At 39.6% G+C, this 141,319-nt stretch overlaps 16 protein-coding genes across 30 annotated transcripts in view; 9 read left to right on the top strand and 7 right to left on the bottom strand.

Moving 5' to 3' along the window:
- The first annotated feature begins 466 nt into the window (after window positions 1-466).
- LOC124406535 (glucose dehydrogenase [FAD, quinone]-like) lies at window positions 467-20,538 on the top strand. Its single transcript, XM_046881971.1, has 13 exons — window positions 467-483; window positions 570-630; window positions 705-802; window positions 1,866-1,916; window positions 2,179-2,353; window positions 2,604-2,726; window positions 2,862-3,105; window positions 3,419-3,582; window positions 8,351-8,602; window positions 8,923-9,103; window positions 18,230-18,545; window positions 19,423-19,748; window positions 19,851-20,538. Exons 1-13 carry the CDS (start codon window positions 467-469, stop codon window positions 20,093-20,095), a joined length of 2,253 nt encoding a protein of 750 aa, XP_046737927.1. The 3' UTR covers window positions 20,096-20,538.
- A 449-nt stretch (window positions 20,539-20,987) lies between these two features.
- Window positions 20,988-21,938, bottom strand: LOC124406536 (transmembrane protease serine 3-like). The gene is made up of 4 exons (XM_046881972.1): window positions 21,931-21,938; window positions 21,639-21,816; window positions 21,252-21,386; window positions 20,988-21,200 (listed from the first exon to the last, which is right to left on the bottom strand). The coding sequence occupies exons 1-4, from the start codon at window positions 21,936-21,938 to the stop codon at window positions 20,988-20,990; spliced, it is 534 nt and encodes a 177-aa protein (XP_046737928.1).
- A 643-nt stretch (window positions 21,939-22,581) lies between these two features.
- Window positions 22,582-24,260, bottom strand: LOC124407725 (prefoldin subunit 5). The gene is made up of 2 exons (XM_046884159.1): window positions 23,924-24,260; window positions 22,582-23,415 (listed from the first exon to the last, which is right to left on the bottom strand). The coding sequence occupies exons 1-2, from the start codon at window positions 24,126-24,128 to the stop codon at window positions 23,129-23,131; spliced, it is 492 nt and encodes a 163-aa protein (XP_046740115.1). The 5' UTR covers window positions 24,129-24,260; the 3' UTR covers window positions 22,582-23,128.
- An 861-nt stretch (window positions 24,261-25,121) lies between these two features.
- Window positions 25,122-27,435, top strand: LOC124407713 (AP-3 complex subunit mu-1). The gene is made up of 9 exons (XM_046884134.1): window positions 25,122-25,306; window positions 25,389-25,573; window positions 25,712-25,946; window positions 26,028-26,187; window positions 26,291-26,404; window positions 26,501-26,680; window positions 26,856-27,014; window positions 27,108-27,158; window positions 27,247-27,435. Exons 1-9 carry the CDS (start codon window positions 25,272-25,274, stop codon window positions 27,379-27,381), a joined length of 1,254 nt encoding a protein of 417 aa, XP_046740090.1. The 5' UTR covers window positions 25,122-25,271; the 3' UTR covers window positions 27,382-27,435.
- A 65-nt stretch (window positions 27,436-27,500) lies between these two features.
- Window positions 27,501-29,920, bottom strand: LOC124407714 (transcriptional adapter 1-like). The gene is made up of 7 exons (XM_046884135.1): window positions 29,713-29,920; window positions 29,455-29,491; window positions 29,111-29,344; window positions 28,687-28,890; window positions 28,378-28,526; window positions 28,012-28,174; window positions 27,501-27,742 (listed from the first exon to the last, which is right to left on the bottom strand). The coding sequence occupies exons 1-7, from the start codon at window positions 29,781-29,783 to the stop codon at window positions 27,611-27,613; spliced, it is 990 nt and encodes a 329-aa protein (XP_046740091.1). The 5' UTR covers window positions 29,784-29,920; the 3' UTR covers window positions 27,501-27,610.
- A 221-nt stretch (window positions 29,921-30,141) lies between these two features.
- Window positions 30,142-31,835, top strand: LOC124407723 (mediator of RNA polymerase II transcription subunit 18). Its single transcript, XM_046884150.1, has 2 exons — window positions 30,142-30,646; window positions 30,885-31,835. Exons 1-2 carry the CDS (start codon window positions 30,441-30,443, stop codon window positions 31,333-31,335), a joined length of 657 nt encoding a protein of 218 aa, XP_046740106.1. The 5' UTR covers window positions 30,142-30,440; the 3' UTR covers window positions 31,336-31,835.
- A 7,060-nt stretch (window positions 31,836-38,895) lies between these two features.
- LOC124407724 (RNA-binding protein 1) lies at window positions 38,896-45,482 on the top strand. 8 transcript variants are annotated; one of them, XM_046884158.1, is made up of 6 exons: window positions 38,896-39,051; window positions 40,132-40,349; window positions 40,481-40,573; window positions 41,477-41,524; window positions 41,625-41,672; window positions 44,662-45,482. In XM_046884158.1, exons 2-6 carry the CDS (start codon window positions 40,141-40,143, stop codon window positions 44,753-44,755), a joined length of 492 nt encoding a protein of 163 aa, XP_046740114.1. In that variant the 5' UTR covers window positions 38,896-39,051; window positions 40,132-40,140; the 3' UTR covers window positions 44,756-45,482. The 8 variants fall into 8 exon arrangements, with proteins under 8 accessions (XP_046740114.1, XP_046740110.1, XP_046740108.1 ...); XM_046884154.1 differs by lacking the exons at window positions 38,896-39,051; window positions 41,625-41,672 and adding an exon at window positions 39,945-39,963 and having other exon boundaries at window positions 44,662-44,748; window positions 45,379-45,482; XM_046884152.1 differs by lacking the exons at window positions 38,896-39,051; window positions 44,662-45,482 and adding exons at window positions 39,945-39,963; window positions 43,087-43,259.
- Window positions 44,980-50,520, bottom strand: LOC124407710 (SET and MYND domain-containing protein 4-like). Of its 2 annotated transcripts, none has more exons than XM_046884131.1 (8): window positions 50,345-50,520; window positions 49,626-49,949; window positions 48,042-48,573; window positions 47,376-47,674; window positions 47,075-47,283; window positions 46,810-46,934; window positions 46,526-46,735; window positions 44,980-46,335 (listed from the first exon to the last, which is right to left on the bottom strand). In XM_046884131.1, the coding sequence occupies exons 2-8, from the start codon at window positions 49,933-49,935 to the stop codon at window positions 46,014-46,016; spliced, it is 2,007 nt and encodes a 668-aa protein (XP_046740087.1). In that variant the 5' UTR covers window positions 49,936-49,949; window positions 50,345-50,520; the 3' UTR covers window positions 44,980-46,013. The 2 variants fall into 2 exon arrangements, with proteins under 2 accessions (XP_046740087.1, XP_046740086.1); XM_046884130.1 differs by having other exon boundaries at window positions 47,075-47,316.
- Window positions 50,521-50,657: 137 nt separating this feature from the next.
- LOC124407715 (aquaporin AQPAe.a) lies at window positions 50,658-88,004 on the bottom strand. 2 transcript variants are annotated; one of them, XM_046884137.1, is made up of 5 exons: window positions 87,829-88,004; window positions 86,070-86,196; window positions 66,393-66,586; window positions 53,782-53,925; window positions 50,658-52,353 (listed from the first exon to the last, which is right to left on the bottom strand). In XM_046884137.1, exons 1-5 carry the CDS (start codon window positions 87,943-87,945, stop codon window positions 51,952-51,954), a joined length of 984 nt encoding a protein of 327 aa, XP_046740093.1. In that variant the 5' UTR covers window positions 87,946-88,004; the 3' UTR covers window positions 50,658-51,951. The 2 variants fall into 2 exon arrangements, with proteins under 2 accessions (XP_046740093.1, XP_046740094.1); XM_046884138.1 differs by lacking the exons at window positions 86,070-86,196; window positions 87,829-88,004 and adding an exon at window positions 69,571-70,078.
- Window positions 83,769-112,451, bottom strand: LOC124407709. Of its 3 annotated transcripts, none has more exons than XR_006929346.1 (3): window positions 112,131-112,451; window positions 107,710-111,130; window positions 83,769-83,784 (listed from the first exon to the last, which is right to left on the bottom strand). XR_006929346.1 is itself a non-coding variant. In XM_046884129.1 (2 exons), exons 1-2 carry the CDS (start codon window positions 112,281-112,283, stop codon window positions 107,813-107,815), a joined length of 3,471 nt encoding a protein of 1,156 aa, XP_046740085.1. In that variant the 5' UTR covers window positions 112,284-112,451; the 3' UTR covers window positions 106,816-107,812. The 3 variants fall into 3 exon arrangements, 1 of the variants encoding a protein (XP_046740085.1); XR_006929345.1 differs by lacking the exon at window positions 83,769-83,784 and adding an exon at window positions 93,948-93,959; XM_046884129.1 differs by lacking the exon at window positions 83,769-83,784 and having other exon boundaries at window positions 106,816-111,130.
- Window positions 96,775-106,442, top strand: LOC124407717 (aquaporin AQPAn.G-like). Of its 4 annotated transcripts, none has more exons than XM_046884143.1 (5): window positions 96,775-96,797; window positions 103,024-103,284; window positions 103,720-104,010; window positions 104,109-104,315; window positions 104,966-106,442. In XM_046884143.1, exons 2-5 carry the CDS (start codon window positions 103,024-103,026, stop codon window positions 105,002-105,004), a joined length of 798 nt encoding a protein of 265 aa, XP_046740099.1. In that variant the 5' UTR covers window positions 96,775-96,797; the 3' UTR covers window positions 105,005-106,442. The 4 variants fall into 4 exon arrangements, with proteins under 4 accessions (XP_046740099.1, XP_046740098.1, XP_046740096.1 ...); XM_046884142.1 differs by lacking the exon at window positions 96,775-96,797 and adding an exon at window positions 96,810-97,047; XM_046884140.1 differs by lacking the exon at window positions 96,775-96,797 and adding an exon at window positions 102,902-102,955.
- A 3,712-nt stretch (window positions 112,452-116,163) lies between the features above and the next one.
- LOC124407716 (protein obstructor-E) lies at window positions 116,164-119,044 on the top strand. Its single transcript, XM_046884139.1, has 4 exons — window positions 116,164-116,319; window positions 117,268-117,627; window positions 118,040-118,436; window positions 118,554-119,044. Exons 1-4 carry the CDS (start codon window positions 116,283-116,285, stop codon window positions 118,675-118,677), a joined length of 918 nt encoding a protein of 305 aa, XP_046740095.1. The 5' UTR covers window positions 116,164-116,282; the 3' UTR covers window positions 118,678-119,044.
- Window positions 119,045-121,388: 2,344 nt separating this feature from the next.
- On the top strand, window positions 121,389-124,756 carry LOC124407721 (protein obstructor-E-like). The gene is made up of 5 exons (XM_046884146.1): window positions 121,389-121,556; window positions 122,435-122,629; window positions 123,036-123,220; window positions 123,301-123,533; window positions 124,570-124,756. The coding sequence occupies exons 1-5, from the start codon at window positions 121,508-121,510 to the stop codon at window positions 124,604-124,606; spliced, it is 699 nt and encodes a 232-aa protein (XP_046740102.1). The 5' UTR covers window positions 121,389-121,507; the 3' UTR covers window positions 124,607-124,756.
- Window positions 124,757-129,580: 4,824 nt separating this feature from the next.
- LOC124407720 (protein obstructor-E-like) lies at window positions 129,581-130,953 on the top strand. The gene is made up of 3 exons (XM_046884145.1): window positions 129,581-129,926; window positions 130,111-130,528; window positions 130,830-130,953. Exons 1-3 carry the CDS (start codon window positions 129,662-129,664, stop codon window positions 130,855-130,857), a joined length of 711 nt encoding a protein of 236 aa, XP_046740101.1. The 5' UTR covers window positions 129,581-129,661; the 3' UTR covers window positions 130,858-130,953.
- Window positions 130,954-132,710: 1,757 nt separating this feature from the next.
- LOC124407722 (protein obstructor-E) lies at window positions 132,711-136,446 on the top strand. The gene is made up of 5 exons (XM_046884147.1): window positions 132,711-132,868; window positions 133,718-133,936; window positions 134,997-135,264; window positions 135,556-135,690; window positions 135,772-136,446. The coding sequence occupies exons 1-5, from the start codon at window positions 132,814-132,816 to the stop codon at window positions 135,788-135,790; spliced, it is 696 nt and encodes a 231-aa protein (XP_046740103.1). The 5' UTR covers window positions 132,711-132,813; the 3' UTR covers window positions 135,791-136,446.
- Window positions 136,447-136,455: 9 nt separating this feature from the next.
- The window catches only part of LOC124407718 (peritrophin-1-like), a 5,537-nt gene continuing 673 nt past the window's right edge, over window positions 136,456-141,319 (bottom strand). Inside the window, exons 2-3 of the mRNA XM_046884144.1 lie at window positions 138,306-138,716; window positions 136,456-137,147 (exon numbers count right to left, since the gene is read on the bottom strand). Coding sequence (XP_046740100.1) covers window positions 136,840-137,147; window positions 138,306-138,716 — 719 coding nt within the window. The 3' untranslated portion in view covers window positions 136,456-136,839. The remainder of the gene's footprint in view (window positions 137,148-138,305; window positions 138,717-141,319) is intronic.

Raw genomic sequence — 141,319 nt, forward strand, 5'->3', positions numbered from 1 at the left:
TATCGATTTTTGACGATTTCTGATGTTTTAAAAAATGTGGAGCGACCTCTTAAAAATTTTTTTTTGAACTGTCCTTTGGAGTGGGCTCTTAAAACATCAAAAACTAACATTTTGTCACACGAGACTCGAAAAAAAAATAGTCAGTTTTTTTTGCGCCACCCTATTGTGTATAAATAATGAAGTTCAGATCTTGTGCATTTATGCTTCTTCCCTTAAAGTATTGCGACGAAAGCTGCTGTACATCAATGTACACTACGTCAAAACTGTTTACAAAAATTTGTTATTAATATTACGATGTTCAGCTGACAAAGCTTACATGGAAACAACTCTTATTTCAATAAACAATCAGATCACAGTGTAAACAAGAAGACGTGCGAACATCAGTCTTTGCCGGTATTATATAACAGTGGTACTTTGGTAGACCTGATTGTCAGTTGAATCCACGGCGTGGCTGCAGTGATAAACAATGATTCTCGTACCCAGGTAAGATCTGTTTTTCATTTCAATCCTCACCATCCTTCCACTGAACATTGTAAATATCGTTCGATACTTTATCCTCTCTTTAATAGGAAATATGTCAGGGAAATTTGTTACAATTTAAACTTTAAATACAAGTATACAAGACTTGCTGTTGTTTATTGCTTTAATATAATATGAACAAGTTGTCATTATAAGTTGGTAAATAATTTCAAACTTTATGTTAGTCCAGCAGTATTCTTTTGCTTCACTTCAATCACATGAATCATGCAATTTTTAAGATAAACGTTCACATCCATAAATTTTCAAAAATTTATCAGCCCATGTTATATCGATATATTGAAGTTACTTATCGACTCTGACCTTCTCATCGCGTATATTTCACCCCGATTAAACTGTAAATACTTTTATAAAAAAAAAAACGAACGATTCTGAGGTACGCAATTTCAAATCGAAGTAGACACCCCGTGCTGCGATGTCCCCATAGGTACGGTTGAACTGGAAACAATATCACAAGTCGATGCGCAGCCTTGACTATGCGGTTATGAACACGTTCGTTAATGGGTGTTCCGCATTACGGCAACGGAGGAACTTGCCGCGTGATGTATGGGCTTAGTTTCCTCTTTACGCCTGTCCTGCACTCCGGCGGGGTGTGCACAACACGATATACGTTACAGGTTGTAGGTACAGTCATATACTCGTAAGGGATACAAGCTCGACGATGCAGAGTGTTCGTTGGATGTGTAGTGCTCAGTGAGGAGGGGGGCGTGCAGGGGCTGCTCTACCTGTATGGGGTGGCGTAAGGGTAGCTATGGGATTTGGCTCTGCGTAGGTAATCCATTTAATTCCCCATAATCAAATTAATGCCCGACGTTACTCTGTTTACTTACTGAATTTATGACCTACGCTTTATCTCTTTTATTCAAATTTATCGAACGAGGTGCTTGCCACCCTGACATTCTTCCTGCAGGACCTCCTCTACGTATAACAACCGCTATTGCTGCGCACCTCATAGCGTTACCTACCTAATTTATATTTTTTATGGGAGTTTGCACTCTGGCATACGTGTGACAAGTTATTTAGAATTCATTTCCATGCCGATTAATACTTGTGTAAAAATCTATAGTCCTCAATATAAGCATGAATGACGTTCAATTGATATCCCCGAAATTTTCCAGCCCGTCATTACACTCGAAGTATACATGCGAGTATTGTGCCGAATCAGAATTGGAAGGCAGATGTTGGGTGATTCTATCACGTTTGATTAGCATTTCATCGAACGAGAGGATATTCAAGGGCTGAAACGTATTCGTTGCCACTCGTTTCCCCGTTTCAATTAATTCCAACGCTTTACCTGACCATTACCAATAAATTACACAAAATTTCAGTCTGGACTCAAGTTTTGTATGGAAAATATTTTCCAGTGATTATACTCTCAAGTCTGTTTGCAATGCAACTTTTTCGACTAATTTCGATAATTTTTCGCATCATTTCACGGCTCGAGCGTTGGCACAAAAAATACAACGATTCGAGATCTCGAAGATAAATACGTGGGCTACAGGTCTCGGAACCCTTCCAAAATTATCGTTGGACAAACAATCGGTCGCAAAAACAACACGACAATCACCCCTGTTGTTGTAAAAAGTGGGTAAATTTGTACGTAATTGTTGTTTCATAATATGTATTCTCATTTGTTGACAGATCATGGATAATCTCTTTGATATTATCTTTGTCCACGTTGCTAAGCCCGGTCACGCCTCGAATAAGCAACGAAGTCGATGAAAATTTCAATTCAGATGACGTTTTTCAAAGGAACAAAAAATTGATAGCCGATCTTTTGGCCAGCACCGAACCAACTGCTTTCACAGCTGACGAGGTAATGGAAGACGATTTCTGATGTAAATAATAGCACTCTGAATACAGATTATGGGTGATTGAATAAATTTACTTATCCAACAAGTTGCAAGTAGATAGAATCAATTGAGAACTTGGATGAGAACTTCCCTTCGACTATTATGTGTGTGTACAAACAGCATTTCCTTCCTTTTCCGTGGAAGGATTTTAGGAGGGAGCGGGTTGAAAGCGGCCACTTCAACGGAGATAACTTTGTTAATAATCTATTCTAGGCAGCTTCTCTGGCGAGTACCGTTCCTGGAAAGTGCAAAAAGTTCATGACTTTCCTCGAGAATATTTTAAAGTCTAGAGACGACCTGGGGGACCGTTTAAAGACGACCTCGAGCAACCATTTGGTAAGAAGCTCCCTAATAAATATGTAAATTTCAATGTAAGACCTGACCTAAGCGAGCCAGCCAGTTTGCAAAGCAACGGCGTGCCTAATTCCTGATTTACCGTAAGCCAAGTCATCGCTATTCTCGACCCCGCAGGACGAAGTGGACTTTGTCGTAGTTGGATCAGGGAGCGGGGGCAGCGTCGTTGCAGCACGTCTCAGCGAAATCCCAAATTGGAAGGTCCTGCTCCTGGAGGCCGGAGGTCCGGCGCCAACTGCCACTGCCGTTCCAGGGATGTACTTCAACTATCAAAACTCCTCCATTGACTGGAGTTTCCGTTTGGAACCACAAAGTAACGCCTTCCTCGGACAACCGGACGGAAGCGCTCAATGGCCCAGAGGTAATCTCAATCTTACACGCCCTAATCGAGTCTCCTCGAGTTGGATTTGCCGAAATTATTTGCATGCCTCCTGGCTCTCAGAACTTCAGGAACTTTTCACTTTTGCTCGGTAAATTATGTACAGTTGATGAGCCTGCAACAACACCACGAATGCTCTGATCAGCTTCTTTCATGTAGGGCTACCTACTCCGGAATGAAAAATTACGATCGCACTGGCTTGATCTAATTTCATCCGAAAACTTCTTAAGTGCACTTGTGCATGAAGGAAAAAATGTTTAATGGTGAAAATTAGTATGATGCATTGTCGTTTCAGGAAAAGTTTTGGGCGGTTCAAGCGTCCTGCATGGAATGATGTACATGCGAGGCTGTGCCAAGGACTACGATGGGTGGCGTCTGCCTGGCTGGTCCTGGAAGGAAGTGCAGGAATTTTTCCATCGTAGTGAGGATAATAAGGAGGTTGATTGCTGCACTGTAAAGGTGAGCTCATGATCGTGTATTAAAAAGAATCAAATTCATTGGATCAGTTTGACATTGTATTATACTTACGCATCACGATATAACTTATGTGACATCAGCCACGAATCCTGATATTCCGTCAGTTCTCCTGCGTATTTTCACATTCATCCATTTAGTCGGAAGTAAATGAAGATCAAACAGCTTTCACTGTCTTTTGTGATGCACATTTAATGAAGATCCAGGCCCATTCGAGGTGACTTCCTTTGTCTCGATGATAGGTGAAGGTACGCAAAGTAATCTAAAAGCGGCTATAGCTTCACCGACATTTCAAAAGACCCGATTAAAAACCTCCTCACTAACGATGAACTGGGACCAGATGATGTTTGAAACTTTATGCAAGATACCGATTTTTCTTACTCATAATCATAGCTCGTTAAAGACCGCCAGATGCGTGTGAATTTTATCAAGTGAAAACAAAGTTTTATTCCCCTTGAGCAAATCATACAGCCTCACCTGTTTCATTTTTGTTTTCACCGTTTGCTAAAGTTGTAGAAAATGCTCGGAGCTACTTCGTGATGATATTTCAAAGCCGTCATACTTGTGAATTTAGTGTCCCCTTAAGGTTTTGCTACAAGTTTACTCTAAGCTCGATGCTAACAAGTTGTCTTCAAAGTTATGTGTCCCAATTGCGAAACGCGGGTGCACTACCAATACCTCTATCTCAGCTTGTTCCGAAGTTCACACAGAAGCCGCGTTATTTCCGCATATAACGCCGATTGCACTGTCTGGGCACAATTGTCCTTGTAGTTTTGCCCGATAAGTGCACAATACACCCATAACCCATCGAATGAGCCAGTGCCGCTGGTTGAATTATAAAATATGTAATGTCATCACGCCTCTGGCATATTACCTACTGTGCACGGAATTACACGTACCATACCGTATGTACCAAAATAAAATACCAACGACTACAGTGCGGAGCGAAATGAAGCACTGATCTACGGTCGTGGCAGGAAGCATTTGAACTGAACCACTAGCCCTGGGCAAATGACAAATGATGCGGTGGCGTCACTTTTATTATTTTAATTTTGTTTTACGCCCACGCAAAGTTTAACGAGGCTATTTTGTTACGTTATATGTGACGTCATTCGCTCGTTAGTGCTGCGCAGCAGCATCCGACATAGCCGAAAATTTGAAGATTCTTTCAAAGAAATTCTAGCTCTAGAACGGCTTGCACGAAATGTGAGAATTAGTCGAAATGTTCCAGGTTCGACATGCCACGTGATGATTTTTTTTTAATCAAAATGTAAATGTAACCGAAATTCGATTGGTCGTGGTAACAGGATGCTGTCATTTCTTGAAATTCTTGTGCTTAAAACAAGGATCATTGAGGACGGTTCCATCGAGCTAGTGTTTTAAGTCTCAAAGTTGGTACCTGGTTCAATGAATGTTTGGTGCGTTAGAGTATTCAGACCTTGGATAAATACGGTGACTCAGATCCGCAGATGCCGTCACAGTGTTCAAAAAACCATCAAGACGTAATCTGCAAACTTCATTATGCCAAACATGGGGATTGCTCATGGAAGAATTTTTTTGAGACGTCACTTTGCCTGACTTTTTAAAATATTAAAACCACATCTGCGGGCTCGAGTCTCGTCCAAAGTTGAAATCCTCGGCAACATTAAAGATCCATTAAATGAAGATTCTACTCACTTTTAGAATCCAAGTAGCCACCAAGGTTAAAAGTAGCAAAACCGATGTTCAGGAAACTTTCAACGCGTAATATTGCGTGTTAAATTTAATTTTCACACTTGGAGGATATAGTTATTACATTGAGTCATGAATATCAGACTCACTGAAAAACCAGGAATTTAGTAAGCATATGGACTGCAATTTGGTTTAGAATTGAAAATTTACGACATACGTAATTCGCACGATATCCTTTCACTCGACACACATTCGTCAATCAAAATGGTCGTCAACTAACTTTCAACGGTGTGAATAAACACGTCAGAGCAGGTTTCGACTGTTCGTTCGTCACGGCCTATCAATCGGATGGTGAAAAACTGTAATTATGCAACATTGAAAAAAGTATTACCTATCGAGCGGCTGTATGATGAATCAGAAAAACAGACGCATATATGCAACGTTACTTTTCTTCTGACGTACAATTTTTATCTTTCTTTTTCCCAACCTTTGCCCCCGGAGTTTTTCATCAGTAAATTACGACCTATCACGATATCGAAACGGGAGAATGTCTGAACCCGCTATAACTGGACTGATGGAAAAGCTCATCCAAAGGTTCGTATCGTTATGTGGCCGATACGCTCAGTGCAGATTGATTCGAATGGCAGGACTGCACGTTGCGAGTATCGAGTGTCCTACATTCCCTGATTCCTTGAAATACTCCGTTTTCAAAGAACATAACCATCGTCAGATGAACGTGCGGCTATCGAACTCAACTCAAACAGCCTCATTTCGAATTTTCACCCTTTGGTAATTGGGAAAAACCATAACTTTTCTTCGAAGCTATCGAAAAAGGAAAAGAAATTGATTTTTGCTTTCCAATCGAGAAGTGATGAAGAATCCTAAAATGTGACATGAACTTTCGGAAATTCCTTTTGCAATTTGGTCCAATGTATAATCTAAGATCGCTTCGGTTCAGCCTGGTGGTATGAGAGAACATCGTAGGGGTGTAACGTATTGATAGAGAAGGGGGTGCGGTACGTGCATTCAATGCTGGAAACGAATCGGGGGAGAAAGGTGAGGTCGACGAGGTGTGGGCGGCGATCGGATTTTTATTTTATTAGCTCCATTGATCTAACGAACGATGAACCGTCACGTGCAGCGGGTGCAGAGAAAAGCGCATTGCGCCCTGCAGGGTTTTCAACCGAGGGGAGTAAAAATGTTGCGGAAGCCGAAAGGAAACTGCAGCTAGAGAGTTGAGGAAATTCCGAGCTTTTCGTCCATACGCGTAACGTAAATTTCCTTGATCCAAACATTCGTCACTTCTGTGTAAAGGATTTCTTAAAGTCGCGGATTGTTTGCTCCTGTTTTCCGATTGAATTCGGATATGGAAATTTTCCCGAATCGTAGCTACCATCGAAATTCGATCAGCAATACATTTATCTACTTTTTCAAACCCATTTCTTTTCTCGGTACATGGAACCCTCACGAATCCCGAAAAAGCCGGGGGGAAGCCTGGATCTAAAATCATCCCTCGACAGCCTCGAACACGAGTGAAAGTTCCTTCAATTTCTATTTATCGGGCAGAAGTGAATTTGGCAAACTCGCAAATCGTAGATACCTATGGCTCTTCGCATTTACACTTTAATCAATACACCACTCACGATCAGTTCGCTTCGAGAATCTCGCGCACTTCCAACTTGTTCTACTAAAAGCAATTGACATGCAATGTATGGTTACACCCGTGCAATTCATGCATATGTAACGTATGGATGGGGCATCCCGTGGAATTCGGAAAAAAATTTTGAACGGCACATGGCAAAATGGACTTGAATTTATCGTGAAACTTTGGCCACGTATATATATATAGAAGTCTAAAAAAAATAGTGGGTACGTACCGTGAAAATATTACAGTGTCAGCAAACAGTCCTCGAGATATTTGCGTTGGACTGACGAAAACATATAGGATCAGAAATTTACATCCTGGCACGGTAAGGATATGAAAATCTATGGAAATAGTATGCACAGAGTATTCACGCCTGCAACCCCCCCCCCCCCCTCCTCCCCTTTTTATCGAGAAATCGAGAAGAAACGACAGAGTCACGTCTGATTTTTTTTTAACAATCGAGAAAGCTGGGGAATATTTTTCAGGAAATCAAGAAAAGCTTGAGATTTTATCAGAAACGTTGCTGTCTCAAACTGTGCTGCAGATGACGATCAGCTCCGGTTAAATCTTTTTGGAAATCGAGTCGATGGTGTTTCACGTAGTCTCGAATGTACTTCGGACCGTTTTCCTAGCAGTAATTTCTACGGTTATGAAAAATTTCTGCGGCGATTCAAGGAATTAAACCAGATAGGATCCGGTTTTTTTCCTACTTGACAATATTTTTTTATATACCTAGCAAGCAAAACTGCTGGTTCAGTGAGATATTTCTCCACCTGACCACGGTTCTCAGAGGGATTTTTTTCTTTGCTTTTCTTTTTCTCTTATTTTCCTCTGTCTCGGAACAATATATCACTCAGTGAGGCAATTTCACTCATGCGCAGCTCATATAAATGAAACTCGTGCACAATAGAGGTTGATGTAGGGCCGACCGAGGCAAACATATTTAGTCTTATATATGAATTAAGCTCTTCACAACATTCGGACCACCTTTCTTCCCTGCAGTCATTAATTCTCGCCATACTTAAGCGAATGTGCCCGTTCGTATGTCGTGGATCTCGTTGAAGAACTACACATTTAGCTCATTGGTCGTATAACCGTTGATTCGTTTTCATATTGGGTAATCTTGCTTGAATTCACTGTAAAGTTCGCAGCTTTATAAAATCACTTGATTGCTCACGGAATGATTTGAATAAATAAACGCCACGTATGAATTTCGAATGAATATAAAAGCTCGTGACTTTCTCCCTTTCACAATGCTAAGTAACTTATAGATCGCACGAGAGTCGGGTGGGAAAGATGGTCGAAAACGGATGAAGCTACTCTCGATGGTGATGAGGTATAGCTTCCGAGGGTCCGACCGGAATAACCGAGGAAAAGGATGAAAGCGGCATCTCGTGTAGTGGCCGCATAATGCTCAACCTTGTTATTTCTTCGCAGTCGGGGCATCACGCAACCGGAGGACCACTTCCGGTCTCAAGGTTTCCACACCAGCCTAAGCTCCTTTGGGATATTCTTGCGGCTGCTCGCAGCCTGGGATTCTCAATTTGCGAAGATCTGGGGGCAGAGGTCAAGCCTGGTTTCACCGTGGTGCAGACGATGCAGAGCAACGGAGTCAGGAAAAACGCCGCCAGAGCGTTTCTGGAGCCGGCGATGAAGAGAAAAAATCTTCACATCATTTCCGACGCAATGGTGAATTTTATTTTTTATCTTCGAGTTCAAAGAAACGGCCAACCCAGAAAAATATAGACTCCTTGAACACGGAGAATCGTTCACTTGGAAATCTAATGATTTCTGTGATCCAATAACATTTATTTAGAGTGATTTCTATTATTTTCCACCTTATGGTGTGATTTTCGTTGTTTTACACAGCATCAAATTAGTTTCTATTGATTTTCAATCTCACCCCCTGATATTTTTGGGTGAATATGCATGCGTATTTCCTTTCAATCGATCGACAATCTTGATCATATCTGTCATAAAAGTTTCTCGAAAAATTCCGGCTGCTTCAGGTACTCAAAGTGATTGTTGACCCGAAATTAAAGAAAGCCATTGGCGTCGTTTACGAACGGCACGGAGTCACGCGAGTGACCAAAGTCAAGAAGGAAGTGATCCTGTGCGCCGATAGTGTGCAGTCACCGCAACTGCTAATGCTTTCTGGCATCGGACCTAAAAACCATCTCAAGGATCTAGGTGAGTCCAAGTTAGAAAAAATAAATATTTATTCATCCTCAGGCTGACGTCAATATTAGACGATGTTGAAGTTATGATAACGTTAAAGTACCGAAATATTGAAACGAACTTCACTGTTTGACAACTTTCGAATGACTCCTAAGATGTTTAATTTTCAAAATTCCAACAAGCATTCTTTATTATAATAATTTCCTGAATTTCAAACAAACGCAAAGTTGTAAACTAACAAATTTTACTAAAACCGTAAATTTCCTTATCTTATTGATCTCGCATATACTATAATTAAATGAGCAAAAATCCCGAAAGGATCCGGCATAAATCTGGCCAAATTTTTTTGCACCCTAAATTCAAAAACGTTTCATCCGTATCCAGATAATTATATTCGTAACAGCCGTACTAACAACGATTAAATTTTACTCGAATTAGTACCACATGACGTTTTCCCAAAAAATCTAAGTCACACTTCTGTCGATTTCAACCGGAAACACGCTTCGCCGCGTAGCATGACAAGCTTCCTCTTGGTCTTAGCAGCGCTTTTCCTTTTTTGCCAGTTGTAAGACGAAAGAAGGAAGAACAGAGGGCGAAGCAATGCGTTCGCAAAGCGATCACAAATCACTGTCGTCGACAGCCTCCCCCACCCCCCCCCCCAAGTCCCCCCTGCCTCCGACAACCGCAACCCCTTTCCGTGCATGGTCACCCGATCTACGAGCCTCGACCCCTGACATCTGACCCCTTGGACCAAACCGTACTAGGAATATACGTTCCCAATGCCACACGCTCCGATTCGCTATCTCGACCCCCCCCCCCCATGCTCCGCGATGTTTCTCTCCCCTTCGCTACGGTCTTTGGATACCGTTACATTATTGTTAGCTAATTGAATTCTAGCTGGACCTTCGTCCCAGCCTCACTCGGTTTGCCTAACCCGTATTTTTGGTCCCTTTAGCGGTATCAGACATTTCTACATTTGTGTGTACCTACAAATGTGTGCTACTGTGAGTTTTAAGGAGGGTGTTTGTCTTTTCGATGTCACATGGAATTGCATTGCCGTTTTGTCGCAGTGAAATTTAGAAAAAAATGGTTGGTCTAGTTTTGGGGGTTGCACTGATTTCGAATTTTGGGCAACAACATTGTAGAATTCAAGATGGTAACTTGGTAAGTAATCTTTCAAAATTGCGGACCGTTCATGCAATATTCAGATAACATTTATCACGTCCGTTATTGTGAATTGTGCATTGTCAACATCAAACCGATAACACGATAACATTCAATTTATCCCAGAGGCGTTTCGTGATTCATAGCAATTTCTCTGGGATTGAATGAAAATGATGAGCTTCGCCAGTGCGGTTGGACACTGAGACGTATGTGTAACTCGTGTCTGTTCTTCTGGACTCCGATTTTGCGTTGGTATGAGCGGGGAAACGTCTAGTCGTCGACGCCGAGGGCGAGCATTTGCTGATTCAGTCAGCATCCTGGGGAGATATCGTTGTTTGACAGTTCTATTAATTCCTATCTAGGTCAAGATGCCGAATGAAATCCGAATGAGATTCTAGACTATTCGTTATTCTCGCACCCTCCCTTCTACCCCCGATTGCCATTATGATACATACGCGATACGTCTTCACGGTGAAGTATTAAAGTAAGCAAAATATCACAGGTCTCTTGTCATTGCGGCCAAGTTCGACTGCAACATTCAGACAAAAATTCTTTTTGACGTTCAAGTGCTTCGACAAGATGATAAGGGCGGTGTTGGGTAAAAAAAAAGTAACACCTTCACATAAAATAAAGCAAGAAAATTGAAAGAGGTAAATTATTTGGTATTACATAACGACGATCTAGCAACAAAACGCTGTATTTCTCTGAATGCGGTACGAGTTTACGCGCAATAATTAACATTACTGTTTGAAAATGACTCGAACGTTACTATAATGCATTTGCGAATTTAAGATCCCCTATTTTTTCGTCACTGAGTTTATACAAATTTCATTTTTTATGAGTCAAGTTATTTTCACCCACGTATTGAACGCGCGTTTGACGTTATTAGCTTCCGCACGGAGGCTGTGTATTAATCGTTTTTTTTTCCCAAATCGTGGCATCTACTGGGCGGGAAAAATCCGCACGGTTGTCCATCACGAAAACTCGCATGTAAATCAGTAAAATTACGCGGTTATATACGTAGCACATAAATGCGGCAAGCTGCGGGAAATATCGTGCATTTCCTCGCCAATATGCAGGGCGAAAACGTCGAAATATGGTTTTGGTGCAATCGGGTTTATTCGCGCGTGTATTAACCACTTTCGCACAGTATCTGCAACCTACTGCGTAATATGTGTAACGATTTTTGCTGGCATTTGTGTTCGATTTGAGAGCTGTATAATGTAACGGCTTTAAAGTAACGATTACAAACAATGACGCTTGTTAACGTAAATATATAATATCTGTGTGTATAATATACATAACGCATGGCGTGGAGGTCAAGGTTTATCCAAAACCAGAAAATGGAAACTAAAAAGCGGGCGAAAAGAAGTGGCCATCGAATTCCTTATCTTAATCTATCGATTTCACACAACGCCTGCGGTAAAGTTTCTTCGTGTAAATGCAGCCGATAGAACGTTCGCCGTTCTTCTATCGCGAGAAAATAAGAGGAAGTCGATTTCTGCATGCAAAGTCCCGGCTGAATCTCGCGACAATTTTTCCAATCCGCTAAAATTCTCCGATTCGATTGTCGCCAACCCGCCAATCGCGAATGGCGCCTTTTATCTCTGATTATGATCACCTTTAATTGCGATTCGTTTCAACCGATGGATCTGGACTCAAAGCCGTACTCTGAAAATCCTTAAAGCTCAAGCTCAACTGGGTTTCAATCTTCTGCCAAGTTCTGCTGAGAACACTAAGGATAATAACGTATTATTCTCTATTGTGATGGTCTTCTAACTATACAACTATCCTTATCTATACGGTAAAAAAGGAATATCGTAACGAACAGATACACGTGGATTTAAACAACGAATCTCCGAGGAGCTTTTTAAAGATATCACTTACCTATCCTATTGCACGAGGTCAGCTTTAACCGACGATATATTACCAGTGTAATTTCTCAGAGGTTCGGACGCGAAATCAGATAAAACGCGTGTATCAGATAGCCGCAGCCGAAGCTAAACCAGGACCTACACGAGCAGGAACAGGACAAGAGCGAGAGACAACAGAAGGACAAGTTACTGTGCGGGGTGTGTAGCTCGGCAGCAGCGATGAGATTTTAATCATGAGTGGAAAAAGATATTCACCACGTTATTTTGATTAAAAAGTTCGTCAAGTACATATATTAAAACTTTGTCTAAACTCCGGATCCAAAGCTGTGTATAAGAAAATATGTGTACAGCGTGCAAAACCGTCGAGCGTGTGGCATCTGTTGGCGTTTTTGTCTAGGTATATCGTGAAAATTCGGTTTCTGGGTCGACGCGTCTAATATATCTACAGCTCTAAATCTATTCAACTCAGCAGAAACTCAAACGCGTTTATTTTTCTGTGAGAAAAGAATGTTGGAATAAAAAAAATTAGACGGTTGAAATTTTTTTTCAGAAAGTCCCCTCACCGCGAACCCACATCGATTTATAACCCATATAGGTTTAGCGACCTGTCGAACAACGATTCCTTTCTGGAATTTCTCTCCGAGAACTTAACCAATAAATATATCGTGACTTTGTAAACGCTGATATAATAATTAATTGACCGATGGACGCTGAGATTCTGCGCACCGTTGCTATAGTCAAGGAGGCGTCTAGGACGACGAGACTCCGGAAGTTCGTCGAGGGGGAGACAGAGATCGGGGTGTAGGTATGCCGCAGTATCGTGTTGTGTTGTCACCGAGCAAACTGATCAGAAATTAATTGAATTCTGTTCGTCTAGCGCCATTAGCTAGAGCATAGCAGGCCTCGTTTCTCGCGCCATTACGTCCTCCTCCACGAGAATTCGGGGAGAGCAACGAGGTCTAACTCGATCTTTAACGAGTGAGTCCACTCGGCCGAAAAAAACTTTTTGACCCAGTTATTTGCTGCCCGTGAAACTCGGGGGATTAACCGTCCTCCGAATTGAGACTCGAGCAGCGACGACGAACTCGGGACTAGTCGACGCTGTCAATCCACAAGTGGAAGATTTCGGTGAAACCAACCGGTCAACGCCAGAATGTCAGCAAATATGGGCGACCAAAGAATGTGTATATGAGAAACGGGGACGCATGCAAGTCATAAGTTTTGCCACGGAGTACCATTTACTTATCTTCTTTCCGCATCTTATCTATACACTCCTCGGTGAGATATATATACATATATATATATGTATGTATATTTGTATATAGTATACACCCTGAAGCCGAGGAAGAATTGCTGTTTTCGCAATAGAACGTGACAACTCTTCCGTATAGTAGGTACAGATAAAGAGGAACAGGGGAAAAAGAGAGGGAGTGAAAAAGAAACGACGAAAGAGGGTGAGATAGAGAAGACAAGGGAAGAATCGAGAGAAATTTTCCCTGGAGTAATTGGAGGAATGGTTTATTCGTTTGTAGGTACATCGACAAGTTCCGGTAGAGAACCATTAGTCGCAGCTAAAACAAATGACTGACTTAATGAATTTCCCGGTTTTTCATCAGAAATCCTCACATCTCGGTAAGGACGAATCGTGAAAAAGCTTATACATACCTAACAAGTCGAATCGCTTGCAGATTACCGCCAAAGAACACTTTGGATCTGCGTAATCCATTGACGGTGAGAATCGTTCTTCCTGAATTAAACTCTGGAATTTTTGACGTGTTTACAAGTGTGATTGGAGAAGAAGGAAACGGTTTGTCGATTTTTACGAAGGTTGTGTGCCAACCCTTTAAAAATTAAGTCAAAATTACAACGAGGGAACTTTCATTTCACGTTCAATGCATACGTTACAAGTGATTACATAGACCGTGGGGCAGAGTGAGTGTTATGAGACTGATAGTGGAAAACACCGAATCGCGATAATAATTCCATATAAGAAATCACCAAACGTGACCTGGGATCATCGCAGCGGTGCACCAAATTGATGTGCCAAAGTCACGCAGTTTCTGGTGCGTCTCGGATCGAAGAAAGGTCCGGGACCGATTCAACTGACGCCGTTTCTTTTATCGTCAATTATCCTCATCGTCGTCCTGGCAGTCATACTCGTCGAAGTCCTGATTCGGAGATATCCAAGCCCGTGAATCCGCCGACCTTGGGTTGTGGTAGGGCGAAGAGGACTCCGAATCAGACTCGCCGAAAAGCGACAAGCCGATCATGCCTGCGAAATGGGATTCCATGAAGAGGATTTGCAATCGGTGATCTTTACTGCAAATTATTCAACAAGCAACAGTGCTTTCGGACCCACCTTTGATTTGACTCACGAGGGATTTGCTCTTGCAGCCCGATTTCCTCGAGCTCGATTTTAGGTATCTCTGAGTCGTGCTGTAAACCGACGTCGCCAATGGAATGGCGAGCAAAACGGTAAAGTAAAATACTCCAAGAAGAATCGGGAGACACAGTGCCCTCTCGAATTCGTCCAATATGAGGTTCACGTTCTCCGGCAAGATTTCGTTGCACATTTTCGGCCCCAGTGCCCGTCAGGCTTTCGATGATTTTTCTACCCTTGTCTCGACAGTTTTTAGGATGGCTTGTTGCGTGTCGTTTTCTTTGCAGCCTTGTAAACGTAGCTCAATGCTTTGAATGTATGATCGGTTGTCAAAATTATCGAAGTGATCTAATTAAATCGTGAAGTTATAGGAGGTAGAGGCTGGTATGCCTGGTTTCTTGGTTTTTAAATTATTATCAATTCGAGCAAATGTTTTCTTTACTGTTTTGTAGGGGCTGAGGCGTCTTCTCGATGTCTAAAGGTAACTGAGTCTGGGCTTGGTTAACTGTAAATTTTGTTCATGAACTTTGCCGAAAAGTTTTTGCAAGTTGTAATTTCTTGACGCTTGAAATACGGTCGACTTGTCAATTTTTATAGAAGAGCATCGCGGTGTGTAAATAAATGGCCTGTCAATTTTCCGGGCCTCTTTTGTTCTTAACTTCGAATAAATTACGCGCAACGAAAGTCTCCCTCGGTTCTTATTCGCTGGTCAATTTTACGGACCAACTACAGAAAAGCGGATTACGCAGCCAAACGACGACGAAAATGACTTCGAGCAGCAAAACCAATAATCCGGCGAACTGTGCAGATCCTTAAATTCGAATGCAACGCAGAGAACACAATCCTTGCAAATTTGGATTAAGTAAAGGACTTTCTATTCTTTCATATAAAAAGTTTACGGGAGAGTCCAACATTAGCACCGATCAATTCGAAGATTGAGAGACCCGAAATTCAATTCTTTTGCTCTTAATATCGTGACTAAGATCTTCTTTCTATCATTTGCAACAAATTGATAAGCACCATAATTATACACAAGCAATTAGAGAAGACCATAAATTGAATACATTTAAATATCAGGAAGTATTACTGGAGAATGAGTTCGGTTCAAAGGTCATGCACTGATGATTATCATTGGCGAATTCTTGCCCGAAAATCGAGTTTCGTAAGTAAGTGACACGACGTAAGAAATTGTTTAACATTTGGTCGACGAGAAGACCCATGAATACTTTCGATCAGGTTTGAACTTTTCAGGAGAAAACCATTCTGTGGTAAATCGATCCACGTTATAGAAAGGTAGAGAATATGGACGAAGCCAATATTCGACTACAAGCGATGAGCTGCCGTTAACCTTTGATTTCTCCGATCAATAGACGGATTTTAATAAAGTCTCCGGACACTGCAAAACGAGTCAACGACTGAAATCGTACGAATAGATACATGGTATTTGAAAAAAATTTTGGTCATAAATATACGTTTCGCTCTGCGTAACATAGGTTAAAAAAGCGCTAGAATTTCATGGGACTGCAGTCGGAAAACCACACCAAGAAAGATTCCATGAATTTCATTTAATCTCAAGTTAATATTGGGAAACATGATTGGAATATTGGAAAAAATTGACCAATGCCGGATATATTCTGTGAATATATCCTGCGAACAGGAAGAAAAATCGAAAGAAGTTACAAATACTTGGCTTGACGGAAATAACATTAACGTCGCAAGAGAAAGGGCGAAATATGAGTTTTCGTTTCTTCTTTCAGATTCTGGACCATTAAAAAATGAAAGCGATTCCAGACATTCTTTCCATATGGCTGCTAGGAATCCCAAATGAAATCTATGTGATAGCCCGACATTTTCCTCAATACAAGTAAGATGAAGTATATTCTAAAGCCAATCGAAGACCAAAACAAGCATTACCAAAAACGTTTTTTCCGTTTTGAGACAATTGTTCCTTGTTTTTTATGCCCGAAAACAAGTAGTCTGATTCGCATTCAGTTCTATTGAGAAATACAGGACTTGACAGTTTCACCGGAGGCTCCCCTTTATTAACAAAGTTTGATTGTGAGAATACATCCTCGAAGTAGAAGGCGCCGCTTGTCCTTGTTTTTCCAGCATTGATCTGGAGTGGTTTGATGCTGGAGGTGAAGAGACGCTCTCGGTTGCCGTGAAATGAACGAGAGACGCGTAGTGAATGAGAAAGGCACGAATCTGATTTCTGCGCAAATTAAACGAACCCGCTTCTATGGCGTCAAACAAATCCGCTTCCCAAGTAAATTAATGTGAGTAAAAGCAAAGAGTTGAATCTCGGCACAGCCTACAGTTTCCCTCCTTGGAGATTTCTCGTTACATTAACCGAATAATATGTAGAAACCGGCTGGGTCGTTTCTTGCCATTCGTGAATTATACACTCACCAACTTGAGAATATTTCATTACTCTTGCTTCATGATTCTTTTAAATCGGTCTCAAACTGCGGAACAACGGAATTTAATGAATTACCTACAGTTAGTTTTGTTGACTCAAACGGAATCGGGTCTAAGCCTCGAGCTTACTTTAAGCGAAACATACCTATTTTATATAATCACGTTTCATTGTAGTAAACAATTGTTATTTTTGAATTTCAACATGACCAATCGATATCTATCGGATAATAATTTCAACCTAAAAAATATCTTACAATTGAGTAAGTCTTTTATTGCACCGTAATTTAACTGACAAATGAATGATTTTTCGCTCCTGTCATGAAATGTATCCCATATCGTATATAATTATACTCACTCAAAGACACTTGCGCATGACTCTTTGTCAAAATTTTCTGCAAACAAAAAAATCGTTCAACTCGTAACGTGGTAAAAGCTCTGAACTACGAACTCACGTGAATAAAATTAAAATAATAACAGATGTATACATTTTAACCAAAAACCACGCAAAGGAAACCATGTCAGCTGCGTGCAAAATGTGACCATCTTCTGCAACCTCTCGTAATCATAAAATAATTAGTCCCAGTTTTTGCCCATAGCAGCCGCTGTATCACCGGCTAATAACTGCTGACCCTCTTCACGCCCGCTGAGCAATAGGCAAGCAACTTGCGGTATAGAATCGAAGCCGAGACTTTAATCTGAGACTCGTTCCAACTGTACAGCTGGGTGCAAATTCGTGGGAATAGGGTCACGGCCGTATTCTGCGCCTGGGTTGGGCCTGGGACTGGCGTAAATATACCGACGGTTCCGTGAACCGAACCTTTCGCTCCGTGGGCAACAAGAACTGCGATAAAACAACCCCTAACAACTTGGGGTGCAAAACACGCTCGCTAACCTGGCCTGATCGAGACCTGTATCCGGTTGGAAGCTTGATATCCCATTACGCGAAATGTGGGCTAATTCTAATCGCATGAATCTCTGCACTGCAGTGACAATCATCGACGTTTGATGATTGGTTTTTACCCTATACCAATAATAGGACATGGGACGCGAGGCGCGGTGATTAATTTCGTCGATCATTGAACTCTGACAGGATTTTGAAAAACTGGTAAGCTTCAGAGTGGCAAAAACATACCCTGTTTTCGAATTCAATGACAAAAAATGGATATCGAGGTAATTAGCGATGATATAGTCAGGATTCTTTGAAATCTTTCATCTTATATTCAAGATTTGTTTTATGACACATCGTCCTTTGATCGCCTATTCGCCGAACAATAATACCAAGCATCGTTTTCGGTATTTCAGGTATTCCAGTGATCCAGGATATTCCAGACGTCGGTACCAATCTCCAAAATCACGTCTCTGTCTCTGTGAACTTCAAAGTGGCTGACGAGCGGGCGAAGTATTTACTGGATGTTGATGCCGTGAAGGAATACATCCTCGGTAGACGCGGACCGATGTCCTCGACAGGATTATCCCAACTCACGGGATTTGCCTACTCAACTACGGGAGATCAGGACGGGAGACCACACATACAGTTCTTCTTCGAAGGTTACAACGCGAACTGCTCACGGAACGGTGATCCGAACGACATAGAATATCCGGGCGGACGACGATTCAAGTAAGCGACCTCACGCTCCAAAAACGGTAAAGGGCTTACGATACAACGGCACCTGTGGTGTTGAAAGGTTGGAAACTGGTCCATTACCGATGTTTGAAGCATTTTCTAGAGTAAACCATGAAAATGTAAATCAACGCGATTTATCCTTTCACGCCCGCTTACGACGCGATTAATGCTATTGATTTCAATTTCACTTGGACCTTGTGCGATTGATGAAATTGTGGCAGAGAGGAATTCTACCGCATTCTACCTACACGTCGGTAAATAACCGTTTCGTATGGCACAAAGAACCGGGTTAATGTAGTGTATCGAACTTCTTTCGCACTTTGCCGTACCGTATTTTGTGGGAAACGATGCGATGCGACTCTGAGCCGGAAGTCTCGTTAAAGGACCGCGCGTGACTCTTGGTGAATAATCTAGATCGTAGAATCACACAGCGGCGAAGCAGTTATTTTCTTTTCGGAAACCATTACTTTGCACTTCAACCTGGTAATCTGGATTACAAAAATATAGCGTCTACTGTTAACTACTTAGCGTGTTGGTGAACCTTGGTGGCTGACTGGTCTCCTAACAAAGCTGTCAATTCAAAGCCGATTTCAAGCAGCCTGCTCGAAAGGTTTAATTAGACGAGTCGCGGTTCATAATTAGTCGAGTCGCTCGGTTCTTACACCTGGAATTTAAACAACCTATTTGCCTCCCTCAACAGTCAATTAACCCTATATTCGAAAGATCCGTAATTACAGAAATTTACCATCAAACAATTAAACGTCCAATTATCATGTTCTCGTGTCAAGGATGACCCGCGCGAAAATCACCCGTAGGATCCATTCCTATCAATAATTCCTTATACTCTATCACTCTCTTACTTATTTCACAGAATAGTCCCGACTCTACTCAGAACTCGATCCAGAGGCGTTCTGAGGCTGCGAAGTAAGAATGCTCACCAGGCGCCAATCATCCTTGGAAATTACCTGCAGGATGCCAATGACATACCTCAACTGCGAGAGGGTATTCGCATGGCGATTTCCCTCGCTGAAACTGAGTCCCTGAAAAGGGCTGGAGTCGAGCTGAACAAAATTCCAGATGAGAGCTGTCTTCAATATCAATTCGACAGTGACGATTATTGGGAATGTGTAATCCGTTACCGAACAAATCCGGAGAATCACCAATGTGGCACTTGCGCCATGGGGACATCAGCAAATCGTGAGTTTTCGCTGAATGGAAGGAATTTTCAGGTGTAAACTAGATACAATAAATTTCGAAAGCTTTCTCAAATAAAACCTCTGGACTATTTTTACCTTTCAGCAATGGCAGTTCTCGACCATAAATTACGCGTTCGTGGAATACGCCGACTCCGAGTCATTGACGCCTCGAGTTTTCCAGAAATTGTGTCCTGCAATATAGCTGCACCTATAATGATGGTTGCTGAAAAGGGTGCTCAACTAATCAAGGAACTTTGGCAGCCTAATAAAAAAAAAAGTGCTCCAATTCATAGATCCACTCTTTACGTGAAACTTTTCCTGTGCCAAAGAAAAATTAGATCAGAATAACTTTTCGTCCAGAAGCTCGCAGATTTGACAGCGTGAGATCTTATAATACGACCAATAATACTTGTACTTATATTGTATAAATACGAACGTCTCCAGATACAGCGACTGCAAAGATATTCTTGCATTTTATGTTACTATTTAAGATAGCGAAAAGAAATGAACGACTGTAATAACCATATGCCTATAATAGTTATCATACCACAATACCGTATCATACCTAAATGAGGCTTATGCAGAGAACTTACCATGTGTATTAATATGTGTAATTTATTCTGCACAAGATCATATTCCCGTAAGGTCATTGTAAACGATCCTGAACCGTGTCACAATGCTACTGGTTTTTTATTTCTAGACTATAATAACCAAAATTCATTACGAAAATCGATCATTGTAGCACACAAAAGAGACCGTGTGAAAAAATTTCGAATTGGGTGTAAGCTCCTAACGACAGCTATTCCGCGTAGCAGTTACGTACGATAAGTTGCCTACGGTGAGGCGCATCATAGATTGATTATTTCTGTGTAACGCAAACAGGTACTTGGTTATTGATACAGTATTCATTTTAATAATGTTACAAAAAATATAGTAAAACTGTTAAAAGTGCACAGCGAAGCGAATTGATGTCAGATTGACTTGTTACGGTATTTTTTGTCACGGTACTGTTAATCCAATCGAGGTAGTAATCCACTCTGCTGTATACACCAGGTGACTTTTTGTTCCCACAGCCTATGCCCCATGAAACTACGCCAACTTGAACGTTGTCGCACAGCATTGGACCACCGCTATCACCCTGGTGAGAAATGAAAAACGAATGCTTATAGAAACGAATTAGAGTTGATTAATATTCCTAACAAATTATTGAATTTTTTGCATATTCGAAAGTTAAATTTATTTATGGGGACTCTGAAGAGGCTTTCACCTGGCAACTATCAATGCCGCCTTCGTCAACCCCTGCGCATAGCTGACTGTCTCTTCTGACACCCGGATAGATTTGGTGCCGACATTTTTCGGTGGTTATCAATGGCACTCGAACTTTCCTTAGCATATCACCGTAGCCTACCTGTATAAATATTGAGTGTCTGTCAGCAGGTACGTTATACTTATACTACTCATAAAAACGTTAATTGAATACGCGATACGGAAAGAGATAACGTACATCCGAACCTGGCTTTAACCGCCCCCAGCCCACGACGGTACAGATTGGAAATTTGGTTTGGGCGAGCGTATTATCAACAGAATTCGGAATAGGAGATGGATAGACAAATCGGGTTATCCTAAACGGCTCCGTGAGCTTGGGATAAGAAATAATAATGCCGATGAGAAGGTTGAAGAACGAGAAGGTAAAGAATTGGCGGCTCTGAATCGACTCGTGTAAGAACGTTTCGGAAACGAGGAAAACAAATAATAAAATAGAAAAAACTGTATCTACTGCTTTCTTTCGTAAATCAATTTATCTCTATGTTTGCGTTCAAATTGTACTCTACAGATTCTACTTAGACATCTCATGAATATAACGAGATCTAGTCCGGCAACGAAATCTTACTCGATATAGGCCAATGTCGTGATGCATATTTCTTGGGTTGTACAACGGATGAGGTATCACTAGATTTATCAGTTTTATCTGTATTGTACTACCGTAAAGGTTTTTGACCCCAGTGGAACCAGCCACGGCTAAAAACACTCGTGGATTTAGAAGTTTAAATTTCCCATCCCTCAATTTTCTGCAATGTAAAAAGACTATAAAATTAAACCTGAAAGATGTTAGATATGTAGATTTGTATTATCATTTTCTTTCCACTAGCTAAAGAGATTAGCCGAATTGAGAACTCACTTACGAAACCATACAATGTGCTGCTGATAAAATGAACTTTGGAAGGATGTAACTGCCACCGCATATATGACGCTGATATCGTCGTTGAATCGAAACCTAGACGAACAACACGCATCGGAATCGATAATGTTTTATACATGTGCCAACTGCTGAAAGATAATTTTGTTAAATTTTTCAAACACTTTCTTATTCGCATATCTGGAGTGGTCTTGATTGAGCTTACGATTAAATAAGAAAATAGTATATGCATACTACGAATGGAAAATCTTCTATGCTGGTTCGTTTTCCGCCCACAACACGAATGTCCAAACCATGCCCCTTGAGAGCTGCAGGCTTTGATCCCGTAGGCTTTAAATGGATGTAGGATAAAAAATCGCACAGGTGCAATATCGTTAAAATTCGCATCGCATTCATACTTGAGAAGCCGGGGATAAATTTAATATGGGTTACCTTCTATTTGCAAGTACGACCGTGATTACTTTTTGACATTACATATAAATAAACATCATACTTTCTATAATCATGAAGTTGCACCTGCTATGCATACACTTGAAAATAGGTCGGTGAAGTAGCTACTTTCTACACATTTTTGTCAGCTCTTGATTGGACGAATCAAACACGATCAAATATTTAAAGCCAATGAATCACGTCTCGCTTCAAACATCAAAATTAGGAGGATCTTTATTATGCATTAATATACAATTGTATTAAATATGCGATGAGATCGAAATATATTATTCTCACAAAAATACTTATTCTTGGTGAATAAGGAATACGCAATGTCTGCATAATATTTCGCATAATTAAACGCGCGAAAAAAATCGAGGGTCAATATCACGCATCAAATTCAAATAAGGTTACGAGCAATGTAGGGAAGATCTTCTATTCCCTCGTCGACCGTGGAGTGAAAATATTTTGTAAACAAAAAATTAAGGCTCATCGATTTTGTTATTAGTAATTATTATTTTACTTGTGCAGTGTGTACGAATAAAATTTTTCATTATTTTACATGTAAGAAAATGTATAGCTCTATGACTTGAAGCAGTTGCGTTACCAAACAAATTGATATCTTTACACTGAATGCGCAAAGAAGCTGCATTCTACAACAATTCTTAGGAGTTTAATTGAAAATACAGACAGAAAGCCTAAAATTAGGGCATGAATTAAAATAAATGTAACTTAATTATGTCAAATAGATATGTCTATGCAGTCTCGGCAAGTTCTTTTTGCGTCGACATCTGTCCTTGTATTTTCATCTCCATTACATCCATAATAGCTTCCCTTATTTTACTCTTTTCAAGTCCGATTTGTTGAATTTTCTCCATTTGCTCCGTTACATAATTCACTCTTCTTTTGAAATAATCTTTCGCACCTTGGATGTCCTTCTGCGCGTAATATCCAGTCCCAATATCAACTATCACCGTCTCTGTATCAGCTAATTTCCCCGTAACGTACATCGAACCTGTCAGAGGCACGAGTATCTCTTTTCCTGCAAAACAAAATTAGCGATATTCGATATTTTCAAGTCTTGAACCTGTGAGTTTATAGACTATACAATGTATTGTTGAAAAAGTAGATTGCATACCACAGTCAGAATGTATTAAAAATTCAAAATCAAACACAAGACAATAAAGAAGAGCTTATAATTGTAATGATCCAATAAGTAAAAAAAATAAGTTGGTGGATTGGAATGGTCACTGGTATTGCGAATACTGCACAAAGAATATTCTGCAGATAAATAGGCACAGCAAAGCCGAGCTTCGTAAAGAAGAAAAAAAATTGAACACAGGGATATCGAGATTTGATTGAAATCAACTCCTTATTGAGTAAACGAAAATTTGGTAAAGTTAAAAATCTCAAAAGCGTCTTGCCTGATCAACTGAAATTTGAAGGTAGTGGCAAGCATAAAGACTGGTGATTGATGCATGGCTCATAACCTCCAACTTATAATTGGTTATATAGCGATTGAAGAAAAAAATTGTTTAAGCAAGGCTTACCCTTAGCAGACGGGGTAAGCTTCTCAAGACTCGTTCCGGATTCTTGGAACTTGTTTTGAGCGACTTTGAGGGTCTGCAGCGAGTCCTGGAAGACACCAAGTTCCTGGTCCAATTGTTGTTTCAATTGAGTAAGCTGCTGCAGATTCAAGTTTGTCAAGTCAATCTGCTGTAACATCGGCCCCTCAGTTGCAGATATTTGCGACATGATTTCGACGTTATTTTATGCTAATTGTCAAGCGAATGATTGAGTATATAAATTCTGATTCTGAATTGCCGCACGATTCGACTGCTCGACCTATGACCATACCGGGACGGGCATTGCTCACGTTACGTACATTTCAGTCGCAAAGCATGAGCTTGGACCCGGCGGTCATAGATGGACGCACCTCCGGGTTAAGCGACGTCTAGAACAGCTAAAAAGTTCGAAAAACCCACGAAGCTAGAAAATATCACAAAGACTGCTAGCCTTGGGTTATTTCTGGCAGTGGTTTTCGAGTCTGGGCAGATTTGAGGGTAATTCTGTTGCCCTACACTTACCGACTCATCCTATTAGATCGGGATGTAAAATACAGTCGGCATAGCAGAATACTGCAAATTTTCTCCCGTGAAATGTCGCTTCAAATAATTGATTTTACCGATTTACAAAATCGCCCGTAATTTTTTCAACAGAATGCAAGGCTTTTTGTCTGCCAATCGGTTTAAAGCATTATTTTATCACTAATTGCATCCTCGGGAATCCATAAATCATAACTAAAACATTTTAGGATCAACATTAAACAGCTGCGAAACTCGGGAGAATTTATGTTTTTAGACTGTAACTTTTTATCCATCGCTCCCAGCGACCTTTGACTATGCGTATCCAATTTTTTTCCCGTCTTATTATATCGAAACAGTTTTTAAAACAATTTACTTTAGCGTTTTTCGAATAAAATCCAATGTATGTAAATTGTAATTCGATATAATAGCTGGTTCACGTCGCTTAGATCAGCAGAAGTTTTCAAAGTTCTTGCTGAAACTATAGCGAAATTTGACTGAAATAGTGCGAAAAGTTAGGAACCGTTCTCGCATCGGTTACTATAATTCATCAATATCTCGAATCTATTAAATTCTTTTCAACAATCAACGAACCGGCGCATTTCGTCATCCAAATCAACATATCGATTTGAGCGTCACGAGACATGCCACATATCCATTTCCTGCATATATCTGTGCCGCGAAATGGGGGTGTGAACGAGGCTTAAGAATACGAGATAAACTCAAACCGTCCAAGTGTCACTTTACCTGTCAACACATTAAAGTTTCCTTAGAATAACTCCGAGTTGAGTTATTCTCAACTGTCAGGGATAAAATGATTCACAGTTTATTTATAATAAATTCATCAGGGTAAGTTTGTTTTTATATAACAAGTTAGTCGATAAATCTGAGAAATAACAGTGACATAACCTAAAAATTTACTACCCTTCAGAGATGTATTTATGGAAAAACATTGGAAGAGTGCGGTCGCGCGATCCCTGTGTGATTATTTTTTTGACCAGCAGCGCAGAGTTTCTTCGCCCGAAGATACGCCGCCAGTTATTGCAACGCCGCATCATTATTTAATTAGCATATATCGCTGCAATATGTTTTTTGTCGCTGTGTGCATGACGGAAGGTACGCTGTTTCAAAATGCTTCATAGTATAACATCTTTGCTAATTTTAATGTGATCTAATAATTTCTGCTACACTAATTACTTCCAATTATAACTCTCGCACTGCTGGTAAATGTTACATACCTATTTACTGTTTCAGTTCCGCCATTGTTTGTTATCGAGTTTTTACACAGAGTGGTAGACACATTTGAAGACTACTTCAGTGAATGTACAGAAACGATAATAAAAGAGAATTACGTTGTTGTTTACGAATTGTTAGACGAAATGTTAGACAACGGTTTTCCCTTGGCGACAGAATCAAATATCCTCAAAGAACTGATTAAACCACCTAATATTTTAAGAACAATAGCTAATACCGTGACAGGGAAGTCTAAGTTAGTAGAATAACATTATTACTGCTATTACTATGAATACAGTAATATTGACAGTCGTTTACCATGTTGTACAAATTTCAGCGTGAGTGCAATTTTACCAAGTGGCCAACTATCAAATGTGCCCTGGCGAAGAACTGGTGTTAAATACACAAATAATGAAGCTTACTTCGATGTCGTTGAGGAAGTTGATGCTATAATTGATAAAACTGGGGCAACAGTGTTTGCAGAAATCCAAGGCTATGTATGAATCGTAAAGTTATAATATGTTGTGAAAGAAATTCTCATAAACCGGAAGTTACAGCTCTCAGTGAATCATATGATAACGGGGCAATATTAATTTTCAGATTGATTGCTGTATCAAATTGAGTGGCATGCCTGATCTCACACTTTCATTCATGAATCCAAGACTATTTGACGATGTCAGCTTCCATCCATGTGTTAGGTTCAAAAGATGGGAGGTTTGTGTATACATTTGTAACATAAATGTAAACAATAGTGACTCACAGGCAGCATTACAACCTCTTCAATACTTAAATTAATTTATACTATTTTAGTCCGAGAGAATATTGTCCTTCATTCCACCAGATGGTAATTTCCGGCTTCTGTCCTATCATATCGGATCACAAAGTATTGTGGCAATTCCTATATACGTGAGGCATAATATAAGCCTAAAGGAATCTGGTGGCGGCAGATTGGACATTACAGTTGGGCCTAAACAAACTGTTGGGAGAACCGTAAGGAATTTTATGCAATCTATTAAGCTTTGAATGTGTTTGAAGAAAACTCTAACTAATTTGCAGTTTGTAAAACAATTTTTATGCTGTTTTAATTCCATACATTATATGTAATGTGTATGGATCAAGATAATGATAAGGGTTCAGATTGATATTGTTTAATTCTCTTTTTTAGGTAGAAAATGTTAATATCGAAATTCCCATGCCAAAATCAGTGTTAAATTGTAGTTTGGTTCCCAATCAAGGAAAGTACTCTTTTGATCCAGTGAGTAAAGTACTCGTGTGGGATATTGGAAGAATAGATGTTGCAAAATTGCCCAATCTTCGAGGAAGCGTAAGTTGCAATAGAAGAAATTAGACAATACCAATAGTACTACAAAAAAAAAATGTTGACTAACTTTATTGTTGTCGTTTCTTAATTTTCAAGATCACTATCCAAAATGGGGCAACTGTCACGGAATCAAATCCTGCTATCAATGTAAGTGTCATTATCAATTTTATTTTTCAATTTCGTCTACTCTAAATGATATCTAATAACGAATTGTTCTAAACGCTTTTATTTCTAGGTTCATTTCACAATCAACCAGCTTGCTGTATCTGGCTTGAAAGTAAACAGGCTCGATATGTATGGTGAAAAATATAAGCCGTTCAAAGGTGTAAAATATATTACAAAAGCCGGTAGATTTCAAATCAGAATGTGAATCCTCACCACTATCAATTTTAATATGTCAAAGGTAGAAAATATATTACTTATTTTAAATTTTTGCGAGTTAATACGTTTCTGGTAACATCAAAACCTCAATATTCTTGCACCTAGATGTACGAATAATTCCTCCTTTATCGAAATCAGCCATTAACTTACAAACGAAGACAATAGATCAACTCACGTCTAACAATTATTTTGTACTACTACAAACGCTACTTCTTTTGTCACGTTCTTAAATTTTTACACAGTATTTTCCTTGCCTCCAAATCTTCCCAGGTTGGGTGCGTAGCATATGTATGTAGACGTTCCATATTTGTTGCATAGATTGTATGATTGTTGATGAGATTCTTGTGGATCTGCGATCAAATATTATCACGTATATACATAATGCAACAGTGCAGCGATACAAATATTTGTGAAAAACATCGGAAAAATATCCTATATTTTCACTAATTCAACATATTTACATAAGATTAATGATCTCATTCTAGACAGTAAACAGTTGTGAATTTGGAAATTTATATTCTATTATTTTTTCCAAGAATTGGTTTGCTATTATACTCGTACGTATATTTAGAAATATTCAATTAACACACTGTAAAAGAAATATTCATCAAACTCATACCTTCAATGCTTGTTGAAGATTAGCTACATTAACAGGATCAGGAGTTGGTGAAGTAGTTTGTGTTGAACATGCCAATGCAAATGCATTTGCTTGTTCTGCTTCCTCAAGTGTTTGCTTCATTGCAGGTACTTGTCCTTCGGGATCCACTATATTTGTAGCCATACTGGATAATTCATATGTTATTTGTTATAGACGCACACATGAAATTTGCAAAACTATGATTGAAATTCGAAGAAGTCGAATCTATCAAAAAGAATTGCAAATGAAAGGGATTAAGTACTAAAGTAACGATTTTGTGCAGAATGTGAAATTAGTGCCCACTTGTAGCCCATTCCAATTTTATTCATAAATACGGATATGCCGTACCTAAAATTTGATGTGTTGATTATGTAGGCTGTGTTTCTGGTCCAAGAACTGGGCACAGGTTCACCGATGTTATGAATAAACGATCTTTCTCGCACGGAGAAACTTTTCCGTCGGGTTATTACAGCTGTGAGTACATTTTTGAGAAATACCTAAAAGTATTTATGAGAATTGGGATGTTATTTTTCACCCACGTCATGGGTACAACTGACTAAAGAATAGAATAAACAATGTACTTTCCTGAACCCAGAACATTGCAAAATCTGATTACCTCAGTATAGCAAAATTCTTGTACCTATAACGTATACGAACCTGAGTAGCAGCTATAATTATTTGAGCAGTATTTTCTTCAGCTCCATCCATATTATTTTCCCATGCAGCAAGCATCAGTCTAGCTAGAACAAAGGTACGATCTGGCAGCAAAAGTTCTTGGGCGCTAGAATGATTGGCACCTATAGGTTCGTCTCCAATCAGCGACGAACTTTGGCCCAGGACTTCAACGTAAACATCTGCTGGCTGAATTATTAACAGTTATTTAACAGTATAGTGCCTGCTATAGTACAATAACTATTTTGGCGAAATAGTAATTTTTCTTTGTAAGTCTATCAATTTTAATGAAACATTTTGGAAGTGTCGTAGGATTTTTGATATCCTGAAGGTTTTGAAATCATGAGTTCACTGAAAGCTAATTAGCAGCAAAAATATTTGAAACTGAATTCTCAAAAAATTTACATACTTCAAAGTTTGATTTGTCGGTTTTATATTTTCGTTTCAATCGCAGCCTTTTCTCTAGCATTTTTTCCTTATCAAGATGAGCAATCGTATGATTGTGTTTGTTAGTTCGAACTGTTGTCACAGACGCTAACCCCTGTACTTTGTTGAACAAGCAGAGCAGAAATTCATTGTGCAAATGGACTTGATCTTCAGTCATAATGTTGCGCGCCTCGCAGTCAAATTCTTCTTTAGTTGTCTGAAAAAATTAAATTCATGTACGAATAAAAGAAATTCAAAGAAAATGTGATGCCCGAAAGTAGCAAAGCGATTCTTAGATATCAAGACTCAAATAAAACATTGATGTACCTTCATCTGAAACCACAGCTTCATTTTCTCAAAGTACCTGAAACCACAATACGATAATTAACTATGTATACGCCTAAAGTTCATCGCGGTTCTAAGGATATCACTGAAGGGTGAATTCAAAATAACAGATCAAGGACAATTTTTATACCGCTACAGTAGTATGATCAGTTATTATTAGACACTTGGAAAAGCTAATTCAGCTCAAATTATGTATACACATTGTACACATAATGTTGAGTGATATAAAAGCCAACTTACAATTTTGCATTATCGCCAAGAGATGCGATAAGGCTTTTTCTTGCTACGTTCAACTCTTTCGACGTTGTCATACCGCAATTGAATCGTTCGAATTTATTCTTTGACAACAAACAGACATCTATTTGCACGCGACTCTGGCACTGACATTTACACACCTAACAACAACATAAACTGATTGATTGACTCACTAACTCGATCGTATCAAGTTGGGTAGATGTTGTGTGCAATCGAGAAAGCAATTTTGTGCAGATTTGTGAACGTTTGAGTCACTGAACCATTAAACAACTTGAGTGCGTTCTACCTACTCAACTTGGATCTCTGTCGACTTTAGAAAGGTGCGAGTTTCACGTGAGTGGGTATGAAAAGATGAATAGATGCGCCCGCATCGAGGTTCAATAATCACGAGGTTGGCAACAATGGGGCAACAATGACTTTCGACGATTTGTTGGGAGCACGGTTGGGAATTTTCAATGCAAACAATTTTCACAAGCATCGTTGCATTTTCGATTTATCAACAAAAATAATTTATTCTTATACGCAATTTTGACGTTGCGTGGTCACATACAAGAATAGTAGACGATTGTTCATGTCACTTTACGCAGGCTGCAGTAACATAACCTCTCAAAGACATCAAACACGTCAATCCGACAATAACAATTTATCCCATTCCGTAGCGGCATATCCATAAAAATCCTACGGTAAAAAGTTTAGTTAAATACTCAGCCAAAATGGCAAGTCAAATAAGTACAGCGATGGACAGCTTAAACGCTGCTGTAAAGTCGAATATAATACCAAACCAAGAATACCTTCTGCAAGGTTCGGTTATGGACAGTGCGGTAGAAGTTTTATTGCAGAGATTGAGAGGATTGTGCGATAACGTTGATAGTAGACCAGAGACTTTTCGTGATCATGAAATGTGCTTCAGTATCAGAAGGTAAATCTCATTCTTTTTTTGCTGGTACACATTCTCGCTATTCACTCTGAGTACTTTACATTATTTTAATATTTCCCGGAGTGAGAGGCAGTTTTAAAATTGTAACTTGTCTGTTGTATCAATTTACATTTTACGATAACAACATAATAAGCCGTTATTTTCTGCAAACCGAATGTTGAAATTTCCAATGGTGTTTTGATAAAGGAAGGCACTTCAAATACAAATTTGAAACTTTCAGAGGTCCCCCACCAGAACAATCATTGTTGCTGAGGGTGAGAAGAGCCTTAGATCATCAGGATATGCCTTGGCAGCTTCGTTACATTGGACAACCCGAACTAGGTGACAAGTCTAGGCCGACAATAGTGCGAAGCAGTATAGACATCGCAACGAGCAGTACAGTCGTTGAATTCCTTACAGAATTGGGTTGTAGATTAGATTTTGAGTATATTGTACAGGGATACATGTTCCGAAAGGGTAGAATGAAAGTAACTGTAGCAAAGATATTCAAAATGGTTCAAGTGAAAATACCAGATAATGTGGAGCCCATATCTCAAAGCTATTTGGTTGAATTGAGCGTGCTTGCTCCACGTGGACAAGATGCAATAGCTGAAGACATGAGAATATTCGCCGAACAGTTAAGGCCTTTAGTTCAGCTTGAAAAAATTGACTACAAACGACTCAGTCATTAGGGATTAGAATAAGTGTCTGTAAATGAATCAATGATGAATATTTCATAATATGCAATTGGGTACAATGTTGTCTTTCAGTGTGCGAGAATTGTACATCAGAAATCATAATGAGTCATAGTTTTTTCATTGCAAATTTTCAAGAATTGTTCATGCAAGTATAATTTCAATGTTTCCTGCTGCAATGACCCATAGTTATTTTTTATATTCTACTGTTGGATATTTGCATTTGAATCATATCTATAATGCATATCGAACTCAATAAAGGTGAACCCTTGTAACTATTGCAAAAGTATGATTGGCATGATAAAAGAGATACAAGAAGAGATTTAATTTCCTGATAATCTATTATCATTTCCGAACACCTGCAGCATGTCATTTGAGGGATGGTTAAAAGTTTATACTCTACAATAAAGTAGGACTATACTAATCATTTGCTCGGAGATGTAAGACTAATGAGACGGAGTCTGAAATTGGCTGGTAAACGAGATAACAATAATGTGAAGAGATATTATGAGTTGAAGGGTTACTAAGCTACATGTATATTCTTGTGATTTGGACTAACCATTTCCTGCCAGTTGGGATTGCAGAGCGAAAAAAGTACTAGAAGGTAGTCTAATAATTTGCGAATGCTGGAAGGTGAATAAAGAAATGGGCCAGAATTTAGTTATTTAGTTGATAATCATCTTTACTACTTATTTTGATACAGGTTACATCAAATAGTAACAATTCAATATTATGGTTACCGTTTCCTACAGAGAACCATTGCACCTGCACATAGACTACAGGTGGGACTCTACTTACAAACTACAATAATAACTATCATATAACAGTTTTGATATTCTGCCTAAGGTTATGTATATTGCGACTCGTTCTTCTCGTGTAATAGTTAGATTTCTTATGTGGAGTCCAATCATTCCTCTGCATTTATTATACCTTCCATCACAATACTATTTAGCAATATATTATAACACCATACACTGACACCAGAACACTTGTATTACGATTAAGGCATACTGATTAAACAGAAACTAAAGCTTTAAACTTATGAGTTTGTCATTTATCTTCCCCCCCTTTTTGAAAAGTTGGTGTATATTTTATTCTTTTCCGCTGTCACTTTTGATCGTGAGCCCTCTCAATCAAGCAGACATGCGTTCAGACACACAGCATCGACATCAAAAGCAGTCAATCAATCAGTCCTGTTTTTGATCGACCTCCTCGGCTCAGATGTCCTCCTGATACCAGGAGTAATTTTACGCAAAAATTTCTCCGATTCGCCTTATTCTAAGCGGACGTAGCATGTAAGCAAGCGATCACAAGCCGTTTCAAGCAAGCAGGCATGCTTTTAGACACACAGCATCGATATCACACGCAATCAATCAGTCGGTCCCTGTTTTTGATCGACCTCCTCGGCTCAGATGCTCTCCTGATACCAGGAGTAATTTAACGCTAAAATTTCTCCGATTCGCCTTATTCTAAGCGGACGTAGCATGTAAGCAAACGATCATAAGCCGCTTCAAGCAAACAGGCATGCCTTTGGACACACAGCATCGATATCACACGCAATCAATCAGTCCGTCCCTGTTTTTGATCGACCTCCTCGGCTCAGATGTTCTCCTGATACCAGGAGTAATTTTACGCAAAAATTTCTCCGATTCGCCTTATTCTAAGCGGACGTAGCATGTAAGCAAGCGATCACAAGCCGTTTCAAGCAAGCAGGCATGCTTTTAGACACACAGCATCGATATCACACGCAATCAATCAGTCGGTCCCTGTTTTTGATCGACCTCCTCGGCTCAGATGTTCTCCTGATACCAGGAGTAATTTTACGCTAAAATTTCTCCGATTCGCCTTATTCTAAGCGGACGTAGCATGTAAGCAAACGATCATAAGCCGCTTCAAGCAAACAGGCATGCCTTTGGACACACAGCATCGATATCACACGCAATCAATCAGTCCGTCCCTGTTTTTGATCGACCTCCTCGGCTCAGATGTTCTCCTGATACCAGGGGTAATTTTACGCTAAAATTTCTCCGATTCGCCTTATTCTAAGCGGACGTAGCATGTAAGCAAACGATCATAAGCCGCTTCAAGCACACAGGCATGCCTTTGGACACACAGCATCGATATCACACGCAATCAATCAGTCAGTCCCTGTTTTTGATCGACCTCCTCGGCTCAGATGTTCTCCTGATACCAGGAGTAATTTTACGCTAAAATTTCTGCGATTCATCTTATTCTAAGCGCACGTAGCATGTAAGCAAGCGATCGCAAACCCTCTCAAGCAAGCAGGCATGCCTTTGGACACACAGCATCGATATCACACGCAATCAATCAGTCAGTGCCTGTTTTTGATCGACCTCCTCGGCTCAGATGTTCTCCTGATACCAGGAGTAATTTTACGCAAAAATTTCTCCGATTCGCCTTATTCTAAGCGGACGTAGCATGTAAGCAAGCGATCACAAGCCGTTTCAAGCAAGCAGGCATGCCTTTGGACACACAGCATCGATATCACACGCAATCAATCAGTCAGTGCCTGTTTTTGATCGACCTCCTCGGCTCAGATGTTCTCCTGATACCAGGAGTCATTTTACGCAAAAATTTCTCCGATTCGCCTTATTCTAAGCGGACGTAGCATGTAAGCAAGCGATCACAAGCCGTTTCAAGCAAGCAGGCATGCTTTTAGACACACAGCATCGATATCACACGCAATCAATCAGTCAGTGCCTGTTTTTGATCGACCTCCTCGGCTCAGATGTTCTCCTGATACCAGGAGTAATTTTACGCTAAAATTTCTCCGATTCGCCTTATTCTAAGCGGACGTAGCATGTAAGCAAGCGATCGCAAGCCGTTTCAAGCAAGCAGGCATGCTTTTAGACACACAGCATCGATATCACACGCAATCAATCAGTCAGTGCCTGTTTTTGATCGACCTCCTCGGCTCAGATGTTCTCCTGATACCAGGAGTAATTTTACGCTCAAATTTCTGCGATTCATCTTATTCTAAGCGCACGTAGCATGTAAGCAAGCGATCGCAAACCCTCTCAAGCAAGCAGGCATGCCTTTGGACACACAGCATCAATATCACACGCAATCAATCAGTCAGTGCCTGTTTTTGATCGACCTCCTCGGCTCAGATGTTCTCCTGATACCAGGAGTAATTTTACGCTAAAATTTCTCCGATTCGCCTTATTCTAAGCGGACGTAGCATGTAAGCAAGCGATCACAAGCCGTTTCAAGCAAGCAGGCATGCTTTTAGACACACAGCATCGATATCACACGCAATCAATCAGTCGGTCCCTGTTTTTGATCGACCTCCTCGGCTCAGATGTTCTCCTGATACCAGGAGTAATTTTACGCTAAAATTTCTCCGATTCCCCTTATTCTAAGCGGACGTAGCATGTAAGCAAACGATCATAAGCCGCTTCAAGCAAACAGGCATGCCTTTGGACACACAGCATCGATATCACACTCAATGAATCAGTCAGTCCCTGTTTTTGATCGACCTCCTCGGCTCAGATGTTCTCCTGATACCAGGAGTAATTTTACGCTAAAATTTCTGCGATTCATCTTATTCTAAGCGCACGTAGCATGTAAGCAAGCGATCGCAAACCCTCTCAAGCAAGCAGGCATGCCTTTGGACACACAGCATCGATATCACACGCAATCAATCAGTCAGTGCCTGTTTTTGATCGACCTCCTCGGCTCAGATGTTCTCCTGATACCAGGAGTCATTTTACGCAAAAATTTCTCCGATTCGCCTTATTCTAAGCGGACGTAGCATGTAAGCAAGCGATCACAAGCCGTTTCAAGCAAGCAGGCATGCTTTTAGACACACAGCATCGATATCACACGCAATCAATCAGTCGGTCCCTGTTTTTGATCGACCTCCTCGGCTCAGATGTTCTCCTGATACCAGGAGTAATTTTACGCTAAAATTTCTCCGATTCGCCTTATTCTAAGCGGACGTAGCATGTAAGCAAGCGATCGCAAGCCGTTTCAAGCAAGCAGGCATGCTTTTAGACACACAGCATCGATATCACACGCAATCAATCAGTCAGTGCCTGTTTTTGATCGACCTCCTCGGCTCAGATGTTCTCCTGATACCAGGAGTAATTTTACGCTCAAATTTCTGCGATTTATCTTATTCTAAGCGCACGTAGCATGTAAGCAAGCGATCGCAAACCCTCTCAAGCAAGCAGGCATGCCTTTGGACACACAGCATCAATATCACACGCAATCAATCAGTCAGTGCCTGTTTTTGATCGACCTCCTCGGCTCAGATGTTCTCCTGATACCAGGAGTAATTTTACGCTAAAATTTCTCCGATTCGCCTTATTCTAAGCGGACGTAGCATGTAAGCAAGCGATCACAAGCCGTTTCAAGCAAGCAGGCATGCTTTTAGACACACAGCATCGATATCACACGCAATCAATCAGTCGGTCCCTGTTTTTGATCGACCTCCTCGGCTCAGATGTTCTCCTGATACCAGGAGTAATTTTACGCTAAAATTTCTCCGATTCCCCTTATTCTAAGCGGACGTAGCATGTAAGCAAACGATCATAAGCCGCTTCAAGCAAACAGGCATGCCTTTGGACACACAGCATCGATATCACACTCAATGAATCAGTCAGTCCCTGTTTTTGATCGACCTCCTCGGCTCAGATGTTCTCCTGGTACCAGGAGTAATTTTACGCTAAAATTTCTCCGATTCATCTTATTCTAAGCGCACGTAGCATGTAAGCAAGCGATCGCAAACCCTCTCAAGCAAGCAGGCATGCCTTTGGACACACAGCATCAATATCACACGCAATCAATCAGTCAATGCCTGTTTTTGATCGACCTCCTCGGCTCAGATGTTCTCCTGATACTAGGAGTAATTTTACGCTGAAATTTCTCCGATTCGCCTTATTCTAAGCGGACGTAGCATGTAAGCAAGCGATCACAAGCCGTTTCAAGCAAGCAGGCATGCTTTTAGACACACAGCATCGATATCACACGCAATCAATCAGTCGGTCCCTGTTTTTGATCGACCTCCTCGGCTCAGATGTTCTCCTGATACCAGGAGTAATTTTACGCTGAAATTTCTCCGATTCGCCTTATTCTAAGCGGACGTAGCATGTAAGCAAGCGATCACAAGCCGCTTCAAGCAAACAGGCATGCTTTTAGACACACAGCATCGATATCACACGCAATCAATCAGTCAGTGCCTGTTTTTGATCGACCTCCTCGGCTCAGATGTTCTCCTGATACCAGGAGTAATTTTACGCTAAAATTTCTGCGATTCATCTAATTCCAAGCGCACGTAGCATGTAAGCAAGCGATCGCAAACCCTCTCAAGCAAGCAGGCATGCCTTTGGACACACAGCATCGATATCACACGCAATCAATCAGTCAGTGCCTGTTTTTGATCGACCTCCTCGGCTCAGATGTTCTCCTGATACCAGGAGTAATTTTACGCTAAAATTTCTCCGATTCGCCTTATTCTAAGCGGACGTAGCATGTAAGCAAACGATCATAAGCCGCTTCAAGCACACAGGCATGCCTTTGGACACACAGCATCGATATCACACGCAATGAATCAGTCAATCCCTGTTTTTGATCGACCTCCTCGGCTCAGATGTTCTCCTGATACCAGGAGTAATTTTACGCTAAAATTTCTGCGATTCATCTTATTCTAAGCGCACGTAGCATGTAAGCAAGCGATCGCAAACCCTCTCAAGCAAGCAGGCATGCCTTTGGACACACAGCATCGATATCACACGCAATCAATCAGTCAGTGCCTGTTTTTGATCGACCTCCTCGGCTCAGATGTTCTCCTGATACCAGGAGTAATTTTACGCTGAAATTTCTCCGATTCGCCTTATTCTAAGCGGACGTAGCATGTAAGCAAGCGATCACAAGCCGTTTCAAGCAAGCAGGCATGCTTTTAGACACACAGCATCGATATCACACGCAATCAATCAGTCGGTCCCTGTTTTTGATCGACCTCCTCGGCTCAGATGTTCTCCTGATACCAGGAGTAATATTACGCTAAAATTTCTCCGATTCATCTTATTCTAAGCGCACGTAGCATGAAAGCAAGCGATCGCAAACCCTCTCAAGCAAGCAGGCATGCCTTTGGACACACAGCATCGATATTAAACGCAATCAATCAGTCAGTGCCTGTTTTTGATCAACCTCCTCGGCTCAGATGTTCTCTTGATACCAGAAGCAGTTTTCCGCTGAAATTTCTCGGGTTCGCTTAATTCTAACTGAATGTAGCATGTACCCAGCATTGTTCTAAACGAACGTAATTTTCTTGAGGAAAAAATGTTTTGGTTTTGAATCGATTTGTACGATCTTTTCTTTACGAATGGGATCCTGAGCAACGCAAAAAACACATGAAATTCGCATAGGACTGAGAGTGAGGAAATACGAAGAAAACATACAGTAATGCGTAATTCATTTATTTCAATTCAGATTACATAAAACAATACAATGTTATACATATCGTATTCTGCGGAGGTGCATTGGTCCCGTGCGCGGAGCGGAACGTAAACCACAAATTACATTAATTACTTACTCATCTACTACTTATCATACGCTGCTTGAGGTAATATGTATCGTACTACTTTACCTAAATCTAATCAACATGGTTATGAAATATTCAATCATTTTTCAATAACTTTTTTATTCACATTAACTGATTTCAATGTTAACATCAGCGACCGCTTAGGCTCAGAGCTATTCTAACACAGAGATCAATGATTTTCAATAACAATCAAACGATCGATTATCAATCATCGGGGATGCACCGCTAAAGACCGACAAACGACCTACAAACGATTTTGTATGAAAAGAACGAATATACATGTTTCAAACAAATAGAAAAATATAAAGTCCGCGGGGAAATTCTTTGGTTTTGAAGAACTTCCGCAGAATCGGGAAAATTTCTTAGGGATAGTCATGAACCAATATTCTTCAATTTTTCACAAACACACGATCAACCATTGAAGATCGAGGATCTACCACTAACATAAACAATTACATTACATTTGACGGCCTGAGAGCTAATATCGGAACGCACTCTAGGTAGCGTCTTCATACAACTGTGGACACAGGGTGCGTTCCGATATTGGCTTCTAGTGCTGTCGACAATCTTTTATCTCGTTTACGCTTCCAAGTTTCCGAGTAGCTCTGCCTCTGTCCTAGGGAGTTTTTAGCGCTGCCAGCTAATTTAGGAACGCACTCACAGATAGTACTCTGACGGCAAAGTCATGCACGCGCCCATGTGCTGGCCATTACGTGAACTTGTGACTGAATGCTACATAGGATTTGGATGAGAAATTGGTCAGTGACGGGCAACCGTCACTTCAATTCTTTTGACGAATTTATTTCAGTTCTTATGAATAATCTATCGACCCTCAAACGTCGGGATTACACTATGAATCATTTGACACGCGATTCACTAACAGTTTTGCACAGAATTAATTCAATCGGAGCAGGCGAGGAGCTATATACATGGAGCCCATTGGCATCGCCGCTTCACTCCTTCTTTCGCTTGTATGATGTAGGGTGCGCGCGCATCGTGGTTCTTTGCCATATCCCGTTTACTCCACCACGCCATTTTCTTGGTCGCAGCATTTCTACGTGTGTAGCGTTTTGAGGCGGCTGTGCGTAGAGAGCTGTGTTTCGTTGTGGATCCGAAGTACCTTCCGTCTGTATTTTATAATAAACGTAAGTACAAATTTACGGTAAAACGGAATCTCTGCAATATACCATGCGAACCGTTCATTTCTGTTCTTATACCTTAACGCGCTAATAATACATGTAACAAACTAGTGCTTTTGCCAGTGGTGAATTTCCATGGCGTCAGTCTACGGTTCGCAAAATACAGCAACGCCTGCCTGAGCATTCCAAATACGTGTTTTCCTTCGGTGCCCCGACCCCGAGTGAGTTTTTAAATACCAATCGATTGCGAAGAACTGAATAAATGACCTAAACCGAAATCTTAAACACTGTGTCAGTGATAACCTCGCTTCCAGTCAGCTCTGCCTAGATCTGTTTCTGGCTACCGCAAAATGGCCGACGTAGTTAGCCTTTTACGTGTATACAGCGGGACTAATTCAAACTTCATATCGAGTCATACCCGATAGATATGAATCAACGAACCTTCGCCGGCAAATCGTTCTTCGTCAGATTCGCACTCCAAAGTTGTTCAGTTTACTCGATTATTGTTTCGTTACATCAGTTTCCGCCGTAGACGCGGTGCTGTTTTTTTTTTTTTTTTTTTTGCGAACACTTATCCTACATTTTCAGATTTCCAAGCATTTTCGTTTCTCCGGTTTTCTCAGTTCAGGCTAGGAAAGCCTTCATCTCAACTGATAATTCGCGACACAATCAAAACGCCAGCTTACCGCCATTTTGGATCAATAGACTTGCCCCTCAGGTTCCCCCAACTGCCTGACAGTCGCGTGTAATTATTTAACAGATAAGCGATAACGTATTTAAGGCGCGCGAGCACCGCAAGTCGAACCTGCTAGGAAGTAAGTAATGGCCGTGAGTCGGTCGAGTGGAGGGGAATTGATATAGATGCAATGAACCGATGATTCAAGAGAGATTACAGGGGCTTCTGTTTTGTTATTAATGGTAATTATGTAGGATTTGTGATGGCGCAACATTGGTGCAAAAAAATGGCCGACGAAGGGGTAGCTTTTTATGTGAAATTTTCGCAATTCTCGGTGCTGAGCAATTGCTTATCTTAGTAAAGTTATAAATCCTCATCCATCCGTAATGTGTACGCATATTTCTTTGCAGTTATCAATCATGTCACGCTACCGTGAATGGGATTTATCCTGCAAAGTATATGTCGGAAATCTGGGTAGCAGTGCCAGTAAACACGAGATTGAAAGTGCATTCAGCAAGTACGGACCTCTCAGAAATGTTTGGGTTGCAAGGAATCCACCAGGGTTTGCATTTGTCGAATTTGAAGATCCTAGAGATGCCGAAGATGCAGTTAGAGGATTAGATGGAACGTAAGTTCTGAATTATCTTAAAGATATTCTATCTATGCCATACAGCTGGATTAAATTTCACTTTTTTATTTGAAAATTTTTCTCATCTTAGGAATATCATTCCTATTGATTGATGTGTTTTTGCTCTACAGACGCTGTTGTGGGACGAGAGTAAGAGTAGAAATGTCTTCGGGAAGAAGTCGTCGTGGTGGTGGAGGACGTAGACCAGGCCCACGATACTCGAGGTAAAACTTTTTGATACAATCTTAATAACATTTACAGATGCATTAGAAGTGGAGAAACTTGCAAAGTGACTTCCCAAGTAGGTATTGGGTGAGGTACCGAGGAACCTTAAGAATAATCCAAAATTTATCGTCTCGACGACACAAGTCCAAATTGAATACAGATTGAATTGTTTTGCGAATTCTATTTTGTTCCGATCGTTTTGTAATGGGTGTAAATTGGTTGGGTATGTAACTTGTATAGGAAGAAGCTTGTTTTCGTAACTAAAACTTGGCAATTGATACTTGATTTTAAATTGAAAATGGGCCACAGTTATGTTTTGTATTTGGAGATAGATCAACAAACGGTACTTTCGTTTTTAATCACTTTGATACCCTCAATTGCATTGTCCTCTTCTTATTTAATTTTCACTATCGAGCAGTGCTTGTTACTTGGATATGATCTCTCACGAGAGTTTTGTCTGGTAGATGTGTCGTAAATTTATTACTAGTTGATGACAACAGAGTACCACTTGCTGGTAATGACAAACCTTCAATAAACAACTCACATGCTGAACGCAGGCAAAAACGTCGAGTATTAAGCAATGAAATAATCGACATTTTTTGTAAATGATCCAAGACAAAATATTCTATATCTTTTTCAACCTTTGTTCATTGTGCGGTCTAAGAATTTTGAAGCTTACAACAAAGTCTTCTTGATTTCTAGGAAAACTATGTTTTAATTTTTTCCTGCATAAAGTCAAAGTTGTAAAGTAATCGATATTGCAACTGGATCATTTACTGTGATGAAATTGTAATAACAAAAGTTTGTGGAGCATACCAAGTGCACTTAGAGTTGAGGGTTGCATCGTTTGTTGTAGTACAATAGATGATGGAGGGTATATCGCTGTTTTAAAACATTTTTAGATCCAGATCCGTATCTCCACGAAGGAAGTCCGCAGGGCGTTATCCCAGGTAAGGCTATGTGCCATCATTAAATAGAGTTTTCAGGTGCATTAGACGCAGCTTGGCATCAATACGGAGTGATTAGAAATATTTTTCTCAATTATTCTAGGTCATTGTCGCGCAGTCCGCGGGGGACGTCAATAGACCGCTTCTCTAGGTGAGATATTTACGATCATACCACACGAGTTTTCAGGTACACTAGAAGCTGAATAACAAATTGTTGCGTGTCCGGACACAGAGTATGTATTTGCACTTCGCTTGAGTTTTAAATGTCGCAGTATCACAATAATTGCACATTATTTTATCGAGTTGAAGCTCGAACAATAGATCATGGTCCCACAAATCATTCAACATTAGAAAGACGTAGAATTTCAGTAAAACGAGTTGACTAGATGAAATAAGGAAGAGTTGTTATCTACAAGCTAGTGGGACGGTGTTGGAAAGTTTCAAGCACTTGTTACGATACAGGTTATAAAGCATGCAAAGAGTGGTTTTAAAGTACGTAGACGTTGAAATTTGCGGAGACTATACTCTTTGCTTCGAGTTTCTTCACGTCTAAAATGTGTACCGTTAGTAAAAAATAATCATACTGGTGTCTGGTGATCATCTTGTGATCGAAAATACCGAGTGTACGTATCTATCAGCAAAATATATGAATATTTTCATTTGAGATATAATTAGTTACATTATTTCTATTAATGTTGATCAGTCTGTATCAGAATATTTCACAATCATACTGAATCTTTTAAATACATATTTATATGCAGGCATCGCAAATTGATATCAAGTTATCAAAATTATCAATTCATTACAGATCTCATTTTTACAGTTGTGATTTTCAGTATAAGTTGAACTGACCAAATAGAATAATGAACAATTCACTTTTTTTTGTTTCAAGTTAGATATCAGTACATGGTACTTAACTTAGAACAAATTATATATTTATACATGTATACATCATGCAAAGAATTGAATCATACTCAAAAGTATAACTGAACCTCTAAATGGAATAACATTTTATAACAAGAAGTTTTTAACAAGTACAGTGACATTCATCGCTGATCATTTCCTACAAATTACGTATTGAATCATAAACTGACCAACGTCGACTTTAAAAGCCTATCAACATATATTTTAATAAACTTATACAAAGATTGCATTAAACGACCTCAATTGGATGTATATAAGATGTTTAAACAATTTGTTGTAGACATTCGATCCACATATTTGAGATACCATGATGAATTCCTGTGAAATTTAAATTGTTTTGAATAACAAACGTTAAAGAAAAGATAAGGATTGCACAAAAAAGATCTTGGTACCAATAGAGGTGTTCGTATAATAAGATAACGTTATTCCATTTAGGAGTTGGATTGTTTAAATGTTATTTTAATTTTACAAAAATTCATAAAATTTATCATACTCAATGAAAACTGTTGGTAATTAAAGATGGGCATTTGCAGGATCTCTGTATGATGAAAATTTCATGAATTGAAAAAATATAAATTAATTAAATATACAAATAGTGGTCCGGAGTATGGTGGTTATATTAGTAAAACTGACGTTTGCAGATTCTACCAGAGTCAGCTCCTAGCTCTGCTCGTCTCCCCGCCACTACTACTTCTGCTACTTCTACTACTACAGCCACCGTGAAAAAAAAAAAAAAAAAAAAAAAAAAAATACAAAAAACAAAATCTAGCAATCAAATTGAAAAAAATTGCCTGCCTGCCCACTAACCTCCCAACCAGTCACCATCAGTCACCACCAGTCACCACGGCTAGGAGTCAAGTCGTCCGACAGTCCGTAGCTGTCCGTCAGTTCCCCTACAAAAAGACTTCTTTGGGCTACCTTCGCCTCTAGGAGCTAGGAAGCATCGTGACCCACCGATCAGCCAACGCGATACGAATACTTCTATCAAAATATCGGCGCGTCCGTTCGTCAGTCCCAACTTCTACTACTACTACTACTGCTACTACTACTCGTCCACCGTCACGAATTAACTTAGCTGACAATGCGTCCGCCAGTTCTCTTCGACCGAGCAAAGCAATATGATCACCACCTACACACCATCCCACCACCACCCAACCAACTACCACCAACCACCACCACCACCACCACCACATGTTCACAGTTGTCTGGTATTTCACCGATTTTCAAAGATTTTTTATTATCTTTTCACTATTAGGCCATGTTCTTTGGGGCTAATGACACGTTACATAAGTATTATTCTATTACTGGTCGTTCGTCGTTTGAAGAGTACATTTAAGAAACTCACCAGGAGTTTTAAGATATTAGTATTTGATTTTTATATACAAAGTTTGCAGAAATATCGTGCTTATATGATCAAATTTCATTTCAAAAGGTTTAAATGTGCACCATTGAAAATTGAAATATTGTAACCGTTTTCATTAGCCTGGAGAGGACTGGTGTCGTAACATACAATATTTTTCTTTATTTGATATATATTATACATACATATATATTTATATATGTATATGTATGAAAAGAAAATTAATTTAATTACTAAATTAATCATACTTTTTGTTTTTGGTTTGTTTACCATTGTTGGTGAGATGTCATTTATATCAATTAACTATTAATTACTGTGTCTAACTTGTTTATCTCCCTTCTAGGCATTAGGATTAGTCTATCCCAATTCAATTAGATTGTCTTGTGATGATTTTTATACCTATATATGTTTACTTTGCCTAAACTCTGATGTAGTTTTATACCAATGAATAATTCACAATCGCGATTCGTTGCCGTGATATCAACCGAAAATACTGTTTCTAAAAGTATTCTGGTAATTGCTCACTTCACAACAGTTTTACGTTCAGACGATCTCAGTTTCAACACAGTAGATTTATGCGGTGTTTGCCCATATTTATTAAACATTTCACGTTAATATCTTATTAGATAAAGCACATCAGCAATCGTTCGAATCCGTTTGAAGTTTATCCGCCGAACCTGGAGTATAAATTGGAAACTTCTTGAATGCTAACTTTATCATTAGAAAAGTCTGTACGAAATATTGTCAAAATATCGAATTAATTATTATTTATTGGTATTAAATTCCACCAGGGTTCGACTTAAGATAAATATTGTTTAAAAAAATTGAATTCTAAGACATGCCATGTGATTTTTAGGTCAAGGTCACGCAGCCCAAGAAGGAGGTCACTTACCAGAAGTAGAAGCCGCGATCGTCGCTCACGTTCCGACTCTCGCGACAGACGGTACTGAAATATATATCCCTTCACGTTTACCGTATTTTGCCCGATCACCATCTACATTTCAGTTCCACACTTTTGAACCTCTGGTATCAAACGCGCACTGAAGATTCGTTCTCATCGATTTCAGAATAAATATTTAAATTCATATCTTTTCTTTACTCGCTTCATTCGTTATCGCGTTCCTACAGCAATTGTAAAGTTTTATTTTATTTTTTTTGTTTCTCCTTTTCCTGCCTCGCTGATTTATTTCAATTAGTAGAACCTCATAGAGCACCGTTGATACATTGATATTTGTTTAATAAAGACAGCTCAAAATAATAGGTAGAGTTCTGATAACGGCGACAGTGACTATAAATTGAAGGTCATAAGTTATAGACAATGTAGATACTTGCATACGATGATTGATGATTGTAAATAGTGTAAACACAGAGTGACGTGTATTTGGTCTTGAAATTGTAATTGTGATAGACGTCTTTTTAATTACGTAAATACCTATTATTGTCTACAGCGATTTTTTTTTTTTTTTTTGTAACGTCGGTGCAACGAACCCGCGTATAGTCAATTTTGAGCTTCTTTAAACGCAATCGGATTTTCCTTCGTTCTATTCTACAGTATTGTTCTATTTAATTACAGTTAGATCCTAAACGTTCGAGAATGGACGGACTTAAAAATCCGAAGAAGAAGAAGAGCAAAGCATTCTTTGTACATTAATTGAATCACATGTTCAAAAAAGAAACGAAAAAAGAAAGGAAAAACACATCATACAAATATTATGATACATAACTTTAAGTTAGGACTAAGACGTATACACACAGAAATGAACAGTACTACACTCACATACATCCGCGCTGTGTTTCAAATATATTGAGAAGCTAACTATTTTATTGCAATTACTGACTATAAATGACGTTCAATCAACGGAGTGGTTGATGGAATAACGTGTTTTAAAGGACACGAATATGATGTGAATGAACCCACAGTTGTTTTATGTTGTATTAATTATTTTGTACTCTTACAAATTTAAGGAATTAAAATAAAGCTGTAATCTATGCGGTATTATTTGTTACGACCTCATTCATTAGTCGCATTAAGGTACAATCTTACCCATTTATCATATCTGCGTTTTTAATTGAGAACTTCAAATTTCATTGTTCTCGATATTTAATTTTATTTTTCAATGTACAGTGATCTACTGAACAGTTCTGCAGTAGAACATTTTTTTTCTTTCTTTTTTTTTTCGAAACTATTCGTTCAGACATCACATTTTCTCAATGAAAACTTGTGTTTCCTATAGCGAGGAGACATAGTCTGACCCCCTGTTGACACAAGTGGTAATCTCTGAGAGGAGGCGCTAAATTTTCATCAAGTAATTTCAAAATTTCGAAGTATCCCTTTAGTGCCTTCTCGTGTTCACCATTTTCAAGGTGCCTAGATGCAGTCTTGAATATCGAGTCTGTATCTTGGATAGCTTTTAATCCCTTCAGTATATTCATCGATTTTTTACACTTCGAACAGGTAACCATGAATTCATTCGATTCCGTCGACACCGGTATAATGTTACCACAAGCTGCGCCAGACTCGCATCTGAATCTGCAATAAATAATAGGAATCCATCAGAGACGGTCGAAAAATTTTCTGAATATAATTAACTTCCTTGGTATGAATTTCTCTACGACGCTGAAAATTTAACAAACATGAATGTACGCCGAAATGCTCCAGTTCATTTACGAGCTGCCGCCATCCGAATAGTGCTAAATCAGCTAAATAGAAATCCAATTACCTGAGTATTCGTGGATCTATGCCTTCGAGAAGGGGCCATTGATTCGTGCAAGCCTCGCAGCTACAGTCAAACCAATACTGTAATCTCAACTTCCGCCTCCGCTCACTTAACGGCATGGTAGTGAAAATTGGACCGTAATTTTCGCTAACTTCTTCGCCCGGTCTTATGGTTCGCAGCGCTCGAACCACCATCGTTGTTCCAATGAAATATCTGTGACGCAAAACGTGAGTCAACGTTTAATCACCTAATTTTCATTATAAACGATACCCTCAAGCGTACTATACCTGATGACACTAGGATTACAAGAATGATTCAAAAGAGCTACTGTCGGATAGACACCTCCACCGATAAAAATACTCTTCGCCTTGTCTAAAGTTATCGCACCCTTGGGTCTTGCCAATTCTGAAATCTGATATACTCATGAGACCACAGTCGGTTAGTGCAGATGATAAGGATCTTTTGAGGTTTGCATTAATCAGTACAATATGGTATTAATCGTAAGTCAAGTGACCTCAGTAACAGTAAGTCCGTAATCCTTATTATACGTACCTCATGAGCATTGAACTGCAGTAATTGAATATTGTGAAGGATCAAGCCCCCCACAAAGATTTCTTCGGGAGAAAGTTGTGAATCAGCAGTGTCCGGAGTGTTGACCTCTTCGGGGAAGTACGAACTACGTTTTAAAAGTCTAAGAAGCCAGCCGGCCATGTACGCTCGGTGAAAGAGATCATCTGCTGTTCTTTCGTCTTCGTGTGTTACTTCAAAATTCAAGTAAACGTGAGTTAAAGAATCTGTGGTCGACGTATGGACGGACAACAATGCAACATTTGAAGTTTTAAACTTGACTTACCTAACCCGTGCAGAGACCTGTAATCGTCTCCTTTATATGGCTTGATCTCGGTGTTCAAAGAATCTTTCATCTTCAGCAATTCGCTTAACGGCTTTCGAATAAGCGACGTCAGAGCCAAGAAACACGTGACGGAGGCAGAAGACACATACAACGCCAGCAGTAGAGGACACTCCAGCGCGTGTGCTTTGACGTCGCGATTCCGACATTTTGGTGAACAGTAGACGATGATGGTGCAGGTGTTGCACGAAGCTGGTACTGGAGCGGTTACTCTCGCGAAGCAAAGGTGACAATGAGACAGTCTGAAGTGTAATAAATCGACGATTAGCTGCATAAGAAAAGCGAACGAGGTATTAAACGCAAACTCTTGCAGCCTTTGTAAATGTCCGTCATAGATTTCGGTGAAAATTCTGAGCACTGAATCACTGCTCAAATTTTAATGTCTCACGGTCATGCAATATTCTACCAGAAAATTACGTAATGAAGCGAGGGCTTTCCAAGAATTTTTAATATTATACCTTTCAATTTTTGCATGTACCTACTGTAATGGATCACGCAAAAAAATTCATCGAAATCTACCAAGGGTCGCAAAGTTCACGAGTATGACACCATGAAACAATTTCATGACATCACGGTCTAGTTGAGGATCGACTTGAAGCTCTTGGGTACCTGTATTCCGCAAGAAGAACTGCAGCGTGTGGTTTTTCTGTTGCCAGTACATCGCCGGGTAATATTTCACGTTTTGCAACGGCGTATCTTCCAACCGAGCCGCCGGAATCTTTGAATTCAACGGCGTCGCTGAATGCTGGATAATCCGAATTTTGGTTGCCTGATAGCTTGGGTAAAGGAGTTTTCAGGGAAGGTGACGGAGTGGTTAAATTCTGGGAGTTGGCGATGCTGTTCAACTGGTTTCCCCTCTCCATGACGGCCAGCATTACCCTCACGTCGTACTCAATCTTCTGCTTCTTCTCAGCGGAAATCTTTGCGTAATCAAGCGCCTTTAATGTACTTCTGAAGGCGTCCATAGCCGCAGCGTGCTTTTTTAAGGCTAGGAGACACCTTGCGCGACGTTCTTCCAGCTTGTACATAAGCTCCTGGGGATATCCAAGGCGGACTGCCTCTTCGGCATCCGATACCGCCAACTCGAAACGCTCCAGGTGGTACAAAACCGCTGAACGATTTGCCAAAATCACTGATAGATCTGATCAGAAAATTCGACTCATTAATGGCACTGGCATTGAAGACAGATGAAATTTTAAATTTATGAAAAAAACTAATACGGGACTAGATTATATTTGTATCTATGATCTCTGTCTTTAATTTTTAAATTTCATTTCTTCTAAAAAAATCTTCAATTTCCAATTTTGAAGCAGAAGTTCGGAACGGTTGTTTTTAAAGTAGGTACAAGAAGTATTCTTCAGCTCTTAAATTTTGATATGACATGTTTCTAGTGCGACTCACTAATCTGCACACTCATGGATACATTTATTCGGTCATCCTATTACTTAAGCCGTAATGGATAAAAAGTTAACAATAATGAACATGAAAATGTTGACAAGCGTTTATTCACTCGACTCATCACTCTGATACGTAACGCGATGATCTCACTAATACCTACAGTATTTTACCTTCAAGGCTATGGAATTTTCTGCAAAAGTTAATCCCGGGGATCGGAACTTCTGTGTCTATACAACTTGAGTGCCACGCCGATTGGATTTCACGATTGTCGAGTAAACGGAAATTAATCGGCGTACCTGTTCGCCGATCAATAAATAGCTGATCAAGCCGTAATAATAACCAACTATCAGATAGTATCTCTAGATGTTTACATCACTTTCGATCTGACGTTTGTCACTTAGCTTACTTTTATATAATTCACCTGTTACGAATGCCCACAATACATAGACATAAAACGCCAATTCGAGTATGCTAGCAAAGATTTGAGATTGTCATAATTACGAATCACTCTCTCTCTCTCTCTCTCATACTTCAACAGCCAACAGTATAAGTCACAAACTTAATGGCAACCATATACTCACAGCGTCTTTCAAAAGCGTAAATGAATCAAATTTTTCTGTTCTTTCATTGCACTCGGTGGAAAATTTGGCCACATTGCCATTCCTTATTGCCATTATAGTTATCCATTGATTTATCATAGAATACACGTTTGGCAATTATACAGACGTGACGTACAAGCTGATGGTAACTATTCGGCATTATTTGTTTTCGTTTATTTGCTATGATATTACGTACCGCCTTCAGGTGCTACTATTGCAGCGTCCGAGTAGTTGTCCAAAGCTTTGAGGAAATTCCCGCGACCGAAAGAGCTGTTTCCGGTTTCTTTCAGCTTGAGTGCTCTGTCGCGGTTCTTTTCTCCAACTCCTGGAAACTCCAGCGGTAGGCGACGTGCCTCTGCATATTTTAATATGTACGCAACACGTTCTCCGTCGGTGTTCAGGGCCGCAAATTTTCGGAATTCTGAACCTTCCACAGCTCTACGTACGCCCAAAAGATTTTCGCGAAAGTAATCGCCGATCTCAGTCTCGGCGTCGCGTTCCAGCATTTTACTTATTTTTCCTGTACGAAATAGTCGTCGATCGTTAGATACAGTTCAACAATTCTAAGAATTCGGTTTTCAAATTTCGGTAAAGCTTCGAGCTCGAAATTTATATTTCAGCCGAAAGATTGACTTAAACAGACATACGTATGCTAGATTTAATGTTCTTAAATGTTGACCAAAATTTGTTTTTAATACGCGTTATTTCCGAGAAAGTGTATCTAAGAAGGAACCATTCAAAAATCTTTGTAACTCAATCCGCATCTAAAATCTCGGCACGCTTAAACAGGGACAATACGTCACGTGTAAGTACTGTAATTAATAATTTTCATTACTTCACCATAGATTCGTATCTGATATGATAAAATTTTCAACATGAGCCACTTTACGCATTCCATGTAGCGTATTATCTCACCTTTGGTGTTTTTCTTGCGTGTGTAACCATTTATTTTAAATTACCTCTCTGTAAAAGATTTTTGTATGCCTATACTACGCGGTATTATTTCGCGGCATGCTTGCCGGCGTTCGTTCGAACACTGCAGTCCAACGCTGGATTATTTCGGTACGTCTATTTTAACTCGTCACTTCAATAGTGGGGAACTACAGCACAAACCCATCCAGTATGACATTCGATAGGGTATAAATGTGTAATTTCACGTGGCTAGAGAAAAAAAATTACAAATGGCCACAACAATAATATTACAGGATAACATAAGAATAAACCTTCAATAATGATCGGCTTTATTGCGTTGTAAAAGGTTACCGATGCACATGGACTATAATAAACACGTAAAGGAAAATTAATTCTAAATATTAAGTACAATATATACAAAACTTAAATAAAATGCTGGGTAAATCAGAGCAATACCGATACAAACGACGCAGATAAATGTAGAGGAATCGCGGTGCAGAAAAAATGGATTAAAATACATTTGTTCGATGAAGACCATGCAAAAATTTGATTTTAAATACTGTAGATTTATAATATTGTGCCATATACTTTACAATCGAGTGACACTGATTTTTAAAGACTTATAATAATATACTAATCGCTTGGTATTTTCCTTCATTCTTTTTAGCTCACAATTTTCAAATATTTGTATTTTGAATGACTGTTGTACAAAGAAAACTCCAGTACTAAAAAAAGAAGAAGGATTTTCGAAAAAGGAATTATAATTTGACGAAAGCTTGATTTAGATTGGGAACTAGCTACGCAAATCAATACTCAATGTTTTTAATCTCTGTTATAGTAGAGTAAAACCTCACATCAAAACACTCTACATATTCTGGATGTTGCGAGTCGAGTAGATAAATATTCAGCGATCTTTCGGTATGATTATGAAAAATTTTTGCAGCGAGTATTACGCAATATGTATGATGATAAATGTAATGATGAGAACTTAATTCACTAACGATGATGTACCTAAGTATACATACGAGCAAGTTATAACGCACCAAAGATCCATAAGCAACAATGAAACAATTAGTTGGTAATTCGAGTAGTCTCTTCTGTATTTTCGTTGGTGGTTGCCGATTATGTGTATGTGATTGTCACATACTGAAAATGAGATTCCATCACTAATCGAGGATTAATGAGGTCGTGAGATGATTTTGGAAGTATATTATGTATATTCCCGTTTGTTCTTTCTCTTGAACATACCAAAGAGTTTACGTAAGTGTGGTAATATACGATTATCTTCGGCCGAAGAATTTGTTCACAAAAAATATATATATACATTTTTTTGTAAAGATGTCACCATCTCCTTCTTCCTACAACGAAACGATCGAACGATCTTGTCACTTCTACAGTTGTAACAATATGAAGGTTTCTTCGTCCGAGATGAACACTCAGTTTTCAACTCCTGATGCCTTCTCTGAAACGGCACATCGAGTTCGGTCTGTTACTCGTCAACGTAGATATAATCAAGCACTCGCACTTGCCTAATTGCAAGTGACCCTTAACACGCGAGGGTCGCACCTTGAATAATTTACACAGGTTAATATAACTAAGGCTAAGACACGCTAAAAGTCGTATGATCCTTGATCCTCGTCCCTCGTTAATCCCATGTGAAAACAGAGCTTGTAAATAGCACCGGCAGCGACTCCTCCAACGATTGGTCCGACCCAGTAGACCCATTGGTTATCCCATAGCCCCATGACTGCGGCGGGGCCCAAACTGCGAGCCGGGTTCATGCTGCTTCCGGTTGGTGGTATCGCTGCAAGATGAGCAGCTGTAATGGCAAGACCAATTGCCAGCGGCACTGACCCCTTGATGTCGTTCCGTTTGGAATCCGTCGCTCCGTGGACGACGAGGACGAGCATGAAGGTGATGAGAGCTTCGATCAGTACAGCTTGGCCAATGTTCACTTCTGCATTAACCTCGGTGCTCCCGAGAGTTCCAGCGACTGAATTCGGCAGCATGACCTGCAATCGAACGGATTCGATGAGATGATTATTTTTGAATTATATGGTTTTCGTCGCGACAGAAAATTGAACGCTGAAAGCCTTTTGGAACGTATAGAATCCAACGGTGATCCGAACATGAAAGATATCAGCATAGTGGTCAGTGTCTATAGTCGTCATTATTGTACGTATCAGATTGTTATCGGCTTCGGAAAGAATGCGTTACGGGTTATTGTACCTACAGACGGTTTGCCCGCTAGTCAATGCAGTGTACCGTTGTCAATTTTTTGTCGCTGAATCTATCGGCGCAAAGTTGTGTGCCTGTCACAAAGTAAAAACAAGACGAACACACCTGCACAAATTCCTATATGTACATGATGTTTAAGGAGACCGGTTGATGTGAGAAAAAAAAAAAAAAAATAGTAGAACAATTATATGCGAGAAACCCGTTACTTTGCTGATGGGGAAAAAAAAATTGCTAATAAATCCGAGAATGGTTCGCTCCACATCACTTTTAAATTCCTGCACTAGACCGCTATCCGGTAGAAGTATAAAAACTTGATCGAATCCGCGCCACGTGTAATATGAGAATCAAAATTCAACACGGTTGAAACTTGTTACAAATGCAGTAATATCATTTAGCGATTTCAATAATTAAAGTCGGCGAAAGAGACTTGTGTAATAATATTACATAGAAACATGCAGTATATCTATAATATTTATCGAGTTAAAAATGGCGGATAGCTAATTCATACAAGTCAGATTCTGTCTGAATTTGAATTATACGTCCTGGAGGTTCGCTTCCCGCAGTAACTGGGTCAATTGGTCGCGAATTCAGAACTGATTGCTTTTATTGGAGGATGATACCAGTGTCCAGTTCTGATGTAACAGAGTGGCTGGAACTCTGATCGGACCTTGACCTTGGAACGACGATATTTTAATGAGGTAACCGTTTGCCTCCAAAAGTTGAACAGGATATTCGCATCGTGGCCTGAAGGAGGCGGTGAATATACATGCATGCACATATGTATTATTCGCGATATTAGGTAATTATCTTTCACCGCTACAGCAATTTCATTCGTCTTACGATCATTTCTGGGTCAAGAATACTAGTCTTACGATTCGTTCGATTTTTATATAATTTATTGAATATACACTCCGGGCATTTCGGATCTTGACGATTCTATGGCCATGGCACAGCCTGATTTTAATTCGAAGTGCGATCGACCTGTTACGGTTACTCGTGCGTCTAATAAATAAGCTGCGATGACATGCGTGTCAAGAGGTTTCATCGGATCATACGATAGATTTATGGCGAATTGATGCAGAAATATGTGGAGCGACATTAATGAACTCGTCATCGGCTTTGGTCTCCGTAATAAGGAGAAATGCAGCAACTGCATACCCCGCAGTCGATGCATCTTGCCTTAAGTGACAATATCTACTGACCTTTAAAATAGCTGCCCCAGCAATAGCTCCGATGCATTGGAAAGCGATGTAGAAGAATCCTTTAAGCAGACTGCAGTTTCCACTGACCACAAGACCAGCGGTGACGGCGGGGTTGACGTGACATCCCGACACATGTCCAATTGCCTGAAATAAACAACAATTATATAAGTATATCATGCAAAGTTGTTAATTTAGTATTTTTTTCTCTTGAGTGTGGGTAAATTTTAAATTTGACACGCGACACAACTGCAGCAGACTCTTCGCGCTAGATTTGTAAATGGCTATATTATCGCAAAACTTCCATTGCTTTCAAGCACCGATGAATAATTTTTCTCACCGAGGCGCTAGTTACATTTGAATGATTGCTGTTGACTGACGAAAATGAAGTACTTGTGTTATTCTCGTTTGAGTGTTGATTTTGAATTTGTTCGACGGTATAATACTGCTGGTAAAAATAGTATACCTATTATACGTCTCCGAAGCATCCGTATTGAGGTGTTGAAAAAAATAAATCGCAGTTAATTCTCCTGACCTCTGAAACTTATACTTTCAATCCGATCTGAGATTGAACGCATTCACTGATCCACATACCATAAAGCAGCGACACTAAAATGTTTCAATACAGTTCTTCCATTTGAGCAAAAAATTTAAAAGAAAGAACACCTTAAATTTCTCCCAACAAATATTTCGCTTCTCAATGAAAGTCTGGAGTTGAAAGATAAGAAATTTCGTGAAAGGTAATAAGAACAAACGATTGATCCGGCTTTCCATGTCTATTCGCATCAGGCTGACAGCGTGAAATTATAACAGCGCACCCCGCTCAGGTGAGTTCTATATAGAACACGAGTAGGAAATTGAAAAATACCGATCAGGTTTGGCCCGGCTGGTGCGAAGCCGGAGTGAGGATTTACCGGGCGTTGCATTGGAGTCTGCACGCGTGATTCCGTAATAAAGAACCGGCGTGTTACTTCATTGATCGGTGTAACATAACGGCGGGCCGCGTAACAACATGCCGTCACTCCCAATTATAACGTACCTGCCTCAGCTACCCGGAGTAAACGGGGGTAAAAAATAGTCCGGACTACTCCGTCAAGTCTACGAATTTAGGCACGACATCCGAATGGCTGAATGGGGTCCGGCCGCGGATCGGGCCCCGGGGCATGACGGCCCAGTTCTCATGCGCGGCGACAAGGTCTTCGCTGCCCTCGGGGCGCGTACATGCGTCGGCTACCCGATTGCACAACTTCTCTTTTCACTGTGCAGGGCATATTACCTATACACTCCGCATTAATGCTTCGTACTCGTCTCGCTCATTCACTCAACCGCACCGCCGTCGAGCGACTCGGGCCATCGCATGGGATGTATAGATGTAACGGATAGTACAGGATGGGGATGGTTTTATTTACCAAAATGTAGTCGCTGCCGATTACAGCTTTGATGTGTGCAACATTTTTCGCATTGTCACTTTTTCGTAGGGTAACGATTGCAGTTGTAGGAACGGAGATCAAGACGTTGAGCTTTTGAGTGAGCTCTTTTTTCTTTCATTGTTTCTCGATTTTGGATGCTAATCATTTTTCTTTTCCATTAGACAGAAAGATTGAGCAAATTAACAGCAGATTGTATGGTAATGATAATATACGACTTAATTTCTTTGGAATACTCTACTTTACGCACATGTGTACATAAAATAGCAGGGTTTTTTTCGTATGAAACTTTTACGTTATGCTGCAGTCGTTGTTTTTAAAATTTAACACCCTGGTGTAGCCGTTACATTTGGACGCGATTTGAAATTTGAGATACTTGAGAGAATTTAGGAGTGAGACATTGTCAGCTCTTTATCGTACTTTGCAGTGTTGATGTATAATTGATTCGTTCATTATCGTTGTCGTGACGGATTGCACGACTTTGCCTCTATCAGTCCAGTTACGATATATGCAAGATTTATCGAGACTTTATTCAATCGGGGCCATTCGAATGACGGGAATTGTTCTACGTTCACAGATCATCTCAAAATGGCTGATTCAGATTCGTATAAGGGGTAAGATTCCTGGAATACCAAACACACAAGCCTGCGATGGTTTTCCCCCCACAAAAATTGAGTAGTAATTTCGGTAGGTATTATGTACGAGTCTATAAGAAAAAAGTATTTACAAAATTCTGTCACGTAAATTTTCTGAGAAATTTTGATTTCTGTTTTCTTAGTACTATTAGAGTTAACTTCCGATTTCCGTGTTAAATATATGTATTAATGGTAGTGTTTATGTGTAAATATTCATCTACCCTCACTAGTTCTTGTTTATGGTGATTTTAAGCATATTTAGAGCTACGTAAGTACAAGAGAAAAAGATTGAACGGGTATTTTCAAGAAAGTAGAAAAAAAAATATCAAAAGTCTTTTTGATTTGTCTAGTAACTTAAGTCTTTTTTAAAACTAACGCTGTTCATTTTATACCTAAGCATTTCGTTCTGTATTCATTACAGTTTTTTTTTTTTTTTTTTTTTTCATAAAAATTATGCAAAAATCTGTAAATATGCGTATGCTGGAAAAAAATACATCTCGATGTGCTGTAAAAAAAACTAGCGCTGTATTTTAATTTAACATACCTAAATACCTAAAAATATCCTTATTACTTAAGTTGGAAATCATAAGTTATATTTCGTAGACCTGTGATATCGTTTCCATGACGATCTCAATAAATTTTTGCATTTTATATGAGTGTGCATATCGAAAATATTACACATTCATAATTAACATGTTTCCGTGCATGTCTATTGTATAGATTGGGATGGTCTAGTCGAATATGAGAGAGTTTGATAGCTTCATATATCGACCGGAGGGACATGGATTGCCAAAAGTGTAATCTGATTCTAACGCAACGGAGATTGCAGCGTACGAACGATTTCTAAATTACGTGGGTAAAGGTACACCGAAAGTGTGGTTACGGTATAACGGGATCAAATCAACGATCCAAACAACAACCTAATCTCCGATATTGAGATCATACGATTAGTAGTACCTACGCAGGGATAGTTAGTCGTCGTGGATTCAGTTCACCGCTTGTAAGAATCAAAGAAGAATTGAATTGAAAAAAAGACAAGAGAACGAGTGAGAAAACTTGTTGTCTGGTAATTGGCACAACTGAGAAATTAGCGCGCACCTGCAATATTGCAACAAAGTTTCGAGCATGAAAAACAGGATGCATCGAACAGTCCACAACGGTATAATAAAAGTGTAAAGAATGTTTTTATGAAGACAATCTCCGTCATCACATGAACCGCGGTTGAAACCCCCGGAGGCAAAAGAAAAGAAAAAAAAAGTGTTTCCCCATACCCGGAGGGCAGCATAGATCTGGGGTCTGTTTGCTAACGCTTATATGTTGCAGCTGCAGCCCGAGGTCACACCTGTTCGTCAGTGGCGTTGTTCGTCTCGGGCTCATCACATTAAAAAACCGGGTATGAACATGATGTCGCACATCTTTCAGACTGGTTGAATCGTGCTTTGTTGTCAGTCAGATACAAGTTCTATTGCACGCAGTTGCTTATCTACATGCATCGTGTAGTTTATGGTTATCGTTTGTGGTAAAAAAAAAAAAAAAAAACCAGTAGGCATGAACACATCGAAGTAAATACTCATTAAATTCGGCTCAAATATAATATGACGGATACGATTGTCGAATGAACCTGCACGTGTGCCGCTCCTCGTGGGCAGCGGGCACCGGGACTATAACAGAATCCCCTGCACGGTAGGTACATTGTGCAACGGCAAAAGATCATTGTCCCGTGTCGCGTGGCGTCGCGAATCGCTCGACGCTTCGCTCTCGCGCATGCGCAGTGGCTGTCTGCCCGTATCCCTCCGCCCATGGGCCCGTGCCCCTACCCCCCAGAACATGGATGACTCGGGGCTGTGGGTCGGTCGGCGGGCCCTCAGGGCACAAAACTGCGCACAGCAATTCACAGCATCGTAGCTAGAAAGGATCTCTTGGTCGCGTTGTTGCACGCCGTCCGCTCTCTTAGCGTCAGCATCAGCAACAGCATTCGCGATCTCTTCAAGATCCCGAATTATAATATGCTGTAGGATATCTGCCTACCTCTATAAATAGCTACACAACACCTATGCGAGGTTGACGTCATAAACCGGGTAGGTGTTGTCGAGATGAAAAGTACGAGACGTTGCGGAGGACGATGAGAAGAATGGTTAATTATTAGGCAGAGGGGCGAATAGGGAGGGGGATGTTTAATCGAATAAACCGAGGTGCGATTCGTCCGATTTACATCGTAGGGGTGTGTTTTGTGGCGTAAGATTGCGACGAGGACGAGATGAGTAATCCGTACCGTTTCGAATCAAGCGCGCGATTCTTCTTCGCGGACGCGTTGACGCGGGAACTCATTTGAATATTTGAATAATCATGCGTGTACCTACGCCCAAGCAATTCGTAACACAAACATTAGCTAATTTAAACCTGTAGCAATACCAGGCCCGATGCGAGATGTACACAGAAGAACAGTGCCTGTAACTCTTGCTGCAATGCATATTTTGTCAAATGACAATAACCCGGGTATTGTCTGATCTTATACGCATGGGTGTATGTGCAGTATGTGTATGTACCTACACAAAACGGTTATATCTGTTTATTATATACGGGGTTATGAATCATTCGAAATGCGTCCTTTCTTTTCTTTTCGATTCGTTGTTTCTTTTTGTTTATTTTCTTTGCAACACACTATTTGTAATTTCTTTACCATTCTTTTTTTCAAAGTATAATAATTGACTGCCCACGTTGAATATCAATCGAGAGTGAAACAAATTGGGATTAGTCATCCATATGAATACGGTGTCTAGTCATTTTGTCAATATGTCATAATATAGAAATTAGAATCTGACAAGGATTGTATTTCGTCTAAAATATACATCAAAAGCACCCCCTTTGCCACGGCTGCTTTCAATTCTGGACTATTGTGCACAACGGTATATACTTAACGTAATAATCTATTCTAATTTTACTTCTGCGTCAAATTGAGTGAAAAAAAACCGTATTTAAATCATTTTCATAACTTTTCGTCATTCACTCCGGTCATTTATAACGTCACTCACGACTAATTTACGTGCCTCTTTTCCATATTCGATAACTTTACAAGGCACGATGAATTTAATTGAGACATGATATCATTCTTACCATTAGTAACTGCAAGCCTCGTGGGAAGAATCATCATCTCAGACAATTATTGAGATCAAATACGAATTCATAGACAATAGTAGGGCACCGGTTAGATACAAATGTATCTGTTCACGGATTCGACACACGAGTGACTCGACATTCCGAATTCCCCAACCCAAAATAGAAAAACTATTACGAATTTGAATATAACAGAGACGATTCATGTCCTACTAGTTGAAAGTGTCAAAGATGGTACGTGCTCTTTCAATAATGATTAAAATCAATTGTTCACCCAGTCATTAAATCTCCAATCAAGAACGTGCACAATGACAACTTCAAAACATGAGAATAACAGAAACATTTGCACAGAATTGACCAACTCCGTGGTCAAATAAGTACAACAACTATATGGGAAAGAAAAGACTACATGCATTGTGGTCCACTGACCACCATGGATCAGTGAAAAGTATTACAAGATTGCTCGTCAAACCGCGAAGTACTTAAAAAAAAAGCACAAAGCATAATCTCCTGATCTTGTTGTAATACATGTATATACACAGGTAAGATAATGTCCTCCGCGAACATCGCAATCGCACGTCATTTAACAGAGTCAAATGTCAATCAACCGGTATGATCCGGTCGAACCGGAGGATATAGTCATACGTAGTGATAGGATAGTATGTACAAGGATTGAATTAGTGGTAAGAATCCAGCGAGGAGGTAGCTGCCGGTGTGGAAGTTGCGTTAAGCAGGGGCGGAGGGAGGAAGTGGGGTGCTGGGAGGGGTGCTGGCAGGGGGGGGGGAGGTATTGCACGAGTCAGTAGGTTGTCAGAGCCTTCGGGGCAGAATTGCACCATCTCGACAGTTAGACCCCTTGGGCGAACCGCCGGCCTTATTTACCCTACCTAACCCGCCTAGCCTAACCCAACATAACGTAAAGCAACCTAACCTAACCTAACCTCGAATTCGCGCCACGCCGTGCGTGTGAGGCCCAGCCTAACGTGACGCAGCGCAACGTAACGTTAAGTTGAGTCAACGTAACGCAACGTAGGGTTAACGTAACGCAATTAACCCGAACCAATGACAGGCCAACGATCAAGCGTAGGAAGGTAGGTAGGTAGATAAGGCCCGATGCCTGGAGGAACTTTGGGACCGGGAGACCACGAGGTCTGCATTACTCATCGCAGGTGAACGAGAGTCTCGACCGTGACACGTGACGATGCGAAGATGTATGCATAAGTAGGTATGTATATTTCTATGTAGGAGAGGAGTGAATATAATAAGAATATTCACAGAGATTGTAATTAGCGCGATCAATGATGTTTTTGTTTTTCATCGGCCGGATGGATATTTAAGAAGATGAAGAAAAAAAAAAATCAATTATAAATTGGCCGACACGGACGACTGATAGTATCTCTTACGTAACACGTTCAGAAGAAGATTCACATTATCGTATTTATGTAATAGCTATATATTTCACGTTATTCTTGGATAACTATGTGATGTATATAGATATGCTTCTATTACATTGTACATTTCCGGACAAAGGAATATTTTTTCAATCACGTGAGTGATTTTTTTTTTTCGCTCGAATGTATAAAACTTGGATTGTTAATTGACGTAAGAATTTTTTCTTATTATTTTCATTCTAAGAGGATAAAATAAATGAAAGAGAATATATCAATTTTTGTTACCTCGAATGTTGTCTCGGGTTTCGCGATGTCCGCCTAATGGTTATGAGAAATTTATTGCGCCTATTATAGTAATCATATTTATATCCGCTGCCGACACCTGAGCCTCATAAATTGACAAACGTTCAAATCCAAAAACCAGCGGCAACAACCGGTTGTCTTCGAAACTATGAGGAAACTTTTTTTTCACTGTCATATTTTATCGCAGAATTATTGTGAATGTTAGTGCCAGACAGTTTTTTGACAAATTTTTCAAGAATATTAAAATTGCATGCATTCCAAATAGTTATTTCGAAATCTTAGTCACCTGATCTATTACTCAACATTTCCATGACATACGTAAGATTATTCCTGGTAAAATAATTCATATTAGAAAACGGAAAAGAAACACTGATTCACCTCTGAAGTGCAAAAAAATTCAAGTAATTCAAACGAACGCGTTATCGTATGATGCTAAAATAAAATCGGTCCGAATCATAAGATTTCATTAGTATCATTGTTATTTTTTCAAAGTCCCCAGAACGTTGGCAAGCTCCCTAAATCTGTTTAAGAGCACTTGGCTTTTCGATCGACGCTAGCCTGCGACTTCGAGGTCCGGATTTAACCGGGAGGTTTCGCGGTTCGCCTTCAGCGATGAAATGCTTTTGATCCGGCGCTCTCCGTTTCTCCGATTCCGTTTGCTCTCGCCGCCTCTCTCTTCCTCTGCACTGTATTTCCGAAGCACTCTTTCGGATCAGGTGAGTGCAAACGACTCGCCGACCGGTAACTCCGGCTGAAAGTGAGTTGATTTCGAGTGCAGAGAGACAGACAGACAGACAGACCCTGTCGAGTTCGCATTCGCCTTCAGCGTTACGCACGTATGTAATACAGGTATGTGTATATATATGTATATATAGATACGTGGTGGGTGCCCCTTAGGGAGCCGTCGAAGAGGGCAACAAACTGCGAGGCGGATATGGAATCGTGTCAAAGTTCCGACGAGGGTGCAAACGAATAAGAGGGGAAGAGGAGAAAGAGGAGGGAGCAGGAAAAGGAAAGGCGCAAAACGCGGAGATTCGTCGAAAACGTCGCGTTTTTTCTCCTGCATTCGTGAAAAAAGTTGCACAGCTGGTCAGACGTGTAAAGAAGTTTTATTGGTCCTGCATTTATAATGACTAAGAGAAACTGGATGATTATTGACCGATACCGCCAGCTCATCGTGAGTTGCGTAATCGATGATCGAATGCGACGTTTTGATCGAACGCGATGTAATTGATTCAGATGTCGAAGAATATCGAAGGAGGAAACAATCGTGATGGGAAAAATAGACGCCTCCGGTTATCCTTATTATTATTATAATTATTATTATTTTGTTCTTCTTTTACCTCGGGGCAAAACGTTGCACAGGTCTACAGAATGGTCGGTTGCATCCTCGACACCGATCGGCTTAACCCCTCTGGATTTGAGCCACCGAAAATCGAAGTATAGCTGTATTATACTTATGAAACTTGCCAGGAGTTAACGTTAAAAGTTGTGCAACGAAACGTAGCACGGAAGACGAAAATAGTATTGGTGCATTATACGAGCAATCGTATGAATATATTACGTACCTACGCATGTATGTGAACCGAAGGTGCCTATAATGGTGAAAATAAACGTATTAAATACAGATGGGTATCTGCGCGAAGGTATTAAAAAACACGGCTGTATAATAATATTGTTCGACGGTTCGATGTTCGAGCAATTAGCCCGTTGTTAAAAGCAAAGTAAGTAGCCTTATACATACACCTATATACATGTATGGCTGTGAGAACCTCGAACTCCTAATACTATATACAATAATACAGATACGTAGATAGATATAATCGGTAACGAGGTCCATCGGTTCATGTAATAATACTTTAATTTCGAGGTCGCGTTGCGAAAGGATGCGTTCTGAAATTGGGATCTTTCCTGAGACGTGCAATGGTCTACCTTTTTTTCTTCGTCCACCGCTGTGCACGTGAATTATCTAATTGTAGACTCAGGCGATTTTGGCGATCTTGAAATCAGTCTTGATTCCTTAATACTTGGTATTATTAACGAGGAAATTTTTAAGAGAGGACCTTAGCGAGAGTAAGAAAACTAAATTGCATGCCCGCAGACTAGAAGATGGTCCTTATCAATGCAGGCAAATCTTTTTGGGTGAATACAGTAGGCATCTATTTAAGGATATAAGGAGTACTGTTCAAGGATGTAAGTTCAAACCTTCAGATAAGGATACTGCTGTTCCAAAATTTAAAGATTTCGGATCATCCGAAGAAATGTGAATAAAATTGGTAAAAAAAAAAAAAAGAACAGTTACTGGATTAAAAATTTTCACATGTCAGAATCAGTACCGAAGTAAGGCTAATGCTAAAAACTTTGGGTTTATTAATATCTGTGAAAGACTGTCGCATTTCTAGCAAAAGAATCATTCGGTTTTGATTCAAGGATGACAAAGTAGGTATACACACCGAATAGGACCTTGCCAATGATTCGTTCCTTCAATAATTGCGTATGACATGCTAATAAACGAAGGCGAAAAAAGGATTTTTCATACAGCAAAATCTGTGGTGAAATCCTCTTAATATTCAACACTTCGAAGAGATATAATGAGCGGCTAAAACACCTACGTCTAATCATCGTCTAGTAAACTTAGCGAATCCTCGTGACTTTGTGTGTATAACCCATGATGCACACAACGACGAGCATTCGGGTACACAAGCGTATACTATTAAGTGCATGTAGTGCCATACCCATATGTATAGGTGAAATACGTACGCACGATGTGTGCAGAGATATAATGTATTTACAATATACGCGGGGCATATAATAAGATTAAACAGAGGCGAGAAGCCGGTGTAACACACTACACAATATTATAGCGTACACAGATTCTTTGAGGGAGAAACCGAGTGTCGCAATTTATTCGTACATATGACCGAGATGTAGTAAGCGATAGTATGGGACCATTAGCTTCGGTTACAGATCAATTTTTTTATTTACTCTCTCTCTCTCTCTCTTTGATTTTTTTATTTTATTTTACTTTGTTCCTTTTATTATTTATTTCAATCTTTTCTTTCTTCCGTTCCCTGATTTTATCCTTCTTCTCTTTCTTTAATTAATACGCGACGCCTTATCCAAGTGCTTGCGTTTTAACTTTTTTCTTTTTCATTCGGCCACGTGTTACACATCGAGGCTTGAATAAATAACCGTACAAAAGAAGTTTAAGTTTTGCATTGCGTATTATACTTGCGCTGCATTCCGTTGTGGTAATTCTTTTTTAAATTTTTTTGTTTTGTCAAATATCTTATACCCGCCTCGCGACATCAATCAAACCTTCTCTTTATTATTCGCTATTTAAGGTATTGTGCGATGTATAGGTATATTATATATTATACTCGTGCATAAATCGTTGTATAATTATTATATAGCCGATATTACGTTGCACGCGAAATTATACGAGTCTCTTCGTTAGCCTGAGTCAATTCAACTCTGCCAACCAAGGGCACGATCAACTTTTTCTTTTTCTCCCTCCCCGTATAATAATAACGTACGCCTCGTGTGATGTTTTTTTCATCCTATGTATTATCTCATGGTTTTTAATATGCAAGCGTATTTTAAGTGTGGCCATATAATTACAAGTCGATATACTATTGAACGTACTCGACAGCCGCGGTGCTTTTATTACTTGCCCATATACCTACCCTCAATTGATATTACCTACATACACGATCGTATTACATGAATTTCGAAATTGAAATCACCGCCTTAATCATAATCTCTTGTACAATTAGTCGTTAAATGACAATAAAATTTTTTTTACCGTAATCGAGGCTGCTGTAAGCGTGATTGAAAACTATAATTTTTCCATTATTGTTCAAAAGTTACGACGAACTCGATATGTATACATACATATTATTTTATTCACTTTGAAATGTAAAAAAATCAAGTCAAGTACGAATTATAATACAGGCGACGACCAATTTCATTGATATTTCATGCAAACTCTACGCCGTTGCGCATAATTTAAAGCAGAAAATGTTATTCAATTTTCGAACACAGAGCGTTTTTCATTCTCGTTTCGAGAACTAATCGAGTGACTTAACACCAAAGTTTGCCCGCAGCACGAGCGAGTTTGGTAAACGGAATCTCTTATGAAAACGTTTGAATAATCACAATCAATCTACAGAGGCCCCCTAAATATATGCTATGGGCATCCGCGTGTAACTGGTTCCTGAGTTAATTAGTAAAGCATCGTTGCCAAGCCGCTGCACGTACCAATGGCTTGATAATTATATTGATTATTGATAAAGAGTTTCATGTCGTGGATTAAATCTTTGAGAAATATCAAAGAACCGAAGCTGGTGGCCCGATGCACGGAATTACCAATCAACCGAACGAGTAAGTGAATGGATTTTTTCTTTCCCACTCCGCGATACGAGCACGTGTCCGAACAGAATGAAGAGGGAAAAAAAATTGTGACACTTTTTTCACACCTCCATTTGTATAAATCGGTGGTAAATGATCGAGTTGAAATATGACGTCACGATGCTTTCCGACTTGCGATCAGTTTCGTTTTCTCAAAATTATCTACCTACTTGACGAAGGTGCACCGAGAGAAATTTCTATTAGTGTCGTTACTGTACAGTTTAGGGTGGCCCTTAATATTGGTTAAAAATTTTTCAATTTTTAAACGTGAAATCTGCTTTTAATTTTAATATTAACACGTGTCCCAAAGGTTCTTAGAAGGAGTTAAAATCGATTGGGAGTGATTATCAAGATAATAAAATTAGAAAAAAAATAAGGTTTACATAGTTTTTCCTGCAATAATCAATTCCGTTATCTGTATTTCAATAGCATTACTTTTTTGACGTGAAATAGATACGAGAAAATCCAAAAATAATCGGTTCAAAAAACAACAATGCTAGATTGGCAATAATTACGTTCGGAGATGTTACATTGATTTTCAGCTCATTTTTGTAGAAGTTTCACCTTTTTTATCATTAAAAATTTTCCTTTAAACATTTCTTATTTATGATTCTTTAATTCTAATCAAATAATCTCTCATTTTATCTAATTAAAAACGATTCTTTTCTTCATCTTTTTATCTCTACATTGCTCTAATGTTCGTATAATCTTAAGAAATTCAGATTAATGTACGAAATGAGGTAAAATTACTTTTAGATTAGTTTACGTTTCCACACATGTTATTTCATTGTTTATATGCAAATTAATCAAAAAATTGATAGAAAAAAAGTCGATTTTAACTCCTTTAAAGCGCCTTTGGGGCACGGGTTAATATTAAAAGCGGATTCCACTCTTAAAAATCATTTTTTAGTATTCCCAGTCAATTAGAAGTTGAAAGAAATTTTTTTTTTTACCAGTACTAAGGGCCATTCTACTACATATACACAATAGTTAAGTATTTTTACTTTCCATTATTAATCGATAAATATATTACCGGGTAAAAAATGGTGATGAATTTGAAGTCTGGTTTGAGTTACTATTCTTTCTGATTGTGCTCGCTTTCACGATACTTTTTCGACTAAACAAACAGATTCGACATTTCAATAACCAGAAAATAGAATATTGTTACGAGTACCGGATTATGTAATCTCAAAAGTGTTTAAATCGTTATGAAAACGATACACAGTTTACCAGAATTCTTTCTAACTACAGCAATGCAATTTTTCTCAGTGCAACGATCATTGCATAAATATAAAGGCATAAATCTGCGAATGACTTATGTGTTTCTGGCTCACCTGTGCTAGAGTTGCAACGGTCAGACCGAACGTGAAGGCGATTTGAAACACCGTTGGTTTCCCCGTCGTTTCCCATGCGATGCAAGAACCACAGCCAATCAGAACCAAAAGCAGTGTGCCAAGAAGTTCGGCGATCAGCGATCGCCAAATTCCGATTTTGGTCACCTCATGGAGGCCTAGAAAAGCCTTGGCGCCTGTGGACGTGGAGAAGAGAAGAGAAAAGAAATTAATTCAATGAACTCCATCGATTCGCTATCGGGCTGAAGTTAGTAACGTTAACGTAACGAAGCATCAGAGAAAAAAACCGTCATTGAGCAATTTTATAACGATTTTGACGGACTAGGCTTTTCAAAATAAGAGTATGTTTTGCTAAGGATGTGAAGCAAGGATTTTTCCTAAACATGCATCGTTACAGTAACGTTTCTAACTTCATCCTCATAATTCGCTTGATCATTCGCCTGCCGGAGATCTATGGATCCTAATGCTGCGTGCAGCACTACAGCGATACACGGTTCGCCATGAACGTGACCGTGAACCATTCCCAAGGTCACGAGTACCACGTAACGCGAGATGACAGGTACAATCTACCGTCGATGCTTCGCGGCTCGGGATTCGTTGGTTGATCGATCATTACTAATTGCGGTATTATCACTAATGCACTGATTTCTAATCTCGACGGCTGTACAAACTTGTTAAATTTGGTACCTACGCATACCAGCGCACCTAGTTTGACTGACAGCTGCATTCTTGTCTCTGTTATACGTTAATTAGGCCAATTTTACTCAAAGGCCAGGCCGTGCAGCCTGTCTCTAACGGTAAATGGATTTCTGATAATAGAATTACACGGCCTGTTACCGTATAACAATTTAATACCGATTTCGACGATCTCTTAAGCTGTGACAGATTTTACGCAACCTCGATATCCTCGACGTTCAACATTCATTCAACTATACGATTTTATTCCTTTTGCAAGCGACTGACCTGCGCAAAAAAAAATTCTTTTTCACAACGTACGCGCTGCTGCTGCTGCTGCTGCAGCTTCGATTTCGCAACGATCAAATCTGACGCCGTCACAGATGAGAAGATTAATTTAATCATATTACCAACATCCGTTTAACTTAAGGAATTACTCTCAATATATAAGTTAATTGCAATTCCAAATATCGACAACGTATAATGGTGTACATTTGATATTAACTTGTCTATAACAACGAGCTGTTGGTTTGTAATTTAGCAATAATTTTACTGCACTCGGTAAATTTTTTTACTGCTAATTTTTCTCTTTTTATAAACACTTCTTGTCGTCACGCAGACCGTGTGCAAAGTTCCTTTGCATATGAGTATTTTCTGACCGCACCGATTCAATTGAGATGATGGAAAGAACCATTGACGTATAAGTTGTTTCAACTGCAAAGTCTCTCTAGCACGAAATGTCATGAAGAAAAAAAAACGATTGGTCACGAGCCGATCGAGATAATGATGATTATAATGATAGTAATAATGACAATTGCAGTATAATTAGAAGAAGTAACGGTAACCGTGAAATGGGAATGCCGATCCGAATGAGGTAAATGAACTGTTTTAAAAAACATCGGAATACACGATCGCGCTCTAGAAATATAAATTATAAACACGTTATTCATCGAGTATATATTGCGTCTTATTTTTTCTTCCACCGCTGTCAACCTGGTTTTAATCGTTTTTGTTTCCACTCTGGTCGATGATACGATAACATGGAAAAAAAAAAGAAAACAGGTGACCTAAGATTCCTGAGACAGTTTATCTTCTTGTTTTTTCCTCCACGATTCAAACAAGTTCTGAATACTAATCAACTATGACGTTTTGTTTTTATTTTACAGCTTCTTGAAATTATAGATATCTCATATAAATTTCCGGGTGCAATCATTGCGACCGAATTGGAATAGCGGATAACGTAGGAAGAGAAATTTACAATTCTAGGAATTAAGCAAAGCAAGTGACTTTTAAGGATCTCGTAAGTATCTTACAGTCAGGTCTGATAGAAGAAATTCTTACTAAACGTTAGTAACAATTTTCAACTACAACAACGGCGCATCACGTGTCGCGCAGGCGACTCTTTTCAATAGCACTTTCGTTTTCGATATAACTTTGGGTACATCGACGACGTTTCTGGGCAAAAAATTTGCCGTATTCTTTGGAATAAGATTGCTGACTTCAACCAAAATGAACTTTGCACACCTTTATGTTATTCACTGGATATACATATGCAGACAAACTTGTTGAGACAAACCTGATTTCGAGTTGACATTTACGCGGGCTAAATGAATCTATTGGATATTTTGCTACAGTGTTAAAAATTCCTGTCTAATGCCAATCTTAGAGAAACTGTTTTCATGGTTTTGAGATTTTTTTTGCAAAAGATCGATCAGTAATAGAAGGGAAAATAGTTATAAAAACGACGGGATTCTCTATTGTCAAATTTTCACATAATAGAGACGATTTTGTCTAGAGAAATGTTAAAAACATTGCATGTTTTGATCAACACATTTTGGAATTCGTGGGTGAGGGATTAAATGGTTTCTGATGTCTCGCGAAGATATCAAACACGCTCGAATATCGTTACTGTCTCTGTCCGCGAGGCATTCCTGTTCGCCCGAATTCATTATTCCCATTTCCAAAACGATTTTTGGTATGTGAAACCAGCGATTATCCGTATTGCGTTGATAATATTCGAAATACCGAAAACAAATTCGATTAAGGCGTTATTCACGCTCTGACAACGATGTAAAAATTTGACTTAACGCCGTTTGTGTTGTCAATTCGTCGACAAATCAATCACTCGATTTCGGAAATTTTACACCTTGAGTAAGAAAATGAAGTGCAGATTAACTTGGACATTAGACTGTAAAGTAGAGGTATAATAACGAGATTCTTAACGTTCGGGTAAAAGTGTCAAGTATAACCAACAGCACGCGTTCGATGATGTGTACTTGTTACTTGTTCGTGTGGAAAATCACATTGAAAAATCACCTTTCTATTTTTCGACTTCTGTACAAACCCGCGCTTAATAACAGCTCCGCATTTTTAGCTCGAAGCTAACTTCGATAACGAAGAGCACAAAGGCAATAACAACGCAGAGAATCAAACGGTTCGAAAACGACGCGATAAATAAAATAGTGAAGATAAAATTCTAACGTACCTTGTGCCGGCTTGCTCATTTTGCAGATATATTACCGGTACGTCGGGTACGTGAGAAATTCTTGTCGTCGGAGATTTTCGTCCAGATGCAAGTATCCCGATCTCCGGTCGAATCGTCGAGCGGAAGAAGCGCGTCGGAAATGCCGTCCGGCGGTTTCGAGCGTCGTAGGCGAACTGCGATTAGTCAAAACCGTTTGGCTGATGGAGTTTGAATTTTGGAAAAATTTTTTCGGCCGCAGAGATACAGCGCGGAAACCGTTTGACGAAGAGAGAGAGACGGAGGGTGAGAGAGTGAGGGGGAGAGCAAACTGCACCGCGTTTCGGTGTTACTGGTATATGAGTATGGAGTGAGCCCGGCGAAGGTTTCGCCTTGATATACAACGTTGTTTCCCCCACCCTGAAACCCTCCGGCTTCCCCACCACATCGGCAACTGGGAATTGTAACTATTTAACTACTATTTTGATCTGGCTCGAACCGAGCCGTCCGCCCGAGGAGGACTCGCCGATTCATCCTCGAGCATCACCGTCGTGGAAAGTGACTTTTCTTTGTCCCTGATCGAAACGATCTGCGAAGGAGCGAATCGACCGACGCCGACGCCTCAGACGCCACACCTCGAGTCTCGTGCCGTGTGGACCGCGATTCCTTGCAAGCTGGATAGCCGATATGATTCTTGGAGAAACGATGCGGACGATCCGCGACGTGGAAAACATTGAAGGCCGGGTTGGAAATCCGAATTTGAAAAGTTCCGAAAGCGGTTGATTACGGATTATTTACTGGCGAAATTTTAAGTAAAGAAATCAAACTTTTAGGGTACAACAAAGTTTCGATTTACTATACAGAAAATTTTCCCGAGAGAGCGAGAGTTCTGGAAATTTAAATATACTCGTACAGTGTAGTTTACCCGACGAGTGGGTGTGAATAATTAGAAAAACGGAATATCAGAATGACCAGGATTCCGAAACGGAAAAATGCGGAAATTCATGGAACTGAAATTCTTGGATCGTTCGGAATTTCGATGTTTCAGATTCTTACATTTTTTCATTTTTGCACTTTCGAAACTCTGACTCATCGGAGTTACGCTCTTTCGGTATTTTGTCCGTTCGGAAATTTAAGCGGCGGGTTTCGAACCATTCGAAACTTTGATGTTTCTTTTTACTTCTTTACTTCAAGTTTCGCTATAAAAAAACTTCGGAATTTGGTGCTTTCCTAACTTTTGCAAATTCAGAATTTCAACCCCATCCCAACATTGTTAATGGGGTCAATTTTATTCGGCGAAAATTTTTTCACCGAGACAAAATACGAGTCAAAAATTTTCCAGAATTGAATGCTTTGCAAAATTTTCAGGTGTTTGATCACTCGGTCAAAGCATTCGTCTAACCAACTGGGGCCTGGAAGTTTCGATGATGAGATGATTATTATTATTATTACTATTATACTTCACAAATTGTAGACGAATGTTTTCCGATTCTTGTAATTTGATACGTTTACTTTGTGTCTGCGGGTCATTATCATAACACATGACGGTGACGTGTGATAATGACAGATAAATATGTCATCTGTAATACCGTATGAGATCACGAAAAAAATTTCCTTAAAATTCCAGTAAAAGGTGACGCGATTTTTACCATCCTGAAGTGGAATTTTGAAGAATATTCTTTCACCATGACGCGTTGAATTTAAAAAATTAATGATCCCGTATCGTTTTATTCTATCTATAACGTATCAGCGTCACATCTTTCACAAACGTCCAGTATAACAAAGTACATAATGCACCTCTAAGAAACAGTGAGATGCAATATCCCTGCACGTAATTCACGATCACACGCGGTGAGTCGCACGTTTATATAGGATGGAAGAAATTGTTGTTTAAAGATTATATCAGAGCTCGTAATTATTCCGCGGATGATGATCAACAGGTACGGATACTTAGGAATGACGAACGTCCTGCATCAACGATCAACGATTTACGTTTTGCATTCTTAAGACAAGCGTATAGTCGCGTGTCTTGCATAGTTCTTAACAAATTATTGTATACGCCTTAAACGCATTTTCAAACGCATTAATCGCAAAACAAACGTCGAATAGTGCTCTTACATACGTAGATATATGTTTATAATGAGAGATGGGTGATGAAGAAGATGAGAAATAAGTGTATATATGTATATAATGCGTCATATATAGCTTTTTAATCGGTTATGGTATTTTATGGGAAAATTTATTGCAAATAGATATAGACACCTGTGTATACATTGTACATGTATACTTCTCGTTACATAATAGATAAACACGCTTATGGTTGATGGCAATATTGTTAATATTCTTTTTTTGATTATCGTACATCTCGGACGGTTATACTTTATGACTCGTCAAGGATATTGTATAAATTTCCCTCAAAATTTATTCCAACAAACTTTTAAAAAAGAGATACCCGCAAACCATTGTATACGAAGATTCGCTGTCAAGTTGTCAGTTCTCTTAATTCGCGGACAAACGAAATTTCTCTATCTACAAAAAAAAAAAACATGAGAAGAGAAATAGAATAAAATAAGAGTGAAAAAAAAAAAAAAAATAGCAAAAGAAAAAACAACCCATGAATGACATGTATGAACAACATATTTCAAAAACACTAAATCCCATTATGGATTTAACTTTCAGACGTGTGTATAATAAAAATAAAGGAACGAAAAATTTTCCACAAAATGTGACTCCGTCATTTGGAATTAGTAGATATAATAAGTATACGCGTAATAACGTAGATGATGCAGATGTGCAGGGAACTGAACAGTTGTACCTTATACCTAAAAATTTTCGCAACGACCTGTATACTGCAGAGCGTAAGATATACGTACAGGTATAATACCTCTGCCAGTCGTGCACAAGATTCTCGTTACAGTTGCACCGCTGAGTGTATATATATATATATATATATCGCATATATGTATATATTTCTTTATACATATGTGTGTGTGTTTCTCGAGGCAGTAATTAACCATTTTAATTAGGACACGGAGCAGTGGCAGCTTCTGCAAACAACCTAGAATACCTGCGTCTCTACTGTAAATCGAGCCGCGTTACATCTTGTGACGCCGTTTTACGTTCAAGGCATGTGAGTATAATAAGGTCCATACGAGCACCGGCTATGTACATACACGACGTATTGTACGTACGTACGTACGTACTTCTCGAGCAGCAAATAGACACGCGAGGTGTATCATACACCTGTATATATATCACCCTCGCGCACACACACACACACACACACACACCCACACACGTCCGTAATTGAGCAAACCGACGACCTTGCCCTGCAGGCAGCCATATATACATACACACGTATTAGGTATACGCGAGGCAAGCTTAATCGTTGATGGTATATGGTTCTGTCTTATTACGCGAATATCACCATCCGTCCCTGTCACCCGCGATTATGCCACTCCAGTTGGGCATGGACCAAATTCCCTCTACGCTCCTGCCTCGGCCTTTGTCGTAATCCGATTTATTCGCATCGTTTTACACGCACCGATTAATAACGGCCGAGGCGTAAGGGCTGCATGATGGGGGGGAGACGCCGTGCATTCAAACCTGAGAATTTCATGGAGAATTTTTTGGAGAAACAGGAGATTCACGGTTATTCTTTATACCCTTGGAAATCATTGCATTCTGACGATGAGTTCAAAAAATTCAAGCTTTTTATACCGACTTCACTTATTGTTGAATTGATAAATAATTACTTTGCTTCGAATAAATATTCTGGGATCAGGGCATAGGTTGTTTGTTCCGAATTATTATTATTATTATTATTATTATTATTATTATTATTATTATTAATATTGTAGTTATTGTTATTTACACTTATAGTGAGTAAATATCGTCTAAGAACTATTCAAGTAATTAAGGGTCGTTCGATCCCAGAAATATTCACTCGACTCGAATAATATTGTTTCTTGAAGGAGACCATATTTACTTGTTGTTCGTGGAGCAGACAATTTGGATCGAACAACCTGTGCCTTGATTGTGGAATATTTATTAGATTCTAGTGCGTTTTAGTCGATTCAAACAAATTACATGTCGAGATAAGTATCTACTTACTTGAAGAGAAGCACATTTTTCTGCCTGCATGTCTGAAAAATTGACAAAAGACAGGTCGAATGTATAAATGAAGGGAGTTTTTGACAAAAAAAAAGTTCAGATTGATTCTAGTTATATAAATAATAATTTTGCGACTTAAATGTTATCTTAATAATTTTATTTTTTTATTCTCTAACGACAAGAATATAATCATCTATTCCTCTGATTGTTTTAGGTTTCTCTGCACCGAGGGTTCCAGTACGTTTATAAAAACTCAATTGTCCATCATCCAACTTGCTGAGAATTCAATTAATTTGAGTGTTCAAACTATTACGGCATTGATACGTCAAATGTCATAAAAATCAATCAAACTCTTGTATTAAAATTCAGGAAAGAATTAATAAAAAAAAGATCTCTTTGAATCCAACACGTTTTTTTCTCCCATTCATTTGTGCTGATGTCAATAATTCGAGAGAATCGAATAATTCTTAGTTCATCCCAATAATGAGCTTGCAGGAAATTCCGGGCTAAATTCTTTCCACTATTTCCTCCGATAACCCCGGAACGGAAAATTCCAACTCCAAACCTGTAATCTTCTCGCCTCGAAAGACTTCCGGGAAGTCAATAACGGTGTTCATAATTTCACGGTGCACGAAACTTTCCGCACCCTTCTTAAACCAGGGTAGTTTAACTTACACCTTAAAAAGCCGAGAGCCGCAGGTCAGGACTGAAAAATGCATGCAGGGTTCTTCGAAATTTGAAAATGAATGAAAATTTACAAAAATCTGTATTGCAGTTTCAATCATGAGCGAAATCATAAGCGAATCTGTATTAGATTTTCACCAATTTTAAATGAATTTGAAACGAGGTCTTGATATCCAAGCTTTTGTTGATAATATCAGTGGTTTCTGTTTTTCTATTTATTAACGAAAAGCATAATTTTTCGGCCAATCGATTACCTCCTTGCATCAAAGGAGGCAGGACCTCGTCTGCGATGATGAGAGTCTTAATCAAAATTACCGTCGGTTGTCTAATTGCGAAAAGCATAAGGATGCGAGTCTCCTTCGCGTCGCGTAGCTAATCAGCACTTACAATTAGAATAACACTTGACTTTCGTACAAGGCGAGCAGCGAGACGAACTTGCGTTATCCGTACGAGCCGTCTCTCATCGTCAGCTGTGCAAAAATGTAAGTGAAGGATGTCGATGCAGGTTTAACTCAAGCATAAGGTTAAGGTTGCCCCGACGCAGAGGTGTGCGTGTTATGCAAAGAGACATTACGTGAAAACGCAGATCGTACAAACGTGACAGTCGGTACTTTATTATAAACATTAAGCCTGAGCACAACGCGCTGCGTATCGCGATTATTGTCAGCCTCGACTGTGAGATGTTGGTTGATTAGAAAAATTCGTAATAAAGGAAATGAAACGTGCCGCAGATGCGAGATTAATTGAGCAGCACACGCACCGCATTGACAGGTAGACGTCAAATAATTATAATCGCGAGTCAAAAACGCAAAAAAGCTTTCATGTGTTAAAAAAAAGTGTGAAGTTGCTACGTCAACCAACATTATTGTGAAAATAGTCCGGTTTTTCACTTCCACCTAGAAACACGTATCGCCGATAAAAGCATTTTTACTGCTTAAATTGTTACAATATATTCGGATTAGAAGACTGTGCATGACTGTGATCGTAAATTAAATCGAGATTTTTTTTTCAATTTCACTTAGTTTTTATTCAAAATTAGGAAACCTGGTACAAGTATGAAGAGATCCAGTTTCGGCGCTCTAATTAATGTATTTTACACCGACTCAGAAAGTAATTTAAACGAAGTTTAAATTACTCGATTTAGTCACGGTCAGAGGATATATATATATATATCTATATATATAAATATATAATGTATTCTACGCGTGAAAGCGGTAGATTGGCATCCCGTCGGTGCGCGGGTTAAAATCTCGAGAAAATTTCACTACTGTATTGTTTTTTACGAATTCTAATCTAACTCGAATCTAACCCGTTTAGAATTAAACCGTGCGAACGGGTCACGAGACAGTTCAACGACCTGTTTCAAATTCGATACAATTGCTACGTACGAAAAGAAATTTTTCTTTCGTATGAATAGACCTAGCGAAAGAGGGTTAAAAATACATATATATATATATATATATATATTGCGTTTTTAATCCTCTTAGTTTGTCCAAGAAATAATATCACCGCGATCTTCTCATAATTCGTGCTGCCATTTCGTTAATTGTGCGGAAAACCATCGAGGGAATGACTCAACCTCCGCCTCGTGGTGATCGACTTACAATTAGATATGCCTGACACAGTGTGTACAGTTGCATATTACGTGTATAATAATAATAAATATAAGGTGTGCAAAACGACTCGAATACATGACTACTTGGAAAATTAATTATTGAGGAGCTGCGCAGTTGAGTCTATAATTACGGTGCTATTCCATATTGTTGTTCCTCGATTGAATTGTAACTCGGTACTGCGTCGTTTATTAGTTATAATTCAAACTTTTGCAAAAACCAATTGAAACGCATGTAAGAATTTCCGACAGTAGAACTCAAAAATATTTTTCGCATCGTCTGCAGGTGGTTCCAAAAATTTTCCACCGCTCTCTTTGATTCCTGCAGTGATCCATTATAATGGCGGATGAATAATCTGGCTCGTACGTCTGCTTAGATACGGTTCCAAAGGATTATCGCACTTTGGCGTTTATAACAATCTCCGATTTACGATGCAGATGCTCGACTTCTTAGTGCGATCAGAAGCGATTGTTTTGTTTACGAGTCACGGTTTTTTTTATTACACCTGCGCAGCGACATTCTTGGATACTTGCCACGGACAAATTCATTCCTGATCATCGATTCCGCTGGAAAATTTCCTTCCAATCGACCCGCAGGAGAAGCGTTGGAACTTTTCTGATTGAAATAAACGCAGAAAAATCCTTTGTTCTAACCCACAGGTCTAATCGAACAACCGAAGTGATGACGGAACGTTTTGGATTAAGAATGTTACAAAATAATCGATTTTCGATTTTATAAATCATTTACGATTTTAGTATTAATCAAGTATAATCAATTATTTGTCAAACTAATTTTGATTAATCGTCCGTAATATGTTTTTTTTTTTTTACTCCCATAAACGACGCAATACAATATCAATTTATATGATTAAAGTATGAATCATTATCATTATGTTACTTACTAAATACTTGTTTGATATAAAAATAAGTGAAAGATGAAGGAATATTTTCACAGTATTTTTAATGAAACTATGAATCATCAAAAAAAATTCCGCTACTAACTAACTAAGACTACATTCTGTAATTTACGAAAATTTGACTTCAAATACACCGTTACGAAAGAGAAAAAAAAACAAAAAAAAAAAAATTAATCCATTAATTCCTACCGATTCGATCCAGTCATGTTAAATTATTTTTTTGGACTCGATTAATCGATGCATCGATTATTTTTAGCTTACAGACCAGCTCTGTCGTGGATGTTGAACAATAATTTCAGGTTTGAAGTAAACAGTTTCTTGCTTCGATTACAGCTCATCGTTTCGCCCACTGTGCACGGCAGCGCGAATTCCTCGCTTTACCGATTTTTGTGTAGGTAGTTTGCATCATGTAACTCGTGTAGGTACTTACCTACATACAGACGTTTCCGAATGATCGTGTTAAACGCCGCGTGTTTGTCGGTGGTAAATTTCTCGGCTGTATCTGCAGCCAACAAGCTGTTTGCCGTATTAACGTGTCGGATAACGAACGTAAATTGGTAAACTTAAGCCTAGGAAACTGGCGGTAATTGTTTGCTAGTTACAGCAAGCAAATGTGTGCCTACGAGTTCCTCGGGTTGAAAAAGAGACGGTCACCGGACTCACACGCTAACAAATTTAATCGAGTTAATTCACCCGCCAACGTCTCAACTTGATGTGTTTAACTCCGAAATTTTTGAATACCTACAGCAACGGATGCTGCTTTGGCCTTGGCCTTGGCCGCTGATCAAAGTCTCTGGAATCATCTGATTGGCTCTATTTACATCAGCGGCAGTGCAGGTGTGGCTAGTTGTGTGAAAATGATGTTCATACGATGCAGGAACTGATAACCGTGTCTACTTGACAGGCAATAATTAGTCACGGTTCTTGAATTCACTGTACTATGTAATTCGCGATTGAAAATCTTCATATTCCTGACTTTGTGGCTTCCCGATCACTTGATGTACTCTTGAAATCGCAAAATCTCGTCGCTTAAGGCTTTAAAAAGTCATTAACACCCACGAATCTGATTCCCAAATGTATTCTGCCAACTTTCACTGGATCCTTTAGCTTTTTATTCGTATTTTTTATCAACAACATCTTGGTTGCAATTCTCCCACCACTCGAGAAATTTCAATCTATCAGTGAGAACTTCATATCAACAAACCAACCACATTCATCTGTACTACGACATCAACTAGTTAAATACATTTATTGTTATTTTAGTCACGATCAAATCTCATTCGAAACCCAAATACCTGTAAATCCTTTAATAATTTGTATTGGCGAGGGGTCAAAAATCGAAACCAAAAATCAGTGGTATCTGGTGAAAGGAGTTTTACAGAACCTGCAGAATGATCGATGCGTAAATCATTCGCACGCGTTTTAATTCGGCCGATTCATGACTCATTTTGTAGAATAATGCTTCGCGAAAAGACGAAGATTATAACGTGTACCAGACACGGTGCCTAAACTCCGGAATTCCCAAGAGCGTTGTTGGCTAGACATCGGATGTAATTACAACCATCCCAAAATAATTACGTAAACAAGCTTTTTACCGCACAAAATTGGACATACACGCAATAGAGTGGCTTCACGACGAGCCGGTGCACATTAGTGTCCGTGTGCATTTAGATATTCGCGTCTACGTCGTCGATCCGCGCACTTTTTGCAGACATCAGGAATAGTCCGAGTGGTCTCCGCTTATAGTCACCGTGTAGACAACTATCATTGTCATGATATAAGAATGAAGAATGAAGAATAAATAAAAAAATAAATAAATAAAGAAAGAAAAGATACGCCGCGACGGTCACGTTTTTCTCTAGAAGCAGTATTATTATCATTGGTACTTTATAGCACTGTTGCCAATCATTTTTATAAGCGTTAATAATTTCTCGGTTCTCGAAATTAACACCTTTTCGAAGTTCGTTTATCCAAACACACTTCACTTCGCGTTCTAGCCGAGAACTGTTCGGCACTGATTACTTGGTCGATCGGGCATTTGTGGATTCTGTTCTCGAGTTTGAATGTCATTTTAATGGACTATGAATTTATTTGTAACGCCATCCCTTACCCCGGTCAATACAGACTGTTCAAATATCTCCACAAAAAATCGCAAACTGTGTAATCATCTCTATTGCAATTGGGAGAATATTAAACTTGAGAGAATTATTTTGCAGACAGTTAAATTATCGTTTGAAAAATATTTTCGACCGAGCTCACTTTTAATTATGCTCGTCGTTCCCATTCGTCAGGAATAAGGCGAGTCAGGGTTGGGCCAAGTATTGTTTATTCCCTTAGTTCCCTCAGGGACGGGGTTTGGCCGGCACCCCCTGACCGTGATCTCGTGCCAGAAAGGGAATCGTGCGAATTCCAAACCAGATAATAACGAGCGAATTTCAGGTCACGCTTCGCGTATATATTAGCCTAAATGATGAGAAATTAGAGGTTGGTTTGGTCGGTGTTGTTTTTCACCCGAGGCTGAAAGAGTGGAGTGGCCTCATTTTTTTTTGGGTCAAGGTTGCCACGTGGGGTGGCGTCGTAATTTAAACACCTTTTGCTCATCTTCACCCCTTGGGAAAATACAAAAATTAAGCTCGCCCTATTCGTAATACATCAGTAATTATGTCACGTATATCCTGACCTAGAATGTCGAACCTTCATATTTTACTACCCAACTATTGCAGACAATCGCGCAAGTCACATCGACAAAATTTATCGCAATGCAATCAGCCTGTAGTATAACGTTAATAACCTTTGAACGGTATCCGGTATCAGGATTGTCAGGAAGCAGAAAATTGATACCATCATACGGAAATTAACTCCTGTTGTAGACCTAATTTCGTGCTAAAAGTATCCTTGTTTTCGGTAATGTGTGGCCATTTACAGTCAATCGCAATCAAGATAAGTGTACTGAGTGTACTCAAAAAATTGCAATAACAAAAAATGAAGAAGAAAAAAACAAAAAAAAAGAAATGTTCGATTCGTGAAATCTGATTCCTGTTCGACTTTATCTTGGTTTTGCTTTGTATTTGGCTTTGTAATAAAAATAGCTGCAACTTATTGGATCGAGAAATTTCGAACCCCTGCTTTCGCATGCTCGACTAGACAAATTTCACGCGACGTACATTTCACGGCACGTTCTAGACTAGTCTAATGGATCTACAGGTGAATCGACACGATTCAGTGTCAGCTAGCATGTAGATTATTACAGGTTCGAAGCCAGCCTAGCGTGACGATCGGATGGAGACAAGAAACGCTTATAGTAGAGCGGACCTTGTCTAGGTACGTGGATTATTACGATTATAGAGGGAAGGTGGGATCCTGCGGAAGTATCGAGGTGCACACATACACAGACAATCGTTACTTTGTTACACGCATGTATTAGTAGGAGTATCACGCAAGGCATATGCGATCAAAGTCAAGGTCCACTGCAGACTACGGAATGGTAATGGTCAAGATCAGAGTTGCATGTAAACTACATTGCTTCTGGAGGGTTTGCCGATCGAGACGCGAGCGTGATTTCCATTACGTTTTTAAATTCCCGTTCCCATGTTTTCAGAGGAAATAAGGATTCATTGTAATCAGCCCGAGAATGAAACGTTCAATTTTCACAAGATCTCGACGTTTCAAGGCCTAGAGAATCATGTCCGGTCATTTTCATGCAATGAAAAACTAGACATTTCGATTTTCATGAAAATTGGTATTCGAAGAATTTTTCGCTCGATAAGATAATGAAATTATTGTTGATATTGTTGTTATTATTATTATTATATATTTCGAGAAAAAACTTTCGCGGCCTGGATCGAGTCAAGTTTGTAAAATTATATTCTTATTTGTGAGCTACAAAGATCTTGTTGAAATTAAGACGAAAAAAAAACAAACAAAAAAACAGAAGACACTACGGCATTATAAACAAAAGCTTAGATATATATGCTTCGTTTCAAATGATTATAGGATCGTTAAAAACCTGTTTGATTTGTTCAATCTCACCCTGCAATGGATCATTTTACTGAAACGACTATTTTCTACTATTTAATTCATTGACAAACTTGTTTTCATTGTATTGGCATAGTCAAGTAGTTAACTTTACAAAGATGAATCGATTTTGATTATGATCAACATATGGCAAGGTTGAATTGATTGTAACTAAAAAATGGGAAATCTGTTTCAGTGACTCTGTAGAGAATCGTATTTTGAATAAAATCAGTCAACGTAGAGCGAAATCGAACGAACCTACAAGGTTTTTAATCTTTTTGAAGCGTTTTAAAATGGAACATCGTTATTTAAGTTTCTATTTAAATTAGAATTCCAGTATTTTCAACTTTCATATTTTCGAAGATTAGATTATTAGATTATATCCATGTACCTTACCAAAATAATAATTTCATAAATACTCAATGCACGACTGTCTTAATTGTAGTAAAACTAACAAACAAAGTATCAATTTTTGAGCAAACGATGTCCTGATAACTAGTTGAACCCAAAAAAACTTAGCGCAACGGATTGTTGTAAAATAATAAAATACAGTGTCGATTGTTTTAGTTACCATACCTAATAGCAATTATTCCAGAAAACTGTTTGAACAACGAACGAACTATCAAACTCAAATTTGTTGATCATTGATATTGTATATTCCGGTGGTCGCCTTCAAATATAGCACAATCAAATACAAAATAATAACGAGTTTTTGTAACCAGACGTTAGGCAGATTATCATTTTTATATATTCTGATAATCGTGTTAGGTATAACTGCTAATGGAGGCCATTATGAAAAGACTTTAACAATCAGTGGTGAAAGTAGAGATCAGTAAAACTGATGAGAATAGTTGTCGGGTGTGAAACTGAAATTACAAACACATCATCTAACGGAAAAGTGGTCAGTTTTTAAATAAAATAAAATTGAACAACCTCTCATCAAACAATTCGCCGAAGGTTACTGTAAAACAGGATTTATACCTACTTCGTTAACGAACAGAAAATTTACATGCGAATAAACACCGACCGTCTATAAATATTTTCATAATTTCATTTCCGTCATCGTGTAACGCGCAGTGAGGAAAGGTCAGAAATGTTTTTCTCTCCTATGAATTACTGTATAACTTGTATAATTTAAATCAATGATTACCGTATACAAATCATATACATACGCTTACAAGCTACACGTGTCATGCCAGTGTATTTAAAACCTGTAAACAAATTCTCCCGCGTTAATTCGTTTGTGTATTATACCGGTCAGTAACGTTTTGTTTGCTGTTAATTTTAGTGGTTATTTCAACGCGTTGATAACCACAGTAAATTTGTCCATTAGTCTTCGTCCGTGCGAAAAGCGAAGCTGCTGCATATCGACTCGCGCTTCGTATTCTTTAATAATTTTACAAGCTTGTAGAAATAATTCGAGCAAAGAACTTTTATTACATTTTCATTTCCCTATCTAACGTATAATAATAATAATTACCACGCAATTCCGGTATGTGGGTCGGGATAAATTCTTGAGAAAATACATCAGCCGTATATGCTTTATTCAGTCACGTTTCTTATTAGACGAGATCCGCGTTTTGTATCATGTGCGTGAATATATCCATTCCAATTCAAGCGGAGTACAAAACAAAGAGTTGAAATTCGCGATGAGATACCTTGAAATGCAGGTATCCGAGTATTCGTTGGAAATCGAACATTTTTTTTTTCTTTTTTTTTCTGTTTTTCTTTCTTTCTATTATTTTATTTACCACTTTCGGTCAGTTTGCGTATGCACGCTGTTTTTAGTCTCGCCTTTTGCGCGATGATACGAATGCTAATCGCCTTATCTCACGGCAAGTTCTTGCCGATAAAAAATTTATTGGAAATTTACAGAACGGTTTTTGCTCATTTTTACATCATTTGTTGGTATTTTGTACTTTGTTATTTTGTCTATGAATTTTTGTCGTACGTTTATTTATTTATTGTTCAAAAACTAAAAGGAATTCAATTACTTATTTTCGGTTTGTCTAAATCGGTTTATCGGTTTTGGTAAACGATCGTGAATAATATTTTCCAAATTTTCCTCGACCTGACGAAGCCTGAAAACTGACTGCTCATTCCGCTCCGAAAAAAAAAAAAAAAAAAAAACAAAAACAGTGAATTCCACTATGGGACCTGTCTTCAAATCTAATCGAGACATGTTTTTCGACATGTAATATTCGCCGATAATTTTCTACAGGACAATTTCCCACTTCCAGACGCAACTGAAAATTAATCTAAGGGGGAGAATATTCTATAGTCCAGCATGCTTTGCGATTATTTGGCGGGAGGCAGCACCTGTCGAGCCTTTTGCCACGCCGTTCAGTTACCTGCATGTCCGAGCGGCCAGTCTCTATTCGCATTCACGGCGAGTAAATTACTCACGCGATAAATTTATTTCAGCATTATTGTGATCACTCCGAACAATTCCAAGTATAAAATAAGAAGTCTGATCGCCTTACGAGATATGATTCGGACTTCCGTCTGAAATCCATCACTTAATAATAATAAGATCTAGAAAAAATATCTAATGTAATATTTTCGCACACATAAGATGTTTATTGCAATAAACTGTGAACGAGAGGAAACAAAATGTCGATAAAAGCATCGTGATTTCAAAGATGTGTTAAAATTGAAAGGAAAGGACTCACATATGCGCGGATCATTTGTACCCTTCGAAATTAACTCTTGTTTCATTCTCGAGTAATTATTATACTTTCGTTAGAATAATGCTAGTACATTGCTTTTAAAGTTCAGTTATAACAGGAACCCAGTTTTTTTTCAGACTCATTTTTTCTCCTCTCATTCGCAAGTCAGACACAAGCAGTCGTCACTTGTGTATGATATATACATATAAGTGAGCACGTGTGTATATATCTGGCATTGATTTTAGCCGAGTGGAAATCTAATGCGACGATACTAAATCAACTCGCTAACAAAACTCCGTGATTCTATCTTTTGTCGGAGATTTGAATTACAAATTTTAACAGTGCAAACGTTCCACCCACCGGGTTATACAGACGATTCCCTCTTTTGTATACAGCAAACTTGAATTTATCTCAGTCATTCGACGTCAGGCCATTAGTTTTTAGTTCACTCACTAATTCAACCAACCACCACGTTAGACTAAGCTATACAGATATAACCTGCAGTAAAAACTGTTAATTTAACCATAATTATACTTTACGTAACACCGTCTTCGTATTTATTTCAGGTACCAGAAGATCGACCAGATACTGAGATTGTCGGTGGTTTTTTTTTTCTTCTTTGTTTCTATCTAGTTCGTACTTTACGTTTTTTATCTTACGATGCGGTCGCGATTCCAGAGACCGTGTAATTAGATTCTGAGTCAACAATATGCATTGCGTGGAATCACGCTCTACGTTCGTAATAATATCCAGTTCCTATTTTCTTCATATTTCAAACGATAACTGCGATTCTGATCAGTGCAGGTTCAGGAAAGTTATACGTCAGAATGAACTATATAATCACTGAACAAACATTATAGAAATGGATAATAGAAATAGAAAATTTTCTTAAGAAAATTGTACAAAAAATATCCCTCAAAATTACTAGAATAAATATACCCATGAACCTATACCTTTACCGAGAACTCATGCAGGCTTAATTACGTGATATGCAATCATTACGAAGGTATTTTTCGTCCGTCCATCGTAATGTCCAGTAAGTATATACGTATGTACAACAGTCGATGAGACACCTACTAATTAGCCGTAAGTACAATTTCTACAATAGTTGCTGCAGGCGGAAACAAGAAACGCTGAGATTAGACAGTAGATCGCATTAGAATACAGATGATAAAAATCGATGAAATTGTAAAACAGTGAAAGACTTTTCTAATGGTTGTTGGTAAGTGTAAAATAACAGCTGCTGTAATGAGTACGTAAAAAGAAAAAATGCCCGTAATTAGAGTAACATTTGAAAGAGAGACGCGTACGAGTCGTTGGGAAGATTGTTTTTATCGGACTGTAGACGCGGCGATTTTTTTTTTCACACCATTTGTAGACTACGTGGGTGGATGTAAAAATCGTTTCATACAGCTCCGTTCTATGCAGACGTCACTTGTACACCGTATAACTTCTCTTCTCTTCTCTTCTCTTTCGTCCAATCTCTGCCTGCATCACTTTTGACTAATCTGTGGTACTTAACCACTGTCAAACGTGTACTGTTGTACCATATGCATACCGAGAGGTCGGATCAATTTAAAGTTTCCGTAGCGAAAAGAAGACTGAGAGTTTGTTGGACGTAACGTGGTCGGTGCCTGAACAATCTCAGAATTATTTCATTACCGAGGGCGGAGTTCAAAAATTCCGAATTTGAAAAGTTCAGAAATTCGAAACAAAAGTTTCGAAGCAAAGAGTGCAGAAATATTTTTCAGGATCGCATGTATCCAAATAATTTTTATTCAGCTTTTATAGCACCTTGTATCGAAATGTAATATCCAACGAATCCACTGTGTGTCTTAGAGCTGCGGAATGCATTCCGTGACCTTTCGACTTCGGCACGCATGCACACTGTCACGACGCGCTGCGTTTTACTTGTCGATTTTTGAATCGATTAAAAATAACACGTATGTAAGGGAAATTGCACGGAGGGCTGTAAAGATGTGGAATCGAGACAGCATGCACGGGTTGTCCTGCTTCCTGAACACGTCACTCCGACTCTCTTATCTTTGAATATGCAATCTTGGTGAGGATCTATGCATTTCGACCTTACACTAGCGTGATCTAAACTCCACAGGATTGATCAACGATCGGCGGACTATTTTAACGACGAGAAGTTGCACAGTTATACAAGCTAACAAATCGATCTCATCAAAAGACAAAAAAAAAAAGAAAATAGACACATTTCTAGACCAAAGTCTAGATTTCCTTGAATACTTGGGTATAAAATATTTTGAAATACAGAGTAGTTAGACAAAAATTAGCGGCATGTTTTAAGAAAAATTTCAGAAAAATACAGTTTTTTTCAAAGTTTTCATTGTTTTCTTTCGGACCAACAAATTCCCATTGAATGAAATCTTCATTTTCGCACAGGAGTGTGTTAAATTTTTTTCGTTACAATCTTCTTGTCCCAATATCATGTGACTTCGTCTATCACAAAATACAACCAAACACTGTAGCTGCGGTTAATCAACTTACCGCTCAAACGGCGCTCGCTGCCCTTGTCAATTTCTGAAATCGGGTCTCGAAACGATCTTGGATTTTCCTCGGGATGAACCGTGGCGTCGTACATGTCCGAGTCTTTCTCTCTGGCCTCTCGACACAGCTTGAAAAGTGAACAAACTGATATCCCAGGGCTGTCCAAGTTAGTCGTGGCACTAATTATTACACGTCGACGACGATTGAAATCCCGCGGTTGCAGAAGCGGTGAAGTCAAAACGGGAACAAGCCACGCTTTTCTTATCACGGGAATCGAAGGCAATCATTCGATAACAACACTTGACCAGATCAAATCTGAATCTGTGTATGATCTATATTAATAACACCGCCATAAGATCAGTTTAGAGAAAATTATGGCGCCTGGAGCACGTTCCGAAATTTTGATCTCAATCGGTACTTCAGGTGAACGATTTGAAGAAAAAGATTTTCAATTGGCACAATTGTTTGAAAAAAAGGTGTAACAATTGAGAAATCGCACCGTGGATTTCCGCTTCATCACTAATTTACAAGTTTTTTTCTGCTTCTATTTTCTTTTCTATTCCGTCTTCTTCCGCTACACTTCCAAACGCATTCCAATGCAAACAGATCTTCTGCCTGTGAAACGCGTCGGCATTTCACGCGTGTAAGTATGAACGTGTCGCGAAACGCAGCAACTCACCGGGCGGAATACTAATATTCTTCAACTGACAATGCGTGCAAACGTAAGTGTTGCATACATATTGGGGATAAAATATATATCGCGCATGTCGTCTCGAAAGTCGATTAATATCAGAGCAACAAAGAAAAACGGGTTGCGCAGTAGATTCCGGTTCTCGATTCACGATGGCAGAGTCGAAAACCCCGATTCGGGTCTCCGACGACGGTTGTTTTACCCGCGTTTTGATGACAATTTACGATTGCATCAATATCACGAAATAACAAACGATATATGTGTATTGCAAATACGAGTATTTGAAGTATAAGAGATTTTATCGACTCGACTCAAACAACCCGGAATCGATTAAGCCTACAAAATGTTAATACATTATTATCTCGGTTGAAATATTTAAGAGTACATGATTTTGCAGACATTCGTAAAACTTGTTCTCATCTACAACCGACGCTTTACTTGCGATATAATCACTAATTTTTTTTTTTTTCAATTTTTATGTCATACCTTGACCAAATATTATCAAATTATCAAAGACAATTTAAAACGTTACGATTGAGGGTTAATGAGACCCACAGTCTGATGTTAGTGAACATGAATGAAACACCACGTAATAGAAGCTAATCCAAACAAATTCGAGAAACCCGAATTAAGACAACAAGAATTTCAGATTCAATTTTTTGAAGGTTTTTTTTTCATCAGAAATTTGTAGGGATATTATTTGATGTGCCTTAACTATCATTGATGCAAATAAAAAAGTCTTTCTCTTCTCCGAACTTCTGAATCGGACTGTGGATCCCATTAATCCTCAAATAAGAATCGATAGAAATCACACGAAAATTAATTTCTACCACTCAAACGCCACGGTACTGAATTGAAGAAAAAAAGCGTTTGTAAGTGTAAAACGAACAAGTTTCTATCAAACTGCAAGGGTAGCAGGAGCACCTTGATCAGTCAAGTTTGGCCTCGTTACTGCGACGTTCTCGGCCACTGGGGCAGTTTTGCATAAGGTTTAAGGTGTCCTCGGATATCAGGAGCAATCCCTTCCAAGCGTTGGACTCACTCACTCACTCACTCACTCTCACTTACCTGGGACGTGCGCGCAAGCCAGAACCGCGTTGCGGATGGTTCGCGAACGTGGAAGGCGGCGAACTCTTGCCAAAGGTGGAGATAATGACGATGAGGGTTGGTTCTGCGCTGCATCATTCACCGGCACTTGAAATCATTCGACGAGAGTAGGGAAGCTATAGCGGATTCCATGAAAGTTTCCTTTTCACACGGTACTTCATCCCCAACGATATTCTCTCTCTGAGCCTCTAATCTTAGCACTAAATCGTTATTTCCTTCAAGCCCTCAAAAATATCGTCCTTCTTCAGCTCCAGGTCTTCTCTGGTCTATCAAAGGTCGTCGAATGTCGACACGTTGGATCGTCACGTGATCGGGAATGAAAAGTCAACCCTGCTTGGCGGAGTCCCTGATATTGGTCCGATGACGTCACGGTTGCGTGTTATAAAAATGCATCCACACTCGTCGTTATCGCAGGGGGGGATCCTCTCTCCAACATAGAATTGATCGCTGGTATCCAGTCCGTCAGGAATTGTCCAAAAAAATTCACGCACCTTTCCAAAAGTTTCAACTCGTAATTTTTTAAGGAGGCTTCTCGTCGGATCCTCGCTCCTTTTATCCAACCCTTCGAGCTGGTTTCGGTTCAGGGCCAGTCGGCTAGTGATTCCAGGATAATACGCCAATGGTGGCGTCGCGTGCAGATAGCACTTGGCAATTAGCATATGTGAGGTCAGTCGGTAGCCTCCTCCGATACCTCAGCGCGATGTTGCGCGGTATAGAAATTGCTGTATCAGGACAGCCTGAATTTTTCATAACCATCGATTTTCATGGGTATATCATTATTCGTCAATTTCCGTCTTTTTTTTTTTTTTTTTTTTTTTTTTATCAGTCATAGATCTACATCCGGACGACGAGTGGGGTTCTCCTCTTGGATTTTGGAAACGCCTAGCGAGATTCTGATTCACGAATAAATGGACATCGGTTTTAGCACTCTGCATGAGCGCCTGCGGGATTTCCGTCACGCATTGTTAAACTGACAAATTGCTTTCTTCCGTTACTGTTTGCGCGGTGTAATAATATAAATACGCGCATGCCTGCAGCGCCAGTATATAGTATATATATATAGATACGGTATTTTTTTAATAGAATTCTAACGGCTCCTTTGTCCAGAGAAGGAACCAGATGTGTTGACCGCTCTCCCGTCGTTGCGTCGGTTACTGAACTAGTTTTGGATCGCACAGAGCAGCTCGAAGAAACGAAGAAGAATTTGCAATGTGGAAATTGGTCTAGAGGTTTTTGTTACGCGTCCCGCCTTCTTCTTGTCGCATTTCGTTCATACACAAAGAACAAACTCAATGTTTGTTGAAAAAAAATACATATCCTCGGTTTAATCGTAGTTTTCATTGAATGAATGTAAAAGAGATATTTTCTGCTGTATGGTAAGCCTTTGTCGCACGTTTGTAGAATATTCTCTCAGCGATCCGCGGGATTGGCATGATGTCAAAAGAATAGATGACTTTCCAGAATGCTCAAGTTTCTCCAACCTTTTTTTACTCTGCGAGACAGCTTTTTATTTCATTTCTACTCCCGATCGTATACATGTGATGCATATAATTCTTGACCTCAAAGCGAGATAAGTTTCTTTCCATGACACGCTTCCATTGTAACAGCATTCAGTTGAATTGAACGCGAAGTCTACGATCTTACGATAACACCCAAGTACTTGCGCGATAACGTGATAAATCAAAGAAACTCTTAAGTAATCTACTCGAAACGAAGACCCAGGGGTTTTCTATTCTCTGTCGGTAATTAGTCGGGTTTGTTCCTCTCTTCAAGAGCCTCAACATCTGGTTTGATTTCCGTTATCCTGTACCAAAGCCATGCTCCACACTGTATAACTGTTGGTATACCTATACCTATACCTATACCTACAGCTTTGCTATGGAATCGCGGTTACTCTTTGCCACAGTTAAGTCACTTAAGCCACTTGATTATCGCAGTTACATGCAGCTGTGTAAATGTTCCACGTATATGCACAGTGTGAGTGTCTAAGCTCTTCATTCTGGAGCCCCGGACCATCTGCGCCATTTCCAATTATACTCGTCGGAATTGTGCCATCTACTTTGAAGTTGAATGTATTCCTAATTGCCGTGCGAGCTTTTTCCTTTCCACTCGTTCTACAGCTACGTTCAATTTTTAGAGACGTCGTCGTGCCCCTAAACGGAGAAAATGGGAATACATCTGAAGGAATTCGCTTTTCTCATGGTCACTGCAATGGTGGCGTATCTTGGGTAACTCGGTATGCCTTGTGATATTTACAATGGCGTATAACGATGCCTGTTGGACGCTACCGTGCGACGTTATTGCCTCGTCATCCAACACCGTTTGTGGTTCAACATAATCTGTGATGAAGAAGTAGTTTTCTTTTGTTATTTGAGACCAGCTTACATAATTTGCTGATCATCAGCAGGCTGCAATATAATATTAACCATTCGTAGTGTGATAATACATATACATTTATTATTTTCGTGTACGTATAAACTACAACTACAGGCAATAAAGATTCTTCGCTTTACGATTTGTGTATAATCCACAGGATATAAAGCATATCAAAGCAGATATGTAAACGGAGCGCAAAGAGAGTAATGTATGTTTGAAAAAAAATGGCTGGGTATAAAAATAAAAAACTAACAACGAGGATTAGTGGATAAATGTTTACATCCGATTATAGCACGTTATAATTCAGTAAACCATTTTCTCTCTCTCTCTTCTTACTTTCTTTCCAAGCACAAGCGATTTCGGGGCCCAGCAGAAGGAGAATTTTGAATATAAGTCAAACCCACGCGAGCTCGTAATTCTTCACCGAGGATCGCTTACAATCGGACTCTGCAGGATCGCTAATTTGTTCCATTTATACGAATGATCAAACACCAGCCAACATTCTGTCCTGGAACGCGTCACCAGCTGGATTAGATATTTGAAAAAATTATATTCGGTGATGGCGAGACTTGCGAGCGGAGGCGGAGGATTACGGTACGAGGCGACAGTGCATCACTTGCTAATACAACGTCGATATAGCTTCGATTCTTTCGTTGCAAAAAAAAAAAAACCATCCTCATTTATGAAGATGAACTTTTAATATCGAAGTATTATATGGATATCGCTTCAGGATAACGGCTTCCACGTGAGGTAAAATTATATCGACATTTTTTCAAATCCTCTTCCCATTCAATCGCGCTAGCAATCAGGAATTTTTCGATCCTGCTTTTAGCGCCAAGTTTAATTCGCGTTATAACTATAAAAAATTAGGATGCTGTGGGAATTTCCATGACGATCCTGCGACCGCCGACTTACCCCCGACAAATGAATAACGAAATTGAGGTCACGCTGCTGCTACGGCAGACAGGTACGTGGCCATTCTGAAATCGCACATGCGTCATTGTCCAATGCGTCTTGACGAGTGGCTCGATCCTTTCACGTTCATTCGCGGTAGAAAACCGATCCCGCCTTGCCCGAATCGCCTCGGACTGTGAATCGACCTGAAGAACGACACCGAATACCTAGAGAATATTTTGCACGCCTGAAATACGTGTGGTTCTTGAAAATTACCATTCCCAAGAGGGACGCCGCGAGATGCGCGGGAAATTCAAATCTTCTGAGAGAGAGACTGTTTTCGTGATTTGATGCTTTTGCAAAAAGTGTTTTACGCCCGATTGGATATTTGCCTTCGGGCTTCAACGCTGTCGGAGCTATTACTCGACAGGAGACATGCTTTTTTATTCCGGACTCGCAATGCCAAGGTCTTTCCATGAACCACAGTTGTACGGTGAATGTCAGGATTTTTTTTTTTTTCTTTCGTTGCCTTCAACTTTTGTACCTTATCGTCTTTTTACTCCACCGGCGATCAATAAGCGTATGTTTTTTCAAACCTCATGGCTGCAAGGATTGGACCTGAATCACGTGTGAAATCGATAATAGCGTAACCACAATTTAAAGTGACTATAAGGTGCGTTAGACAGTTTATAAAAAAAAAAAGGAATAAAGAAAATCATTTCGCAGTGTGCGTGGAAATGAGAATCGCTGTCAGTTGTTCCACTTCATTGGCTGTCGCAATATGACGTCATTTTAAACATTCTTTATAGGCGCTTCGAAAGAACTTGTACATTTGAACTTTTGTTCCCGAGCTGCAAGACGTTTACAATTATATCTTTCGAACAAGGATTTGGCTTCGTTGATTCCCGTAGCTGAAACTTGTTTCAATTAATTCGTCTGAATATTATTTTATGTACATGAAATTTACATAATACTTGGCTAAATTTTAAGGCAATTCGTCGAACGTTATCAAGGACATTATAACACGCGAGGTAATTTCACAGACAGATCACAAGAACTATTTAGAAAATAGCAATAAACAAAACCGAAACATTTACACGAAACTCGCATGTTCTGAACAACAACCAAACTCTTGTGTGAAAATCATTTTAAATTCCATACAACTATCCACCGATAACGTGAAATATTTTCATTGCGTATATTTTCCAAATTTTCCATTCACTCGAGTAATCTATACGCATAGTTACGCACATAGAAAGTCAGGCGTTTAAATTGTTTATTTTCGAATGTTTATTTTTTCATGGGAAATAGTACACGCATTATATCTACCTTAAAAAGCCACTATCGCTTTCCAAGTAGGTACTCAAGATATGATGGAGCTAATTGTAACTGAATTTTCGTCAGTGATGATTCACGCCTAGGAATTTGACTGGATGGCAATTCTGCGTTATCTCTGGCTCGAATGCTAACTCTGGCAGAGATAGTAACGTGTTGAAAAATGCATTTTATCTTCGCGGTTATTGTTGACAGTGGTAGTTTCCATCCCCCAGTCATTGTAATTTTCCGATTTTTTTTCATGGTGTGCAGTAATCGATGAACCGTTAAAAAAACACTCTCTCATAGTTTAAAACATTATTTAAAACGATAATGCTGTAATTTTATTGCTTTGAACGAGTCTGTAACAGTCTGATGAATGAAATTTAACGAATAAAAATCGTTATCGGATAAACTATAATTATACCGTGTTATATCGAATAGTAAATAAATTGTTAATTATCGATACGGGCCGTTATCAATCATGTTCGCACAATGTAGCATAAACGCAGCTGCTCATTGACGAGTCTCAACAGAGGCGTTTATCAATAAATAAATAAACATCTATTCCAAAATAATGTCTGTTTATTTGATCTACAGAAATCTTTTTCAGCGTTATTACAACTCGTACAACAGGCACGTGGTCAGCAGCGTGCGAGTCATCGAAATTTCCTTCCGTCGAATTATTACTACTTTCTAAAGCATATATCCGACGGTTACCCAAACCTCTTCACTGATCCGAAACTTGATGACGATATTGTACCACGAAGGATTAGGAGAATTCAATCATTCGTCAATTCATTCATTCGCTACGCGTACACATAACTACCTATATATTATTCAGCAGTTACGCAGCGATCTATCAGTATCAAGTATATATATCATTACGGAAGCGATATTTTAAGTGAGAAAGTCGTTTGTAATTGACAAGCGACGCGGCGAAGTGTCACAATTTCGATTAGATATTCAAGTTTAAATCGTGTAGAAAGAATTTGATCGACAGGATGGGAAAAATCCGGTCAGGCTCGGAGGGAAATTTGAACAATAGTTGGAAAAAATCTACATTCCTCATGCTGCACGCAGCTGTGTAATATTATTCATTGTAAGATCAATTTCAATTGAGTCACATCACCTGCAGCGACGCCTTACGTAAGTCGGTTGTCTGCGCGCAGGTATTCGAATTTTTTTATTTTATTTTTCTTTTTGTTTTATTCTATTCCTCGCAAATAATATTGATGACGTAGTTATAAACGGATAAAACGTGACGCCGGTAATTCAAGGACTTTATTACTTGTTGTAATCCATGTTGTTACGTTAATACGTTGCAATAATCGACACGGTGCGAAAGTCTAGACTGTAATTTTTCAGACTATTCGAAGACCATCAGCCACGGCAAAAATATACGTCGAATGTTTTATATTATCTGTACTAGGAAGAAATAGAAATGAATTGACATAGAATTACAAACCGCAAGGACACTCGGTGGTCATTATAACATATATGTATACCTATAAACATAAATATTGCAGGGGTGATTTCAAGAATATTATTCAGGGCATTCATCAACCGCATCTCGCGTTTATCGTCCGTCATCAGTCGTCTCTGAATCTCGCCGAACTTCACCAGATGCCTTCGATACTTGCAGGTTTCAAGTATATAATAATTCTTAACGATGTGTCACGTACTATTTTACGTGATATGCGAAAATTTTGCACCGCCTCCCCCAAAGAATTTTTCAATCGTTACTTGGTGGTAGAAGCATGTTTTTTTGTTGGTGTTGAGCTTTTCTCTTGAGCTGAAACTGGGTTCATTGCATATCCAAGTATTGTGAAATTTTGGCAGCTGATACGCAACTTGCAAAATGTGTATACGAATCGCAAGTAAAGATCCGACTTTTTTCTAAATAAATTATAATGCGTAGCTGACTCGAAGCGATTTTCCAAAAACTCGTGACGGCCGATCTCTTTGCCAAAAATTTTATTGCTTTAAAAAGAACCTCCTTCTCTCGCTGCGAAAAATTTATGTATAGATTGAATTAGGGTTCAACCAAACTCGCAATCTATTGACACAAACATTTCCATAAAAATTTCATGAAACGTCGTGATCATAACTCGACTCAACTTGGTAGTGATGAATGTAATGTTGCAGCTACGATCCGTTTCTCCATCTTTTGTTATGTATAATTCGCACGCACTGCAAAACGATAATCTGATGAAGATATCTTAATCAGTTGTGGTTCATTTGAATGAATAAAACAGGATTTCAGCGGTCGCGTGGTGGTTGAGACGCTGGCCATCGTCCAATGAGGTTTGTCCCATGGATCGCCTTACATGTGATTCCTTGAATCTACACAACTTGCGCTCCTTTATATTATATAACGAGCGACACGTCATATAGAAATGAGGCTCCTCGTTGTAGACCAATACTTTTCTCATTTTCTCTCTCTCCAAGCATCCCTGGCTCTCTACGAAAAGAGCAGCGTCACTCGTTCAACTTAATCTCCCCACGTCCTAAACGTTTTATTTTTTATTTTTTTTTTTTGACCAGGTTTCCCTGCAGCTAATCGCTCGTTGCTTCCAGGCTCGGAGATCGATCCGAGATTACGTGTTTAACGGGTGAAAATCGAGTCCGAATATAAAACATTATCGTGACATTCTAGTTGTCGCAAACTGAAGTTGACAAACACTGATCTTTTTACATATTTTTGAAGAAGAAGAAGGAGAAGTAAAAAAACAAAAAATTTCATCAGTTCAAAAAGCAATTTTCATCTATTTTCTGTTATCGTTGAACGAAAAGATAATTTACGAAAACAAAAATACTAGCCGCAACTGCGGTTATTTGTCTCATATTGAACATGACATAATGTTTGTTGGAAATTTTCGTAAGTTTATGACTTAAAAGTCAAATATATACTTTCGACTCGGAAATATTTCTTATTGCACAAATTCTTGTTATTTGGCTTACACGGCACAGAATCACTTTCCGAGGAGCATGAGAAAGATCCGAATAATTCACGCAGATACTGCTCACAAGCAATTAACCTAAATCATATTCATATACGATAACCGTTATTTCGGAGTAGACCAATTCTTCAAGACTGTCTTAATTAACTCGACATTAATTCGTACGATTGTCAATCTTTTTGCGCTGTATTCAAAGAAATTTTTTCTTGTAAGTCCCCTTTTTTTAAAAAAAAAAGGAAAAAATATATACACATATTTGGCACCTGACCGAATTCGATTTTTCTCGGTAATAATTAGTAAATTCACGCTGCTAAAAACAGCTGCTTACAGTTTGCCTGTCACTGTAGAGTTGAGTGTTCGAGTTTTTGGTACGAGTCCAAACGTCGTAGGTTAGATCCTAGAGTTTCGACATCGCAGTAGAGAATCACTAGCGTGAGACGTGAGGAACTTCGGTGCTGCAACCTGTTGCTTTTCGACAATCGGGCTGATATTCCGTGCAACTAACGTATAAAATTCAAGTGCATGGGTCGATGAAATCTTCATGCACGTTAGAAAGATTAATTCTAGCTTAATCGCGAGCCGCTTCAAATATTATCTCACAAATTTGCATGCAGAAATATTCGACACGAATATCGAGGCACCTGGGTGACACGTATTTTATAGGAAACTTGAATACCTACAAAAAAATGAATACTTTCAGACGTTCAGATTTCCTTTCACAAAAAAAAAAGGGGAAAAATAATTTTTTGAGTAATATCTAGAGTTGGGAATAAATTGTAAATTTCGAATACACGAACAACAAGGTCGGATGGTAAAAATTCGATCTTCCAAGACAGAGACAGCTATATTAAACAAAAATTTCTTGCCAATTTGATCGTGGGTTTCGACAGGTATAGCCTCGAAAACTGCGGAGGCTCAACATTCGGCAAAAAATTATAATACACGTGATCACAACTCCCTTTTAGAGAAGTGACTACGTCACCCTCCCTAGGGATATAATAGAAGATGACGATGCCATATTACACCGTTAGGTTCACCTAATTGGTTCCAGTATAATGATAATATCATAAAAGCATTGCATCTAAAAGTACAAGAAATAAAAAAATAAAAATTACACGCAGCAACGAGATTCGGTGAAGTGGAGAGTTGTGAAAAATGGAAAATCCGATAAGTCGTCGATCGTTTCCTGACTCATTTTCCTTTCAACGTTTTCCCTTTCCAAACCCAAATCACTAACCAAGCTCGCGAAGCACGTGATGGTCTCTTCTAGGCGCCGAGGGAGGAGGTAGAAATTCCAACAAGTGATATCCCTACCCTACGATATCTCGGGTAAGCAGCGCCGGGTAAAGCCGGCGAGGAAGCGGTGGCTGCGGCACTATATAGGTATGTATGACATTATGTCGGGGTACACAGTACGCAGTTGAGACTCGAGATCCCCGGAGTTGTGCGACCGCTCCGCGAACCGCAAACCGGCGAGGAAAAGTTGCGAAGAAAATTCAAACTTCGCGCGGAGAGAACGATTCGAGCAGATCAAGCTCTGCCAGTGATTTAACGTTATCCGATTCTTCGTTGTCGCGAATTTTCTTCACGACTACGGTTCATCTTCCAGGGACATCACACATTTCTCGTCAGGGTAAGTTATTCGATGATTTTTTTTTTTTCTACTACGCTGCGTTATTTTAAAGTTGCGTTTTAACAAGCAAACTCATATTCGATATTCAAATTTTGAAAAGAATGTTAATATATGTTAATTGAGAGTTTGCTTGCATCGTAGCAAAGATATTGTAACCACCCACGTTCTGAAGTCATGCAATAAAAAGTATTCATTTTATTCTTTTACTTTTGATAAATTTTTCATTCGGAATATCTACTCGTTATTCTTAGACCACGATTTTCTCCGCTTCAACTGCTTCAACTGTTTATATAAATGCAGAAATGTAGTGCAACTTTTCGACCTTCAGGGTAATTGGTTCACGTTTTATAACATTGCTATAAAAAATTAATAATAACTTCGTTTCGTGCCAAGGTTTGGTCCTTAAACTCGATTATCGTTACGCCTTTGCTTCCAAGTGTTACTATGCAATTGCTATTTCAAGATGATCAGTAACGAGTCAGCGAATGTTTTAGATTTTTCAAAACCGAATTCAGATTTTCGTCTTATTGATTTCCAAAATAAAATAACGAGAAAAAAATCTTTATCATATAATCTGGCTGTATAAATCTGTTTGAAACCACACAGTTTGCTATTATGTATTATTACGTTTCTACTCCAAGGATATCGGACTTTCTCGACAAACCCATAAAGTAAAGATTTTCCCTTAATTTTGAGTTAATTCTAACATCGGAGATTATTTTATTCTACTACGAAACCGTCGTAGACGCCCTGCATACAATTACGTATTACAGAAATATCGCTATCGCGGTTTTGCTACCGGTCTACAGGAAGGTCATGCAGCGTATGGTACTTCTATATATAATTATTGTTCTATCTCAACTGCGGTGTATAATAAATGGAAAAATAAAAAATGACTCATTAGATAATGTTATTACCTAATACGTTGGCAAACTACACATTTTATAAATTTATATGTTTCTGCTAGACGAAGAAAAATTTTCGAAAGTTGTAACAAACTGACAAATATATAACGCCGTCATGTGTCAAGCGTGTTCCTTATCTCGGATGAAAAAAATCGGGCTACGTCCGTGAGATTTCTGTGCAAATGCAGAAAAAATATCTTCTCCTTTACTTTTTCCTCCTCTTCCGTTCAACACAGTATTTCCGTTTATCTATTGCGTTTTCGATCCCCCTAATTTCATAATAGCTCAATTAAATTGTCGGGACTGATTGTATGGTTACATTTAAAGTACGTTTGAAATGCAGGGATTAATCGATAGTTTATTATCAATCAAGTGACGTCGTATAAATAATTTACCGAACTGCTGACGTACGAATAATAAGTTGAATAAAAAATTATTCACATTCCATGTTCGTAGTGTGGAGAAATCTACCTCTATATCAACCTTTCTCTGTTGGTGGGTTTGGTAATGCGCTTGGACCGAGGTCTTTGACTCGAAAAACACTCAACAGTTCCACCAACACTATCAAGTACACGTATAGTGTAGGCTACAAATAACACTACACCGCAGTGCTTGTTACAGAAAGTTAAGAATCTTTGCATAACATTCTATGTTTGTCAGGTAATTGAGTCCGATAAACGCGGTGCTTTTGTTTTTTAATCAAGGGCATTGTAAGCCCCCAGGGGTTGTTTTTTTTGTCCACCGAAATATCATTCATGTAATTACAGTCCATCTTTATTTTCGTAATTCTAAAATATTTGGTTATTTTTGTTGTTGCGTCTTTCACTTTATTTTCGTTTTTTAATTGCACTCCACGAGCCGTTTGAGATGGGCAAAATAATAATTAACGAAACTTTATTCTCGTCGTTCACGTTCGCTCGCGGGACGTTTCATTTGCGAGTGGTTGAAACTTATTTTTATTCTTTTCTCTTTCATCTAAATATAATATAGATACTAATACGTTTCGAGCACGCGCGGTTGCACAGTGTCGTTTAAAAACTCGTAAAATAATAACAGTCGGAGACTGAACGAAAGGTCGGGTCTAGCATTATATCTAGTGTATCTGAATACATGGGGCGAGAATTGGCGGACATCTAATGTACGCAACCAAATCTAATCCCATTAGCGTTGTTAAACAAGCGACAGAAACATTTGTTCGTCGTTAGCGAACCCGATGTTTGGCCATTTTATATACACGGTGTTCAACGATGCTTTCCACGTGCTGTATAGTCCTTGCCAATTCATACTACATGTATATTGAAAATATAGACCTGCTGCTAGAATAATATTATCTTGTGGAAGAAATTATTCAACTGATTTTTACCGTTGTTACCTCGAAAAATGGGCCACTAACTAAATCCAAAGCAAAGTAGTTACTTTATCGCACATGTGACAACTGACGCCAAGGTAATACAACGACGCTCGATTTATCGATTTTGGATAAAGTGATCGTGAGATACAGTCACACTTTGAAATTCTAAAGTGGCTCGAGCATTGAGATCGGAGCATATAAATACCCGACAATCAGTTCGATCGGAAGTCGCGTTTAGTTTCTAGTTCGAAAATACTAAGAAAAAAAAACAAGGTATTTCTACACTAAACTAACAGCTTTTTTCGAACAGCCGATACAGTCGGAAGGGAAATAGATTCAGCTTTATAGCTAAAGTGAAACCAGCCATATCTGCGGATAAATTAGTTTGTACGTTTGTTACCGATAAACTCAAAAACCAGTGGACCGATTTACATGAACTATGGATGAATAGCTTCCTTGCAAGTTGTACCATAAATATGTAACATATACAAATTACACAGCGTCAGTTGTTTCAGATAAAAAAATGATTTACAATATGATGAAAAACGATGATCGTGAAAGACTTATTGGGACAGATGGTTAGCAGGAATGGTCTAACTCCGCAATGCGGTACACTCGCCTTGATCGAGAGAGAGAAACGAGTATATTATGCACCTAGGCACAGTGTCTGTTATACCATTTAGTGCCGCGGGGCAAAGGTGGGCAGCCGAAAAGGAGCTGAGGTGAATAACTGCCGGATAGGATTGAAGATAATGGTTATACGTGGGCCTAGATTCACGCGAGCTAAAAAACGAGATGAGAGCAGAAAGAAATTAAAAAAAAATATAAATAAAAATATATAGAAACAAGGAAGAAAGAATTCCTTGTCGAAGCTCTCTCCTACGTGATTACTCTGCAGGGTCAACTTAACGGCACTGGTTTAAATTGGTGCAATCACGGTCCGAAATTCCGTGCCCTCTATGTACCCTGTGACGTCGTCGGCTCGTACGTTCTGCATTGTGGTTCGTGTATATTGTACTGTGCATATATAGACCTTCATACTGATTGGTTAATGCAATAGAAGCTGAGCTACGCCGAGACGATCGCTGCCAGTCTTTTTATCAAGGTCTTTTCTTGTATCGACTGTGATATGCGAGCTTTGAGAACCGCCAGCGTTTCGTTTACCTGATTTTAAATTTAATTAGCGACACCGAATCCGCGTAGAGTTCGCTGAGGTAACTTTCCGCTGCAATTAACGGGTCTTGAGTTCCGGAAGAACGAGACATCGTGGCTATTTTTGTAAAAGATCGATAGATCACTTGTTGAAACGATTTGTACAAACAGCCAAGCAATGATCGTGTTTTCGAATTCTGACATATTTTTTTGGTCAAAAATTTCTTTGGTCAACTCGGTGGTATCGGATATTTTTCTACCGATAAATGTTTTACAAAAATACATATTATGCCAGAACAACAAAATTTCTGACAACTCATTTACCCGGCCTCGCAGATTGACACTCGAACTTGGTGTAGAATTTCGTAATTTTGGACAAAAATATTTGGAAATGATTTTATCAACTATTGAAGACGGTTCATGCTCAAACTGTAATTTACTTCGTGCAACTGCAAGCGCATTACCGTGTACCTCAAATAGTGAAGGACGAAATGTATGAACAAGAAATTATATTTAAGCCGAGCTGAGAGTAATCTCGAGGATGACATCATTCATATTCGTCTGACATCCATTTTAAGACTCGCCCAAAAATTTCCTCAATCTTTTGTACTGCGCATTGAACTGTTTTGAATTCTTGAATTATTCTTGCTGTTCAGAATTTGCCACATCGATTCTATCGTAAACTATAGATACAAGCTTCGATTAGAGACGAAGAACGGGTTATAGTGTAACATTTGATGCGGTTGTTTATTGCTCATTATTCATTTCGCACGCGGTGACTGCGATGATAAGACCAACATTTAATGAAGTTTTAGCGCAGTAATCATTGGTAAATAAATACTGAGTCACTGAAGATTATGAAAAAGCGGCAATATATATATTGTATCGATAGTACTCATTGCCGGGGTTTAATAATAATCAAGTCCAGAATTATCCAAACGTTTCACGAGCGCGATTTTTATTGAGGATATCCTAATCTTTGGATTAGAAATAAAGCGACCGCGTTAATTGCGCGAGTCGTGGGCGTGTTGTAACAAGGCTTGAGAACACATCCGCCAATGAATTACGCATTCGCCTAGAATTGTTTACATGAAATAATGCAGTCCCATTGCGCACACTGTTGGGAACATCGCTGGTTATGGGATAAACGAATGTGGGTGACGGAATGATTCAAGAGCGATTAAATGATTTGACGACTCTACAGCTAAACAGGTCGAGAACGCAGCCTTCAGGATGTGATGATCTGCATGTGTAATACGACACAATGCATACAATTTATGCAGACATTTTTTATTCGTGTAACTGGTTAAGCGGAACGCATTCATTGTTTAATTTCTTGATAAAGATAGTCCAAGTAACTGCTGCCCCAATTTATATCGAGTAACTGGACTACGTGCGACACTTCGTTTTCAATTATAGTTTGAACGGAAAAATTAGTTTACTATTTGGTCGACTAAAATAGTTTCGACACTCGATTCTCATAATTCTGGTTATAAAACTATACGACTGCACTATCACATTTTATTATCATCATTCTAATTATCAAACAAAGCATAGGATAGGTACGATTGTACTAACAATCATTGCAAATCCTCGCTTCAATCACGATTCATATCACATGCCTTTGTTTTTTCAAATGCAAATTGGGACATGGAAATATGCAAGGAAATTGTCTACGTGACATAAATTCCAGTAGTAGTCCCATAAGAAAGTTAGACGCTTTAAGCACCACAAAGTGATGCTAAAAATACACCACGATCTGATTTTAAAATGATGAACATATGACATGATATAAATATACTTACTGTTAATTGTTAGGAAATTTATCCGTAAAAAGAGCACAATTTCTGATACATTATTCATGACACGAAAGAATAATCAATTCATGGATTTGGTGAATTGATATAACGAAAATGTGTTCCGTCGACTATAAAATTATAACAGATTTGATTTTGTGATTAAAAAAAAGAATATTATTCGTGGATCGCAATTTAAGCTTCATCTCTTTGCACATCTCTTGTCAATATTTTTCATTAAACCCGAGCAGCTGTTATTATAAATACGAATGACTTCACTCTCAATATTGGCTAACCGCTGTGTTTATAAGTTCTAATTACACCATTAGCTTTATCCTTATCAATACTGTGTGAGTAAATAAGGACTTCGTCCTGAAAAATTCCGTTCAAATAACCGATTCACATTCGCCCACATGTATCGTGGCAGCAAACAAAAAAAAAAAAATGTCCACACCTCAAGTATAACAAAAGCCGCGTCCATTCGGTATAAACAATAAACCCAATTCCTATAAGAAAAAATTTGAGCGTACGAATTGACACCCAAGTTGTGAGTTTTTTCCGTGAGGGAGGGAAGCTCCAAGAATAACGGAGCTGTAAGTCACGCTCTCGAGTACCCTCGAATGACGAAGACGTGTTTTAACCCTTCACGCCTAACTATTTGAAAGATGTTTAGAGTGTTTGCTCTCCAGCTTGACCATAACGCAGTTAGCAATTTGACGTATCCCGTTTCCAAGAACGACTCGCTTTATCTAATAATGATTTCTTTTTTCAGATGGGAGGAATAAAAGCCATTTTGGGAGTGAGCGAACTGACGGACCGTAAAGCTGGGCTTTACAGAGCCTTGTTCGCCGAGTTCCTGGGCACGTTGCTGTTGAACTTTTTTGGCTGTGGTGCCGTGGCCAACAAAAATGACGTCGTGGCGATCAGCCTTGCCTTCGGTCTGACAGTCGCCGTTGTGATCCAGGCTATCGGGCACATTTCCGGAGGGCACGTAAATCCAGCGGTCACCATTGGTCTCGCCATCGTTGGAAAGGTACGTTAAACTCTCTGCGAGAGATCTTTTGATCGCGTACCGTGACCTCGAGATTAGAATTACGAGCTCTCCGCAAATGGTCAAAGGGAACCGGTCCACGCGTTCTTTATAGTCTTCGGATTTAGCAAGAGAGAGGTAAAAAAATAAATAAAGAAAAAAAACTAGGTCTTTCCCATATTGGTCTAACCGTACACGTCTTTAAACGAGCATGTGTGTCAATCCAGGGGTTCTCTTCTGTACCTTCTCTGAATGCTAAAAAAGCTGACTCTCCAATTGGAAATGGCATTACCTACCTACGTTACACACATGCTCTGATTTCAATCACCGTACTATTGTATCTATTTGGTATAGCTGATCAATCGAGACACCTTACCATCTTACACGAGTACTTTCTATCCAATTTAAAACTAATTAATGTTTCTCCTACTCACCAAGGTTCCCGTAATCCGAGCAGTCCTCTACGTGATTGCACAGAGCACCGGTGCAATAGCTGGATCGGCGATCGTCAGGGCGCTGACATCGGACACCGAGGAAATGCAGAGTTTCTTGGGAACGGTGGGAGTTAATCTCCAAGTGAGGGTCGAACAGGCTCTCGGAGTCGAGTTCTTCCTTGGTTTGGTCCTGGTCCTGGTGGTCTGCGGTGCTTGCGACGGAGCAAAGCCCGACAGCAAGGGTATCGCGCCGATCATCATCGGATTCGCCGTGACTGTCGGTCATTTCGTCGGGGTAAGTAGCTAGGCTGCCGAATTTCTGTAGAGACACTTCTAAGACTACCGGACAATTAAGAATCAACCGCTGATACTTTTTTTCGTCGCTGATTTCAGATTCCGAGAACTGGGTCTGGAATGAACCCGGCTAGAGCTCTTGGCAGTGCGGTAGTCATGGGAAAATTGGACCACCAATGGCTGTACTGGGTTGGACCACTTCTTGGAGGAATCGCTGGAGCTTTGATCTACGAACACGCGTTGGGACCGGCCGAACATCCGGAACCACGAAGACAGTATGAATTCGCCGTCACAGAGGAAAAAGAGGTATTCGAAACGAAAATGTAGATCCACTGTTACCGCGTGGCAAACGAGTCGCGTCTTAAGATCCGAGGGCTTAACACCCGAATTTTATAGACCCGAATTCCAAATTTACATATATGTGATACTTATTATCGAGCATTACGAATATTTTTCAAAACGCTACCGCTTTTATCATTGGGAAAACAGAAGCTCATCAATTTTATATTATATTCAGTTTTTGAAATAATGCTGTAAATACTTCTCTGAAATAATGCAAATTTGTAGTCGCGGTAACGTTCAGAACACTTTTCAATCCACAACTTTTTCGTAAATGCAATACGAAATCTTTGCGAAAAATCGAAAATTCTAAATTCTTTTCGGCTGTTTTTTTTTTTCTGCTCGTTTTACCGGAATAGTTTTATAGTTTATATATACATATATAGAGCATGAAACTGGTAGAATAGTAAACGGAAAATAGAACAAGTGCCGTGTGTAACGGCCGCTTGTATTTTTTCTACAGCAATTCGAGTACATAGACAGCGGGAGGGACGAACTTTGAATGAAGCAGAAAATGAAAACTAGAAAGAAAAGAGAAAAGAGAAAAAAAAAAAGAAATTTCCATGTATACAGTAAGAATAAGGAATTGAGTTTTGAATACGGAACTTATTTTGCAGCTGCAGCGACTCAACAAGAAGGGCGCGTCTCCTGCTTGATCCGGGGCTTAAAACCGGTCTTTGTAACGCCGAAATTAACCAGCATGTTGCGCAATGCAAACCGCCAATTACTCTTAACCAACATACCTTGCACACAATTACGCAATACGTTGTATCGTCGCTTCTCATATTCTATTCGTCCATTTTCTCATTCGTGGCTCTTCGGCATCCAAGTCATGTTACATACGTAATACTAGCCGAAATTTAAACATATCGAAAATGTCATTAAAATAAAAATTCCAAAGATTACTCCACTTGCAGTGTCTAATTTGGTAATAATCATTCATCGTTAGAATTTTTTTTTTTTAAATTATAACCAAAAACCTTTGAATCCTCGGTGAAGTTAATTTTCTGAAATTTACTGAAAAGCTATTGAACATTTCGGGTTATTTCTTTGTTTTTGCATGTATTTTGGAAAGATAAAGAATACAACATATTGAGAATTATTTATAAACACTGTTATTGATAAAGATCACGGTAGATAACAAAATGTGTTGAATTGAAAGTTCATATTTTTTCAGAAAATTTCGTCTATAATTTTAAGTCATTGATACTAGATTTCATGAATACTAGATATCTCATGATATGACCGAATTTTTAATTCCTTTCTCATCACCTAGACTGTCATCCGTTGCAGGATGAAAGTCCACCTTATCGTTCTGTATCGTATTGTAATACAGCTGTTACTTTTTCATTAACGCCCCAACTGACTTAGTTAAATATTATAGGAATACGATTTCGCGACTATCGATCTTCGATCGCGAGAATAAGGAAGCATCTATAAGGTGTACCGTTCACCACAAACTTAAGGTTTGAAGTCCTGGTGCCAATACAATTTTCAAATGTCTATAAAAATATGAACTCGAAAATTTTTCTAGAGTTATTCATTATTTTATAATTACAAATTTGGAATGAAAATATTTTGTTTGATCCAATTTCACCACTCTCGCGTTTTGAAATGAAATTATCTGATCATTTCACGTTTAACAGCCAGAAACTTTGTTAAGAGAAAAAAAAAAACGGCGAAAGAAATTGTAACTTCGGTGAAGTTGATTATTTGAGAATAAATACTCGGTTGTTGACTGAATAGGATAATCTCACCATCGCGCAAACAGTCCACTCAGATAAGTCAAAAGATATCAGAGTGAGGAAACTGCCCAGCCTATTTGAGCTCGGAAAAGTGGAGTAGAGGACTACGTTATCACATGGTACGAAACTCAACCCGTGCCATCGCATATTCTCATATCATTTGTGCGTTTAATTTATGATTTAACGATCACGAGTATTCTTCTATTCATTCATCATTCTAACAATAACGTAATATTAATCTAAATCATTGAACATTGATGTTACGTAATTTAATTGTGTAAATTTTATCCGTATAAGCCTGTACCTATGTTATTACTGTGTTCTGTAATAAAACATATTTTATACATAATACGAAGCGTTTTAAAAAACCTACCTTTCCACTTCCTTGCGCTGTCAATTTACAATTAATTTTAGGAGAGAACAGTGCACGTCTGTACTCAGTAAATATAACAGTTTCTTGATCAACAGATTGGAGTTATGTTGCAGTTCTTGGGTTTTCATCGAATATTGCACTGATGTGCGAATTATTCTTGACTAGTAAAATTTTCAAACTATTGTAGAATTTTCCACTGTGTGACTACGTTTAACTTCAACTGATATAAAGTGTATGTGACATGGAATTGTAGCTTTGCACAAATTCTAGTCGATATGTGGAGACATGCGGTGAGGAAGGCCAATCTAAAACAGATAGGCATAAATAATGAGTGACGATTGATACAATCAATTTCGCATGTACACAGTTCCTTGTATTTATGACAGTACAGCAAAGCAACTGCAATCGCAGAAATACATGCGTTCTTAAATCTAAATGGCTTTATAGATTTACAATAATACGAAAGTAAGATAGAGATAACTCGTGATCCTCATCTAAGTATGATATTTTAATATGGATATAAAGTGGGTAAAAGATCCGATCGTTGTCAATCGTGTGCCAGTGCCAAGTCAAAATTCTGTACTACTTTTTCGAATTTATAATTCAAGTACGGTGTGGCTGAGGGAATTGAATTCGTAAATCTTAATACAAGTATGTACACGATTTTGAATATTATAATGTGGTGTGTATTGACAGAAGTTTGAGTCCCACGTATTTTGTTATCTTAATACACTAAGATTGAATCGACTACTTTGAAATAAACCTTGATCTGCTGTTAGATAAGAAATTCAGAAATCAGTAAAGCTTATTATTATGTGTAGAATGAGAAAGAAGACACCCAAGTATCTTTCATTTCTGTAATTTTAAAACGGTGGCAATTATTTTCCCCACTTTATATGCGTATCACCAACCATATTTGAAATAATAAGAACATTGATAAATGATGGTATCGTCGGCGTGCAATTGACAAAACTGTGCTGAAATGCAGGTATAAACGTCATTGTGGTTTTTTTTTAACGTTCTGTAATTTATAGGCAATCAATTGCCTGGTTTTCAAATATTAAAAATCGGACACAACACAAAGCATATATGTCTAATTACTATGACGATGTATTATATTATTTAAAATATCATGTATTTGTCTCGAAAAATTTTGCCTAATCAATATCTATTACAACATTGTACTGAAATAAACATAAAGACCAGGATTTATGTTTGTTCTTCAGCCCTCCCAATACTTTACATATATATCTAAATAAATGTATACTTTTCAGAGGTTTCTATCATCCTAGGATAATAATCTTAATTCAAACCTTAATCCAAAATCTTTAGACGTCAATATTTTCTTAGCTATCGAGTTGTGATAACTTATCTTCAATGCTATCCTGTGTGTCATTAGAATCATGCAAATTGATCGTTTCGTCTGCTAACTCGATTACAGACTCCTCCAGCTCCGGTACTTCTGTTTTTGGATTATGCGATCCAGAGTCTGAACCAACAAAGACCTCTGCTGGGTCGGTACCTTCTTGACCATCCAGAGACAGTGAAGAATCTGGCTGAGTCTCTTCGTTACCTACGGTACTTTCACTGATTTGGATTTCTACCATATCCCCAGTTTCGTCCTGAGTGTGCATTATGTCATCTTCACTCTTATCCCCAGCTTGTAGATCTTCTAACAATGACTCTCGAGTTCTATCTTCGACAGTTTTCATCTCTTCTTGGGCATCGGTGGGATCCTCTTCCAGCGACTTGTCGGCCTCCATTTTTAATTGTATGTTTTCTTCAAGTGCAGAAATTTGACCGAGATTACTCAAGACATTTTCTTGCATTTTCATCACATTCTCTGAAGAGTCAAGAATGTTGCTTAATTCACGGCTCATCGAATTGTCATCAACATGTTGCGATTCTTCTGTTTTCACTAGAATAATCTTTTTGTTACCGTAGACTTTGGAAGTGCTGGTTACGATTGGTTTCTTATAATCTCTCTTTGGCATTTCTAATGTTGAGACATTATCTTGTGATAGTTTTTCTTTTTTTATAGTGACCATATCTTTTTCGTCACTGTCATACTCCTTCTCTTCATCAAAAACGCTTTGCTTTCTCTTAACGAAGACTCGTTTCAGAGGCAGTTGCTGTTCTTCTTCAGATTCGTCTTGTCTTTCGGGTAGCATGTCTTCGACGGACTCAACTTCTTGATTTTTACGTGCCTGCAACTCTTCAATTTTCAATCTTTGCTGTTCCACACGTTTTTCGAGCTTCTCCAATTTCACTTTCGTACTTTCTGGATTCTCTTCATTTTCGTCTGTCGATGTTACTGGCATATCGGGTCCTTTGAGCACTGTTTTACCATCGGATAATTTTACTTGAGTACTCGACGGTTTCACGTCACCCTGGGAAGTGCTCGTTGCCAATTGTGAAGTTTTCAATTCAAATTTCGAATCTATTAATTTAGATTCCGAGGTGCTCGTTTTCAGCGTAACAGATTGCTGGAGATCTTCTGCAGCCTGAAGCAAAGTGTGTCCTTGAATGTCAAGTTTGTCCTTTGGTTTCTTCACAACCACTCGCTTAACAACATTTCTTGTCGGTAATTTTGCAAGCTCTGCTGGATCAAGAATTGTTCCATCCGGATTCATAATTACTTCGCGAGTAGTATCCCCTTGCCTGATAATTCTTCGCACAATGACTCTCTTTGTAACTTTAGTTGCACTTCCTGGTGTGCTCGTTGGTGTTTCGCTTTCTTTGATACTTGATGCAAGAGCCTGAGCTCCTTCAGCGCCGCCTTTCCTGACAACAATTCGCTTTATAACTTTGACGGTATTGACAGATTTTGGAGTAGCAGACAAGGCTTCTGTTTTTAGGGCTTCGTCCTTCGCAGTTAAACCAGCTACATTGCTCGATGATAACTGATTAGATGCTGAAGCCGGTGTCCCATGTTGAGAGCGAGATTGGCCGAGGTTAGCAGTCGCTGCTGAATCCTTGGACTGTTCTTGTGGAATGTTTTGATGTTTGAAGGGTATCTTGTGTTCTTTGAAAACAGATGCGACTATTTTTTGTACCTCAGCCTCAGTTTCATCCATGCGATGTTGAGAACGAACCTTCGGAGTTGATTCGCTGTCCGAGCTGACAGATCTCACTTCTGATTTAGTCGTTAAAATTTTAGCGGACTGTGAACCACTGGGAGTGGATCTACCCTTAGTATCCTGGATTTCCCTTCTGTGAATGGGCATCAATGTCTTGATTGTTTTTTTCACTAAATTTCCATCCTTGTTCCTCACGTAAACAACTTGCTCTTTTCTGTCTGACTTTTCCATCTCTTCGTCACTCTCTGGCGGCTCGTGCTTTGGAATCTTTTTTGAGACAGATGCCGGTGGTTCGTAGTCATCGTCACCGTCGGTTTCCTCCTCCTCTTCTTCTTCCTCCTCAGACTCGGAATCAATTTTCTCTTTCCGAATTTCCGGCCTCAATCCATCAGGACCCATCTTTTCACCTGCCTCGATGTGCTGTTTAATATGGGTAACGTAATCTGCTCTATTTCTACATGATTCCTGGCATATTTCACACGTCAGTCCCATACCACGTTTCGCGTGCGTCAGCTGATGCACTTCCAAGCTTTCTTTGCGTTTGAATGCCTTGCCGCACTCCTCGCATGCGTGAGGTTTCTCAACGGAATGAGTTCTCATGTGTCTTGTCAGATGATGAGAGAGTAGGAAGGATCTTGGGCACAATTTGCACAGGTAAGGCCTGTGTCCAGCATGAGTTGTCAAATGTCTAGCCAATTTTGTGCTTGACCTGAACGCCTCCTTGCAGTATTCGCATATGAAGTTCTTGTCATCGCTGTGCAGTAATTCGTGACGCTCCAGACCTTGTCTGTAAGTGAATCTCTTGTTACAAATGTTACACTGGTAAGGCTTTATAGCTTTGTGTACAGTAGCCTCGTGTTTTTCAAGATCGTCAGTGTTGAAAAATTCTCGGTCGCAATGCTGGCAGCCGTATCTCAGCTCGTCTCTGTGGATCTTTTCGTGACGTTGCAGAAGACTGATTCTGGCAAAGTGTTTATGACAGATCTGACACGTGAACGGTTTTACTTCCGAATGAGTGGTGGCGTGCTTGGACAGATCATACTTAGTAAAGAAGAGCTTGTCGCATTCGGTACACTTGTAGTTCCGGTCTCTGTGAGCTCTCTGAACATGAAGCTGAAGAGCTTGTCTCAGAGGGAATGTTCTGTCGCACTGATCGCATGCATGAACTCTTATCTCTCCTGGTTCTAGTTTCCTACCATCTTTTTCATTCTGACTCTCATTCTCTCCATCGCTACCTCCATCTTGCTCATCGTACATGTCGTGATGATCCGCGTTATCAGATTGCTTGTCAGACTGCCGATCCCTTTCCCGTTCTCTCTGCTCTCTTCTTTCCCTCTCACCTTCGTCCAATCGAGGTTTCTTCGACTGATCATTCTGGGATCGTTGATCAGATGTTTTATTATTACCAATGTCCGGCGGGTAATTTGGTAAAGCCGGAAATGGTCGAGGCAATACTCCTGACACAGGATAAGCTCTCAGCGCCTCATCGGCCTTCTTACATTGGATTTTGAATTTGTAAGAACGATCAAGATTCCAGCGACAAACACTGCATATCATCTGAGGCATCCCATCCGCAGCATACACCTTGAAATAATATACAAGTCTGTAGTGTGTATTCACACATCGGTCGAACAATTCATTTTATCAGACACATTGAGTCTTATTTGCATGTAATTAATTCAGTCAACAATATCAGTCGTTACTACGATTTGTAATGGAATTACTATTAAACCTAAGTCAAAATCATACAGGAATAACTGTGAGGAAATATAAAATATACCAAAAGTAGAACACTAAAATCTATCTGGGCTGAAACATTGATTACCATTAATAATAAACTTATTGTCAGCTTACCGCCATTGCTTTTTATTTTACCAGTTACTGTTTTAAGAACCCTAAGAAGATAAGTAAGAATTTTCTGTTTGTAAATTCTGCTTGATGCAAAAATGAGACGGAACACCCCATAAGATTATCTAAATATGGAATAATCGAAAGTAACAATGAATGTCCATATCAAAAGATGGTACTTCAAGTTTACAGTAAAAACGGCAATAGAAATTACTGAAATTTTCTATAATTTGTTTCATTTTTCCTCAATTTGGGAAATGGTGTAACAATATTCGTAAATAAAAGGATAATTGTAACATTTATCAGTGTTAAAATATGCCAAAAAAGTGCAAAACCCTAGAATATAGGTTCAAAGATCACGGAGACAAAGAAAATCATTTTCCGTCTAAGCATAATGAGATACAGCTGCTGATAAAGGGTATAACGGGTGTGTTTGCTCGAAAAAGATCCGTACTCGCAGTCGAGGATGGGTGTTCCCGCCAAAATACGACTATACGACTATAGCTCGTGGCGATCCGAAGTTAGCGGAGACAGAGTATACCTATAATACCGTTCAATGCCCCTGCTCATACAGCAATGTGAATTTCTACGTTACCCATGCAAGTCAACGCTATTGACTGAATGGTATTTTCCGATGAATTGTATTATACGCAATATTTGGGTAAGGCCAAATAGCCGAGACGGACATACGTTCGTTGGGGATCGAGTAAATAATCTGAGTGAGAAAAATAGTTACCTCGATAGCGACGCACGACATGATTTGCAGGGTAAGCGGCACCTGGAACGGCTTGCTGTGGTCCTTTTCGTAGATGAAGCTGAGTGGCTCGGACTCTGTCAGGCAGAATCGACATACCCGCCTAGATCTAAGCGGTGCCGGTCTGTTCTCCATTTTCCACTCCCGAAACTGCGTGCCCGGTTGTAATTACACTATTTTCAAACGTTATTTACAGAAATTCATCAATAAAAACGACGCCGAGCGTCGGTAAGCGTCGCGTAGTAGTGACGAGCGAGATACGATATACCGCTATGGAGTATGGCGGAGACTCGGGCGCCTATTTCCCTTCGCGTGGCGTCCTGGGAGTCGCGACTGTGAGGACTTTACGCACTAGCGCCACTCACCGCGTATCGATTCGTTTCCCAGCTCGGTCGGTAACTGCCGGGCGGGCGACTTGCTATCTACTAATCGCTGCGGGCCGCCGTGGTTCACGCAAACACCGCTAGAGCTTTTCGATCGATCAGAAGAGCGCATTTTGTACGCTTTCATTCGATCCATGCAGGCCCACTCAAAATATATATATACATTATACATATATTATTTATATTAAATGTATAATATTATTTGTATTAAACATATATATTATTTATATTAAAATTATATTAAAAAATATATATATAAAAGAATTATATTATTTGACTCAACTCTTATTCATCTAATAATCTACTACCGTAAAAAAATAATAATGTAATAATTTGCCCTTAGATTAGAATAAAATGCAGGTCGCGTCAGCGCGATAACTATAGTCAGAGACAGTTAAAAAATGATAGAATAATAAAATACAGCATCACCATATTGGTTAAGTTATCCTAAGCCGGCTCGAAATTCACTCGAAAGAATCTGGGCTTCGTTCAATTTCGATGAATAAAAGTTTCTGTTCACACATTGCAGTCGAAGTTTGTTCATTTCTTCGTTAATCGTTACACACTTCACTAATCGAATTCGATTTTGTCGTTAGGAATTCACAGATATCTTTATTTTAGTTACCTATCGTTGATCATTGCTTGAAACCAATATTCTCTTACTTGTGGTCCGGACCTGTAATTCCTGCGTCGATGTTTGCAACTGAATGATTCAACAACTATAGGTATAAGACAAAATTAAAATGATCAAAAATATTTGCGTCATTCGAATGTTGTCTTCACATGGAGTGACTGCAAGCATTATTGTGATGACTAGGCAAGCAAGTACCTGTTAACATTCACAGATTTGAATGCTAAGATGTCTAAGTTTCTTGAAAATACCAAACCATTGATTCCGAAAATCATTACGATTCCGAAGTGATGATAACTGTTGCTGGAGTAAAGTTAGTAACGGTTTTCACAAGTGAAAATATTCTCCTTTGATCTGTTATACACATTTCATCAGGCGTATCTGTATTACAAGTTGAAAATATATTAACATTTTCTCATCTCTTTAAGTTTTTTCAAGGGAAAAAAATGTATAAGCAATATCTTCAGCAAGTCGACTTATTAGAATCCCAAAAAACACAACCAGGAAGTCGTAAGATCAATAGTTGAGAAAGTTGATAATTACATTCACGTAGATCTGATTTCATAATCGTAATAAAATCTCCGGATCGCGATACCAAGGTTTTGCGTGCAAAGTAGTAAAATATTTTTGTCTCACGTGCAAAGTGGATTCGAATAATTTTTTTAGTCGAGTCGCCATAACGTTTCGTGGATTGTCTATACAAACCCAAAAATGTTGGTTGTTACAAAAAATACTTTGCAAGTACATTTAAAAAATCGCACATAAGCGTTCCACGATTCATGTATTTAATTATCGTCAAAATCCACATACGTACTGCAATCGTGTGAAATGTGTGGAGAGTTCCGCATGTAGGCATGCTACGAATTATTTCAGTCAGAGACTCGGATACTTTGACTATGACCTTCATGTACCTTATTTGGTAGACATAATTGGACCACAATCTGAACCCTTTCAATTTTATCAAGGTAATTCTTCTATGTCGTACAAGCACCATCCACGTCAAGTAAACATTGTACCATAGATATGACCTTGAACTTTAGGAAAATACGACGATCTTGTGACTCGTCGGGTCCCTCTGTGGGTCATGTTTTGTCGTGCCTTGAAATATACGTGTAGATTGGTGGCCGATTTTTTATCCCTCCAATATCGCAAAACTTCGTTGAATGGAATAAGCTGGTACTTTGCATAGATTGTTCTTATCCGAATGATGGTCCCACTTGTGAGTGAGATCCGCAGTGTCGAAGATCGAACGCCAATGCGAGGTGATCATGATGGCCGGTAGTCACACAGGCTCTTCAAGAACGATCGCGAAATTTGTCGGAAAAATTACTGAAGGTAACAAGAGTCCGTCTGCAGTCTGCAAGGACTCGATGATCATACAAATTAACGATGAGTAGTTGAGATGAAATTCGGAACCCACAGAGCTAATTATGGATGTAGGAACTTCATTCAAATCGGTTTGTTGATTTTTTATGTTACAACAGTAACTTTTTAGGTAACACAACGTTAAGTTTTCGCCAATTCGAAGTCAAGCAGCACTTGCAGTAGAGCGTTCCAAATTATATTGTCTGTCCTCATCATTCTCCTAGGCATACCATTGCTCGTGGGCATCACTAATTGCAGTTTTGTGTTTACAGTATACCACTCGGTATCGGAACCGTTATCTGGCCATCGATTTTTCTCCGTAACAAAAATTCAAAATCCTCGTCTCGAGCTGTTTACCAGCTGTCACTAGTGCTTCACGGTGCCTTTTGTTATCAAAAAAGAAAATACTTCTTACCGTTCCATTTCATGTGTGGATCCCGCAGTAAGTTTCAGACTCGTCTGAATGGCTCCAGTGAAAAAATTGGCGCGATAGTGTAATAGCTGCTGACATTTTTCGTGCCTAATAATCATAGAAAAATGATTTTTATATATAGTCTTTTCTCCTCGGAGCTGGTTTGCGTCTTCTTTGTCATAGCACCGCCACCGATGACCTGTAGAATAAAGTCTACGGCATCCATGGGTTTCTTTGTCGGTACGATCAGAACGCAGTGTACTTACACGATAATCTGCAAGACGCACATTAAATGGCTTCTATAATCCATCATGGAACGAACAACCACGATTCAATTTCGGGTTCAATGAACCCTCGAGATGATCGTGTTCCGAAAGTCAGCTACGCGCTGCACGTGAATACCATCCAACATGCGTTTTGATTTTCGTCTTTGGTAAAGATAAGCTCAGCACATTTTTTGTATGAGAAAGTATTTTGCTGCTTTGCGAGACCACAAGAGTTATTATTTGCGAATTTTTAAGGATCTTCCACGGACACTCGGCCGTTGGATGAATACTAAACAACCGAAAGGTCCGAACTCCAGGAGGAGACGTGAATCGAATGAAGGAGAACACATTTCTCATGGTCAATGCGATAGGACGACTAAGCACCTGAGCTGAAAAGAACGTCAGTTCTACCAACCAGCTTTGAGCTCTGAGAATCTCTTCTATTAATCCGGTTCTAAACAGTTCATAAAACAGAACCAAATTATCTGTTATAGCTTTTTGAAACAGGTCAGTACAAGTTTCAGTAATCTCTTAATCGCCAAATTTTATTGTAGAGAATGTAAATGAGTGTCGTGCATGCGATATTCAAAGAAGAATCACAATCTGTGCACGGTGGTCGGCCTTGAACTGGTTGACCTACCGTATCCAAATATAATCCTCGGACTCCTAATTAGCCAAGAACCTCTCAGAGCTGGATGGTGGTCCCAGTTTGGCGACGAAGTCGTCGTTCGTCTGGGCTACAGATATCTCGACAGCCATCCCAACGGCAATATGTCACGCAGTGCCAGGACATTCACATTATATCTTCTTTGTTCGATCCTCTGCACACGGTATCCATCAGCGATGATCAGCTATACATACGCCGTGGTACCGAGGAGCAGCCCTATTCTCGACGAAGAATGTTGCAACGCGCCCGGGCGAAGTGGGGAGGCATATAAGGCCCCGATGCCTCGATCAGACCCCGCAGTAGCCCAATAGTGATCCATCCATCCGCACGCGACCAGCCAGTACTTTCCACACGCACTGGTTGCAGCAGTTTGACGTGTTCGCCTTTCGCGACCCTTTACCACCACCAGGATGAACTTCTGGTTCCTTTGTCTCCTGGTTTGCGTCGGTAAGTCCAGACTCGAGGGCTCAGGGATAAGGGAAGGCCGAATAAGGCCGTCATATTGCGCATATACGTATAACGTCCCACCTAGCTGCCTGTGTTACCGGTGCGGAAATCGGTTCTGAAACAATCGATCTGATCAGTCGTTGATATTTCTCTTTTATCCCCACTCATTTCTCCGACACTTTCTTTTCAAGCAGGTATGACAAGTGATTCGCAAAATCGCTGCCTCAATACCGCGCATTGAAATTGTGTAAGCCGGATATTCCTCATGGGGTTAATCGTTTATGCGAAACACAAGAGTTTATACCGTGATATTTGGCTGTTTAAGGAGACTGTATTACGTACAGTGAAGCGGAATGAAAACTTGCTGACTATTAAGTCGAACTAAGATACTTCGATGACATTTAAGTTCAAACCGATCCAACCGAGTCGAACGTACTTTCTCGCTTTCTTTTCGCACGAGGTCGCCCGGTATACCTGCACTCGTCTCTCTATACCTTCGTGCAACGAACAAACGCCATTGCTGCCCGTTCACGGACGAATTGGCTGCCTTGAAAATCACTCCGTTTGTCATCTCTGCCCCGTATGCATTCCGGTCTTTCTTTATCTCACGGTTGGCCGTTCTTCCGCGTCTTTTATAGGCGTGGCGATAGGTAAAAAATCCACACACGTATGAATACCTACACGTAGAATAGCAGGCGTGTTGTACATGCGCTAGTTTATTTTTTAATCCGTACGTGGGCGTGGTACAAATAGATATGATTTCCAGGAAAATGAGCTTTGTGATCTAGGATCATAAGATTTAACCTTGCTCCGCTTACCTTCGAGAGGAGCTTAGGGTAGTCACCAAGATATTTAGTAGTTGTTACAAGCGTTCCGATTTGTTCAAAATTTTTATGCTGATTCAAATCCACATAAATACATACTACATATATGGTCATATTTTTTCAGGTGTGACGACCGCACAGCTTTCCAGAAAGCAACAGGCTGCTGAACAGGCCCGCAGAAGAGTTGGCATAGCGTCGAGATCCAGGGAACCAACGCACAGCAAACCTCAGGAGCAAGAGGAAGAAGAAGCAGATAGCGAAGAGGAATACGAAGATTCGCCGAGTGCCATCAAGCAGTTTAAGTGCCCGGAACCTAATGGATACTTTCCAGATCCGGAACAATGCGACAAGTACTACGACTGCCAGGACAATAAACCTCATCCTAAACTGTGCCCGGATGGACTTGTCTTCAACGACTTTAGCCCTCAGCAAGAAAAGTGCGATCTTCCATTCGGTATCGATTGCTCAACGAAACCAAAACTCCGTAAGTAGACGTATTTTGGTTCCAGGAATCGATCGATTTTTATCATTCGATTTTCCATCTTTAAAGAGTGCAAAAATTATCATGTCTTCGGAGTGAATTTCTCTCGAAACATTCCATAATTTGTCTCCACTGGCTAGAAAAAAAATATCCAATATTTGGCGTGGGACTGAAGAAAACTTTCTTCTTCGAAGCAAATAGAAATCTTTCGGTTATCTCAAGCATTGGTAACATGTTGTTAGAAGATTCACACCATTTCATCGGAATATTTTTTGTCGTTGAACCTTACCACGAAAGCTGTTCATTAGATACCCAAATTTCATATCGAAATTTGAAATTCTGGATCTGATGTTCAGCATAATCTCATGTGTCACACCAATGTCGGATGAAATCTGAGCTGCGATATTCATTACAGAACCTCCTATGCCTACGGTGAACTGTCCACGCTTGCACGGCTACTTTGCGCACAAGGAAGCCGGAGTCTGCGACAAATTTTATTACTGCGTCGACGGGCAATTCAACATGCTGACCTGTCCTGGCGGTTTGGTCTTCTCGGAGAAGACGGGAATCTGTAATTGGCCGGACGAAGCTCAGAAGAAGGGATGCGGCTCCAAGGAGCTGTTCAACTTCACTTGTCCCGCTGTTGACGATTCCGTCGCAGCGACGCATCCCAGGTATCCAGACGTGGAGGACTGCCAATTCTTCTACGTCTGCGTCAACGGAGTCACCCCCAGGCGCAGTGGTTGTAAATTGGGTCAGGCCTTCGACGAAAGAACTGGGAAATGCGACTGGGCTAGAAAAATTCCAGAATGGTTGGTATTTTTGTTTTTTTGGAACCTTTTGTGGGACTTGAATTGACACTAGGGTATTTCTATTTACATAATTTAATGTTGGAGGAATAGCTGCAAAAATAAATGTTCAACTTTCAGCAAAGACTGGTACAAGGGTCAGTTGACGGACGAAGAATTAGAGGCCCTGGAGAACCCGCCTCCGAAGCCTAAGCCATCGGGTGGATCTAGTCGTAGGAAAAGGCCGCAGAAAAGTCAAGACTAAGTCTAATATACTTTAAGAGTAAAACCTGTAATAGTTTTAATTTTTATTTGTAAAGTACACTTTTTTTATTTCGATATTGACCCAGCGAATGCTCCGACTAAAAATCGTCTCATATTTTCTGGCCGTAGCTGGTATAACTATACAGAAATAGAAAGTATTTTCCAACTTGTTTTACCCTTTTGTCAAGGCTAAGCGTTAAGTTATTCAAAATTTTCCACGAATGGATGAATTAATCATTCACTTGCGTATATCCTTGATGACAATTCCGAAGTTAATGGAGCCCGAAGCAATTCGGCAACACTTTCAGTTTCACACTAAGACCTGTTTCTCCATACCTGTTCACAAATAAAGCATTCGTGTCGATTTACATTTTATGGTATTTCGTGTATAATATAAGCATATTAATTGTCGCCGCGAGTTGCTTGCCCCGCGGCTGCCCATCCTATGAATATACACAAAGGTTAAATTGTTTTAACATTTCCATGTAGCTACCAACGATACGCCTGCAATTGTTTCGAAGTAATAACAATTGAAAAAAAAAAAACCAAAAAAAAAAACATTACAATGCACAGTAAATTTGTCAAAGCTTTTTGGAGAAAATTTACGAATGGAAAATTTCTAGTCTCGTCCGTAAACATCCATTGGCATCCACCGCATCACCGAATCAGACTTTCGCCTCGGGTCTACTGAATTGAATTCATTGACAATATGTGTGCATAATTTGTTCCAGCCTGGCCACATTTCACATCGAAAAAACACACATACAAACAACCTGTAGATGTAACTTGTCCTACATTTTTATCAGTATCGAAATAAGAGCAACGGAAATTCGCCATTGAAATTTGTGTAATCTGTAGTCAGTGTTCGATCCTGCATGGCGGCAAGATCGGTAATTTGAACAAATGTAGCTCATTATAGTTCGCGCATATTTCGAACAAGTGTTAAGTACATCGGCAGCAAACAAAAACGTGCCGAATGATGCCTCGTAAATAAAATCTCGCAGCGTTTGCTGGGATTGGCAAGAAAATGTGAAAGTATCGAATTTCAACCAATGGTTGGAATTCGGTTAGCCAAAATCACGAACGTGTATAAACCACAGCCATTTCTTATATATTATAGTATGATACTTACGTGCGAGGCACGGTGAGGTACCCACAACGTGATACACCAATGTAGAAACACGTTTATCATATGCACTGAATGCTGACACGGAAGCAAAGAAGGCTAATCACCCTGAAATGCTAATATCTAGCACCTCGGCAAATGTCACGCTAAACTCACCGTTTCTATAGATTGCCTGTTCATTCATCCGTTGCGTAACTAGTCGAATAACAGAGAAATCAAAAAAAAAAAAAAATTAGGCATCTTGAAGTGAATTTGACGAGAGAATCTTCTACGAGGTGCTTGGACAGAGGATAGAGATAAAAGCTTTAGACGTATACGTACATCTAATTATCTCATCAATCGCCTGAGCTGGTGGTACGTATTTGACTGACGAGGATTTTGGCAAAGTATACCATTATTGAAAATGAAAGTGTGTCAGAGCGCTGAGTGAAAAGTAAGTGTCTTCAATTCGAATAATTTTAAGAGATAAGTTTGTCCGTTGTTCGAAAAAATGTCTCACCCACCTAATATATTTGTATCAAAACTGAACTTTTGACTCCTTTAACCAGACTGGTGAAAATATTTGATTTCCAAAATGAAATGTTACGAATCGACTGTTATACCATGCACAGTGGCACGGTAATGCCGCGATGAAACTGTAGCGACTGCAGTAAGAGGCTGTAGCAGCTTTCACGACATCTGAACATCTGTTGACACCGTCAATAATCAGGAATGATTGCTTAACTCGCAAAAAGACCAATGAGTCAACTCCATTTCTTACCTATCGACTGTTCGTTAGGTCTCGACAGAGAGAATTTTCAAGGTAAGTTACGAGATCAAAGGATGCGTGCAACGTGAGTGCAGGTAAAAATAATTACCATATATCTGCAGAAGAACAATGGTATGCAATGAGATATCTCATTATTGAGCATTTTTTTCCAAATCCTAAGAACTCGTACGCTTAGTCTTGCTTGAATGATGTTCTACCGAACGACCAGTGAAGGTTTTATCAGCAAAAAGCATGCATAACGGTAGTTTGAAAGTAGCATTGCATGCAATACAAAGCGAATGAATTTGTGGATAATTGTTGAACCAATTACCTTGAACGGTTGAAACATATGGTGCTTCACAACAGAAGAAGGAAGCAACCATTTTGTTCAGGGATCAAAAGAGACTGTTAGCAAATGCGATTTTAGCATCGATGCAAAATTATGGGAAACTTTCAGGAATGATTGGATCAATTTATTGTAAGCTATCCACAGAAAATTTCGGTGGAATATGCTGAAACGAATCGGGCAATATTTTCGGCGGTTCTTCTCCGACGTTGCTGTTAATTTTTACTGGTTATGCAGGATTGGCCGCACTGCAGGATTCTGACAAGGCGTGACCTTTACGGTTTTCTCCGCGAAGTCTTGAAGCGTAATTTCCGAAGAAAGAAGCAAAGCGAGAGAGAGAGAGAGAGAAAGAGAAAAAGCGCGACTCGATGCAGGGGCGAGAGGGATTTCTGGTCACGTGATCATCGCTCTTCACTCCGTCTTTGAAGGGACGATATAGTGGGGAATAATTCTTCAATAGTGGGGGTTGACAAAGTATACCCAGTGGAGAGACGCCTTGACTGCAGTCTCTCGCGTCAAGACGCCTTTCCAAAGAGCGCCCAAAAATTATCTTTACTTCAATAATAATCATTACATAGTTAGACATTCGATAGACAAGACAAGCGACTAATATGACTAGAGTGTGTCTTGTGGTGGTGCTGGCTATTGCGGCCGTTGCATGTAAGTACTTTTTACCTTGGCCAATATCATACATCTGCACTTTTCTCCTCCAGAGGTCCAAGTATGCAGGTAACTCGCGTATTCTTCTCATGCAAATTTCCGCGACTCTCCTTTACGTTCGAACATATGTTAGCTGTAGGATTATTTTTCACGCCTGTTGGAGTAACGATGATCATTCGATTCGTTTTAGTAGATCATCACTATGTCTGACTGTCCTTAATTGACGATAATTTTTAACGAATGTTGCTCATTTTCGAATTTTAATCTTTTGGTACCGATAACATTATTGCGGGCAAACCGTTTCTCTGTACTTAATAAAAAAATAATTACCGAATAGCGTGAGGTATAAATAATACAAGTGAAATGCAACTCTTTGAGATATAACATGGTAACTTTCTACGCTGATGGCTGACTGAGTCTATCGAATATCTTCTCACTTGTAATGTAAAAATGAAAAGAAAAAATAGAGAAACTGATACACACTTTTCCTTTTTCGAATCTTACCGCGTGGATGTATAATCTTATACTTCCACGCATGCATCGATAATCGGTAGAGTATACCGAACACGTATCAGACGTATAGTCATATGCCGGCCAGTTCACCATAGTGGTAAACAGTCGGACTGTAGCTTCGCAGCACTTTCTAAAATGTAAATGATAGTGCTGTCTCCCTGAAGTTACACAAGCGGCTTGGAAATAGCTGTCGCTATCAATTGTGCAACGAAACATATTACAAACGATCCAACGACGAAGATACCGATCACCAATTAACAATTTATCACTAATTAGGAACTCTCGGGACACAACTTTCTCGACCAATTAAAATATCGGACTGGTTACCCGTAAATCTCAGACTGACAATTTCATTACTTTTACAGCCGGGGCGTTCAAGTGTCCAAAGGACAACGGAGAGTTCGAAGATCCTGTGCAATGCGACATGTACTACAAATGCGTCGATGGCGTCGCCACCCAAATGCTGTGCCCGGATGGTCTGGTATTCGATCCGTTCAACCGCAAGATAAATAAGTGTGACCACATCTTCAACGTCGAATGTGGCGACCGCCTGGAATTACGTGAGTTGAAAATTTCCAAATATATCAAATTATACTTTTCTATCACGATTAGCCGGGTTTACGATGGAGAACATTCAAGTAGTTCAAACGGGGCAAAGTCTAGGTAAAAGATCAGTATAAGGCCAAACAGCCGACATATTGGTACAGAAAATTGTACACCTCGAAATGGGCTCGATATGTGTTTTGAAACTCGGTTGAAAAATCCCAACTATTTTCCAAGAAAAGAAAGTTGGCCTGCTCTTTGCTCAACACTTGATTGCACAGTCGGGGAGGTTCATTAGTGTAACTGCCGACGTGCAGAAGCCGGCACAGGATTAAACGTAGAAGGAAGATCCTTGCGTAACATGATCATGGTATCCCTTCAACCGGCGATGATATAATTTATCTTCTCCTCTTCTTCGATCAGAGCCTCCTCAACCATCGAAGAACTGTCCAAGGCGAAATGGCTTCTTCGCTCATCCCGACCCATCGGTCTGCGACGTATTCTACAACTGTATCGATGGAGAGTCAATAAAGATCCCCTGCACGACGGGACTGCACTTCGACGAGTACAGCGGAACCTGCGTTTGGCCTGATAGTGCAGGTCGCCAGGTAAGATTCGCTTCGTCTCGATCATGGAACTTTGTAAGTCGGTATGAAAATTTCTCTACATTTGAATTTCTGTGACGCAGGGCTGCGGCAAGGTGGGCAACAAGCTGGCTGACGGATTCGAATGCCCGAAGGAAGTGCAACACGACACCCGTGACATGCCCGTCGATCATCCGAAATACGCCCACCCAGAGGATTGCCAGAAGTTTTACATATGTTTGAGCGGCGTCACTCCTCGTGAACAAGGATGCAGCGAAGGAACTGTGTACAACGACGTTCTCCAGAAATGTGACGATCCTAAGAATGTTCCTGGATGGTACGTGCACACTAGTCGTAAAAAGAATGAACAATTTTCACTCCTCACCGCGGATACTGACTTATCGAAATTTCGATTGATTTCCCACGTCACGTTTCATGGATTTCTTAACTTTCTTCTCTACGCTGTGTAACGACCTTTTCTTTTTTCTTTTTTCTTTTTTTTTTGTTCTATTCTACGACAACAACAACCACCCAAGCGTGAAAGAAAGTCTGATCAGAATTTCTCACATTTTTCTATGCGGTTTCGTTTTTTAGTTACGGGGAATTTCAAGCCTAAAGCTACATGCTTTCGGAACCTTTTGATTTGTAATCAAAATCTATCAACATTCGGCCGGGATTTGATATTTCAAGACTTCAATTATTGAATTGTCGAAGAATCGTCTCTAGAGTGATTGATAAAATTTGATATCGTGTGACGCCTTTGCTCATTAACACATCATTTTTATATTTAGTGACTTACGACGTCACAGGCAGGTCGATACACACGTTTCACTTTCTCGCGGTGGACAAAACGTCATAGAAGGGTCAATTTTAATCCCATACTTTCATAAAATCACTGATCATCCTGTATGGTCGATTTTCAACAATTACAAATAAATTGTCTAATACTTTGCCGATCTTTACATTGACCAGTGAACTGCACAACCATGTAGAGAAACAAAATTTACTCGCACTAATTTATTCCATTTTGCTTTGTGTAAACTATAACTCTGAATAACAGTGATATTCAACAACAGGCTTAAGATTTCGTGTAACTGAACGGACTGTATCACAAACCCTTTTTAATGGCAGCTCTTTTGCAGTTAATCGAGTGCTTCCAAATTTTTAACATCATTCATTTGTTACAAACTAACGATAGAATACTTTCAATACAAATGACGAAACGTTTCCAGTGAACTTGGTTCAGGCGTTGTGAAAAATATTCTAAAATTTGTGCGATACGTACGAAATAATAGAGAATGGTTTGAAATGGAAATGAATGGTATGAAAGGTGATGTTAACTATTATTTACTCAACTGTAAAAACTGTTGCAGTGAGGACTGGTACAAGGACGATGCCGCCAAGCCGTGAAGAAATCTGTGAACGTTTCCTGTCCCGCATCGGGACCTTCAAAACGACTTCGTTCTACACGTTTCAACTTATTTTATACGATTAGAAAACGATTTAGATATGAATACAATCTTTGTAAATGTTTTCTAATAAACGGTATTTTCTCTCAAATGAAATCTCATTATTGCGATAAAACTATGTAGCGAAAGATTCATTCGTGTGAAACTGGCATCTGGACAAGATTATAGCCAATATCCCTCACTCTCTTATACGCGAATCGTGCATTCAACTATGAAATTAAAATCAGAACTATGACGGTGTTCTTATAATTATAAAGACTGAGAACAAACTATACGGAAGTTTAGGTTTCTGGTCGATTATACCCCTACTTAATGGCATTGACTTAGCGAATTCCACACCCAACTGATAAAGAAACAACTGTAGGAATTCGCATAAGTTAAATTAGTGCGCGTGAAACGCCTGCCGATATTTCAATCGTGAGATTCTTGTACTTCTTAGTTTTCTTTCGATATACGTTATAATATAGAATCGAATGTGCAATGAAACGAAATTTTTTAGAACACTATCAGCATATATTCTAAACAAATTTCCTCGTGGTTATGAAGTAGCGAGATTGTTGTTGATCTCTATGAATGTGCAGCGAGGCGAATCAGCGATAGCTTTCACTGGATTCGTAAGAAATCAGAGGGGTTTGGTTCTATCTTCCTTTCCTCGTTTTTTCCATGGACGACGCGCACTGTGACAAACTGGTTTCCGCCATGGTCTCCACTGAACCAGAGCAATTGATCTTGATCGAATGCCAATAGTCTCGTCCTTGCGGCACCCGGGTTTCTTTAAATATTTAAATATAACAATCTCACCAGGAGATACGAAACCTAATTGACAAATGCAATTGAAATGACGTATTTTCCGTCAAGGAGTTATTCACTCTTTAAATCATCTGAAATTAACTGAGATCAATTGAATTCGTTTCAAGTCAGTCGATACCGCTGTGGAAATCACTCCTCATCACAGGAAAATCTCTCAGAAATCACAACGAGATCATTGAAAATTATCTGAAATTATTCGAAATCATGTTAAAGTCGCTACGATGTCACACCGAAGGCGTTCAAAACCATACGGAATCACTTTAAAAGCATACGACTCACACCGAGGACGTCCAAATCAAAACACTTTTTGTATTTGAGATGCAAGATGGCTTCTCTAATGTGTACGCTTTATAGTAGTACCTATGATGTTGATACGTTTAATTATTTTCATGAGTAACGATTTGTGTTTTACCGTACTTTATATATTCTAAGTAAATGAATGACTTGAGTCAAAACTCGATTTTGTTTCAATATTCATAATCGTTAGAAAGTTGAAATGCCAAACGTACAAAATGAACCGAGAAATCTCCAAACAACCTACGTTGTATGGTGCTCACTTTTTACCGACCGGAAAACTTCACCATTTAAATAAATATAAATTGAATACTGTATTCCTTTGACCAGTTTAAATCCTTGAACTGGCTTGCATTGTGCTCAACCTTATCACTGCAGTTCCATGACTTGACCTCTGGTTTCGGAAGCAACGTTGATAGAAAATATTTTTGGAAACAGAAACGTATACATATAAACAACGGAGACCATCTGCAGACTATCAGTTTTTTCCGAGATAAGTTAGGTTGATTTAGTCCAGCACGCTCTGCTCGATCGACTACAGGTGAGCCACTGCACATCTTTCGATTCCGACTGTTTATCATTCCAGTTTCACGCGATCCACCCGATCACCATAAGGACGAGAAGCTTTCCCTTGCGGTGATATTCATTATTCAAAGATATGAAAACTCACCGACCAACTTTCGCCCTTCGCGAAGCGTCGATCGATCATTCTGCCTCATCTTCAGACGAGGGTGTATATAATTTGATGCACCAAATGAACGGTATTTGAAAAATTTAGGAACGATCCTGTTACTTTGGCTTTATAAACATGTGGGTGTACTTATTGCAGTTGGGTACTTTAATACTTGAAGAGGAGTTGGCAAATCGCAACTGGAGTGGAACGAGTACTCAGTATGGCGAACAGTACGTTCAATAACAAGATGACACTCCATCGTTTATCTAATTTAAAAAATTTTATTGACGAAAAGACTTATTCGATCATGCTACAAGTGAATAGTCTAAGAATCTGTATAATTTCAGTCAAAAATTCGCAAATTTCTTCAAGCCCTGTTCTCTGGGGAAGAATATCCACCTCTACTCGGTCTGGTTTGCAACTTGTTTCTGTGTCAGGATCAACTTTACCTCAAGGGTGAAAGTGACCTGGACTAGACAGTGTGGAATTTTCAAACAACTTCTGTACACTAACACATTTCAGTTCAACATACGATTGGTATTTCACATCTATTGCCAACTGATCAAAATACTGCAGGAATTTCGCGTTTCGACGTCGCATAGCTGGAGTGTAATATGCAGAAGAGTGACCGAGAATATTCCTTGAAATGATAAGAAATTTCGCAGAAAACTTTCTCTTCAATCACAGTAAATTACTTTGGTTAATAACATGGTATTAGGAAGATTCATTGTCAATAATTCAATTCCCCGCAGCTGCTGCAAGATCAAAGTGAAAAACTGATGAGAAAGGGTAATGAATTGACTTGATTCATGAATCCGCGAGTAGCTTTCGCTATGTATAAATGTTATGGGTTAGCTATGCGAAAGTAGGTAATAAAATCGCCGTCTGTTTCAACTCTGATATACAGCTGACATGTAGATCGCAAATCAGAAGAGATTATTTTACAAAAAGAGGCACGCAAGATCAGATTACACGTTGCATAATCTGCGATCCAAGTACTTGTACAGGGCATGCCGTATGCATCAAGTTTGACGCGTGATGCAAATGGAACTTTAGAAATTTGGACGAAAAGACAAATTTTCACCATTGACTGTAGTTTTTTTTTTATTTATTTTTTTTTCCTTTCTTTTTCACACGATCGCCTGGCGCGTTTTAATTCCGAAGCTCGTTAAGTACGCTTCTTGCATTCGTAAATATACACGCCCAGTCTGCAGACTTAGCGATGTGTTAGACTACTGCAAGTAAATTTGGCACGGTTTAAGATCAAGAAATGTCGACGCGGTATTTAAATAGACGTAGAAATAAAATGGTAAGAGAAATTTAAACTATTCGTTCAAATCCCATGCCTTGGATCCTAATTACAAATGCTTTATTCAAGTACTAACGAATTTCAGTTAAAATCTTAACTTTCATAATGTCAGTCTGTGGACAGAAAATTTGCTGTCGAGATACGAGAAATTGCGACACCTGCGTAGTTTTAACGTTATAGAAATTGATCAGCATCATGTCAGGGGTACGCGCATACATTTGAGAATGGTATATAATTCTAGTTCCCTAAGTGGCGAAACGTGTGTGCTCGAGGTATGTATAGTATATGTATGGCATTCGGAATACCGCGAATAAAAATTTTTAATTTTATTTATCCGAACCAAGGTGAGCCAGATTTGAGAATTAATTCTTCTGCGGCACGGCGTTAAAGTCTCTCGAGTGGACCGATAAAGGCGTGTCTATTGTCGTGTGTCGGGCAGCACCAACACTCGTAGGGGTGATCATATGTGTGGGCAAAAATATTTGAGCAAACGAGTCACGCATCGGGTCGGTTCTTTTGCTCGTCAACGAATTCACCATTCCGGAGAATCGAAACAACGGGTTTTACAAAGCGTGACTGTGCATGCCGATATCCGACTCTTCGACGATTTTTATTCCCGTCTGGAAAATCGCTCGCCTTATAGCGCATCGCAGCCAGATCGGAATCCCGTTTGCTGGTATCCATTATGGTCGGTCTTTGACTAACTGAAAAGAAAAAAAGCGTGATAAAATTTTACAAATAAGAGATATTGACAAACATGATAACCTTCAGAATTTCATAGAGAGTCGAATCGGTGCCACGCAGGAAGTTTAACACCAGTTGCAAAAATCTTTTATTATTATTACGTTGATAATTATATGTTTTATTGTCTTGGCGAAAAAAAATATTCGTCATACTTTTCATTTTCGCTAATAATCGATATGTCATAATTGGTAATTCGTGGAGAGATAATTCATTGCGCTATACATAAAGATGTTGACAGTTTTTATTTGCGCGGAGAGAAAATTAATAATTGTAATTCAGTTTGTAGTATTTTAAAAGCGAATCCAAATTTCTGCAATTTACATGAAAGTATTGTAGACTCATTAGACACATGGTCTGATACTTGATTTGATACTTAACACGCACTAGAGCTCGCTGGCAAGGTACTTTTACTCCTCTGCACCCAGCGGTGAAATTACGAAGTACTTTTTGAAATTTTAATAAACACTTCAATAATGCGGCATCGCCTACTTAGAAAGTCTAATGACCAAATTGTTTCTGATTCATTCGAATTGTAAAAATCAGAAAAAGATATGTAATCAAAGTATCTATAAAATATAATGTAACAAAAATGGCTGATCGCAAGACTCGAAACCATAGGAAAGCATGGAATTGAATTTCGCTAAGCGAAAATCTCTTAGTCTCGCAGCTGAGAATATAATGGCATTTGCGAAGAAAATATCTCTGCAGAATAATCTGACCAGTTCTGTAATGCAGTAAAACCGGATTTCAAACGAAATTTGATTCCGGCCCTTCGATCGTAGGACTCAAGAACGTCGTCGCCAGCTTTCGATTGAGATATGGGCGCGGTGTGTATACGTAGACACACACCGTGTCTTTGATACACATATGGTGCACCAATATGTGGCTGATGCGTAAAAGTGCGATGGCGAAAAGAGAGTAGCAGGAGAGCGTGCGGGATGGAAAAAATAGAGACCAAGAGTGAGTGGGGGCGAGAAAGAGAAAGAGGAAGATTAAGAGAAAGAGAGCGAAAGACAGTGCGGAAGAGAGGGGTTTTCAGAAGAGAGTTAGGTGGAGAGGGGTTGGGAAACGAAATGGCGAGTGCAGCCGAGGGGATCAGGATCAAGCTTGACGCGAAGGCAACAGTCGCGTTTTGAAGAGCAGAGAACTCGAACCACGACCTCAAGATGCCATCTTCAAAACCTTGGACGCTCTGCTGCCTCATCGTAGGGATGATCTTCTGCCTCGAACAAGCAGCTGGTCAGTTCCAATGTCCGACCTCTAAGGGGTTCTACCCTGACTCGGAGCAGTGCGACTTGTACTACGCCTGCGAGAACGGAAGAGCAGAGGAAAGACTCTGCAGCGATGGGCTCGTATTCAAGGACGACAATCCCAAGAGAGAGTTCTGCGATTTACCTTCCAACGTTCCATGTGGCGACCGCACCCTTCTGCGTGAGTATTTGTTTCCTCATCCATTTCTATCTCGGTCGACGTTCCCCTTCATCTTGACCCTGGCTGTGAAATCTCTCGATGTCCAATCAGTGCTTCCAGCTCCAAGAGATCCGAGTTAATTTCTATAAAGTGAACCATTCCATACGTCAAGTTTGCTTACCTCTCGATGCTCTTCCCATTTCAGAGGAGCCCCAGCCTTCGAAGGGCTGCCCGCGTGCCAACGGCTACTTCCGGCACGAAGATCCGACCGCCTGTGACCAGTTCGTGAACTGCAAGGACGGCGTGGCTTCCGTGATGCCGTGCCCAGCTGGTCTCATCTACGACGACTCGGTATCTTCCTGCGTCTGGCCCGCTGAATCAACGAGGGAATGTGCTGCTCCTAGACGTGACATCCTCGACGATGGATTTGTCTGCCCGCAATCCGACCTTCCCAACCCCCAGGGACGGGCTCTTCCTCATCCGTTGTATCCCCACCCCGACGATTGCGCAAAGTTCTATATTTGCAAGAACGGCCTTAGGCCCCAAAAGGGACAGTGCGACGAAGGCACCGTTTACAACGAGGATAGCTTCCAGTGCATGGATCCGGAAAACGTACCGGGATGGTGAGTTCATTTCGTTGTTACGTTCTTACTTTGAGTACCGAAGTGGATTTTGATTTCGTTGACATATCACGCTGACGATGATCATGGCTTTTGTTATGCGAGGATAAATGACTCGCGCGACTTTCGCACGAGTGATTAATTTCAAAGGATATTTCAATAGGCACAAACAAGTCTGCCATAAAAGATGGAATGGAGTATAAACTATCAATAATCGATAATAATGGTGTAATATCCAGTTGTTAATTCTATTGTTCAACGTCTTTCTAATGTCGTTTGTATTTGTTCTTTGTGTTTGTTGCAGCGAGGACTATTACAAGAAAAAGAACTGATCGGTTACGTTGCAGATTCAAATATGCATGTAACAATTTACTTCTACCTTTAAGAAAAAATAAATCACTTATTATTATTATTCTTATATAATAAGATCGAAGCTGTTTCATTGTTCACTACCCAAACCTTTCTCTTCGCATCGTTAGACGTAGTGTACATGTATTATCTAGGCATATGATATATCACAATATGATATATTACAGTGAATAAAAAGAGAAATAAAATCAAAGTAAAGATTGTTTCAGTCGTACGGGCAACGCCACGCGCAACTTTTGCTAGCGGGTTACTGTAAAAATAAAATAATGAATGAAAAAAAGACACAAGTTACGCGGAAAAAAAGTGTGGCCACTCGTAACCGCCTTTGATTTGTATTACATCGTATCGAATGCTGCATACAAGGCAGAGATCGCGCGTAACATCATAAAGGCAGATATTAACGGCTTTCACCGTCGATATTCATGCGTTCATGTATCGTGGACCGCGATCTCGTTCCCCCGTGTAGTCTCGACACTGTAACGTTGCATAAGAGGACCAGCCAGGCCTGCGGGGCCTTATCCGCATCAGTACATGGGCCTCACTCTTGCGCGAGACTTTGTGTCTCCGAAACCCCGGGGCGAACGGTGGCCTTATGGATGAATGGCTAACAATCACCGGGAGGTCATTCAAAAATTGTATCACCTTTTTTTGCCAGGGTGGGGCCCACGCGCTTTCCTATACAGCCTCAATAATTATTACCGGTAAATCTCAGAAGAAAAAAATTTATCGCTCACCGAGCTGACTATATCGGCGCAATCATAAGTGATTACCGATCATTGCAATTATTTTCTCAATTTCTAAACAAGTTGCCGTTATTCAATCGTTTCGCAAAATTATTATCCTTGTAAGTTGAATTGGGATACAATTTTGAACGAATTGTATTTTATAAGTGGAGAAGATGCTCAAACTTGAATGTCACCATGCTGTTCGGTAATTTGGACTAGACGGAAAAGAAAGATTGCACTTTATTTTGGCTGGAGACTATATCATAATTTCATTCGCAGTGTAAAAGGTTAACATTCAAAAAGACCGGTTAGTATTCGTAAGCTGGTGCAATCTATGCCTCCTTTTTTTTCGATCTTGTAAAAGTATCAATTTAAGACAAATATTTTCACTGAACATTTCGATCAATGCAAATTTTCAAGTATAAGCATTTCTGTTTTTTTTTTTTTTTTTTTTTTTTCAACTGGAATTGAAGCTCGGACGGAAAATGTTCATTTCTTACACGAATTCTACGACATTGAAAAACGATTTGATGTACACTACGATTTTCAAGTCACAATAGTGAATGCAATTAGATATAATAGAATCAACATTTATTGACAGTTGATTGAAAACAAATCTCGAGTTGAAGATAAAAAAAAAACGTGAACGGATACAAGGCTTAAATTGAATGACGAAGCATGTAATCCATAGAAAAAGGAAAATTTTTGTTTCACCAAATCGTTTTAGGCAGTCTTGACCGGCTACTCTGGACCACTTTGAAAAAATGAATAATCTAACTTCAATCTATGTCAGTTACGCGTTAGCGTTCTGACCGCTTCGATAAATGGGCACCGAATTTCGGTCAATCGTTCCGGGTTAACCGCCACCGTATCATCGAGAAAACGGCCGCAGTCCACCTGTAAAAAGGTCCAGTGAAAGAGGAATAAAAACTGAACGAAAACGACACCGAATTGAGGAGGTTGAATAAAAAAAAGTTGTAAAAAATGTTTAAAAAAGTGTCCCGATCGAGAGATATCGAATGCAATCCTCGAGACAATATCGTCAAGGAGTGACCGTCGGCGAAGGGGGAGGTCGAGTAACGCGGGATATGAACGAACGGACGGAGTGAAGGGGCCCCTCGGGGCCCGAGGCCAAGACAACTTGCCAATGAGCGGGAATCTAAGTTCAGTAGTCAGTTGGTACTGAGACCAGACATGAGCTGTCGTATAGGAGTGACCTTATTGGCCCTAACGGGCCTCATCTCTGCCGGTGAGTATAAAATATCATCAAAAGAGACCTCAAAGTGCATCTCCTCTAATCGATACGCTCCTGAGTTTCGCGCGTCCCGCAATTCCGCGCCTCTTCTTAGATTATACCACCTTCTCCTTTACCTTCAAGTGCACTGCAAGCCGCTTATTTCTACACACAATAATCCCAGGCCGAGTTGCTTCTGACGTAGCGCTTCAACGCCGACTTGCGACACGAAGCGAGGCTACAGGAATGCTTAGACCTACACTAGCTTTCACCGCCGCTCTACCATATGGCCATAATGCCCGACTTATGATATAATGTTTGCCGCAGTTCCTTACTCGATATTCAAATCATCCCGAATGCCGTTCCTCAATCCGCGACGTCACTTTTCGCCACGAGTGCACGCGAGACTCGATCGTGTCACGCCTTCGTCGTTAACGCATAATATTCATTAATATTAACGTGACCCACTAAAACTTTTCAAACGAACGCTAATCGGTAATGAAAGCTCAATGCGCCTCGGCTTCGGCGTCGAAGGATAACCACCAACGTGCGGCAATTATATGTGCAAGAAAAATTCAAATCGTATGCGCATTATCAATCTGGTTGAATCTATACACCGTTATAAACTTGCAAATTGCAAATAATCTTCTATCGGATTAAATGATTTCACGGAAGCTCATTCAAGGCTGCAGATCGACAGAAATCATCCAGTCAAGTTTCCTATTCCTACTTCAATTTTCAAATCTGGTTCTAATTTCCTTTTAACAAACCTAATCGAAGCCAAATTGAGAGTAAAAATTATCAACCGTGATCGACATTTGCTTAACAAACTGACGTTAAAATAAAAAATCATTTTTTTTTCAGCCATGGGGGCAGCGCTTTCAGGCGCTCCTCCTTGCCCAGAACAGCACGGTGTCCAGGCGTATGCGCACCCTGAGGATTGCGGTGCGTTCTTCCTTTGCGTAAACGGAACGCTGTCCCTGGAGCATTGCGAAAACGGACTTCTCTTCGACGGTCATGGCGCCGTGCACAACCACTGCAACTACCACTGGGCTGTTCATTGCGGAGAACGCAAGGCTGACCGTAAGTTCGCCTTACAGTAGATATTGAAGTATTTCTTCTTGGTAATCATACGAAATAACTCGATGATGGAAGAGAAAAGAATGAGATCAGTGCCTTCGTGTGGGGAAAATTTGATTACATCGGATAACTGAATTGGCCTAGTTTTCCATTAACCGAAGCATCGTTTCTTTTTCTTTACTTTTTTCTTTTTTTTCTCTTCTTTTACTCGAATTTCGCGAAGGCCTTGAGGCGACTCAAGTGGCGTATTAAATTCAATACGGTCTGAATATTTTCTCCTGTACAACGACAATCTGTAATTACAGTTATATTCCCCGTTCACCGAGTACTTGATGAAATTTTAATATTATACATTTTTGCTTCACCTTTTCCATCACTTTTCTGCTTACGTCAATGGCATAACAACTGTTCTCAATGTGCTTACCCGGTGCACTTAAAATTCGACAGATCAGGTACGAGGTATAATACTCGCCAATTATACCCGAAGAATGAATTCAGTTTTTATCCCAATAAGCACGCCTTGTTAAACCACACGTACACCGCAACGGAGTTTCGGGTTCATTGCAGCGTATACGAAACTGTTTACATGATCAACTTTCACCGGTAATTAGTAGCAAATATTTGTCGGAGTTTATAGTTTGAGGCTGTTCTTATATATATATATATATATATTATATAAATAACACTGAAATATATCAATATCCTTCGGATGTCGTTGAGTTGGTTTACTTTTCTCTTGCCTTTTCTTTATCCGCATTGATACGAAGTTATAAATCTCACTCGAGGAGAACAGAGGGAAAGCTGACTACATCGCAAGCTATAATTGCCAGGCAAAGCACGGCTCGAATATCTGGCGTTAAAATATGAGCAAAGAAAAAAAAAGAAAAAAGAAAAGAAATGTAATCCGAAAGGCAAGAAAAATTCAGGCGTTTCGAACCGCTCGCCGCTAAAAGGTCACTAAGATGATGCCTATGCTCAATTAGCAATCGCGAACACGCGTGTGCCACGATTACGTAACACGATGAACGCCGACAGGCGAACTTTACCCTTTTAACACCGGCAGTGACTCCGATCAGCTCTCCGGGATGCGAACACCAGTTTGGCCTCTACCCAGACAGCGACTCCTGCAGCACCACCTACATCAAGTGCACCCATGGAACTCCACTTTCGTCGCACTGCGACCCCGGGTTGGCCTATGACCCCAAGACCCACGCCTGCGTTTGGCCTGACCAACTTCTGCCCTACTGCAACCCTGAAGCCATCGTTGGCTTTAAATGCCCACAGAAAATTCCTGCCCGTACCGCTGCCGCCAGGTTCTGGCCCTTCCCAAGGTTCGTTGAATCCGCTCAGAATTTTGAAGATTATTCCTAATATCGACGGGTTATCATCTCGTCAAGACTTATCCTTGCATTTTTATCCAATGATTTATTGCAATTCAAGTGATGAATTTATCTTCACTTTTGTGGTAATCAAAAGGCAATTCGTCTCGACTCCTAATGTACGGAAAAAACCTATATTCAATTGATTAGTGCTATTTCTAAAATTCTTGCATTAGATTGGCGGTGAATATATTTTTCTTCATTCACGTAATGGGATGGTTACTAATTGATCACTTTATACAGATTCGCTGTACCCGGAGACTGTGGCCGACTTATAACCTGTGTCGAGGGCAATCCTCGCTTGATTACTTGTGGCGATGGAAAACTTTTTGACGCTGAGAGCCTTGCCTGCATGGATCCTGAAGAAGGCCCTAAGTGGTGAGTATCGTGACGCTGGCCTGTACAGTCGAAATTAAGTATCACATTAAGCCTGAAACAACGTATTTTCTTTCGTTTCAGTGCCAACCACTTGAAGTAGACAAGTGTTCGCTACTGCGGTGCCGGAATAACATTTTCACGAACATCTTTAGTATAGTGGAGTTTCATTTCATGGACAAATCTTAAGATTCTGTGAAATCTGATATGAACATAATTCGCAAAAAAATTGTGCAAACAAGATTAATATACCGCGATTTGAGAGAAACAATCTTTGCCTTACGTCATCCTATCTGACATTTGATCGCATACCCATAAATGCGGTTATTTGCCTACTACACGCAGAAAAGTGTGTATAAAAAAAAACAGTTGAATAAATTCCGTTAAAATCTTATTACACAATTAACTAGAAATAGAAACTTCGTATGCACAAAGATTTTTGTGAGAAAAAAGTTGGGGGAAGTTGTCGGCTGAAGAAGGCGTAAAAGATCGCAACGTTTCCAAAATTTCTTGGCTGTTTGAATATTCAATGATACCTATGTAACTTAAAATCTATTCCCGTACTCGTGTCTCTCATGTCTTGATGTACCACTGTAACAAATGATCTGTTCAGAGCTAAAATGACGCATGAAAAAATACTGTACCTATTTGTCACTGTGAGTACATACTGAGATTGACTTGCGCCATTTTCGTTTTGACAGTGAACAGTTCGTGTGAAAATTAATACAAACGACAAGATATATACATATAATAAATAAAACTGCATCGTTCAGGTATCATACATATATAAAAAATACACAATACTTTATTGCACAATCCTAGAAACTAACGTAAAGTACAAGGTTTTTTTTTTTTTTTTTAAGTATTACAGTACGTGGATGGAAGAAGGAATATTTACATTTTGATTTAGGATGAAAGATAAGGGTGTCGAGGATATAAGAATAATAGTACCATGATACAAGTGTGTAAAATAAATTTGCGAGAGAATGTTGTTAGGGCCCCAAATGCAGGGCCGCATATTTCGAGGCAACGTCTATAATTTGCGCGACGCAAAATTTCGATTAAAGCATTTTGAACCTCGGTATTTTCAAATCAAAAACTTGGACGAGCGTTGTATTGGAATCGCATTCAATCTCCTGCCGTGACTCCTCCTCAGTTCCGTCCTCTTGTTCTCACCGCAACCGGAACTGCGCCAGCCGGAAGCGAAGGGACACCAGGCGGCAGATTTTCTTCTTCTGGTTCTCCGTTCTCTCCCACGGGATATTCACTCTCCAGAGTTGGCGCTGGAGTTGGAATGTCACAGTCCTCCGTCGGCGGTACCACGCATCTCAGGGACCTTCGGTCGAATACCAACATCGCGGGGCAACGTTGAAGGCGGGGGTAACCACCCTGGCATTGCCAATAACGGTTGCACGATTTACCGAGGGGCACATTTCCGTTCGGATCTTCGGTACAAAGAGCTGGAAATGGGAAAAATCATGTCAAGCTACTCCGATAGCGCCAATCAATCAATAAAAAGTTTGCGTAATTTTCTCACAGCTAATCTACTTGTCGATTGAATGCGAGAAAGACTTGAATTGACATGATAGGATACTCACACTTTCGAAAAAAAAAAAAAAATCTTAATTTACAAGAGTTTTAAGCTAAGGATACCCATCGTAACCTGTAAATTATAGAAGTTTCATAGTTTAAGCAATTGGATTATTCTATCAATAGATGAATCGACAGTATAATTCTTATATGTTGACGTTAACGAAGGTTAAAATTATTGCCTAACCAGAGGGCAAGAGTCAATTTGTATTTCGTGAATAGATATGCGAAGCACAATCATTGACATGAACAGAAAAAAAGAGAGGGAAAGAAATTAATTTCTTCGCTTTCTATGACCCCGAGGTCAGTCATGGCTATAATAAAGTTCTAGCCAAATACCCAATTTATGATTTCTCATACAATCGAATAGCCGGTGGCGATGAGTTAAAAAAGAAAACAGATTTGTTTATAGTTGACGATGAAGCATTGCGTGAGATTGGCTAATAATCAATTCCATCATTAAAAAAGAGGAAGAGTCAAATTCTGCGAATGTTACGTCTTAGGTATACGTGTACAGGTTTACCATACTAAAATAACCGGCGTAGCTATTTACTATGAGAAGTCGAACCATCACGTAAGCATAACATGCAGTGTGCCTGGCTTGAATGTTAATCGACAAGATAAACCCGGATGTTATAAGGCCGCTGACATTTTTCCACGAATATATTAGCCATTCCTTTTTTCCCTTTTTCTTCAATGTATTTTCATCTTTTTCACATTCGCTTTCATTGCCGCGCGGGCATTAGTCTGCATGCAAAACGAGTTTCGCGAAAACACTTGTAAACGCGTTTTCGACAGTGTACCGCATCCGGAGCGCACGTACTTCAATACAGGTTTTCTGAAAGAAGACGCATATAAGGGTAATCACAGAGTACAAAGGAGTCTCTTTTCTTCCAAGTGTCCTGCAAATATCACGTCTCCTTTCTCAATCCATGACGCCATTGAGACGAACAAGTAGAAGGTCCAGCAGTTCGATTAGACCTGTGATCATGCAGCTAGAGGAAATACTCCTTGCAAAAATTACTCACGATGTTTTTGGCAACCCTCAACATTCTCGGGCCAGTCGCAGGAATGAGTTCTCTCGTTGTAGAGAAGACCGCCAATGCAGAGCTGCTCGGTCGCCGTTCCGTTCCAGCATGTCCAATACCTGGTGCACGAGGTCTCGTGTCCAAATATTCCGTAAAGCCATCCGCAGTGCTCAGCTCCTATGGGGGAATTCGCCTGAGTTTTTCCCTCGCAGTAATTCGCCCTCCATGGATAGTCGCAGCCTTCCGTGACACCGCGATGCTTGCCGGCAAATACCAATCCGTTGGGACAATCGAACAATTCCGGACGTCCGTTGACGCACTCCCAATAACGATCGCAGTGCTGCTGGTCACTAACGACCCGGGCTTTCGTCTGGCAAGGATCTTCTTGCTGATCTTTTTGCCCGCTAATGCCTGGAATATCAATAAAACATTAGTCTTCTCTCCAATTTCTACATCAATGACGAGGCTAAAATTTTGGTTGGTTTGATTGAAACATTTTTTTACTTCATTTTGCAATATATTTGTAATAAGTGACTCGGTAACGAGGTTGATTCATTGTTTCTGATGACAACAACAATACTAATAATAACAATAATATCGTTTCCTCAATTAACGTAGGTATAGTTGGACGCCGTGTGAATTGTCGTTTCGTACAATTCGAATGTAAAAATATTTCTGACAAATAGTACTCTTTCCCACGTCCAAGGAAGCCTGAGACCTGCCTTTCATTCACGACTGATGCAGGATTCGTCTATATCAGCTTGTTAAATCTTTAACGAAATACGGAGTTGAATGAGGTCGGTGAAGTCTATGATAAATCATAGACTGGTTATACACTCTCGCCTATCCTTTAATGTTATAACCGGTTGCATTATAGTATGCTTAAGATGTTAGCGCTTCATTCCGCTACGCAATCACGTCTCGATTTCTATATATTTAAATCAATGTCACCTAATGTGTTTTAGATTATTTTATAACTGAAATTCTCCCATATTGAAATATACTTATTCAGTCTTTTAAAACTCGAGTTCCCCAACATTAAAATGTATTTATTCAGTCTCAAGGTCTGAATGCGCCACATACCTTTAATCGCAGACTATGATTCCATCTGATCGTAAGCGATCGTTGGCACAAATGAAAGGGCAAAAATTTTTCAAGGATTCGAAATCATAGTGTGTTTCCTCCGCTCGTCGACATTTCGTCCGCTGTCTTTAAAAGCCTGCAGTTGTTAAGTAACTTCGATTGTTCGCTTTAATTTTGTTCGATTCTCAGATCATGGGTAAAAATTTGATGAAATTTTGTGCCATAAATAGAGCCGAACCAGCCGGTCGATTCGTGAGTCGTGATCGGTATATACACTCGACAAAGACGTACCGAGAATGACATTAAAACCAGATATGGTGGATTAACATTATAGTGCCGGCCTAGCATGATACACAACCGTATAAATATACTTAAAATAAAAGGGGCTAAAGTATTCAAGTAAGGTGGGAAGTGCTCCGGCATCGCGCTCCCAAGAGAACCAACGATAAGTGAAAGTAATCTAGCCTTGACTTGCAACCTTCGGGACAGCACGTCCCCCTTTAAGCAGTGGAACGCTGTTCCTTCTAATCCGAAATACATTAATTACATCTCATCTCCGGCTACCATCAATCCGATCTCAACGACGAGTACGCGTATCATGAACGATCATCGGTCATGGATTCTAGGAAGACTAACATCATGGACATGCATGTATGCAAGGCCCAGACACCGTTGTGGTCGCCCTTTTCTGCAGACCGGAAGTCGGCACGTGGAGCCCGGCACGTGCTTCACGGAATAAACGGTATAATCGAACGCTGCAACGGATTGCGCGAGGCTCGGTCCGAGTTATGTCTGCAATGCGATAACGTAACGCAGTCTAAGGATTGACCGGCCATGTACCGAGAAGACATCTCCGCTGACTGGTACAGTTGCGTAATAGCTGGACGTAGGCACCTGGCTAGAGGATAGCGGTTGTAGGTTCGACTTTCCCTTTCTTTACGACTTTATAAACGCTGCTGGTTATTTAGAATCTACAACGTGGACGGTCCGAAAGCTCGTCGAAAGTTCGACTGATCACACGGAAGTGACTGTTACAGGGGCGTGAGAATCCGACCCTACTTTGCGGTAGTGAGCTAAGCGACCTTGGAGATGTTCGCCGCTGATGACGTTACCGCATCGTCTCTAGTTCCTCGAAACCTTCATCTCGACTTCTTCTTTCATCCTACCGACTCGAGCGTAGTCACGCGCCTCACATCCTCGTGACCGTGAAAACTAAAATCTGAATTTCCAGAACCTTCGAAAGCAAGTAAAATAATTCTCTATAACGAATTCACAACGAGTACTGCAAAGTGTAAATGACAGTTGCGATTATCCAGAATTCCAGGACTTGAACGCACTCCTGACTTTCAGGGTGTTTGAAAGTTTCGCAAAATTATGATGATACGTAAGAACCATCACCGGTAATAAAGAAAATACATCCCTGAACACAGAAAACAGCTCCAGAAATATTCAGATACTCCGGATTTCCAGTTGTTGTGGTCACTGATCCGTGCGTCATGCAGATCTCGGATCCTTGGAAATGATCCGTTCTATTCCTAGCCAATAATTCCTACTTTCGAACGATAATAATTCTCGCTCCGGCACAGAAGTTGCACGTGGCTTATCCCGAGCGAGGCAGTTTTCATTCGTTAGCACCCCGCATGCATGTTACGGAATCGGAAATCACACGCAAAGTCCTCAGAGAGAGTACCTACCTCTCCCTGCAGCTCGGCAAGCTACTTTCATATTTTCACTTGCAGGCCGGTCTACCGTACGGGAGAAAGTTTCTGTCTGATGTGTGAACCAGCCTTGATCAGCATCCATTGTCCGGACGTCGATCTTTAGGAACCGTATCCTACGCCTACTACAAGTTGGTTTCTTTGCCTCTAATGCGTCGTTTCATACTGACCGGCGTTTTAAACCACTACTTTAAAAGTAAGAACGCGATTGAA

This window comes from Diprion similis, chromosome 6 (genome assembly GCF_021155765.1).
Source record: "Diprion similis isolate iyDipSimi1 chromosome 6, iyDipSimi1.1, whole genome shotgun sequence".
Lineage (NCBI taxonomy): Eukaryota > Metazoa > Arthropoda > Insecta > Hymenoptera > Diprionidae > Diprion > Diprion similis.

Coding starts and splice junctions, on each gene's coding strand:
- LOC124406535 (XM_046881971.1), top strand. Junction 1,917..2,178: donor TCCAGTGATTATACTCTCAA/GTCTGTTTGCAA, acceptor ATTTGTTGACAG/ATCATGGATAATCTCTTTGA. Junction 8,603..8,922: donor ACATCATTTCCGACGCAATG/GTGAATTTTATT, acceptor CGGCTGCTTCAG/GTACTCAAAGTGATTGTTGA.
- LOC124406536 (XM_046881972.1), bottom strand. Junction 21,387..21,638: donor ACGACATTGGCCTATATCGA/GTAAGATTTCGT, acceptor TCTTATCCCAAG/CTCACGGAGCCGTTTAGGAT. Junction 21,201..21,251: donor GGTTAAAGCCAGGTTCGGAT/GTACGTTATCTC, acceptor TTTTATGAGTAG/TATAAGTATAACGTACCTGC.
- LOC124407725 (XM_046884159.1), bottom strand. CDS start 24,128: ATGTCGCAAATATCTGCAACTGAGGGGCCGATGTTACAGCAGATTGAC. Junction 23,416..23,923: donor GCTTACCCCGTCTGCTAAGG/GTAAGCCTTGCT, acceptor TTTGTTTTGCAG/GAAAAGAGATACTCGTGCCT.
- LOC124407713 (XM_046884134.1), top strand. CDS start 25,272: ATGATTCACAGTTTATTTATAATAAATTCATCAGG. Junction 26,188..26,290: donor TTGCAGAAATCCAAGGCTAT/GTATGAATCGTA, acceptor ATTAATTTTCAG/ATTGATTGCTGTATCAAATT. Junction 26,405..26,500: donor TTAGGTTCAAAAGATGGGAG/GTTTGTGTATAC, acceptor ATACTATTTTAG/TCCGAGAGAATATTGTCCTT.
- LOC124407714 (XM_046884135.1), bottom strand. CDS start 29,783: ATGACAACGTCGAAAGAGTTGAACGTAGCAAGAAAAAGCCTTATCGCA. Junction 29,492..29,712: donor CTTGGCGATAATGCAAAATT/GTAAGTTGGCTT, acceptor TTGTGGTTTCAG/GTACTTTGAGAAAATGAAGC. Junction 28,891..29,110: donor CCGACAAATCAAACTTTGAA/GTATGTAAATTT, acceptor TTAATAATTCAG/CCAGCAGATGTTTACGTTGA.
- LOC124407723 (XM_046884150.1), top strand. CDS start 30,441: ATGGCAAGTCAAATAAGTACAGCGATGGACAGCTTAAACGCTGCTGTA. Junction 30,647..30,884: donor ATGTGCTTCAGTATCAGAAG/GTAAATCTCATT, acceptor TGAAACTTTCAG/AGGTCCCCCACCAGAACAAT.
- LOC124407724 (XM_046884158.1), top strand. CDS start 40,141: ATGTCACGCTACCGTGAATGGGATTTATCCTGCAAAGTATATGTCGGA. Junction 40,350..40,480: donor GTTAGAGGATTAGATGGAAC/GTAAGTTCTGAA, acceptor TTTGCTCTACAG/ACGCTGTTGTGGGACGAGAG. Junction 41,673..44,661: donor TCAATAGACCGCTTCTCTAG/GTGAGATATTTA, acceptor TGTGATTTTTAG/GTCAAGGTCACGCAGCCCAA.
- LOC124407710 (XM_046884130.1), bottom strand. CDS start 49,935: ATGCTGGAACGCGACGCCGAGACTGAGATCGGCGATTACTTTCGCGAA. Junction 47,675..48,041: donor GTTCTTCTTGCGGAATACAG/GTACCCAAGAGC, acceptor ATTACACTTCAG/ACTGTCTCATTGTCACCTTT. Junction 46,935..47,074: donor TGCAGTTCAATGCTCATGAG/GTACGTATAATA, acceptor TGAGTATATCAG/ATTTCAGAATTGGCAAGACC.
- LOC124407715 (XM_046884137.1), bottom strand. CDS start 87,945: ATGATGCAGCGCAGAACCAACCCTCATCGTCATTATCTCCACCTTTGG. Junction 86,197..87,828: donor GGCTTGCGCGCACGTCCCAG/GTAAGTGAGAGT, acceptor TCACTTTTCAAG/CTGTGTCGAGAGGCCAGAGA. Junction 66,587..86,069: donor CAGCGAGCGCCGTTTGAGCG/GTAAGTTGATTA, acceptor CCACGTCCACAG/GCGCCAAGGCTTTTCTAGGC.
- LOC124407717 (XM_046884140.1), top strand. CDS start 102,917: ATGTTTAGAGTGTTTGCTCTCCAGCTTGACCATAACGCA. Junction 102,956..103,023: donor TCCAGCTTGACCATAACGCA/GTTAGCAATTTG, acceptor TTCTTTTTTCAG/ATGGGAGGAATAAAAGCCAT. Junction 103,285..103,719: donor GTCTCGCCATCGTTGGAAAG/GTACGTTAAACT, acceptor CTACTCACCAAG/GTTCCCGTAATCCGAGCAGT.
- LOC124407709 (XM_046884129.1), bottom strand. CDS start 112,283: ATGGAGAACAGACCGGCACCGCTTAGATCTAGGCGGGTATGTCGATTC. Junction 111,131..112,130: donor TGTCGTGCGTCGCTATCGAG/GTAACTATTTTT, acceptor TATTATTTCAAG/GTGTATGCTGCGGATGGGAT.
- LOC124407716 (XM_046884139.1), top strand. CDS start 116,283: ATGAACTTCTGGTTCCTTTGTCTCCTGGTTTGCGTCG. Junction 116,320..117,267: donor TTGTCTCCTGGTTTGCGTCG/GTAAGTCCAGAC, acceptor ATATTTTTTCAG/GTGTGACGACCGCACAGCTT. Junction 117,628..118,039: donor CTCAACGAAACCAAAACTCC/GTAAGTAGACGT, acceptor TATTCATTACAG/AACCTCCTATGCCTACGGTG.
- LOC124407721 (XM_046884146.1), top strand. CDS start 121,508: ATGACTAGAGTGTGTCTTGTGGTGGTGCTGGCTATTGCGGCCGTTGCA. Junction 123,221..123,300: donor CTGATAGTGCAGGTCGCCAG/GTAAGATTCGCT, acceptor TCTGTGACGCAG/GGCTGCGGCAAGGTGGGCAA. Junction 123,534..124,569: donor CCTAAGAATGTTCCTGGATG/GTACGTGCACAC, acceptor AAACTGTTGCAG/TGAGGACTGGTACAAGGACG.
- LOC124407720 (XM_046884145.1), top strand. CDS start 129,662: ATGCCATCTTCAAAACCTTGGACGCTCTGCTGCCTCATCGTAGGGATG. Junction 129,927..130,110: donor TGGCGACCGCACCCTTCTGC/GTGAGTATTTGT, acceptor TTCCCATTTCAG/AGGAGCCCCAGCCTTCGAAG. Junction 130,529..130,829: donor CCGGAAAACGTACCGGGATG/GTGAGTTCATTT, acceptor TGTTTGTTGCAG/CGAGGACTATTACAAGAAAA.
- LOC124407722 (XM_046884147.1), top strand. CDS start 132,814: ATGAGCTGTCGTATAGGAGTGACCTTATTGGCCCTAACGGGCCTCATC. Junction 133,937..134,996: donor CGGAGAACGCAAGGCTGACC/GTAAGTTCGCCT, acceptor TAACACCGGCAG/TGACTCCGATCAGCTCTCCG. Junction 135,265..135,555: donor AGGTTCTGGCCCTTCCCAAG/GTTCGTTGAATC, acceptor CACTTTATACAG/ATTCGCTGTACCCGGAGACT.